We start from the raw sequence: 132,148 nt of genomic DNA, 5'->3' as shown, positions 1-132,148 counted from the left end.
CCTCCTTGTCACTTCCTCAAAGAATTTAATCAGATTGTAAGGCATGACCTTCCCTGAACAAATCCATGCTGATTATCCCTGATTAAACCATGCCTTTCCAAGTGACAGTTTATTCTATTTCTCAGTATTGATTCTAATAGTTTGCCCACCACCGAGGTAAGACTGACCGGCCTATAATTGTTCAGCCTTTCCCTTGTACCCTTTTTAAACAATGGTATTACGTTTGTAGTCTTCCAGTTGTACCTCCCCTGTATCTAGTGAGGATTGGAAAATGATCCTCAGAGCATCCGTTATTTCCTCCCTGGCTTCCTTCAATAGCCTAGGAAATAATCCATCGGCCCTGGTGACTTATCAACTTTCAAGGATTCCACTCCCTCTAGTACTTCCTCTCTCATTATGTTTACCTTATCCAATATTTCACACCTCTCCTCTTTAACTACTACGTCCGGATCATCCTTTTTCTTTGTGAATACGGAGACAAAATATTCATTTAAAACCCTACCCATATCCTCTGCTTCTATGCACAAGTTACCCTTATCATCCCTGATAGGTCCCACCTTTTCCTTAGATATCCTCGTGTTCTTAATGTACTGATAAAACATCTTTGGGTTTTCTTTAATCTTACTAGCTAATATTTTTTCATGCCCTCTCTTTGCTCTCCTTATTTCCTTTTTTACATAATCCCTGTACTTTCTATACTCCTCTAGGCTGCTCTCTGAAAGAGCTACCAATTAGTCCTATTCCCCATCTCTTTCCCCATAGCCCTGCAATTTTTCCTTTTTAAGTATTTATCCAATTCCCTTTTGAAAGTTACTATTGGATCTGCTTCCACCACCCCTTCATGTCACTGCCACTAACAAGCAAGGTCACTGCAGCCCTCAACGTTTCTGCCTCTAGGTCATTCCAGGAGAGTATTGCTTTATTAGCTAATGTGTTGACCACATGTATCAAACAGATGACTTAAACTGTGGCCACTATAGCTGGCATTTTCATTTCCCACTGAAGATGCATCAAATTTAAACTTATGCTTTGTGTTTAAATTTGTTTGTGGACTTGCCATTTGGAGATAGCCTGGCATGTTGCAGCTTTGTCGGATTTTAATCGGATCTTCCCATTTATGGAAATGTATAACCATTACAAATATATAATCACAATTTAAGGTTAGTGCATCAAGCAACTGCCCCGATCCTGATGAATGTTCAAGATCATTTGCACTGTTGGTAATCAGTAACTTGAGGGGATATCACCAAAAGAATGAAGTGAGTGCTTAGGAGATTTTTTTTTGTGCAGAGTATTGTTAGGGCATGGACTGTCCTACCAGAAACAATGAAGAAGAATACATGATTTTTTTTAAAGGGGAAATGAATAAATATTTGAAAAAGAGAAATTTAGAAGAGTATGAGGAAAGGGCAAGAAAATGGGACTAAGTGGATACCTCTTTCAGAAAGCTGGCATAAGCAAAATGGGCTGAATGGCCTCATTCTGTATTGTAAAATGATTCCAGAATTGTATCCATAAAAAGAGAATAAATTCAATTTGGGTAGTCCCAATGCAATCCCTATAGCACAAAACAAACCCAAATCGTTACTAATTGGCACTAAATTGCAAACCTCAATCAGGGAAGCTGGTGTGGGAAATTTAAAAATGTCACATTTGTACAGTATACTTATAGGGGTGGGCTGTGGTAAATCTTTGAGTCACAATAAAGGGAGATTTACTCTGCATTTATTTCAACCATACTTGAATTGACAGCGCCTGGTGCTAACACTGGGTGCCTGAATTAGAAAGTGTGAAATTGCGCAACACTCATCCCTTAACCTGAGGAGTAAAAAATTCATGAAAAAAGAGAAGGAATTTGCAACTATCTGATGAAGAAAAGCTGTCTGGTTTCCAATGTTTTCAGCAATGTCATTCAAGTAAAAATGAATTGAGCAGACTAAAGTTATGTTAATGTGAATATAATGCCAAAGGCAATTTATATCTAAATATTATTCTAATATTATTCAAAACATTAGGGTTTTAATCAGCCATATCAGATATCGACACAGTGAACTTCATTTCACTTGAGCGAAATGGAAAAGTTTTGAGTTTACCTACTATTTTATAAACTAGCATGTTATACAAGCAATCTTAAGTTTAAAAAAAACAAATCTACAGTTCACATTGAGCTTGCACATTAATACACTACAACTGCAATTAAATCAAAACTATAAGGTAAAATAACTTAACAATACCACAATTGTATAAAATAAGTGTCCCTCGATATGGTGATCTTGCTTCAATTAAAGGGACATCATTTTCATGAAAAGTGTTAGCTTTGAGTTTTATGAACACACAAGATAACTAAATCTCATCAAAACAGATCATTGCACTGCATATAGAATCATAGAAGTTACAACATGGAAACAGGCCCTTCGGCCCAACATGTCCATGTCGCCCAGTTTATACCACTAAGCTAGTCCCAATTTCCTGCACTTGGCCCATATCCCTCTATACCCATGTAACTGTCCAAATGCTTTTTAAAAGACAAAATTGTACCCGCCTCTACTACTGCCTCTGGCAGCTCGTTCCAGACACTCACCACATCTGAACTTTGCAACTATTTCAGTTATTTTTCAATATGAGATCTTGGGATTTTCACCTCATTCATTTTTTAGTGCTAAAGCAAAGCTGTTGCTCTAATAATTCTTCTATCATTAGTACACGTACAAAAAATAATTTAAAATAAATCACAAACCTCAAGTATGAACAATGGCATATATCAAAGTATCTCCTAATGTAAACCAGTATGAAAAGCTGAACAAAAAAGCACATTCATCTCCAAACAATAAATGTTGAGCATTTACAAAATTAATTATTTTTGCCAAACGGACAAGAACAAGAACTTTCACTTATATAGCACCATTAACGTAGAAAAACATTCAAGGTACCCATAGAAGCATAATCAAACAAAAATCAATGCCAAGCCAAAAGGTGACTAAGAGCTTGGTCAAAGAGGAGGGTCTTAAATGGGAGAGGGAGGTGGCGATGCAGAGGTTTATGAAGGAAATTCCACAGCTTAGGGTCTAGATGGCTGAAAGCATGGCCACCAATGGTGGAATGAAGAGCGGAGAATGCACGAGGCCAGAATTGAAGGAACGGATAGTTCTCGGAGGGTCTTAGGGCTGGAGAAGGTTAGAGCGGAAGGGGGTTGATTATGAAAGGATTTATTTTAAACACAAGGGCTTGAAATTTAAATTTGAGACGTTGGAAGACCAGGAGCCAATTAGGTGAGCAAGCAGAGGGATGAATAAAGCGGGATGGTGTTGGATATGGGCAAGAGTTTGGATGAGCTGAAGTCGATGGAGTGTGGAGGATGGGAAGCCGGCCAGGAGAGCATTGTTAATAGTCAAGTCTGAAGGTTTCAGCAGATAGGCTGAGGCAGGGCAGAAATAGGCAATGTTACAGAGGTGGAACTAGTTGGTCTTTGTGACGGAGGAAATGGAGTCGAAAGCAAAGCTTGGGATCAAATAGGACGTGAGGTTGCGAACAGTTTGGTGAAACCAGAGACAGTGGCCAAGGGAGGGGGGGTGGAATTGGTGGAGAGGGTACAGAGTTTGTGGCGAGGGCCAAAGAAGATAGCTTCAGTCTTCCCAGTGTTTCACTGGGGGAAATTGTGGCTCATCCAAGACTGGATGTCAGACCAGCGGTCTGACAATACAGAGGCAGTGCAGGAGTAGAGAGAGGTACAGCTGGGTGTCGTCAGTGTACACGTGGAACCTGACATTATGTCTTTGGATGATGTCGCTGAGGGGCAGCATGAGGATGAGAAATAGGAGGATGCCAAGGACAGATCCTTAGGGGTAATGTTGCGTGGTGGGAAGAGAAGCCATTGCAAGAGATTCTCTGGATACGAATGTACAGGTAAGAGTGGAACCAGGTGAGGGCAGTCTCACTCAGCTGGTCAATGGAGGAGAGATGTTGGAGGAGAATGGCGCGGTCAACCGAGAAGGATGAGGAGCAATAGTGCACCAGGGTTATAGTCACAGAGGGTGGATATGGTAATGTAATGGTTATGTTACTGGACTAGTAATCCAGAGGATGAGAGTACCCTCCATGGCAGTTTGAGAATTTGAATTCAGTTTTTAAAAAAATATTTGGAAATATAACTATCAGTAAAATTGACCGTAAAGCTGTCGGGTTGTTGTAAAAACCCAACTGGTTGTCTAATGTCCTTTAGAAAAATAACCTGCTGTCCTTAGTGTGACATCATCATGACTCGTGTACTTCTGCTCTCTCCCCATACAGATAAAGCGGTCTGTGAGGCACATTTTCATGAAGAAAGTGTTCCTTGAACATATATTCAGTAATCTGTTATTCTGGTAACCAAGGGTGCAGCAGATTTTTCATCACTATCTCAAATCTTTTGTTTGTCACTAAGCTTTTAAAATCACCCAATTTTTCACACAATTCTTACAGTAGTTTGCCCTAAAACTTGTTTAGTCCCAAGACTTTTCCCCAGCAATGTAGAGATATCAGTGATGTTCTGCAAATGGAAGATAGTGTGCTATATCTTTTTATGCGCAAGTGAAGCCAACCCTATTGAAGGGGCACAGCTTCTGTGGAAAAGTACTTGGCGAACTTTTCTTCAGTTTTCATACTTGATTCAATTACATAAATCACTTGTGTGTGATATCATTATGACATAAAATGATGCAGTCTCTTCTAATGCTGACAAAAAAAAAATTGCCACTTTTTCATGAAGACAGCACGACCCATGTAGGGGTTCATACTGAGACACCCCTAGTGGGACTCTCCGTTGCTGACCCTGGTAGGGTTTTCAGGGTCAGGGGAGGTTCCTTACTTCGTATTGCAATGGCAGGTACCCACATCACTAGGAATGGATCTAGGGCAGCTGCCATGATGGAGGGGCAAGGATTCCTGGTGGAGGTTGCTGGATCTGAGGGGCGTGTGTTGGGGCCCCTAAGAAGAAGTAATATTTGCCTCCAGCGGCCCCTTTGTTTTCAAAAAATATTTCTTTCTTCAGGGGTGCCGGCTATCATGTTGCACTAGACCCCCAGGTCGGCCCCGCTTCTGCCAATTGTCGGCAAAGCGTGCCTGTTCACTCTGGGGCTGTGAAAGTGGGAGCTTCCAATGTGGGGAGTTCAGGGTGGGTGGAAGATCTGCTCCAAGAAGACTTTTCTGGAAACTACTGTGCAAGGCCAGGACCCAATGTATCTGAGTCCCAGCCTTTCTGGCTTTTCTGGCAGACTCCCACACCAGGATTGTGGGTTTTTAGGGCCCATACCATTACATATTAAGCATTACATTGTACATGTATATAGTTTATAAACCATAAGTGTAAATAGTCTCTGGCAACTTTTTTATATCAGTACAAATACAATTGTATGTACACAATTTTTTTTAATAACATTTATGGATTATATGGTGCACTTATGCCATCTACTGGTGTAACAGAAGAACTGAAAATCTTGGTTGATAAGCGTTACAGAGTTGGACTGTAGGGATAAGTTTTACGAGTTTTTAGCACTCCTCATTTTTTTGATCATTAAAATTATTAAGTGAATAATTGGGAAGGCTGTGAATCAGGCACAACGACCTCTGCGCCCGGTTGACCGATCTGCCCTCTTGTTGGGCGAGACAGAGTCAGGCACACTTTTTTTAATTCGTTCATGAGATGTGGGCGTCACTGGCGAGGCAAGCATTTATTGCCCATCCCTAATTGCCCTCGAGAAGGTGGTGGTGAGCCACCTGCTTGAACTGCTGCAGTCCGTGTGGTGACGGTTCTCCCACAGTGCTGTTAGGAAGGGAGTTCCAGGATTTTGACCCAGCGACAATGAAGGAACGGCGATATATTTCCAAGTCGGGATGGTGTGTGACTTGGAGGGGAACATGCAGGTGGTGTTGTTCCCATGTGCCTGCTGCCCTTGTCCTTCTAGGTGGTAGAGGTCGTGGGTTTGGGAGTGCTGTCGAAGAAGCCTTGGCGAGTTGCTGCAGTGCATCCTGTGGATGGTACACACTGCAGCCACGGTGCGCCGGTGGTGAAGGGAGTGAATGTTTAGGGTGGTGGATGGGGTGCCAATCAAGCGAGCTACTTTGTCCTGGATGGTGTCGAGCTTCTTGAGTGTTGTTGGAGCTGCACTCATCCAGGCAAGTGGAGAGTATTCCATCACACTCCTGACTTGTGCCTTGTAGATGGTGGAAAGGCTTTGGGGAGTCAGGAGGTGAGTCACTCGCCGCAGAATACCCAGCCTCTGACCTGCTGTTGTAGCCACAGTATTTATGTGGCTGGTCCAGTTAAGTTCCTGGTCAATGGTGACCCCCAGGATGTTGATTGTGGGGGATTCAGCGATGGTAATGCTGCCGAATGTCAAGGGGAGGTGGTTAGACTCTCTCTTGTTGGAGATGGTCATTGCCTGGCACGTGAATGTTACTTGCCACTTATCAGCCCAAGCCTGGATGTTGTCCAGGTCTTGCTGCATGCGGGCACTGACTGCTTCATTATCTGAGGGGTTGCGAATGGAACTTAACACTGTGCAATCATCTGTGAACATCCCAATTTCTGACCTTATGATGGAGGGAAGGTCATTGATGAAGCAGCTGAAGATGGTTGGGCCTAGGACACTGCCCTGAGGAACTCCTGCAGCAATGTCCTGGGGCTGAGATGATTGGCCTCCAACAACCACTGCCATCTTCCTTTGTGCTAGGTATGACTACAGCCACTGGAGAGTTTTCCCCCTGATTCCCATTGACTTCAATTTTACTAGGGCTTCTCGGTGCCACACTCGGTCAAATGCTGCCTTGCTGTCAAGTGCAGTCATTCTCACTTCACCTCTGGAATTCAGCTCTTTTGTCCATGTTTGGACCAAGGCTGTAATGAGGTCTGGAGCCGAGTGGTCCTGGCGGAACCGAAACTGAGCATCGGTGAGCAGGTTATTGGTAAGTGCCGCTTGATAGCACTGTTGACGACACCTTCCATCACTTTGCTGATGATTGAGAGAGTAGGCTGATGGGGCGGTAATTGGCCAGATTGGATTTGTCCTGCTTTTTGTGGACAGGACATACCTGGGCAATTTTCCACATTGTCGGGTAGATGCCAGTGTTGTAGCTATACTGGAACAGTTTGGCTAGAGGCACGGCTAGTTCTGGAGCACAAGTCTTCAGCACCACAGCCGGGACATTGTCGGGGCCCATAGCCTTTGCTGTATCTAGTGCACTCAGCCATTTCTTGATATCACGTGGAGTGAATTGAATTGGCTGAAGACTGGCTTCTGAGATGGTGGGGATATCGGGTGGATCATCCACTCAGCACTTCTGGCTGAAGATGGTTGCAAACGCTTCATCCTTGTCTTTTGCACTCACGTGCTGGACTCCACCATAATTGAGGATGGGGATGTCTACAGAGCCTCCTAACTCGTAACATTTGCCTATATGTCTTAGATAACTATATAATTATATATATTTCACATATTCAAAGTGTGAAAATCTTGTTACACACTTATCTCACTTACTCATATAGGAGCACCTTACATCATGTGCTAGCAACAATTAGATTAGTAATTGCATAGTCGGTGTAAAGAACCCCTAATTTACACTTGATTGTTTGCATAGAAAAGCCACACCAGCTGACGTCAAGCACAATTATAAGCAGAATTGAAACGCTTCAAATTTGGTCTTTTCTGGATATTCCATGAACTCTGTGGCTGATGGAAACTGGGACTAGAATACATTCAGCAGCTGCATCCATTTCTGTCTCTACTAAAGGTATTCCTGTAGGTTGGTCACTGTTTCTGACAGTGAAGGCGACTTTATTGATACAGTTCTGAATATTTGACTGCGAAACCTTTAACTAATTATGTATTGTATGTAGAGAATCCAGCAAAGGAATATCCATTTTTTAAAAGAATAGAAAAATAAGAAAATAGCAAGTTGGTAACAGATCATTCCCTTTCAAATGCTGATCGAACGCAGTGCACACAGCATTTTCTTTATACCTTTATTTCTTAAGTGACATTTGAAACAAAAATTAGGGCTAATAAGACCAATTTTACAAAATTGCCCTTCTGCTGTGGAACCTCACCTGCTGGGAATGCATACTGGAAACTTGGGTGTATGCTTGTCATGATTTTCTGTTTATTAAAATGAACAAAGCTCCCTGATGCAAGTGTGATTTATAAAATCAGCCCTATTGTTCAATGAGTTTAAAAGTCCAGATAATGAACTGTTCAATAAAGTGACTGTAAGATTGAAGTTGTAATGCAAATCTTCCCTGGTCAGTCAAAACACAATGTCATGGACTTTAAGCATTGTCCAGAAAAAAATGCAATTATCAATCCTCCTCTACTGATCTCATCATTCAGATGAAGCAAGGCCTACTTTGGTATCATAGAATCATACAGCACAGAGGGAGGCCATTCGGCCCATCGTGCCTGCCCTGATCTCCACTCATTCAGGCGCTAGGGTTGCTGTAATACAGACTTGATGCGCAAGCCTACAAATTACTGTTTGCAATGTTAATAGACAAATGCTTAATATATTCATATAACATGCCTCTCTCTGCTACTTCAATTGAGGCATTAAGAACATCGGAACAAATTAGGTCATTCAGCCCCTTGAGCCTGTTCCATCACTCAATTAGATATGTATCTCAACTCTGTATCTCTTGATGCCCTTACTTAACAAAAATCTATTGATCTCAGTGTTGAAAATTTCAACTGACCCAGTATCCATAACCTTTTGGGGAAGATGGTTTCAGATTTCCACTGTCCTGCTAGACAGCTTAGCCAATTTAAAATGAACAGTTAAAATAGTGAACAAAGGAATGTCATATGAATGTATTAAATGTTCATCTGCTACTATTGCCAGCAGAAATTTTTAGGCTATGGTTACATTCTTACAACATTGTGGATTTCCCTATCACAGAGGCTCAAATTTGTGGTTTTCAACTGTTTTACAGTATACCATTTGTTCATTCAGTTATTTTTTTTTCCTGATAGAATTAAAAACATAAGAAATAGGAGCAGGAGTAGGCCATACGGCCCCTCGAGCCTGCTCCGCTGATCTTCAACCTCAACTCCACTTTCCTGCCCGATCCCCGTATCCCTTGATTCCCCGAGAATCCAAGAATCTATCTATTTCAACCTTGAATATATTCAACGACTCAGCATCCACAGCCCTCTGGGTTAAAGAATCCCAAAGATTCACTACCCTCTGTGTGAAGAAATTTCTCCTCATCTCAGTCCTGAATGGCCGACCCCTTATCCTGCGACTATGCCCTCTAGTTCTCAACTCTCCAGCCAGAGGAAACAACCTCTCAGTATCTACCCTCTCAAGACCCCTCAGAATCTTACATGTTTCAATGAGATCACCTCTCATTCTTCTAAACTCCAGAGAGTATAGGCCCATTCTACTCAACCTCTCTTCAAAGGATAACACTCTTATCCCAAGAATCAATTTAGTGAACCTCTGTTGCACTGCCTCTGAGGCAAGTATACCCTTCCTTAGATAAGGAGACCAAAACTGTATGCAGTAGTCCAGGTGAGGACTCATCAAAGCACTGTATAATTGTAGTAAGACTTCCTTACTCTTGTACTCCAACCTCCTTGCAATAAAGGCCAACATGTCATTTGCTTTTCTAATTGTCTGCTGGACCTGCATGCTAACTTATTGTGTTTTTTGTACGAGGACACCCAAGTCTATCTGAACACCAACATTTAATAGTTTCTCACCATTTAAAAAATATTCTGTTTTTCTATTCTTGCTACCAAAGTGAATAACCTCACATTTCCCCACATTATAATCCATCTGCCACCTTCTTGTCCACTCACTTAACCTGTCTATAACCCTTTGCAGACTCTTTGGGGATGATTTTAAACCCCAAGAACTGGTGAGTTGGGGGTGGGTGGGAGTTGAAAATAGTTGTTTTTTGGGGTGCGACCACAACCGGCTTTATTTAAGGGTTTAATGTCGGCACATAAAAATACAGGCTTTCCACTGGGTTGCAGCCCAAAGAAACAACTATTTTCAACTCCCACTCGCCCCAACCAGTCCGTTCTTGGGGTTTAAAATCACTCAGTTTGTGTCCTCCTCACTGATTACTTTCCCACCTAGCTTTGTATCGGCAGCAAACTTGGAAACATTACACTCAGTCTCATCATCCAAGTCATTAGTATAGGTTGTAAGTAGCTGAGGCCCAAGCGATACCCCACTAGTTACAACCTGCCAACCTGACAATGACCCGTTTATCCCTACTCTCTGTTTTCTGTCCGTTAACTAATCCTCTAACCATGCTAATATATTACCCCCAACCCCATGAGCCCTTATCTTGCGTAACAACCTTTTATGTGGCTCCTTATTGAATGTCTTTTGAAAATCCAAATATGCTACATCCACTGGTTCCCCTTCATCTACCCTGCTAGTTACATCCTCAAAAAACTCTAATAAATTTGTCAAACACTATTTCCCTTACATAAAACCATGTTGACTCTGCCTAATCATATTATGATGTTCTAAGTGCCCTGTTACCACATCCTTAATAATGGATTCCATAATGGACAACTTGTGGAAAATTGTTTGTCAGGGATCACCATTTATTAGCTCAAATATTGTAATTCACAGTTGACATGCAAAAGACTTGGACTATCCTGTCAGCAACAAACTTTTTATAGGAAGTCTTGCTGTCATAAATGAGATTAAGATAACATTATCTACATCACACTTTTTTTCTATCTTCCTGTTTGGTTTCCGGGCTTTCATTTTTGGCCCATTCTTTCAGTATTTCCTCTATCTTGTAGATCTTGAAATCTGCATTTGTGAGATGCAGAGCTCTCTTGCAACTCGATCCAGTGACCTGCTTTCTTTTAATGGCTTGACCATTACTTCTTGGTTGCAGTGTTGCATTAGGGCGAGAGCCACTACACAATTCAATTGGGAAAACTGTGTGTAAAAAAAAATTGAATGTTTTGCTTTCTACTGGTGCAGACAACATCAAAAACCAGGAAGATTTATCCAAATAAGTGGCTAGAGATACGTACAATACAAAGGGGATGACCTTACAGACCTGTAAGATCCTGTGACAGTCCATTTCCCAGGGGTAAAGATGCAGGCCTGCAGAGGTGCTGGTATATCCTGTACTGCTTTCAACCATCCAGCCCAGCCAAAGGGTGGGCCTGCATTAAGCGTTCCTCTTGGATAGGAAGTAGTGGTTCTGCTGGGCATGGACAGTCAGGAGGCCAGGAAAACTATCCTCTTTATATTTAATGCACCTATCGCTATGGAGTGGTTCAGCAAAAGCTGATGATTAAAGTATCAAGTTTTCTGCTGAGAAACTATTCTATGCCGAAACCTATCAACTGGCTGAGCACTATCTAAAGAAAAGCTGCAGAATTTTTAAAATTTCTTTTGGGATGTGGGCAACTCTGGTAACGTGGTATTTATAAGAGGGCATTGAGTCAACAACATATCTTGGGACTGGAGTCACGCATAGTCTGGACCAGGTAGGGATGGCAGGTTCCAACCCTGGAGGACATTAATGAACCATATGAGTTTTTACAACAATCTTCTAACTTTCATGGTAATTTTCTGGTGCTAGCCCACAGATGATCAGATTTAATAAATTCAGTTTCACAGTTTGCCATGATGGGATTTGAACTCCACATTTGGGTTGCTAGTCCATTACTATAACTACTAGGCGGCTCTTCCCATTAACTAAAAGAATGTCATCTTTAGTTAATGAAGGGAAGTATACCTGAAATTCCCACACGCACTCCCAACACGTGAAGACAAAAAATTACCCCAGCTTTTGTTTGCCATTGTTATTTTTTAATGCAAACTGGATCCACAGCAGCCATGCATTGCTCAGGACTGATGAAAAGGGACAGATGATATTTTCCTTCTCCAGTTTTCTCACCTGCTGTCCTGAAGGCACTGACTCATGCTGTAATTTGGTTTGGTGGGTGATAGCAGCCATATGTTACTTTACTCCATTGGTTGATAAGTCAAGATCCAAGAATAACTCAACAAAGCTCAGAAAAAAAGGAGTTAATCTACTCCAGCAAATCGTCAAGATTTCATTAGGGCAACCATGTTAGCTTCAAATTCCACATCTTCCCTATCCTGGATTACTATTTTGATGTGCTTCCAACTTCTTTTAGTTTGCAATTGAATAACTTTCAGCTTCATCCTTTGTAACCCATTTTGGGACAGGATTCCCTCTGCTTCCCCATCTCCCTCTCTTGCTTTAAGGCCCTCCTAAAAATCACTACCCTTCCTAATATCTCCATCTTTGTCTCGGCACCCATTTTTGTCTGATTTCGTCTCTGCAAAGCGCCTTGGGATATTTTCCTTAGTTAAATGCAAGTTGTTGTAGTAGTTGTTGGATATACAACTCCTTTCACTGTGTCATGCTGTTAAGGATCTATTTCAATGTCAGTCAGGTTGGGTCCTACATACACATAGGTGGATTTAACTTCAGATGTATGCGATCCAATTTACTTTCCAACTTCAGGAGTTAGAACAGAAGCAGTTCAAATAAATGGACAAGGATATATGCAACATAATTTCAAGAATATGAACATAGGGACATATTTCATCTGTGGAAAAATCACGTCATTTGAGACATTTATACAATATGTAGGTTATGTAATTAACAATGTGTAATCAAGAGGGGAGCATTGCATGTATACCTATTGTACATAGTTGTACATAATATATTGTACGCAGTTGTACTTTTCATTAAGATTTTTTGCATCATGTTCTTTTCATTTACTTTGTTCAATTTGCTTCATTTCCTGGTAAATCCTTCTGTTCTTCTCAGGGTAGGTCACTTCATATAATACTAATTTATAAATGGCTTTGTTATTAGTGGTCATCAGCAGAAATATAATTGTGGAAAGGCAGAAAGGCCAAGTGCATGCAGGTAATCCAACCTAGAAAACAACACAAAATAAAACAGTCACACAGCAACATCTGTTCTACTTCAACAAAAACAGCTGAGGTCAGTGAGGCTGGATTTATACTGAACGCTTTGGTAGGAGACATCCTCCTGGAGGGAACCTTACACCTCAGCACTTTAGTGTGTTTGGTAGTCTTCAGAGTTATACTGCCATTTTTGGATTGATGCGCACATGAAACCGATTTGCGCCAACAAAACAAATGGCAGAATAAATACAGCTTAACAAACAGCGAAACTGAAAAGTTAATGTTTATTTATTCCATTGAGGACTAGAGGGAATTTTGGAATTCTTGGCAGTTTGTGCCCTTATTTTGTACAATCCAGACATAATGGGCCCGATATTAGGAGGGAGGCGGGTTGCCAATGGGGGGTCGCCCAGTAACCCGCCCAGTAAAATCGGTGGGTTCCGCACGCGATCGTAAGTAAATTGAAGCCACTTACCTTGGCTTCCGGGTTTCGCGCTGGAAAGCCGCGTAGCGGGTGGACTGTGCACCCGCATCATAGTCTATCAGCTGGAGGAGCCCTATTTAAAGGGGCAGTCCTCCACTGACCGATGCTGCAGAAAGGAGCCAAAATTACAGCATGGAGCAGCCCAGGGGGAAGGCTGCTCCCAGGTTTAATGATGCCTCACTCCAGGTCCTACTGAATGGGGTGAGGAGGAGGGGGAGGATAGACATCTTCTCCCCGGCGGACGGGAGGAAGTGGCCTGGCTCGAGGTGGCAGAGGAGGTCACCAGCACCACCAACATATCACGCACCTGCATACAGTGCAGGAGGCGCTTCAGTGACCTAAGTAGGTCAGCTGAAGTGAGTACACTTACTCATTCCCCTACACTTGGTCTGCCACATCACCGCCCCAACCCCCCATCTCCTTCTGCACCGCCAACACTAGTCTATCACATCACTCCTCACACCCACCCAAAGCTCATCCTCATCTTACCTGCACTTACTCACCTCGCCAGTACTCATCACATCACTCCTCACACCCACCCAAAGCTCATCCTCATCTTACCTGCACTTACTCACCTCGCCAGTACTCATCACATCACTCCTCACACCCACCCAAAGCTCATCCTCATCTTACCTGCACTTACTCACCTCGCCAGTACTCATCGCCACCACTACCACACAACCCAATCATAGGAACATAGGAATATAGAAAAAGGAGTAGGCCATTCAGCCCCTTGAGCCTGCTCCGCCATTTGATAAGATCATGGCTGATCTGTGATCTAACTCCATATACCTGCCTTTGGCCCATATCCCTTAATACCATTGGTTGCCAAAAAGCTATCTATCTCAGATTTAAATTTAGCAATTGAGCTAGCATCAATTGCCGTTTGCGGAAGAGAGTTCCAAACTTCTACCACCCTTTGTGTGTAGAAATATTTTCTAATCTCACTCCTGAAAGGTCTGGCTCTAATTTTTAGACTGTGCCCCCTACTCCTAGAATCCCCAACCAGCAGAAATAGTTTCTCTCTATCCACCCTATCTGTTCCCCTTAATATCTTATAAACTTCGATCAGATCACCCCTTAACCTTCGAAACTCCAGAGGATACAACCCCAATTTGTGTAATCTCTCCTCGTAACTTAATCCTTGAAGTCCGGGTATCATTCTAGTAAATCTACGCTGCACTCCCTCCAAGGCCAATATGTGCTTCCGAAGGTACGGTGCCCAGAACTGCTCACAGTTCTAACCAGGGTTTTGTATAGCTGCAGCATAACTTCTGCCCCCTTGTACTCCAGTCCTCTAGATATAAAGGCCAGCATTCCATTAGCCCTATTGATTATTTTCTGCACCTGTTCATGACACTTCAATGATCTATGTACCTGAACCCCTAAGTCCCTTTGGACATCCACTGTTTTTAACTTTTTACCATTTAGAAAGTACCCTATTCTATCCTTTTTTGATCCAAAGTGGATGACCTCACATTTGCCTACATTGAATTCCATTTGCCACAGTTTTGCCCATTCACCTAATCTTTCAATATCCCTTTGTAATTTTATGTTTTCATCTACACTGCTTACAATGCCACCAATCTTTGTGTCATCGGCAAACTTAGATATGAGACTTTCAATGCCTTCATCTAAGTCGTTAATAAATATTGTGAATAATTGAGGCCCCAAGACAGATCCCTGCAGGACTCCACTAGTCACATCCTGCCAATGTGAGTACCTACCCATTATCCCTACTCTCTGTCGCCTTTCGCTCAGCCAACTTCCTAATCAAGTCCATACTTTTCCCTCAATTCCATGGGCTTCTGTCATAGCTAACAGTCTCTTATGTGGGACTTTATCAAATGCCTTCTGGAAGTCCATATAAATAACATCCATTGACATTCCCCTGTCCACTACTTTAGTCACCTCTTCAAAAAATTCAATCAGGTTTGTCAGGCACGACCTACCTTTCACAAATCCATGCTGGCTCTCTCTGATTAACTGAAAATTCTCGAGGTGTTCAGTCACCCTATCCTTAATTATAGACTCCAGCATTTTCCCCACAACAGATGTTAGGCTAACTGGTCTATAATTCCCCTGTTTCCCCCTCTCTCCTTTCTTAAAAAGCAGAGTGACATGTGCAATTTTCCAATCTAGAGGGACATTTCCTGAATCTGGAGATCTTTGAAAGATTATAGTTAGGGCATCTGCAATGTGCTCACCTATTTCCTTTAAAACCCTGGGATGGAAACCATCTCGTCCTGGGGATTTGTCACTCTTCAGTGCTATTATTTTCTTCATTACTGTTGTTTTACTTATGTTAATTTTATTGAGTCCCTGTCCCCGATTCAATATTAGTTTTCTTCGGATTTCTGGCATGTTATCCTCTTTTTCTACTGTAAATACTGACGCAAAGTAATTGTTCAACATGTCCGCCATTTCCCCATTGTCAATGTCAATATCCTCACTTTCAGTTTTTAAAGGACCAACACTGCTCCTGACCACCCTCTTTTTCCTAATATAACTATAAAAGTTCTTCGTATTGGTTTTGATATCCCTTGCAAGTTTCTTTTTATACTCTCTTTTTGTAGCTCTTACTATCTGTTTTGTGACCCTTTGTTGATCTTTGTATCTTTCCCATTCGCCAGGATCTGTGCCATTTTTTGCCTTTTTGTATGCCCTTTCCTTATGTCTTATACTGTCCCTTACCTCTTTAGTTGCCCATGGCTGTTTTTTTTGGCAAGTAGAGTTCTTGCCCCTCAGGGGTATAAACCGATTCTGTATCATGTTAAATGTTTCTTTAAACATTTCCCACTGATCATCAGTCATTTTACCCATTAACAGATTTGCCCAGTTTACTGTGGACAGCCTCTGTCTCATCCCATTGAAGTCGTCCTTACCCAAGTCTAGAATCTTAGGGGCTAATTCACTTTTTCCCCTTTCAAAAACTACCTTGAACTCGATCATGTTATGATCGCTCATACAATCGCATGGCTCTGTCTCATACTCACCCTCTCATGCATCTCTTTCATGGTCAGCCTCACCCACCTGCCACTACCTGTGCTGCAGCCACAGGGCATTCATCACATATGTGTAGTAGGAAGCGTGAGGCAAACGTGTCGTGAGCAAGAAGGGGATGCACAAGGGTGTTTGAGGGTTTGTCATGGTTTTTACTTATATTTGATTTCTGATAAACTCACATTACATATTATATAGTCACCATTACTGCCACTTCTTGGCCATTCTTGACCGGCTTGTGCAATAATGCCCTTTCATGAGGTTCTCCATGAACACCCTTGATGCCACCCGTTGGGTCACCCTACAGTGGGTGTCTGTGTAGTTGGACGACTACTTTGTGCAGGTGCCTGTGGCGCAGCACTGTGTTGTGTAGCTCCACGTGGCGGAGGTGGACGGCATGCCTGGCGATGCTGGTGATGTTGCTCGTCCTCCAATGGAGTGATGAATGCAGTAATGGACCCCCCACCCCATCCTGATGCTGTGAGTGTGAGGGGGTCCACAAAGTAGGTAAATGTGTTTGGACAGCAGAGTTTAGGGTCTGATTTAATAATTTGGAATGTGGAGACAACGGTGTGGCAGGCAAAACTTTGTCTGAGGTGACAGAGTGCCCCGCTGCAATGAATGAGGGTTTACCCCGCACCTGTTAAATGGACCTTTGTAGCTGCCACTGGCTGCTGGCTGCAACACGTCTGTTTAAACAGGGAGTGTTTCCCCCAGCATGGGAAACACGTTCTGGGTAGTCCAAAATCCGAATCCTCCTAATGTTAGCGTGGATTTTGGACTGTTGAAGTAAAGGCAACGATGAAGTGACTAATGGGTACATGACAGTGGTATTTACCCTAAAACCACATTGAAATGCGCTTTGTGTAGATTAGACTAACCTTAATTAAAGGCTTAAATATAACGCTTGACTACTAATAAAATGGACACTTAATTAAACAAAATGGATTCTATTAACAAAGGGACACTATTAAAAAAGCATGGATTCTGTGACTGTGGGAAAGACAGTTAAAAGTGTTGAGTTTGTACATTCCAGAACTGGCTTGCAGTCTGAGAATACAATGGACATTTCATAACGAACTGATAAAAACTATAGCACCAGACTGCATAAAACAAAGGCATGCTGTCTTAAGGTGATAATAGTTGTTCGGACTTAATTGGTTAATGCGTAAGCAGTCTGTTGTTGCTATGCAGACTTAATTGGTTAATGTATAAACTGTCCGTTGTTGCTGTGCGGACTTAATTGGTTAATGTGTGTAATCAAGATTTATGATGTAAAAGCTACTGAAATCTGTATTTCAAAGGTATAAAAAAGCATGACAACCATTTTAAAGTTGAGAAGGTAGCTGCGTTCACTACGGAGTGTCCAGTCCTTCTCCCAAAGCTTTGTCCAATAAACTGCATGTTGAATCTTTAAGTCTGACTCCGAGTGGTGATTTTTTCCCACAACACTAAAATCGCCAACTAATGAGGTCTGTCAACGACCTCAAGTACCCAGATAATGATCTTAAGTGGGATCCCGCCGGCTTTGATTGCCAGTGGGAGTCCCGCATGCGGGGGCTGCGTGCGGACCGATTCGCGTCATTGGGGAACCCGGAAGTGGGCGGGTTGGAGCCGGGCTCCGGACCCGCTCCAGGAATCCCCAATTTTAGGAGCCCCCCCGCCACGAACGCACCTGCTCGGCCATCAGCAAATTGACCCCAATATATTTCTAGTCACAATGTCTTAGAAATGCTTTTGGTTTTTTTCCACTTATAGGGCCCGATATTAGGAGGGCGGCAGGTTCGCAGCGGGGGGTCGACTGGGCGCGTGGGTGACGCGCCCAGTGAAATTGGGGTGCTCCGCACGCGATCGCAGCTTGATTGAAGGTACTTACCTTTGCTTCCGGGTTTCGCGCTGGAAAGCTGCGCAGCGGGCGGACTGCGCATGCGCAACATAGGCTGTCAGCTGGAGGAGCCCTATTTAAAGGGGCAGTCCTCCACTGACTGATGATGCAGAAAATAGGCAAAATTACAGCATGGAGCAGCCCAGGGGGAAGGCTGCTCCCAGGTTTAATGATGCCTCACTCCAGGTCCTACTGGATGGGGTGAGGAGGAGAGGGAGGACAGAGATCTTCCCCCCGGCAGGCGGGAGGAAGTGGCCTGCCTCTGCCACCAAGAAGGCCTGGCTCGAGGTGGCAGAGGAGGTCACCTGCACCACCAACATACCGCGCACCTGCATACAGTGCAGGAGGCGCTTCAATCACCTAAGTAGGTCAACCAAAGTGAGTACACTTACTCATTCCCCTACCCTCTGTCTGCCACATCACCACCCCCACCCCACATCTCCTTCTGCACTGCCAACACTAGTCTATCACATCACTCCTCACACCCACTCAAAGCTCATCCTCATCTTACCTGCACTTACTCATCTCGCCAGTACTCATCCCGCCACTACCACTCAACCCAATCCTCATACAATCTCATGGCTCGATCTCATACTCACCCTCTCGTGCATCTCTTTCACGGTCAGCCTCAATCAACCTGCCACTACCTGTGCTGCAGCCACAGGGCATGCATCACATATGTGCAGTAGGAAACGTAAGGCAAACGTGTCGTGAGCATGAAGGGGATGCACAAGGGTGCTTGACTTATATGGTTTTTACTTATATTTAATTTCTGATCAACTCACATTACATATTATATTGTCACCACTACTGCCATGTCTTTGCGAATCTTGTCTGGTTTGTGTAATAATGCCCTTTCCTGAGAATCACTATGAGGACCCACAACTGATGCCACCCATTGTGTCACTGCAGAGTGGGTGTCGGTGTATTTGCAGGGCTCTTTTGTGCAGACGACTGAGAGACGTCGGCGATGTCCCCGGTGGTACCCTGGAAGGATGCGGAGGAGAAGTTGTCGAGGGCAGTGGTGACTTTGACAGCGACAGGTAAGAAGATGGTGCTCGGGCCAGCCGAGAGCAGCTCGGCATGAAGGAGGCTGCAGATGTCCACGACTCCATGTCGAGTGACTCTGAGCCTCCATGTGCACTGCTGCTCAGAGGTGTCCAGGAAGCTGAGCCTCGGTCTGTGGACCCTGTGGCGAGGGTAGTGCCTTCTGCGACGCATCTCTCTGCAGTTGCCCTCCCTCCTGCTGTGCAGGTGGATGTGTCACAGCACTGTGTTGTGGGGCTCCACGTGTAAGAGGTGGACAGCGTGGCCGGCGAGGCTGGTGATGCTGTTCGTCCTCTGAGGAGGTCATGACTGCAGCTACGGCGGCCCCCATCCGGAAGATGTACATTTGCGGGGGTCCGCAAGGTAGGTAAATGTGTCTGGACACCAGGGTAAGTGTGCAAGTTTGTGAATTTTATTGTTAGGAGGAGGGTGGTGGAGGCCAAACTTTGTCCAAAGTGACAGAGTGGCCTCCTGCAATGAGTGAGGGTCTCCCCCCCCCCCCCCCCCCCACCACCTGTCAAATGGACCTTTGCAGCTGCCACAGGCTGATGATTGCAACACGTCCATTTCAACTGGGAGTGTTTCCCCCAGTACGGGAAACAGTCCCAGTTGTTTGCAAAGTCCCACCGCTCCTAAAATATCATGTTAATCAGGTGTCTAAACGACCTGAAATACCTAAATAATTGCTTTAAGTGGCACCCCGCTGGCTTTAATTGCTGGCGGGAGTCCCACATGTGGGGGCTGCGCGGGCATCTCAGCGCGTCACTGGGCAACCCGGAAGTGGGCGGGTTGGAGCCGGACTCCAGACCCGCCCCGGAATCTCTGATTTTCGCAGCCCTCCGGCCACGAACGCACCCGCTTGGGGGTGCGAAAATCGAGCCCGTAATGTCAAAGAAAATCATTTTCATAACACAGTAAAATTATTTCCTACAATGGTGGAAATAGTTACTGGATGACTTTACTGTGGGAAGGGAGCTCTGTGTATGTGTTCAAGCAATGCTTCCTTTGTTACGACTGTGAATTGGCAGTATATCTTGGGACTATGCAGTTACCAGCATTAAGCGGTATCTGTAGCATAACTGCAGTCATTAAGATGGATAGATACGTAAATTGAGGCAGCCACTATATTACCACTTTCACATCAATCTGAAATGATTCTGGGTGTGGATTAATGTGATTGCAATGGTTTAACTTTGGAGTCAGTTTGTCCATTGGAACTCCTGTCAATCTTGTTTTAAACTTTCTGGAACCTTATTAGGAGGAGAAATGCTGCCTGCTCCCTTCCAACATCAAAAATTATCTCCCTTGGGAACAAAGTTTTGTAGATGTGTCCAAGCACTGATCTCAATGCAAACTCCAATGAGGTACAACTAGCAGTGCAAGTTGGGTTTATCAGCTGCTCGTCACACATAAATAGTTGGAAAATTGTGGGCAGCACAGGCCTGAATTTCCAATATTGCTGCTGGAGGATGAAGCTTCCCACCATCAGCCAAACTCATAAAATTCTACCTCTAATGCTCTGAATATGGTATAACAGATTCTATGTTGTCAATGCCACTTCTTTCTCCCTGTTATACTTTGTCTTGTTGCAGACTAATAAGTTTGTACAGTTCTAATTTGGTCTATAAACTTATTGTGCAATGTAATGGTGGCACAGCAATAAAGTTTCCATAAACTAGAGCTCATCCAGAACTCTGCTGCCCATAGCCTAACTCGCACCAAGTCGTGTTCACCCATCACCCCTATACTCATTGGCCTACATTGGTTCTCGGTACGCCAACGCCTCAAATTTAGAATTTTCATCCTTGTATTCAAATCCCTCCATGGACTCGCCCCTCCCTATCCTCCAGCCCTCCAACTCTCTAGGATCTCTGTGTTCCTCCAATTCTGGCTTCGTGCTCATCCTCGATTTTAATCGTTCCACCATTGGTGGCCATGCCTTCAGCTGCCTAGGCCCTAAACTCTGCAATTCCCTAAACCTTTCCGCCTCTCTCTCCTCCTTTAAGATGTTCCTTAAAAACTGCATCTTTGACCAAGCTTTTGGTCACCTATCCTAATGTCTGCTTCTTTGGCTCGGTATCAAGTTATTTGTCAGATTATGCTCCGGTGAAGCGTCTTAGGATGTTTTACTACGTTAAAGGTGTTAAATAAATGCAAGTTGTTGATGTCATAGCGTAAACTTTTAATGGATGTAAAATTGGGCAGACTATGTAACAGTTGCAGGATCCTTAATATACATACTGCTAAAACTAATGATAAAAATATCAAACATTCCTGTGAGAAACGCTTGCATGCAGATCACTCTACAGATTCTGATCCACTGGATAAATACTTTTCTAATCATGTCTAGGGTAAGCATATATCATTTGGTAAAGTCCTGAAAGTTTATAGCTTTGGTGAGCATAGTGCAAGCATAGTGCAGCCAGGTTTGTTAAATCTCCACGAGTCATTCATTTGTTAGGACTTTAATTATATAGAACGTAAGAACATAAGAAATTTGAGCAGGAGTAGGCCATACGGCCCCTCGAACCTGCTCCGTCATTCAATAAGATCCTGGCTGATCTTTAACCTCAACTCCACTTTCCTGCCCAATCCCCATATCCCTTGATTCCCTTAGAGTCCAGAAGTCTATCTATTTCAGCCTTGAACATATTCAACGACTCAGCATCCACAGCCTTCTGAGGCAGGGATTTCCAAAGATTCACAACCCTCTTTGTGAAGAAATTCCTCCTCATCTCAATCTTAAATGGCCGACCCCTTATCCTGCAACTGTGCCCCCTAGTTCTAGAATCTCCAGCCAGAGGAAACAACCTGTCATCATCTACCCTGTCAAGACCCCTCAGAATCTTATATATTTCAATGAGATGACCTCTCATTCTTCTAAACTCCAGAGAATATACGCCCATTCTACCCAATCTCTCCTCATGGGACAACCCTTTCATCTCAGGAATTAATCTAGTGAACCTTCGTTGCACTGCCTCTAAGGCAAGTATATCCTTCCTTAGATAAGGAAACCAAAACTGTACAGAGTACTCCAGGTGTGGTCTCACCAAAGCCCTGTACAATTGTAGTAAGATTTCTTTACTTTTGTACTCCATCCCCTTGCAATAAAGGCCAACATGCCATTTGCTTTCCTAATTGCCTGCTGTACCTGCATACTAACTTTTTATGTTTCTTGTACGAGGACACCCACATTTCTCTGAACACCAACATTTAATAGTTTATCACCATTTTAAAAATATTCTGTTTTTCTATTCTTCCTACCAAAGTGAATAATTTGCAGACTTCTTGTGCCCTCCTCACAGCTTACTTTCCCACCTAGCTTTGTATCGTCAGCAAATTTGGATACATTACACTTGGTCCCTTCATCTAAGTCATTAATATAGATTGTAAATGGCTGAGGCCCAAGTACCGATCCTTATGCACCCCACTAGGTACAGACTGCCAACCTGAAAATGACCTGTTTATTCCTACTCTCTGTTTTCTGTCCTTTCACCAATCCTCTATCCATGATAATATATTACCCCCAACCCCATGAGCCCTTATCTTGCGTAACAACTCTTTATGTGGCACCTTATTGAATGTCTTTTGAAAATCCAAATATACTACACCCACTGGTTCCCCTTTATCTACCCTGCTAGTTACATCCTCAAAAAACTCTAATAAATTTGTCAAACATGATTTCCCTTTCATAAAACCATGTTGATTCTGCCTAATCATATTATGATTTTCTAAGTGTCCCGTTACCACTTCCTTAATAATGGATTCCAGCATTTTCCTGACGACTGATGTCAGGCTAACTGGCCTGTAGATCCCTGTTTTCTCTCTTCCCTCCTTTCTTAGAATCTGAAAGAAGGGATGGGGTAACAGTCAGGTTTACTCTCTTCTAACTGCTCCTTATTTTTCCAAGAAACTTCAGAGAACATTTGTAAAATTTGTGAGAGCTAACAAAAAAGCTTTAAGAAAATACTCATCGCATTATACAGCACAGAACGAGGCCATTTGGCCCATTGTGTCTATGCCGGCTCTTTGAAAGAGCTGTCCAATTAGTCCCACTATCCTATTATTTCCCCATAGCCCTGCAAATTTCTCCATTTCGAGTATTTATCCAATTCCCTTTTGAAAGTTACTATTGAATCTGCTTCCAGGTAATGCATTCCAGATTGTAACAACTTGCTGCGTAAACAAATGTCTCCTCATTGCCCTCCTGGATTTTTTGCCGATTATCTTAAATCTGTGTCCTTTGGTTACCGACCCTCCTGCCAGTAGAAACAGTTTCTCCCTATCTACTCTATCAAAACCTCTCTTAATTTTGAACGCCTTTATTCAATCTTCCCTTAACCTTCCCTGCTCTAAGGAGAATAATCCCAGCTTCTCTAGTCTCTCCACATTTCTGAAGTCCCTCATCCCTGGTACCACTCTGGTAAATCTCCTCTGTACCCTCTCCAAGGACTTGACATCCTTCCTAAAGTGTGGTGCCCAGAATTGGTAACAATATTCCAGCTGGGGCTTAACCAGTGTTTTATAAAGCTTTAGCATAAATTCCTTGCTTTTGTACTCTATTTATAAAGCCCAGAATCCCATATGCCTTTTTAACAGCCTTATTAACTTGTCCTGCCATCTTCAAAGATTTGTGTCTGTACACTCCCAGATCTCTATGTTCCTGCACCCATTTTAAAAATTGTACCATTTAGTTTATATTGCCTCTCCTCATTTTTCTTTCCAAAATGCACCACTTCACACTTCTCTGCATTAAATTTCATCTGCCATGAGTCTGCCTATGGCTGAAGTCTGCTACTATCCTCCTCACTATTTACTATATTTCCAAGCTTTGTGTTATCTGCAAACTTTGAAATGATGCCCCCTATACCCAAGTCCAGGACATTAATATATATCAAAAAGACAAATGGCCCTAATACTGACCCCTGGGGAACAACACCGTATACTTCCCTCCTGTCTGAGAAACAATCGTTCACCACTACTCTCTGCTTTCTGCCTCTTTGCCAATTTCATGTTCACGCAGCCACTGCCCCTTTAATCCCATGGGCTTTAATTTTGCTAACAAGTCTATTATGTGGCACTTTATAAATGCCTTCTGAAAGTCCATATACACATTAACTTCTTCAACCCTCTCCATTATTCAACTGAGGAACTCAATCAAGTTTGTCAGACACAATTTGCCTTTAACAAATCCATGTTGGCTGTCATTTATTAACCTTTGTTCTTCAAAGTGACAATTAATTTTGTCCCGGATTATGGTCTCTAAAAGTTTTCCCACAACCAACGTTAGGCTGACTGGCCTGTAGTTACTTGGTTTATTTCTCTTCCCTCTTTTGAACAGGGATGTAACATTTGAAACCCTCCAGTCCTCTGGCACCGCTCCCATATCCAAGGAGGTTTGAAAATTGTGGCCAAAGCCTCCGCTATTTCCACCCTCAGCAATCTAGGATGCATCCCAATTGGGACTGGATGACTTTTCTACTTTGAGTGCTGTTTAAGCACCTCCTATTTCTATCCTATCTAATTTCTCTTCCCTTCTCCTTTACTGTGACATTGGCAGCATCCTGTTCTTTCGTAAAGACAGATGCAAAGTACTCATTTAGTATTTCAGCCATCCACAACAGGATTTCCTTTTTGGTCCCTAATTGACGCCACCTTTCCTTTGACTATCCTTTTACTCTTTGTATGTTTGTAAAATACTTTAGTGTTCCTTTTTATGTTACCCGCTAATCTTTTCTCATACATTCTCTTTGCTCCCCTTATTTCTTTTTTCAATTCTCCTCTGCACTTTCTGTATTCTGCTTACACTGTGCTTGTAGCAGAGTACAATAGCTTTAGTGGCCATCATCTCCCAAAGTAATCAAAGCCACAAAGAAAGTCTTGTGCTCTCCATGTAACCATCTTTGAGCTGTAACCCAATATATACTGGACAAATTTGCATGGGAAATATAAGAGCTTCATATTCTTTGTGACAGGTCAGTCTGTGCATATTTGAATTGGAAAGGGAACACTGACTCAATCCACTTGTCCTAGCTGGTTGATCAAATTCTGAAGTTAGGAAGTACACACCCTCTGAGCTCACATGCCAAGAAATAGAAAAATCACAAACAATTGGACTTTCCGTGAGAAAAGGAGCCGTTGAAAAAAAGCATCAACCTCTTACAGTTTTAACCACCCATAAGGATTTCCAACCTTGGATTGGTATATGTTCCATTAATTTTTGTGTCTCACCAGCCTTGAACTAAATTTGTTCACGTGAGGGTAAATATTCTGTGATGCGCCGGGGGGGGTGGGCACAACTGGAGCACAATTCTGGTGGGGGGCATAATTTGGTGTGGAACCCAGATCCATGGGGTTTCCACCTCATTGAAGAAATATTAAGTCATTCTGCTCCAGGGGATTGAGCACTTTTTTAGTGCTGAGGTGCCATGTTTCAGATGAAATGTTAAACCGAAGAACTCCAGGTGGATGTAAAAGATCTCATGGCACTCTTCAAAGAGCAGGGGATTTCTACTGGTGTCCTGGCCAACATTTATTCCTCAACCAACACCACTAAAACAGATTATCTGGTGATTTATCTCATTACTGTTTATGGGACCTTGCTGTGTGCAAATTGGCTGCTGCGTTTGCTGCATTTCAACAGTGATATTTTTTCTCTTTTTTTCTGTAACCAAAATCTGCACATTTAATAAAAATGTGCTGAAATCCAGACTATGTTTATTTTAAAGGTAATCTAAATTTTGATTAATTAATGGTAGTGACTTACCACCGACATTATGTTCATGACTGCTTCTCCTAAGTAAGCACAGAAAATTGCTGTTGGAGGAAGATAGGAAAACATTGTGTTTAGGAAACATGAGAAACATTGGTTAGTTTTCTTTATATAATTAAATTACTATAAATGTTTATCCATTGCCCATTAGTCTTTAGGTTGAGACATATTGTGATTGGTGTCTTTAAAGAAAAGGGGATTTGATGGTCAGGATGGGGGTCAACCAAAGGCATGATTGGAGAAATAGATTTTGAAGAGCTTTTGAAAGCATGGAAGCAAGGACACATTGACTGAAACAAAAGCCTCCGATGTTGGAGCAACAGTTGACAGTTCAGTAGTAATTCAGAGTAGGGATTTACTGCTGGAGAAAATTTCCCAAATAGGATTAGGGAAAGCTTTGGAGGGTTTTGAAGACAAAGATGGGGATCTTCAAGATGATTCACTGGGATAAAAAGAACCAGTGGAGCTGGGCAAAGATGGGGTGGTGGGTGTGCGAGACATTGTACGTGAGAGGACCTGGGCCATAGAGTTCTGAATCAGCTAGAGATTGTGAAGAGTGGCCGCAGAGTGGCCAAGAAGTAGAGCATTAGAGAAATTGATCCTTTAAGGAATAAAGACATGGATGAATATTTCAGCATTAGAGAGGTGAGGTAGGTGTGTAATATTCTGGAGGTAGAAGAAGATGGTCTTGGCTATGGATCAGACCTGGGGTAGAAAGCTCAGCTCATGTTTGAAGACAATACCAAGGTGTGCACCAGTGGGCTCAGCTCAACCTGAGTAAGCAGCCAGGGAGGTAAATCATAGAATCATAGAAATTTACAGCATAGAAGGAGACCACTTTCCAGCTCTTGGTCCGTAGCCTTGTAGGTTATAGCACTTCAAGTGCATATCCAAGTACTTTTTAAATGTGATGAGGGTTTCTGCCCCTACCACACTTTCAGGCAGTGAGTTCCAGACCTCTACCATCCTCTGGGTGAAAAGATTTCTCCTCAATTCCCCTCTAATCCTTCCACCAATTACTTTAAATTTATGCCCCCTGGTTATTGACCTCTCTGCCCAAGGGAAACAGGTTCCTCCTATCCACTCTGTATAGACACCTCATAATTTTATGCACCTCAATTAAATCTCCCCTCAGCCTCCTCTGTTCCAATCTTCCCTCATAGCTAAAATTCTCCAGTCCTGGCAACATCCTCGTAAATCTCCCCTGTACCCTCTCTAGTGTATTCATATCTTTCCTGTAATGTGGAGACCAGAACTGTACGTAGTACTCTAGCTATGGCCTAACTAGTGGCTAATACAGTTCTAGCATAACCTCCCTGCTCTTATGCCTCAGCTAATAAAGGATGTCTTCTTGACCACCTTATCTACCTGTCCTGCTACCTTCAGGGATCTGTGGATGTGCACTCCAAGGTCCTTCCGTTCCTCTACACTTCTCAGTATCCTCCCATTTATTGTGTACTCCCTTGCCTTGTTTGCCCTCACCAAATGCATTGCCTCACACTTCTCTGGGTTGAATTCTATTTGCCATTTTTTTTCCCTCCTGACCAGTCCATTGATACCTTCCTGCAGTCTACAGCTTTCTTCCTCACTATCCAGCACTATCAAATGGAGTCAATGCCAGAAACATGAACACATCGGTGGGAACTGAACAGGATGGCTGCAGTTTTGCCAGTGCTGATCTGTAGGATGTTATGACTCATCCAGCAATTGATGTTGGTCAGGCAGTCATACAACATGGTTAAAGGTGCTGATGGACAGGTGGACAGGTTGGTGGGTGCCATCAATGTACATATGGAAATTGAGGCCCATGTTTGTCAATGATGTTGCTGAGGGGTAGCATGTAGATAATAAATATGAGAGCATCAAGGAGGGATACACCAGGCTTGACTCTACAAGCATGGGGGTGGGGTGGGGGGGGGAAGGAGAATGATTTGAGGACATGTAGTGTGTAGGTTTGTGACAGGTAAGAGTAGAACCATAACAGCATTGTACCATAGAGGTGGATCATGAAGGAGAAAGGGTGGAAGGCGATGGTCAAAACTGTTCTGAGAAATTGGCTGGAAGGATGAGCTGGTTTTCTTCAAAGACTATTTCTCCTTTTATTTTGCACTGAAACAATTTTAATAGACTGTGACAACAAATATTCATATGGTGCCGGCAAAGATTTTTTTTCTACTTACCGCACACTATTGCCAAGAGGTGAGTTTGCCACGTCAGGGCATAGAACATTCCTCCCACTGCACTACAGGCCAGAACACAGTTGTAGCTCCATAATCCATTATAGATTTTCTTGAATGGTGAAGCCAGAGATAATCCTGTAAGGCAAATTGATAAACACAAGAAGATATAGAAAAAAAAGCGGTAGATACTAGCTCAAATAATAATTTTAAATCTGAGGTCAATAGATTTTTGCTAACCAAGGGTATTAAGGGATATGGAGCCAAGATGGGTAAATGAAGTTAGGATACCGATCAGCCATGATCTCATTGAGTGGCAGGACAGGCTTATGGGGCTGAATGGCCTACTCCTGAACCTACGTTCCTAAATTGATAAATAGAGTAAAATATGTAACTGCTCGGCCCCTTACTGGTTGCTATTTAGTTCTTTCCTGTTTCAGTACAAGTATGTCTAATGTATAATTATTAGATCACTTAGCACACTAAACTAACTGACTTTTTAAATATTCAATTTAATAAATGAACAAGTGAAACAAATGGTAGCATATAAGTTTTATATCAGAAACCAGACCAAAAAATTCCCTGGAGTTGATCAGCAACCTAAAAGGGCAAACCTCTGTGTAGTGAATGAGCCCTTTAAATAGCACTGCTGAAAGGTCCTTTCTGCTGGTTAACGCCATGAGTTGCTCAGTGAGTTTATCATGGGGCAAGTCAGGCGCTGGGGCAGACCAATGTCACAAAAGGGTCCTACAACAAGCGTAGGAACCGTATTTAAATATTTTATTCATTGTTTTATATACTTCTGGCGCGCATCCTGTTTGCCTACGGAGCAGCCTGATCCAATATAGTGGGTGGCGCACTTTCGGTCCGAAATGAGCTCATGCATGCTGCTTGCCATGTTGGATGCTTAGGTGTCCGTTTTGTGCCTGAAAAACAGGCATGGTGCCAAAGAATTTCTAGGCCTCTATACTCATACCCTCAATCACATTTTTTGCAAAAAAAATAGGAACACTGAAACTTACAAATATAAACTTGTGTGAAAGTTTGGGTTGTTGGCTCATACCCACCAGAGATTGAATTAAAGGTATGGTAGCATTGTGGTTGTGTTACTGGACTGGTAATCCAGAGGCCTAGACTAATAATCCAGAGAATATGAGTTCAAATCCCACCATGAGAATTTGAATTAATTGTTACACAAATCTGGATATAAAATGCTGGTTTCAGTAAAGGTGATCATGAAGCTGTCAGATTGTTGTAAAAACCCAACTAGTTCACTAATGTCCTTTAGGAAAGGAATCCTACCATCTTTACCTGATCTGGCCTAGATGTGACTCCATGTCCCACACCAATGTGGTTGACTCCTAATTGCCCTCTGAAGTGGCCTAGCCACGCAGTTGTTAGCAATGGGCAATAAATGCTGGCCTTGCCAGTTCTGCCCACATTCCCAACAATGAATTAAAAAAAACATTTTTCATAGAACCTTTACAGGCTTTCATCTCAGGATGCAGTGATGTAATCTTACCTGCCAGTATACCCACACAGGATCCAATTGCAGCATGCAGACATATGACTGGAGATGAGATAACTAATGCAACAAGGAAAATGCCACCAGTCCAGGGATTGTCGCAGCCATATACCTGTCCAACTCCCACTGGGATAGCTCTCAGAAGCTAAATAAAAATGAAATAAGGAGACATTAAGTGATTTTTAAGCAATGTGAAAATTGTTTCAATTAGTTAATAGACAATTAAGGCAAAACTGATGACAAACACTGGAAATGCTATGCATACCTCATGTTTGCACCAAAGCAGCTATTTAAAGTGCACCGTATAAATAGTTAGACAATTATTAATGAAAAGATTTTTATTTGTTATGGAAATGAACACAGACCTGTCTACTTTTCACAATGTGGAGATGCCGGTGATGGACTGGGGTTGACAATTGTAAACAATTTTACAACACCAAGTTATAGTCCAGCAATTTTATTTTAAATTCACAAGCTTTCGGAGGCTACCTCCTTCCTCAGGTGAACGATGTGGAAATGAAATCCTCGAAATGAAGTCGCATTTATAATTCACAGAACAATGCTTGGTGATTACAGACAGTTTTTTCAACTGCCCGTTGCCAAGGCAATCAGTGTGCAGACAGACAGGTGTTACCTGCCAGGTCTCAGAATATACAAATCACCAAAAAAAAACAACAAACAAAAAAAAACAAAAACAAAAAAAAAACTTTCTCTCTATCTCTGTTTTTTTTTGTTTGTTGTTTTTTTTTGGTGATTTGTATATTCTGAGACCTGGCAGGTAACACCTGTCTGTCTGCACACTGATTGCCTTGGCAACGGGCAGTTGAAAAAACTGTCTGTAATCACCAAGCATTGTTCTGTGAATTATAAATGCGACTTCATTTCGAGGATTTCATTTCCACATCGTTCACCTGAGGAAGGAGGTAGCCTCCGAAAGCTTGTGAATTTAAAATAAAATTGCTGGACTATAACTTGGTGTTGTAAAATTGTTTACTTTTCACAAGGTAAAGGTTTTTTTTAAGATCAGAACAGTAATGCAGGATTCAGCAACTGGCCCACATTGTAAACTAAGCTTCCCATTGTTGTAGAGCAGCAAATCCAGTTTGCATCACTGCAAATTAACTTTAGATCCAGTTGATTCAACTGAAAATGTTTTTTTGTGCACAGAAAGCAAATATTGTAAGCATTATTAATTGAATAAGGCCGTTGTGTCCAATCTTTTTGACTTTGTGGGTCAGATAGGTGCGTACCATGGAGTCTCGGGGACCACATACAAAGTTTAAAACCATGTTCCCATTAATTTGCATGTATCTTGATACTAACAGATTGTGCTGTTCTGAATTAAGAATTATCCAATGATGAGGCAACTTTGCTACAAATAAAACTTGCCAAACCTTCAGACCCACAAAACTGAAACGGGAAAAGCCAGCAAATAAGAAATATTGGTACAAATGGGTTGATTTGTCTGGGCTTCTTGGGCTGGATTGCCAGGCCTTGGAGGCTGCAGTTAGCCATAGGGCCACAGGTTGAACACTTCTGAGATATGGTTAAATGTGATGTTAGGTAGCAAGAAGCTTCATAGACTGTTAACTATTTGTTAAACTCTATTATGTTTTTAACTCCTATGTGTCGTTAGTAATATAGGATACTTGGCTGACATTTTTGGCAAGTTGACATCAGATCTTGAAAGTTCACAGCCCTTCCAGTGCAATCCTGCAAAAACTCTGGCAGGATGTGTTGAAAGAACCAGAAATGAGACTGAGAGCCCGATTATGATGAGACTAGACGTACGATGCCGCTAGACGAGAGAGGTTGGCCCCACATGGGTGTCCAGAGCAGACCCCTAAGAAAAATAGATTTTTCTAAAATGATTCTAAAGTGGTCCCCTTACAAAGGGGGCTGCTGGGGGCATATCTAAGTTCTTTCCAGGGAGGGCCTGTCACTCCACCTCTGCCACCCGCCCCCCGCCACCCCCCTCCCCCCCGCCACAGAACCGACAAGTTAAGCCAAACTTTCTGGCACGCGGGTCAGGCAGGTTCCCTAGATGCACTGCTAGTGGTGCAGGCGCCAGCCACTCATCTAAAACATGAACTTTGGCAAGGTGTGTGGTGACGTCCTGAGCAGACCCATCCCTCTATTTACACAGGGATGCTCCCCCTGCAGATTTTTGGCACCAGTGTATTTTTGGGATTCGATTTAAGATACTGGGCCCATGCATACTACTATGGGGCTGATTTGTGTCCCCGTTTTCTGACGTGAATGGGCTGGTAGCACGAGGAAAATTGGAGCACAGAACTTACTACCCTGTTCCCGTTGCCGCAATGTTGTGGAGTCCTTGAAATATGTGTGAAAATAGGCAGGCACTTCCTTAGTCCATGCAATTTGGGGTCCTATGATGTCAATAGGATCCCAATGCAATTTTCAGGTACCAAGGGGCAGAGCATGTGCCGTGCATGCTCCGAGCATTGGTACGAACGTTTAGCGGCCTACCCCAGGTGTTCTTAAAAGGACCGTTGCAGGCAGCTGCAAAACAAACAAGTTAAACTTCTAAAATGATTTTTCTCGGGTCAGGAGTAGCATTACTGGTACTCCTGGCCCCACATTGCCTGACCCTCAGTGGACCTCGCCTAGGATTGCCTCCCCCCCCCCCCCCCCCACCCCCACCCCCACTAAACTTACCTGCGTTGAGCTGCATTCTGGCACCGTCAGATTTTATGCCGCCTTCGATCGGCAAGCTGCTCACCGACGGAAATGAAGCCCGGCCATGAATATTGGTGGGGCCTCAGACTGATTCTATCGGGCAGGCAGTAGGTTCGAATTACTCACCTCTCACCCACTGGACACATAAAAATCTACCCCTTTATGTTTTCACAACAGCTTGGTAACCAAGTGTTATTGTGAAAAGTATTATGAGGGTATAGTGCGCAAACGAGGGAGATTATCCTACCATAATCACATAATTTACAGTCATATCAACAGATGACTTGTAAGTCCTTCAGTAACATACATAATTGCATATATAAAGAGAAAAATCATAATTACAAATTAATAGTTATTCAAATGAGAATATAAGCTTATTCAAAATTAATTAGCTTTGAATAGATATAGTTTGCTGTGTATGTTTAACGCTACCTCTACCATTTAATATGCTTGCTATCTATCATACTGTGTTTAAGGATGGTAAAATAGCACATAATTTTCCTTACCATTGGAATACTGAGATCAGGCCATGTGATGTTTTGTGATGAAGTCACAGGTTCAATAAGAACCTGAGGGAAATGCTGGTTGTAGTGTCCTGTTGCAGCCATGAACAGGCCAACAGACATATTAAAAGGCAGAGTGAAAACAGGCAGATCCCATTTACCCATCACAGCGGCCAAGGCACTTGAAAAAATAGGGCTGCAAAAAGAAATTGCTTTGAGTACAAATATAAGATAAAGTTATTATTCATTTATTAAAGGACATTATTTTCCTCTTTTCTCACAAAAAGAATAAATGACCTTTAATCGCTATTTGCTATTCACTAATGAAATGGCAGAAACATGTGGTTTTAAATTGTTTACTTTCATTAGTGGGAACAAAAAATAAAGCCAATTACAACACACCTATAATAATGATTAACATTTCTCAAGCAGTTAATGAGCCAGCTAACTAATATACATGTTAAAAATCAATCCAGCTGTGGAACACACAATACAACTCAGCAAAATAGCTGAGTGACCACAAAGTAAGCCATTTTCACCCCCCCAAGATTTCCTACATGGAAGTCTGATATATGGAGAAATGGTGGGACCTTTTTCTAAGGAGGGGCCTCCAAGCATGCTTTGGAGAAAGCAACCCTATCAATACAAAGAGAAATGTTTACAAGGCTGTAGCAAGTGAAGCAATACAGGTGAGAGTGACAGGGTTTTACGCAAATTATATTATATATTGTCATGATGGCAATGGTAACGTACACAGGCCAAATCTTTCATATGCCAAATTATCTGTCTGAGTCCATATTCCTCATATTTAAAGGTGAAACTTTAACATAACAGCAGGGTACAATGTTGAACCAGTAGTGGACCCTATTACTAGAAACCTCTCACTGAATATGAGAAGAATATGGATTTATTTGGGAGGGAGGTTCAGATAGACTTTGTGAGTACAAATGTTGGAGGGCCTCACAGATCAATGAGATGCACCATATTAACTATACATTCTTTGATTGGCACAATGTTAATTGTGCCAAACACATAGATTGTATATAAACACATGATGGTGGATTTTATGAGAATTTAGTACCCAGATGGATAGATGTGTGCTTTATCTATAATGTCCCAAACAGTGCTACCTGCATGTGAAGCAATGCCTCAATTTTAAAATTCCCATCCTTGTTTTCAAATCCCTCTATGGCCTTGCCGCTCCCTATCTCCGAAACCTCTTCCAGCCTTATAACCCTCCGATCCTCCAATTCTGGCCTCTTGCGCATCCCCGATTTTCATCGTTCCACTATTGGCAGCCGTACCTTCAGCTGCCTAGGCTCTAAGATCTGGAATTCACTCCCGAAACTTCTCTGCATCTCGACCTCTTTCTCCTTTTCTGCAGCCTCCGGCAAAAAGTCCGCTGGTTGGGTTACTGTAGAACTGGAAAAACTAGTTGGAGCAGGAAGGACGCATGCTCCGCCTAGTTTTTAACGAATATTGCAGAATGGTCCTGAAACAGACGCTGCTTTCAGGTGGCTGCCAGGGATGCTTAAAAACAGTGTGGACCAATACGGTGGCGGGCATGCCGGCAAAGCAGATTGGGCGCAGGACCTCATGCCCAGAAATTGGTATACATTTACACCCGAAAAACGAGTGTAAACGCATACCAATTTCTCCTCCACTGTTCCTCTGGTAATTTCTATTGCTACCATGAGGATTGGCTAGAAAGCAAAAAAAAAATGCTACCAAAACCATGTGAGACTATCATTCGCATTTGCTAATGGCTGCACCCAGTTGGGTTACTCACTTGCCCTACCACTCAATCGCCTATTAAATAGAGCAAGTCATTCTCAAAGTCCAGTGGCAACATGACTTTGGGCTTTCCTGAGCCCAGTACTATGAGCCCCTGACCGACTATTGTTCCCCGTTGACTCCCAATTCTTGTGTGCACCTCTGGATTTTTTTTTTTTATTCGTTCATTTATGGGATGTGGGTGTCGCTGGCAAGGCCAGCATTTATTGTCTATCCCTAATTGCCCTTGAGAAGGTGGTGGTGAGCCGCCTTCTTGCACCGCTGCAGTCTGTGTGGTGAAGGTTCTCCCACAGTGCTGTTAGGGAGTTCCAGGATTTTGACCCAACGACGATGAAGGAACGGCGATATATTTCCAAGTCAGGATGATGTGTGACTTGGGAGGGGAATGTTCAGGTGGTGGTGTTCCCATGTGCCTGCTGCCCTTGTCCTTCCAGGTGGTAGAGGTCATGGGTTTGGGAGATGCTGTCGAAGAAGCCTTGGTGAGTTTCTGCAACGCATCTTGTAGATGGTACATACTACAGCCGCAGTGCGCCAATGGTGGAGGGAGTGAATGTTTAAGTTGGCGGATGGGGTGCCAAACAAGTGGGCTGCTTTGTCCTGGATGGTGTCGAGCTTCTAGAGTGTTGTTGGACCTGCACTCATCCAGGCAAGTGGAGAGTATTCCATCACATTCCTGACTTGTGCCTTGTAGATGGTGGAAAGGCTTTGGGGAGTTAGGTGAGTCACTTGCCACAGAATACCCAGCCACTGGAGAGTTTCCCCCCTGATTCTGACCTCTTGTAGCCACAGTATTTATGTGGCTGGTCCAGTTAAGTTTCTGGTCAATGGTGACCCCAGGATGTTGATGGTGGGGGATTCAGCAATGGTCAAGGGGAGGTGGTTAGATTCTCTCTTGTTGGAGATGGTCATTGCCTGGCACTTGTCTGGCGTGAATTTTACTTGCCACTTATCAGCCCAAGCAGGTTTTGCTGCATGTGGGCACGGACTGCTCCATTATCTGAGGGGTTGTGAATGGAACTGTACACTGTGCTACATCCCCACTTTTGACCTTATGATGGAGGGAAGGTCATTGATGAAGCAGCTGAAGATGGTTGGGCCTAGGACACTGCCCCGAGGAACTCCTGCAGCGATGTCCTGGGGCTGAGATGATTGGCCTCCAACAACCACTACCATCTTCCTTTGTGCTCGATATGACTCCAGCCTTTGGAGAGTTTTCCCCCTGATTCCCATTGACTTCAATTTTACTAGGGCTCCTTGGTGCCACACTCGGTCAAATGCTGCCTTGATATCAAGGGCAGTCACTCTCACCTTACCTCTGTAATTCCGCTCTTTTGTCCACGTTTGGACCAAGGCTGTAATGAGGTCTGGAGCCAAGTGGTCCTGGCGGAACCCAAACTGAGCAACGGTGAGCAGGTTATTGGTGAGTAAGTGCCGCTTGATAGCACTGTCGATGACACCTTCCATCACTTTGCTGATGATTGAAAGTAGACTGAGGTGGTGGTAATTGGCTGGATTGGATTTGTCCTGCTTTTTGTGGACAGGACATACCTGGGCAATTTTCCACTTCTTCGGGTAGATGCCAGTGTTGTAGCTGTACTGGAACAGCTTGGCTAGAGGCACGGCTAGTTCTGGAGCACAAGTCTTCAGCACCACAGCCGGGGATCATAGCCTTTGCTGTATCCAGTGCACTCAGCCATTTCTTGATATCACGTGGAGTGAATCAAATTGGCTGAAGACTGGCTTCATGTGATGGTGGGAGGCCGAGATGGATCATCCACTCGGTACTTCTGGCTGAACATGATTGCAAATGCTTCAGCCTTATCTCTTGCACACACATGCTGGGCTCTGCCATCATTGAGGGTGGGGATGTTCACGGAGCCTCAACCTCCCGTTAGTTGTTTAATTGTCCACCACCATTCACGATGTGGCAGGACTGCAGAGCTGATCCGTTGGTTGTGGAATCGCTTAGCTCTGTCTACAGCACGTTGCTTCTGCTGTTTAGCATGCATGTAGTCCTGTGTTGTAGCTTCACCAGGACCTCATTTTTAGGTACGCCTGGTGCTGCTCTTCTACACTCCTCACTGAACCAGGGTTGATCCCCTGGCTTGTTGGTAATGGTAGAGTGAGGAATATGCCGGGCCATGAGGTTACAGATTGTGCTGGAATACAATTCTGCTGCTGCTGATGGCCTATAGTGCTTCATGGATGCCCAGTTTTGAGCTGCTGGATCTGTTCGGAATCTATCCCATTTAGCACAGTGGTAGTGCCACACAACTCGTTGTGATGGTGTCCTTAATGTGAAGACGGGACTTCGTCTCCACGAGGACTGTGCGGTGGTCATTCCTACCAATACTGCGACAGGTAATTGGTGGGGAGGAGGTCAAGTAGGCTTTTCCCTCATGTTGTTTCTCTCACCACCTGCTGCAGGCCCAGTCTGGCAGCTATGTCCCTCAGGACTCAGCCAGCAGTGGTGCTACCGAATCACTCCTGGTGATGGACGTTAATGTTCCCCCAGCCAGAGTGCATTCTCTGCTCTTGCTACCCTCAGTGCTTCCTCCAACATGAAGGAGGATTGATTCATCAGTTGAGGGAGGGTGGTAGGTGGTAATCAGCAGGAGATTTCCTTGCCCATGTTTGACATACCCAGGGATGGCGATGGAGGAGTCTGGGACGATGGCTGAAAGGTATGATTCTGTGTGTATGGCGATGTCAGGCTGTTGCTTGACTAGTCTTTGGGATAGCTCTCCCAATTTTGGCACAAGTCCCCAGATATTAGTGAGGAGGATTTTGAAGGTCAACTGGGCTTGGTTTGCCTTTGTCATGCGGTGCCTAGGTAGTCTGTCCAGTTTTATTCTTATTGTGACTGGATTGCACAACTGAGTGGTTTGCTTGGCCATTTCAGAGGGTAGTTAAGAATCAACCACATTGCTGTGAGTCTGGAGTCACATATAGGTCAGACTGGGTAAGGAGGTTTCCTTCCCTAAAGGGCATTAGTGAACCAGATGGGTTTTTGTGATAATCCGGTAGTCACCATTACAGATATGAGCTTTTTATTCCAGATTTTATTTAATTAACTGGATTTAAATTCCCCAGCTGCCTTGGTAGGATTTGAACTCTCTTTGGACTATTAGTCCAGGCTTCTGGATTACTAGCCTAGTAACATAACCACTATGCTACCATACCCTTCGTAATCTTGTCATTCGGCTTGGATCTCTTTCACCACTGTCAAGAGTCTTTCTTAGTAATGCTTTACTTCTTCTTTCCCCATTTCATTGTCTCCTCTATAGCAAAACATAAGTCTTTCTGTTGCTCATCTGTTGCTAACTGGGAGTTATACTTCAATTGGCCACTAAATTCTCCAAATCTGAAAGTTTCATCAAGATCTGTTGATGTCACTCAGTTTCTGAGTTTAATCTGCACCATTGTGTTCCTAATTTCCCAGTATAGTACTAATGGATCTGAAGGTGCAGCATCTTGGAGTGAATTTGAACTCTACTTGGTCTCCTCACTGAGCTGTATGAACACAACACCACAAATTTTGAAGTCAACAACTTGGGTGCTGCAACTGCAACAATTGCTCAACCTTAATCACCGTTCATCAGAGTCTCTTTCCCACTTCATTTTAAAATTTCCCTGTCAACACTCCAATTTTTCCCTCTTTTTCAAGAACTCTCTGGGGTAGAAATTCGTCTGAGGCAGCACCGCAAAACGGGTGGTATCGTATTGACCGCCCATTATACGCCCAGCCTGATATTATCAACTGCCCATTGTACACCCGGTCAGACATTATCGACCGCCCGTTCTATGCCCAGCCCTATATTATCGACCGCCCGTTGTACGCCCAGCCCTATATTATCGACCGCCCATTGTACGCCCAGCCCTATATTATCGACCGCCCGTTCTATGCCCAGCCCTATATTATCGACCGCCCGTTGTACGCCCAGCCCTATATTATCGACCGCCCGTTCTGTGCCCAGCCCGATATTATCGACCGCCCGTTCTATGCCCAGCCCTATATTATCGACCGCCCGTTCTATGCCCAGCCCTATATTATCGACCGCCTGTTGTATGCCCAGCCCTATATTATCGACCGCCCATTGTACGCCCAGCCCTATATTATCGACCGCCCGTTGTACGCCCAGCCCTATATTATCGACCGCCTGTTCTATGCCCAGCCCTATATTATCGACCGCCCGTTCTATGACCAGCCCTATATTATCGACCGTCCGTTGTACGCCCAGCCCTATATTATCGACCGCCTGTTCTATGACCAGCCCTATATTATCGACCGTCCGTTGTACGCCCAGCCCTATATTATCGACCGCCCGTTCTATGACCAGCCCTATATTATCGACTGCCCGTTCTATGCCCAGCCCTATATTATCGATCGCCCGTGGTACACGCAGCCCGACATTATCGACCGCCCATTGTACACTCGGTCCGACATTATCGACCGCCCGTTGTACACCCAGCCCTATATTATCGACCGCCCGTTGTACGCCCAGTCTGACACTATCAACCGCCCGTTGTACACCCAGCCCTATATTATCGACCGCCCGTTGTACACCCAGCCCTATATTATCGACCGCCCGTTGTACACCCAGCCCTATATTATCGACAGCCCGTTGTACACCCAGCCCTATATTATCGACCGCTCGTTGTACACCCAACCCTATATTATCGACCGCTCGTTGTACACCCAGCCCTATATTATCGACCGCCCGTTGTACGCCCAGCCCTATATTATCGACCGCCCGTTGTACACCCAGCCCTATATTATCGACCGCCCGTTGTACACCCAGCCCTATATTATGGACCGCCCGTTGTACACCCAGCCCTATATTATCGACAGCCCGTTGTACACCCAGCCCTATATTATCGACCGCCCGTTGTACACCCCGCCCTATATTATCGACCGCTCGTTGTACACCCTGCCATATATTATCGACCGCTCGTTGTACACCCAGCCCTATATTATCGACCGCTCGTTGTACGCCCAGCCCTATATTATCGACCGCCCGTTGTACGCCCAGCCCTATATTATCGACCGCCCGTTGTACGCCCAGCCCTATATTATCGACCGCCCGTTGTACACCCAGCCCTATATTATCGACCGCCCGTTGTACACCCAGCCCTATATTATCGACAGCCCGTTGTACACCCAGCCCTATATTATCGATCGCCCGTGGTACACGCAGCCCTATATTATCGACAGCCCGTTGTACACCCAGCCCTATATTATCGACCGCCCGTTGTACACCCAGCCCTATATTATCGACAGCCCGTTGTACGCCCAGCCCTATATTATCGACCGCCCGTTGTACGCCCAGCCCTATATTATCGACTGCCCGTTGTACGCCCAGCCCTATATTATCGACCGCCCGTTGTACGCCCAGCCCTATATTATCGACCGCCCGTTGTACACCCAGCCCTATATTATCGACAGCCCGTTGTACGCCCAGCCCTATATTATCGACCGCCCGTTGTACACCCAGCCCTATATTATCGACAGCCCGTTGTACGCCCAGCCCTATATTATCGACAGCCCGTTCTATGCCCAGCCCTATATTATCGACCGCCTGTTGTACACCCAGTCCGAGATTCAGTTCCATTGACTTCAATAGAACTGGGTATCAAGCGCGGTGTATAAGAGGCGGCCCGTGCGATGCTTCCCGTGTAGCGTTTCCACCCAAGACCAATTTCTACCCCTCTATATTTATCCTTAACTTGAAAAAATGAGAACAAAAGAACAATTTTGCTCTGAGATGTTTCAGAAAAATCACAATCTCTGGTGTAGTTTGTGAGGAGCCACTGATTTACATTATCATAACTCCTGCTGTCTTTCTTCTACAACAACATGTTGGCTTTATTCCAATAAAATAACTCCTATCTCTATAAATGTCCTAATCACTCCTCTGTTAATCCCTTCTAAAGATGAGAAATTAGTTTAAATATTGCTATCAACAATCTCCCTGTGCTTGTTTAAACTGCAGTTAATTTTGTGGTCAGGCCATTTACAAGGGTTGAGCGATTATATTATTTCCCTTTATTTTGCTATTTGATTGTATCTCAATTGGTTGTGCATTCCACTGCTTTTAGTCAGCAGGTAATTCATTCTCCAGTTCTATGCTGTTTCATCCGGACTGTCAGAGAAAGCTCAAGATTTTTCTAGCATCCACCTCTTATACTATTATTCTCCTGAACTTATTACAATCTACCCTTATTATTTTTATGAAATGGATCACAATTTTAATTATACATTTCTGTAAAGAATTTACTTTGCGTATGGAGAATCATTTTTAATTTGCCTGAACCAAATATCAAATTTAAATAGTAATGTTTTGCCTTTGTGCTTCTGGTGGGGAGATTTTTCACTGGGAGTGCATATTGGAAATTTGGGCATGCTGCCAATGATTTTCCTACCTGTTTTGATCAGGAAATTGTGTTTAGTGCGTGACAGTATTTCTGCTATGCGCTCCCCGTGGACGAGAGTCCCTACAATGTGAGAAAATAACTCCTATAGAATAAGTAAATGTATTTGGCCATGTTAAATCAATTACTATGTAACTTTCCAATCTATGGGATAGAAATTAATCTGGATCCCATTTTCGGGCCCAGAATCAGCACTGCACTAGCAGCACACGCTCGACCAGAGAAGCCCAAGGCTGTTCTGAAATTGGGCCCTGGGCCTTGTCCACATCTTCGGGATAAACTGCTGGCATGTGTCATGCCTCCACAGGCAGCTCGCCCCACAAGAGAAATGAATTCGGCTCTCAGGTAAGTTGTAGGAGGGGGGATGGATCGGGCAACAGGGTAGCCGATCACCAGGACTGTAGAGTCGTGGGTAGCACAAAAAGCAGGACAAATCCAATCTGGCCAATTACCGCCCCATCAGTCTTCTCTCAATCATCAGCAAAGTGATGGAAGGTGTCGTCGACAGTGCTATCAAGCGGCACTTACTCACCAATAACCTACTCACCGATGCTCAGTTTGGGTTCCGCCAGGACCACTCGGCTCCAGACCTCATTACAGCCTTGGTCCAAACATGGTCAAAAGAGTTGAATTCCAGAGGTGAGGTGAGAGTGACTGCCCTTGACATCAAGGCAGCATTTGACCGAGTGTGGCACCAAGGAGCTGTAGTAAAACTGAAATCAATGGGAATCAGGGGGAAAACTCTCCAGTGGCTGGAGTCATACCTAGCACAAAGGAAGATGGTCGTGGTTGTTGGAGGCCAATCATCTCAGCTACAGGTCAAGGCAGTGTCCTAGGCCCAACCATCTTCAGCTGCTTCATCAATGATCTTCCCTCCATCATAAGGTCAGAAATAGGGATGTTCGCTGATGATTGCACAGTGTTCAGTTCCATTCGCAACCCCTCAGATAATGAAGCAGTCCAAGCCCGCATGCAGCAAGACCTGGACAACATTCAGGCTTGGGCTGATAAGTGGCAAGTAACATTCATGCCAGACAGGTGCCAGGCAATGACCATCTCCAACAAGACAGTGTCTAACCACCTCCCCTTGACATTCAATGGCATTACCATCGCCGAATCCCCCACAATCAACATCCTGGGGGTCACCATTGACCAGAAACTTAACTGGACCAGCCATATAAATACTGTGGCTACGAGAGCAGGTCAGAGGCTGGGTATTCTGCGGCGAGTGACTCACCTCCTGACTCCCCAAAGCCTTTCCACCATCTACAAGGCACAAGTCAGGAGTGTGATGGAATACTCTCCACTTGCCTGGATGAGTGCAGCTCCAACAACATTCAAGAAGCTCGACACCATCCAGGACAAAGCAGCCCGCTTGATTGGCACCCCATCCACCGCCCTAAACATTCACTCCCTTCACCACTGGCGCACAGTGGCTGCAGTGTGTACCATCCACAGGATGCATTGCAGCAACTCGCCAAGGCTTCTTCGACAGTACCTTCCAAACCCGCGACCTCTACCACCTAGAAGGACAAGAGCAGCAGGTACATGGGAACAACACCACCTGCGCGTTCCCCTCCAAGTCACACACCATCCCGACTTGGAAATATATCGCCGTTCCTTCATCGTCGTTGGGTCAAAATCCTGGAACTCCCTTCCTAACAGCACTGTGGGAGAACCTTCACCACACGGACTGCAGCGGTTCAAGAAGGCGGCTCACCACCACCTTCTCAAGGGCAATTAGGGATGGGCAATAAATGCCGGCCTCGCCAGCAACGCCCACATCCCATGAACGAATAAAAAAAAAACTCCTGCTCCCCCTGGCTCCACAGGAAGGTTTTTTAAAAAAAATTACCTGCAGTTGGCGGCCACGGGGCCCGCTGAAGAATCTGGACCCCTGAAATATATTTAAGGGGCTTAATGCATGTTTTAGGCGGATGCCTAAAAATTGGTCTCCACGAATTTAGCAGCCGGACGAACGCCTTTGCAGATGGGGCGCAGGCCACTCTACTGCTAAATTGGTCGGTTTTGTGCCCGTTTTACACTTGAAAAATGCATACCGATTCCTACCTCTATTTCTCTTGAACTTTTTTTTAGTTTGTTGGTAGGTGGGCGACGTGGGGTGTAGTGCGTGGAGCAGTGGATGCGGCTAGTGGTGCAGTTGGTAGGAGATGCCACTTGACAGTTGACCTCACTCACCTTGACCACTCGTGTCAAAGCAATGAACTTCTTCCTGCACTGCATCCATGTTCGTGGTGCTATATGCCTGGCATTGACTTCGTCCCCTACTGCCTCCCACTGCCTCTTGAGCATACGTCTGGAGGGCCACTTGCAGCCCCCCCCCCCCCCTCCCACGGACATCGGATGCCCCTCCTACTGTCCTACTCTTGCACCAAGGCCTCTAGTGCATTAGCAGGGAACCTTGGTGCACGCACTCTCGCAGGCCTGATACCAACTCGGACCAGCAGATTGGTGAGGTCTGTCGTGCAGATTGGAGGATGTGGGATTTAGTGGTGCACACCCTTTATTCAATATTTTAACATAACTCAACAATTTGTAAACATAGGGATGGGAGCTGCATCTGTGTTTTACTTGTTTGATGTCTGATCTCCATTCAGAATCCGTGTAGACCCCATCTTATTTTTAGCAAATAACAGATACTGGCTACCTTTAAGAGATGCAGGTTGCCTGTCAGAGATACAGCTTGCCTTTAAGAGATTCGGGCTCCCCCTGCTGGTGGAAAGTGCAAATGCCATGGAATCCTCATGTCAAGGCTTGTTTTTTTTTCGCATACACGGGGTACATTCTCTGGTAGCACGAGCGTGCTACCTGCAACAAATTGACCGGGCGCGGGTTAATGCATTTTCAGGGGTTAACCAATTTAACCCCCACTGAATGCAAACTGAACATGCATTACTAAAAGTCAAACTTTTGAACAGACCTACCCCATATTGTAGTTATAAGTGGCCCTCCAGACATATGCTCAAGAGGCAGTGGGAGGCAGTAGGGGACGAAGTCAATGCCAGGCGCATAGCACCATGAACATGGATGCAGTGCAGGAAGAAGTTCATTGCTTTGACACGAGTGGTCAAGTTGAGTGAGGTCAACTGTCAAGTGGCATCTCCTACCAACAATTTAATGCCCATTTTTTCTTTTCCGATACCCTTTCTGCACTAGATCTTTTTTTGGGGGCTCTTTTTCTAAGTATGTAGCACAGATTAAGGATTTATTTGCCTCCAGGCACAACCTGAAATCTTTATTTCAGCATAGCGATACCTGGCCTGTATGTTCACTATGCTCTCCTTCAAATCAACATCCTAGGCAAATCGCAAAGCAACAAATATTCTATGCCAGTTTCAAAGAAGATCAAAGAGGAAGTTTCAGTATATATTAACACAGAGATTACTACTGGCAATATTAGTGGGCAAACACTTAACATGTCTGTATGACATTTCTTTGTCTGCATTTTTTAACACAGAGATATGCCATGATAGCACTGCTACTGAACTCCGCTGCTGACCCTGGTGTAATCCTTGGAGTCGTGGGGAGGGGCTTTCAGCAGTTTGGGGGTCCATCTACAGCATTCTCCCCCTTTATCAAAGATGCTGGGGTGGGGGGGGGGAGGATATCCAGGTTTCCACCCCCACTGGAAAGCTGATAAATTTGCCCACAGTGTCCTCCTGTGAAGGAGGCAGCATTAAAAATAAAAAAATAAAATTCCCTGTAATCTTCAGGGGTCCAGACCTCGATCATGACATGGATCCCCATGTAGGCCCCATTTCTGGCAGCTGTTGGCAAAGTTGGCTGAAGGCCCAGGATTGGGAACTCCTGACTTAGGGAGTCTCTGTCTTCATCCCCCTTACATCAATGGCCCTGTAAGGACAGATGGTGTCTCCGCACCCACAAGGCCACCATGAATACTTGCACTTAAGGCGGGGACCTAGTGTATTCAGTTCCCGGCCGAGTTTACGGTCATCCCAGTGGGCAGCTGCTTTGGCAGACCCCCAGCAAAAGTACGGGGGAGTCCACTGGAATGGCCGAGAATTTTCTGGGACCAATATGTTTAATTTGCGATATATAGTAAAATCAAACAATAACCACAACAATAAAGCAATGAATAGTAAGTAATCAAAGTGTAATATGTGAGCATCAAACGGTGAGAGGCCAACTGAGCAAGATACTGACAGAGTTTTTATAGAGAATAAGTTTGGACTAAACAGGAATTGAGTATTGAGAGACAGTGGGGATCATTTTAACCGAACCCACCTGGCTGGAAATGGGTGGGTTCGGGTCAGCCACCCCTTTTATTCCCCTCCTCGATTTTACTCTCCATGCACGATATAGAATATCCTAGATCTGCAAAGTACTTAGGAGGAGTACATATGCATGAAGTGTCAGAAAATTATGTTGCTCGAGAAGATGAATCCTGAGCTTGAGGACCAGCTGGCTACATATTACAACACATGGGGAGGGAAGGTTTCTGGAACACACATTCCAGAAGGTGGTTACCCCACAGATTGAGAGAAATGGTAGAGGCGAAAAAGGTGACTACTCGCTTAGGAAGTAGGAGATGATGGGAAGAACCTGTGGAACTTGACTTATCCAATAGGTATACATTTTACACACGTGACGAGGACTAGGATGGAGATGCAAGGGTGAGTAATCGAACAACACATTGGCACCATAGCACTAGACTTTGCCCATGGGGAAAAGAGAGATAGGCTGAGAGATTCGATGGTGCATGTCAGTTTTTCAGGCGCAAAACAAGACCTAAGCATTCAATGTAGCAGGCGCGCCTGCCGGATTGGTGAAGGCAGAAAAAGAGGCATCCAGGGCCCATACCTGAAACAGGTGCTAGGCTCTTTGCATATGCAAATAGGGGGCCTCATGCCTGTTTGAGGCCGCTTTGTAAAATTGGGTTGCCCTGAACGCAGCCAGAACCAGAAAATGTGATCTGCATTTGGTGTAACCAAAAGACCACGGCAGGCCTCCACCATAAAAAAAAATACTAACCTTGCGGCTCCATGTTAAAACTGCCGTCCACCGCTCGCCCCCTCCCGATTGCCTCCCTCCCTCTCGCGATCGCTACCCCCCTCCCAGTCATCCCACTCTCTCATGATTGCTTCCCCCTACCCCTACCACCAACCCTGTCCAAGGACCTACCTGAGGGCGACGCAACGGCCTTAAATTCAAATCCTCATTGTCGGCGATCTGCCTGGGACACTCGGCACATAGGATTTCATTTGTAACTTTGACAAGAGCCATTTCAGTACTGTGGCAGGGGCAGAAACCTGATTGGAGGGGTTCATGGAGGTGCAGGAAAGATGGGCATGGATTAGGGAGGCAACAATATGTTCAAGGACTTTGGAGAGGAAATTGAGGTTGGAAACAGGCTGGTTGTTTGCAAGGATGGAGGGGTCAAGGGTGGGTTTTTTGAGGAGGGGGGTGATGACGGCAGATTTGAAGGGGAGGGGGACAATAGCAGAGGAGAGGGAACCGTTAAGAATATCAGTTAACATGGGGGCCAGGAAGGGAAGTTGGGTGGTCAGCAATTTGGCGGGAATAGGGTCGAGGGAGCAGGAGGTAGGTCTGATAAAGCTTTATAAAACACTGGTTAGACATCAGCTGGAGTATTATGGCTACTCTTTAGGAAGGATGGCAAGGCCTTAGAGAGGGTGCAGAGGAAATTTACTAGAATGGTACCAGGGATGAAAGACTTCAGTTACGTGGAGAGACTGGAGAAATTGGGGTTGTTCTCCTTTGAGCAGAGAAAGTTAAGAGGAGATTTGTTAGAGGTGTACAAAAACATAAAGGGTTTTGACAGAGTAAATAGGGAGAAACTGTTTCCAGTGGCAGAAAGGTCGGTAACCAGAGCACACAGATTTAAGGTGATTGGCAAAAGAACCAGAGGCACCATGAGGAAAAAACTGTTCATGCGGCGAGTTGTTATGATCTGGAATTCACTGCCTGAAAGGATGATGGAAGCAGATTCAATAATAATATTCAAAAGGGAATTGGATAAATACTTGAAGGGGGAAAATTTGCAGGGCTATGGGGATAAAGCTGGGGACTGGCAACCAGTAGCCAGTGGTGTTCCGCAGGGGTCGGTGCTGGGTCCCCAACTCTTTACAATCTATATTAACGATTTGGAGGAGGGGACCGGGTGTAACATTTCAAAGTTTGCAGATGATACAAAGATGGGAGGGAAAGTAGAGAGTGAGGAGGACATAAAAAACCTACAAGGGGATATAGACAGGCTGGGTGAGTGGGCGGAGATTTGGCAGATGCAATACAATATTGGAAAATGTGAGGTTATGCACTTTGGCAGGAAAAATCAGAGAGCAAGTTATTATCTTAATGGCGAGAAACTGGAAAGTACTGCAGTTCAAAGGGATCTGGGGGTCCTAGTGCAAGAAAATCAAAAAGTTAGTATGCAGGTGCAGCAGGTGATCAAGAAGGCTAACTGAATGTTGGCTTTTATTGCTAGGGGGATAGAATATAAAAACAGGGAGGTATTGCTGCAGTTATATAAGGTATTGGTGAGACCGCACCTGGAATACTGCATACAGTTTTGGTGTCCATACTTAAGAAAAGACATACTTGCTCTCGAGGCAGTACAAAGAAGGTTCATTCGGTTAATCCCGGGGATGAGGGGGTGGACATATGAGGAGAGGTTGAGTAGATTGGGACTCTACTCATTGGAGACCAGAAGAATGAGAGGCGATCTTATTGAAACATATAAGATTGTGAAGGGGCTTGATCGGGTGGATGCGGTAAGGATGTTCCCAAGGATGGGTGAAGCTAGAACTAGGGGGCATAATCTTAGAATAAGGGGCTGCTCTTTCAAAACTGAGATGAGGAGAAACTTCTTCACTCAGAGGGTGGTAGGTCTGTGGAATTTGCTGCCCCAGGAAGCTGTGGAAGCTACATCATTAAATAAATTTAAAACAGAAATAGACCGTTTCCTAGAAGTAAAGGGAATTCGGGGTTACGGGGAGCTGGCAGGAATTTGGACATGAATTTAGATTTGAGGTTAGGATCAGATCAGCCATGATCTTATTGAATGGCGGAGCAGGCTCGAGGGGCCGATTGGCCTACTCCTGCTCCTATTTCTTATGTTCTTATGACCGTGACCGTGGTAAACTTTCCCTCCTCATCCTTCTTGACCTGTCTGCAGCCATTGACATATTTGGCCACACCATCCTCCTCCAACACCTCTGCTGCGATGTCCAGCTGGGTGGGACTGCATTCGCCTGGTTCCATTCCTATCTATGATGGAATCCATTATTAAGGAAGTGGTAACAGGGCACTTAGAAAATCATAATATGATTAGGCAGAGTCAACATGGTTTTATGAAAGGGAAATTGTGTTTGACAAATTTATTAGAGTTTTTTGAGGATGTAACTGGTAGGGTAGAAAAAGGGGAACCAGTGGGTGTAGTATATTTGGATTTTCAAAAGGCATTCGATAAGGAACCACATAAAAGGTTGTTACACAAGGTAAGTGCTCATGGGGTTGGGAATAATATATTAGCATGGATAGAGGATTGGTTAAAGGACAGAAAACAGAGAGTAGGGATAAATGGATCATTCTCAGGTTGGCAGTCTGTAACTAGTGGGGTGCTGCAAGGATCAGTACTTGGGCTTCAGCTATTTACAATCTATACGAATGACTTAGATGAAGGGACCAAGTGTGATGTATCCAAGTTTGCTGACAATACAAAGCTAGGTGGCAAAGCAAGCTGTGAGAAGGACACTAGGGGGGAGAAATTGGATAAGGGTCCGTTTCGGGTGGGGCTGCCCCGTGCCTGATGGACCCTACGCAGGCAGGACGTGAGTTTGGACCCATCCGAGGACTTACCTGCAATCAGCCTTCCTTTCCTTGCACGTGGAATCAATGCAATACACACTTTCCACCACCAGAGGAGCTCAATCGCTTAAAGGGAGGATGTTTCTTGGAAATCTCTTAAAGGTAGCCGGTACCAGTTATTTGCTGAAAATAACAGTCTACTGTCTGCGTGGAGTCTGAATGGAGATCAGACATCGCACATGTAAAACACAGATGCAGGTCCCATCCCTATGTTTACACACTGATGAGTTATGTTAAAACATTGAATAAAGGATGCGCATTACTAAATCCCACATCCTCCAATCTGCATGCCAGACCTCACCAAGCTGCCGATCTGAGTTGGTACCAGGCCTGCGGGAAAGCATGCACCAAGGTTCTCTGCTGATGCACTAGAGACCTTGGTGCAAGAGGTGGACAGAGGGAGGGACATCCTATATCCGCGGGGGGTGGGGGGGGGGCAAGAGGCCCTCCAGCCAGTAGCTGTGGTCCATATCAGAACCAACAACATAGGTTAAAAAAAAGGATGAGGTCCTGCAAGGTGAATTTAAGGCGTTAGGAGATAAATTAAAAAGCAGGACCTCAAAGGTAGTGATCTCACGATTACTACCAGTGCCACTTGCAAGTGAATATAGGAACAGGAGTATAGACCAGATGAATGCGTGGTTGCAGGGATGGTGCAGGAGGGAGGGATTTAGATTCCTGGGACATTGGGACCGGTTCTGGGGAAGGTGGGACCTGTACAAGCGGGACGGGTTACACCTGAGCAGAACCGGGACCAATGTCCTCGTGGGGGTGTTTGCTAGTGCTGTTGGGGAAGGTTTAAACGAGAATGGCAGGGGGATGGGAACCTGAGCAGGGAGACAGAGGAGGGGGAAACAAGGATAGAAACAAAAGACAGAAAGGGAAAAAGCAATTGTGGAAGCCAGAGAAAACAAGGGCAAAAAACAAACAGGGCTATAGTGTAAAATAATACTAAGATGACTAGCAATCTTAAAAAGACAAGTCTAAAGGCATTGTGTCTTAATGCATGGAGCATTTGCAATAAAGTAGATGAATTAACAGTGCAGATAGATATTAACGGGTATGATATAGTTGCGATTACGGAGACATGGCTGCAGGGTGACCAAGGATGGGAACTGAACATCCAGGGCTATTCAATATTTAGGAAGGACAGGCAAATAGGGAAAGGAGGTGGGGTAGCATTGTTAGTAAAGGAGGAAATCAATGCAATTGTGAGGAAGGATATTGGCTCGGAAAATCACGATGTGGAATCTTTATGGGTGGAGCTAAGAAACACCAAGGGGTTGAAAACGTTGGTGGGGATTGTCTATTGGCCCCCAAACAGTAGTGGAGATGTAGGGGAGGGCATTAAACAGGAAATTAGAGATGCATGCAAGAAGGGTACAACTATAATCATGGGTGACTTTAATTTACATATAGATTGGTCAAACCAAACTTGCAATAATACTGTGGGGGAGGAATTCCTGGAGTGTGTACGTGATGGATTTCTAGACCAATATGTTGAGGAACCAACTAGAGAACAGGCGATCCTAGACTGGGTATTGTGCAATGAGAAAGGATTAATTAACAATCTTGTTATGCGGGGTCCCTTAGGGAAGAGCGACCATAACATGATAGAATTCCTCATTAAGATGGAGAGTGAAGTAGTTGAATCCGAAACTAGAGTCCTGAATCTAAATAAAGGAAATTACGAAAGTATGAGGTGTGAATTGGCTAGGATAGATTGGGGAACTTTACTAAAAGGGATGACAGTGGTTAGGCAATGGCTAATATTGAAAGAACGTGTGCAGGAATTACAACAATTATTCATTCTTGTGCAAAAATAAAACAGGAAAGGTGGCTCAACCGTGGCTTACAAAAGAAATTAGGGATCATATTAGATCCAAAGAGGAGACAAATTGCCAGAAAAAGCGGCAAGCCTGAGGATTGGGAGCAGTTTAGAATTCAGCAAAGGAGAACAAAGAGATTGATTAAGAGGGGAAAATTAGAGTATGAGTGTAAACTAGCAGGGAACATAAAAACTGACTGTGAAAGCTTCTATAAATATGTCAAGAGAAAAAGATTAGTAAAGACAAATGTAGGTCCCTTACAGTCAGAAATGGGGGAAATTATAATGGGGAACAAAGAAATGGCAGAACAATTAAACACATACTTTGATTCTGTCTTCACAAAGGAGGACACAAATAACCTCCCGGAAATGTTAGGGAACCAAGGGTCTAGTGAGAGGGAGGAACTGAAGGAAATCAGTATGAATAAAAAAATAGTGCTAGGGAAATTAATGGGGCTAAAGGCTGACAAATCCCCAGGGCCTGATAATCTACATCCCAGAGTACTAAAGGAAGTGGCCCTGGAAATAGTGGATGCATTGGTGGTCATCTTCCAAAATTCTATAGACTCTGGAACAGTTCCTACAGATTGGAGGGTGGCAAATGTAACCCCACTATTTAAAAAAGGAGGGAGAGAAAAAACAGGGAATTACAGACCAGTTAGCCTAACATCAGTAGTGGGGGAAATGCTTGAGTCTATTATAAAGGATGTGATAACAGAACACTTGGAAGGCATTAACGGGATTGGACAAAGTCAGCATGGGTTTATGAAAGGGAAATCATGCTTAACAAATCTACTGGAGTTTTTTGAGGAGGTAACTAGTAGAATAAATAGGGGAGAACCAGTGGATGTGATGTATTTGGATTTTCAGAAGGCTTTTGATAAGGTCCCACACAAGAGGTTAGTGTGCAAAATTAAAGCACATGGGATTGGGGGGAATATACTGGCATGGATTGAGAATTGGTTGACAGACAGGAAACAGAGAGTAGGAATAAACGGGTCTTTTTCCAGGTGGCAGGCAGTGATGAGTGGGGTACTGCAGGGATCAGTGCTTGGGCCCCAGCTATTCACAATATATATCAATGATTTGGATGAGGGAACTGAATGTAACATTTCCAAGTTTGCAGACGACACAAAGCTGGGGTGGAATGTGAGCCGTGAGGAGGATGCACAGAGGCTCCAATGTGATTTAGACAAGTTGGGTGAGTGGGCAAGAACATGGCAGATGCTGTATAACGTGGATAAATGTGAGGTTATCCACTTTGGTTGTAAAAACAGAAAGACAGATTATTATCTGAATGGTGATAGATTAAGAAAAGGGGAGGTGCAACGAGACCTGGGTGTCCTTGTACACCAGTTGCTGAAAGCGAGCATTCAGGTGCAGCAAGCAGTTAGGAAGGCGAATGGTATGTTGGCCTTCATTGCAAAAGGATTTGAGTACAGGAACGGGGATGTCTTACTGCAGTTGTACAGGGCCTTGGTGAGACCACATCTGGAATATTGTGTGCAGATTTGGTCTCCTTATCTGAGGAAGGATGTCCTTGCCATGGAGGGAGTGCAACGAAGGTTTACCAGACTGATTCCTGGGATGGCAGGACTGATGTATGAAGAGACATTGGGTCGACTAGGCCTATAGTCACTAGAGTTTAGAAGAATGAGAGGTGATCTCATCGAAACATATGAAATTCTAACAGGACTAGATAGACTAGATGCAGGGAGGATGTTCCCGATGGCTGGGGAGTCCAGAACCAGGGTTCACAGTCTGAGGATAAGGGGTATGCCATTTAGAACTGAGATGAGGAGAAATTTCTCCACTCTGAGGGTGGTGAACCTGTGGAATTTTCTACCACAGAAGGCAGCGGAGGCCAAGTCATTAAATATATTCAAGAAGGAGCTAGATATATTTCTTAATGCTAAAGGTATCAAGGGATATGGGGAAAAAGCGGGAACAGGGTACTGAGTTAGACGATCAGCCATGATCATTTTGAATGGTGGAGCAGGCCCGAAGGGCCGATTGGCCTACTCTTGCTCCTATTTTCTATGATTCTATATACTCAAAAGGCAGTGGGAGGCAGCGGGGGACGAAGTCAATGCCAGGCGCACAGCATCATGAACATGGTTGCAGTGCAGGAAGAAGTTCAATGCTTTGACATGAGTGGTCAAGGTGAGTGAGGTCAACTGTCAAGTGGCATCTCATACCAACTGCTCCATGCACTACACCCCCTATCCCCCACATACCAATAAACTCTTTCCATCAGTACTCAACTCTTCCAATCAGATGCTTCCTCTCACCCTCACACATTACCACTGTTTCAAGCCATAATCCAGCAACTAACCTGTAAATCCTGTATGGGCCCTTTAAATAGCTCTGGTGGGGGTCCTCCTCTAAGGTACGTTCAGATGGTCGGGGTTAAGACTGTGCATTGAGTTGAGCGTTAAGTCCCAAAATGGTGTCTATCACTTTAAATCAACGTTGCACACTGATTGAAGCTATTTTCTCCCTACTTTACATGATTCCAGCGTTCCTCATCTGCGCCTGCACTAACTCCTATTACCAAGATGGCTTCTGGCGCACGTCATGCAGGAAACGTGCGTGTGCATTCAAGATGCCATCTTGGATGTCGGAGAGGCCGTTTAATGCCAAAATAATGGGTGCTACAAGGCCCAAGTTAGTGCCCAAAGATGCTGCAAAGGGATATAGACAGATTAAGTGAATGGGCAAGAAGTTGGCAGATGGAGTATAATGTGGGAAAATGTGAAGTTATTCACTTTGGTAGGAAGAATAGAAAAACAGAATATTGTTTAAATGGTGAGAAACTATTAAATGTTGGTGTTCCGAGAGATTTAGGTGTCCTCGTACAAGAAACACAAAATATTAGCATGCAGGTACAACAGGCAATTAGGAAAGCAAATGGCATGTTGGCCTTTATTGCAAGGGGGTTGGAGTACAAGAGTATGGAGGTCTTACTACAGTTGTAAAGTTTTCCTGAATGCATTTTAAGAATTCTGCACCCTCTATACCTTTTACATTAATTCTATCCTAGTTAATATTAGGGTTGTTGAAATCCCCTACTATTACTGCCCTACTGTTTTTGTACTTCTCAGAAATTTGCCTCCATATTTGCTCTTCGATCTCCCTCTGACTGTTTGGGGGTCTATCGTACACTCCCAGTAGTGTGATTGCCCCTTTGTTATTCTTTAGCTCAACTTATATGGCCTCATTTGATGATTCTTCTAACATATCATCCCTCCTCTCAGTTGTAATTGTTTCTTTAACCAATATTGCCACCCCCTCCTTTTTTATCCCCCTCTCTATCTCGTCTGAAAACCCTGCAACCAGGAATGTTGAGCTGCCATTCCTGCCCCTCTTTAAGCCATGTTTCAGTAATATCTAAGATATAATACTTCCACATGTCTATCAGTGCCCTCAGCTCATCTGCCTTATTCACTCGACTCCTTGCATTGAAGTATACACCATTAAGCACTGCCAAACTCCTTTGTTGTCTATTTTCTGACCTTTGTTTCCTCTGCCTTCCAAACTCGCTTACTAATTTTCTGCCTTCCATTTCCAGCTCTGCTTCTCTCCCTTCTGAATCTACGCTCAGGTTCCCATCCCCCTGCTAAGCTAGTTTAAACCCTCCCCAACAGCACTAGCAAACCTCCCCGCGAGGATATTGGTCCCGGCCCTGTTGAAATGCAACCCGTCCGGCTTGTACAGGTCTCACCTCCCCCAGAACCGGTCACAATGCCCCAAGAATCTAAAGCCCTCCCTTCTGCACCATCTTTCCAGCCATGCATTCATTTGTACTATCCTCCTATTTCTATACTCACTCGTGCGTGGCACTGGGAGTAATCTGGAGATTACTACCTTTGAGGCCCTGCTTATTAATCTCTTTCTAGCTTCTTAAAATCTGCCTGCAGGACATCATCCTGCTTCCTACCTTTGTCGTTGGTACCAATATGGACCACGACCGCTGGCAGTTCACCCTCCTTCCTCAGAATGTTCTGCAGCCGCTCAGTGACATCCTTGACCCTGGCACCAGGGAGGCAACATACCATCCTGGAATCACATCTGCGGCCCCAGAAATGCCTGCCTGTTCCCCTAACTATAGAATCCCCTATCACTATTGCTCTCCTGACCTTTCTCATCCTCTCCTGGACAGCTGAGCCACCTATGGCACGTGGATTTGGCTCTGGCTGCACTCCCCAGAGGAACCCTCGCTCTCACCAGTATTACCGGTTAGAGAGCGAAATGCACTCGGGGGTCTCCTGCACACCTGTCTGGTCCATCTTATCTGTCTGGCGGACACCCATTCCCTCTCTGCCTGCACACTCTTAAGCTGCAGGGTGACCACCTCCTGAAATGTGCTATTCACATAGCTCGCTGCTTCGCGAATGCACTGCAGTGACACAAGCTGCTGCTCAAGCTCCAAAACCCGGAGCTCGAGCTCCTCCAGCTGACAACACTTCCTGCACATGTGACCAACCAGGACACGGGAAGCGTCCTGGACTTCCCAGATGGCACAGTATGCGCATTTGACGGGACCGAGGTGCCCTGCCGTGCCTCTATTAGACTACTACTAAGCCTACGAGAAATAAACTTAGGACTTGTTCCTGATCTGGACACAAAAAAAACCACTCACTGGCTACTCACCAATCAGCTCCTTCCATTGCACTGACATCACTTTAGGTGGTTTTCTTTTATCCACTCGCCCCGCTCCTCTTTTATTCCCACTCTCTCTCCACTCTCACGCTGGTCTCATTTACTGTTTTACCCACTCGACGCCGCTCCCTTTTATTCCCACTCTCTCTCCACTCTCACGCTGGTCTCATTTACTGTTTTACTCACTCGACGCCGCTCCCTTTTATTCCCACTCTCTCTCCGCTCTCTCTCCGGTTTCATTTACTGTTTTACCCACTCGCCCCGCTCCTCTTTTATTCCCACTCTCTCTCCACTCTCTCTCCGCTCTCGGACTGGTCTCATTTACTGTTTTATCCACTCGCCCCGCTCCTCTTTTATTCCCGCTCTCTCTCCGCTCTCGCGCTGGTCTCATTTACCATTTTACCCACTCACGCCGCTCCTCTGTTATTCCCACTCTCTCTCCACTCTTGCGCTGGTCACATTTACTGTTTTACCCACTCGACGCCACTCCCCTTTTATTCCCGCTCTCTCTTCGCTCTCGTGCTGGTCTCATTTACTGTTTTACCCGCAAATCTTTGATTCCAATCCACCTGGGCCAGATCCCCTTTTATCTCACTGAAATTAGCTCACCTCCTGTTGAGTATATTCACATTTGATTTTTCCTTGTCCTTTTCCATAAGTACTCTAAACCTAATGATATTTTGATCGCTGTTCCTCAAATGCTCTCCCACTGAAACATGCTCCACTTGCCCCACTTCATTCTCCAGAATTAAATCCAGCACTGCTTCCTTCTTCATTGAGCTGGAAACATACTGATCAAGAAAGTTCTCTTGTACATATTTCAGGAATTCCTCCCCCTCTTTGCCCTTTACACTGTTATTTTTCCAGTCTATATTGGGATAATTGAAGTCCCCCATTATCACTACTCTAAAGTGCTTGCATCTTTCTGCAATTTGTCTGCAAATTTGCTTCTCTATCTTCTTCCCACTATTTGGTGGCCTATCGTATACACCCAACGGTGTAATAGCCCCTTTATTGTTCCTTAATTCTAATAAAATAGATTCTCCCTTTTAACCCTCAAGTACATCATCCCTTTCTAGTGCTGCAACAGTATCTTTGATCAATACTGCCACCATACCCCCCTTCCTTTTTTTCCTTCCCAATCTTTCCCGAATACATTGTAGCCAGAAATATTAAGTGTCCATTCTTCCCCTTGTTTGAGCCAGTTCTCCGTTATTGCCACTATATCATAATCCCATGTGGCTACTTGTGCCTGCAGCTCATCAAGCTTATTTACCACGCTCCGTGCATTTATGCACATGCATTCCAAACCCATCTTAGACTGCCTCGCATTTCCCCCCCTGTCTGATCCCTCCTATTTCTGAATTATTCTTTATTCTAATACTGTTTGTCTCTCCCAGTCCTCTGTGTACCTTGTTTCTCCTCTCTAATGTTTCATCCTGGTGCCCCTCCCCCTGCCAAATTAGTTTAAACCCACCCCCACAGAACTAGTTAACCTCCCTGCGAGGACATTTGTCCCTGCTCTGTTGAGGTGCAACCCGGGTAATTTTCTGATTCTGCCCTGATCTTCATTCTGTTGGCCTTTTGGAAGAAAGACTTACCTTCTGGCTACCCTTCTGGTGCCACCCAGGCCTCCAGTGGTATTTGTATTTTTAAACAAAGCACCCTTGTGTAATTAAAAATAATAAAGTTGCAAGATTCTCTTATCCCTTCATTGTATATCGAGACATTAGCGTGTTGTATTTAAAAAAAAAGTTTTCAAAGGGCTGAAGTTAAGTTCTCAGAATGTGGTTCCTATATTTAAATACTTCAACCCCAATATTCAAGTAGTATGACAGGTGTATTAGAGTTGAATTAGAGGTTTGTTTCTCATGTCTCATCATGCAATAGCTCCCTTAAAGGATTAAAATTTCATGTTATAGATGACAAGTCATTCCTTTATTTTCAAAGCACTATTGGAAGATTTAAAAAGTTGAATGTAGAATGTAGTTATAGTAAATAGTGTTAGTGTAATTTCAATAAAATAAGTGTCCAAATAGATTTTTTAACATACCATGTCATTGACATGACGATCACAGCTGGCAACAACCACCAATACCAATCTCCTTTGTCACAAAACACGGCCATCAAAAGACCAACTAGGATGCCATTGTACCCATAAAGCCCTGCTGCAATCGCGGACCTAAAAAGATGAAAGTAATAAAACACTAACATTTCAGAACTGAACGCTAAAGAATTAGCACATTTATTTTGTTTGGTTTGGGAATAGGGCATCAAACAAATGCAATTATAAAATAAAAAAGTTAAATACCACAACACGGACAAGAAATGCATATGAGTATGTAACCTTTGAGAAGATCTTTCTTCCTTTGAGCAGTTTATTTCTTCTATCGTTCACAGGACCATTTTATCACTGCTAATCATAAATAGCATCACAATAAGGCATTGTGTTAGTGCACCAGCAAACTTTGGCAGTAGAAGGACTATAGATCTTGGGTTAACCAAACAATGTGATCTAGTGCAAATCATATCAGTTTGTTGTTAATAATTTGGGCTCCAATACATTCTGAAAATTCAAAGTACAGCTCCCTTTCACTTCCGATCAGGTTTTGTGGAAAGACAATTGTACCTGCCCATCTCTGGACTAGACTGGGGCCATTAATTACTAATCCTGCAGCTGCTGCAGAAATTATCTGAGTTGTTAATTAAGCTGGGGATCTGAGCTGTCTTTTTAACTTTAGCTGCATTGAATCAAACATTTTGTTAAACCATCTTTTTTCCTGCACCTCCTTCAGGCTCATCTTAGTAAAATCCAATTTAAAAGTCTGACACTTAGAAAAATGGAGACCTAATGAGTTAATGGCAAATTTGAATCCTCATGTCCCTTTGAACATAGACTTCAAAATCAGATTGTTAGTCTCCATTCGCTGTGGTGGCAATGCAATCATTGCCAAGGATTTCCATTGTAACTTATTCTTTTAGTAAGTTTTAGAATTTCCCCTGCAGGGAAGACATTTTAGGACAGGTTTATAGTTAGATTAAGTTAATATTATTGGTTTCAAAGTTAAATTTTGATGTCTGACTGTGAGCCCATTTAATAGTCCATCTGGGCAACAAACAATCTGATTCTCCCCAAATTCCTAAAGGCTATTTTTAAGAGAAGTTGTACATGCTGTTGATTTTGATACATAAAAACTATATTTCTTTCTTTCTAATGTTCACACATGTATTGCCATTACAGAAATAAAATTCTAGACGTAATATTTTTTCTTTGCAGCAACTATTATGTACATTGAAAAGGTATTTTTGATGTCAAGTCTACAATAAACTAAATGCCACATAATTGTTAATCCTATGATGCAGTGGCCAAATTAGAAGTAGAGTAGTAACCAGAATTACAGGGCAGTGACCGAAGTCATCGTAGGTCTGAACTGGCAATTGTATGGTACGTTCACTTTGTGAAACATTAGTTGTTACTTTGTGGACCCTTGAATAGGATCCACAGGTTACAATACTTTCCCTTATCATTTAATGTGGCAAGATCTTGCATTAAACAAGATTGAAACATAGTAGCCTTTGTGAGCATGCAGCACAAGAAATGTCATATATTTTTGAAATATAAATATAGTAACTAATGGCTCAGTGAAAATCTTCAGAATGTCATTTTGATTAATTTTTGCAAGAAAACTTTAGTAATCAAATGTGTATTACCACAGCACATTTACCTGTTCTGACTGAGCAAAAGTGCGGCCAGAGTTGAGAACACTGTTCCCACGAAGCCATTCAGTGCCCACCATGGATTTTGCACAATCAGCCCGGCCAAAATAATAAGGCCACTCAGTGGGTTGTTGACAAACATCACCTGAGCAGTTCCACGCAAAATCCAGTCAATAAATTGAAAGATGATGTTCTGGTCTGCAATATTGTCAGAAAAAGTATATAACTATTAATGATTATGAATTATGCCTCCTTCCCATGCAAAAGAGTGAGCAACAGGCCTACTAATGAATTGCAGATTTTGGAAGGTCATTTGAATCCTAAAATTAGATCATAATCTTATTACTCAAGAGTAGGCATTTGGCATAAGAACACACATTAATTTGATTTATTTTTGGAAGGTGCCAAGCAGTTTGCAATGTCATTTGAATCCTAAAATTAGACCTTATTACTGAAGAGTAGGCATTTGGCATAAGAACACACATTAATTTGATTTATTTTTAAGAAGTGGATCTGCAATAGCATTGCTCATGTTAAATCAGATGGTCCACTGTTGTGTAATGACAGGAAAATGACACCATGTTATGTACAATGTATTATTCTGCTGCTAAGGTGGAACTGTGCGTAAGATAGCCTTTCCCTTTAAGGCCAGAAAGTCTAATTGCTATAATAAATACAACCTGAAATCATTCAGAGTTTAATTGTTGCTCGGTGATGAAGATTTGCAGATTGGCATGTACTCATAACTATTCTCACAGACCATGTACAATCTATCCCACTACAATCTCGACTCCACTTGTTTAACTGAAAGCTCTGAAAAATATCTTCCAGAAAAATCAGAGGGGAACTCCAAAACATCTGACCTCACACTTTCATTATTCAACTTTGGCTGGTGAGTTTCCATAGTCCCCGTATTTGATCGCTGCTGTATACTTGTCCCTATAACCTTCAATCCCACTTCTAACTAGATACTTAGTTGGCTCTTGGAATGATTTAATCATCATAAAATTAGTTGTAATTGCTGGTTTGTTCCACTTATCCACTACACTGCAGAGAAAAAAATCTAATCCTCAGTCTCACTTGAGACTTGTAACTTTATCTTGTGTCTTCTAGTCCAGTGTTCACAGTTCTAGGTGAATACCTACTCACATTTGCTTCACCCATTCACCCCAACATTTAAATTTCTGTGGCTACCAACTCATAACTCACAATTCAACTTCAGGCATGAAAATCTTTAACAACATTTTACACTTCGTCTTTAAAAAGTCAGCACCATGTCCTTTATTTTATGAATTTGAAGTCTTCAATCATCAATCCAATTCCATCACAAGTGATACATTCATGTACTCAGGTCTTCTAATAATGAAATAGACCCAACTTCCTTGCATGGGTGGACACAACTCATTGTTTTGCTACATAGGGTTGATGTTAAAGTTGAAAGTGTCAAAGTGGATGCGGCTACAGTCCTGGCTAGAATAAGGAATCTCAAAACAGATCAGGCTGTTGGCCCTGACAGCAATCACCAGAGGATGCACAAAAAAATTGGGCTTTGCTTTGCAAGCCCTTAAATCATACATTTAACGGCTCACTGGGGTCTGGTATTGTTCCCTTGGACTGGAGAGAGGACCATGTGGTGCCAATATTTAAAAAGGGCAATAAGTCAGAACCAGGAAATTACAGGCCCATTTGTTTGACTTTGGTTATAGGCAAGCTGCTAGAAGGGATCATGAAAGATACAATGTATGACCACCTTAATGGAGAAGGTGTTATTAGGGACTCTCAACATGGCTTCTGGAAAGGAATGCATCACCAACCTAGTGGAAGTTACTAAGTTAGTGGATGTAGGTAGCCTGGTCAACACTGTGTATCTTGATTTCAAAACACCTTTGACAACATGCCACATGATGGGCTAATTCATACGGTTGAGTTCTGAGACATCAGTGGGCAGATTTTAGGTTGGACAAGGAGTCGGTTGATTTCTCATAGACAAACGGTAGTTATTAATAGTAGTGGTTTTGCATAGGGACTGGTCACTAGTGGAGTCCCACAGGGATCGGTGTTAGGACTGTTGCTTTTCATCATCTTTATCCATTGATCTGAATGAACATGTGGAGAAACTTGCAGATGATACAAAGATTTGTGTGGGTGTTAGGACCTTAAATGAGAAAAATAGATTACAGATTGATTTACATACAATGGGGGAATGGGCTCGCATCCGGCTGATGTTATTCAACATAGATAAATATAATGTTGTGCAGGTGGGTAGGGCCAACACCAAGCATGTGTACATGATGCAGGATTGCATGCTCAAGGCTACTGAGCAGGAGAAAGACTTGGGTGTTATAGTGCATGAATCTCTGAAGATTCATGGCCAATACTACGAGAATATTGCAAAAACTAAGAGTGTTAAGATGTATTATCAGGATGACTAAATATAAAACAAAAAATACTATACTGTCTTTGTAGAAGGCTCTGGTTAGACCTCATTTAGTATACTGTGTCCAGTTTTGGTCCCCTCACATGATGGTTGATATGGAGCATCTGGAAAAGGTTCATAGGAGGGCCGCTAGATTTATCCCTGCCGCTAGCTTTAATGCCCTGTCACCACAATAGGCTTTTTGAGGACAATTGATTGAGGTCTTTAAAATAATGCAAGGATTAAATTTGGTCCATGTGGATAGGCTAGATATGTTAGGGAGGACCAGGGGACATGAATATAAGTTACATAAGCATAAAACTAGGTTAGGTATCAGGAGGTACTACTTTTCACAAAGAATTGCCAACCTATGGAACAAGTTACCAACACATGTAATGAGTATGGATTGGCTGCAAGCATTCAAAATGGAGATGGACGAGTTTCTGAGTGCGATCAACATAACTACTTATAGAAGGTAGGCAGGTATTGAGGAATATGTCTTCCCATGTCATCATGATGTCCTTGTTTAATTACCTTCGGGGGTTAGAGAGGAATTTCCCAGAGTTTTTTCCTAAATTGTCTTAAGGCTATTTCTCTTTCTTTGCCTCCTCCAGGAGATTGCATGTCTTTGTGAGTAGGTAGGGGTGTGTGGAACAGGGATCATGTTGTGCAGAAATTACTCCATGACAGTATAGGACAAGTTCAGTGGACCAGCTGGTCTTTTCCTGCCCTTCATGACTTATTTGTATGCTTGCGCATTGAGTTGGAGTGTTAAGTGAATTAATAAACCATAAATGACATCACCTGTGACTGTAACCATGGTGCACTATCCCTCCTCACCCTTCTCCAACAACTGTCCTCAGTTGTCCAGCTGAGTGGACTGCCCCGACCTGGTTCCATTCTTATCAATCTAGTCCTAGTTAGAGAATCTCTTGCAATGGCTTCTCTTGTTGCCCCACACAGTCACCTCTGGTGTTCCTCAAGGATGTGTCCTTGACCCCTCCCATTTCTCATCTACATCTTGTCCCTTGGCGACATCATCCGAAGGCATGATGTTAAGGTTCCACATGTACACTGACAACACCATATCTTGGATGAGCTGCAATTTTCTCCAATTAATATCTGGGGAGACCAAAGCCATTGTCTTCGGCCCCCGCCACAAATTTTGTTTCCTCAGCAACGATTTCAACCCCTCCCTGGCCACTGTCTCAAGGCAGAAGCACATTGTTCGCAGCCTTTGCTTGAGCTGAGCTACCGACTCTATATCCTCTCCATCACAAAGACTGTTTACTTCCACCTCCATAACATCGCCTGTCTCCGTCCCAAATAAATGCCTCAGCTTATCCACTGCTGACACCCTCATCCATGCTTTTGTTATCTCCAGACTCAACTATTCCAATGTTCTCCTAGTTGGCCTCCCATCTTCCACCTTCCATAAACTTAAGCTCATTCAAAACTCTGCTGCCTGTGTTCTAACCCACACCAACCCATCACCCCATTGCCTCAATTTTAAAATTCTCATCCTTGTGTTCAAATCCCTCCATGGTCTTGTGCTTTCCTATCTCTGTAACCTCCTTCAGACCTACAACCCTCCAAGAATCTGCATTCCTCCAAATGGACTCTTATGCATCACCCACTTCCTTCACTCCACCATTGGCAGCATGTGCCTTCAGCTATCTAGGCCTTAAGCTCTGGAATTCCCTCCCTAAACCTCTCTGTCTCTCCACCTCCTTTAAGACTCTCCTTAAAACCTACCTCTTTGACCAAGCTTTTAGTCATCTGTCCTAATATCTCTTTCTTTGGCTCGATGTCAATATTTGTCTTATTACACTCCTGTGAAGCATCTTGGGACATTTTCCTACATTAAAGATGCTATATAAATGCAAGTTATTGTTGTTAATATGGAAGACTGAGAAATGTTTTACTGAAAATTTACAGAGGACAGAATGAAAGAATGGAAGAAAATATGGAATAAGGAATGCCATTTAGTCCATCAAGCTCCTTCCTGTCACAAACCATGCATAATCTGCTTATTTTTGATTCAATCCAAGTCATTTCATCTCGAAGAAAGATTCTGTAAAGTGTCCCTGTTCCTAAGCAAATCTCCAGGCCTATCTAACTTTCATCCTACATGATTTATTTGTTACTATGTCCTTGGTCTGACATTGCCCATTTTCAGCAGTTCAGGGTCCATCACATTCTACACAACATTAAATAATCTCCAAATGTATTTATCCCTATAACTCTCAATCCCGTTCCTAATCAGATAGCCTTCCAGCTATTTTGAAGATGTTTATTGATAAGGCAATAACTGCTTTAGCTAGCATATCTATTGTGCATATACATAGATATATTTATATTAGTATACTAGTCCCTCTGAAGTGAATCTCTGCTTTCCTTCACCCACTGGCCATTTTAAAATATTTTCTTACAATGTTGAATTGCTTCACTGAAAATAAATTTCCACATATTCACTTACCTTTGAGCCAGTAACCAAACTCTCTCATGTCACCAGACAAATAACCAATTCCTTTGAAAAAGGTTTCGTTGAGATTATCTGGTTTCAGGGTTGATTTCTCTTCAACAATTGCTGTTTTCCTCTGCTCCATGAATGGATTCTGCTCCTCACAGCATTAAAAGAAAATCAAGTTGCTTTATGTTGTTTAAAATCAAAATCAAAATTAAATCATGATTGTATTTTGATATTAACTGTACATATCAAGTATTTTCTACATAACAAAAGCATAGAAATAGATCTCACTCAAATAAAGACAGGGAATTGATCTTAAAATGCAACTCAGATGTAAAGCTGCAAATACCTGTAGAGTTTCAGGTTCAAACATTCAAGGCGTTCTTGTCTTCACTGGTTAAAGTAAACTGCAGGGAAAGGACCAATGCTTTTATATAGCAGAAGTTCAATGTGTAAAATTTGAAAGCAGATTGTAATCAAGACTGTAATACTGGTTTGAATAATTTTGTTTAATGAGCTTGTAATTGCACTGCCTGGGGTATTCTGTGCATGTGATGAAATATTTTACTTTCTTATCGATCAATAAATTACCTATGAAAAATTTACTGAAATTAGTAATTTGGGACAATGGAAAGTTACAGTGGCTTTTTTCTAGCAGCCAACTAAATATATGCATTGATTCCAAGTCTCTGGTAGATCATCTGAAACCCTCACCCTATCAATTAAGATAAAACTACTCAGCAGGTTCAAGCTACCACCTTAGTAGTAAACCATTCTTCCTGACAGACAAGACAGAACTTGCATTTATATAGCACCTTTCATGTCCTCAAGACATTCCAAAGTGCTTCCTAGCCAATGGAGTACTTTTGAAGTGTAGTGACTGTTGTAATGTAGGCAGTGAAATGTAGGAAGTGAAATTAGTCTTTAGTGCAAGTCCAAAATGAACGATTTTACACTGCACCTGATTTTCTTTTCGCTGCAAGGGTTCTACAACAGATAATCTGTTTTAGTGGTGGTGGCTGAGGAATAAATGTTGGGTTCGGACAGCTCCCCATCTCTTCTTCAAACAATGCCATGGATTTTTTTTACATCCATCTGACAGTTTAGCACCTCTGACAGTACTACACTGAAGTGTCAGCCTAGATTATGTGCTCAAGTTTTTGGTATGGGGCTTGAATCTACAGTATTCTGACTCAGAGGCAAGAGTGCTACTACTGAGACAAGGCTGACAAGGACCTTGAATTTCCTCAGATTTTCGGCCACGGCACCGCCGTAACTTTGCTGGAAGTGCGACGGAAACCCCTTTTACCCACAAACAGGATTGCCACTGCACTGCCAGCGAAAGTCTGAGGAACTTCAGGACCTAGGAGTAGCAAAGTCATGATAAAAGCCAATAACCACTTGCAGCATGCATATCCTATCCTACTCAACATGAATCATTAGTTTAGGTTACCTGCAACATAATACCTGGGAGCCAAACAATAAAGGTACTTGGGTCTAAAGTTACTCCATCTTTATCATTTCTGTTATTTATCTGCTGTTTGTTATTTCTTCATTCATGCCTGGTCTTGATGTCTTTTTGCAGTTATTTACGCTCAGTTAGTGTTCTCTTCAAACTACTTATGAATACTTTGACAGAAGTTGACATTTGAACTGCAAATGTGATGTATAGGTTGAGATTGTTGGGTTTGCATGATGAGGTCCACAAAGGGGGCACTATTTTTGATTCATTGGTATCATTTAAGAACTTATTTATATATTCTGACATACTATAAACATAATTGTGACAATTTCTGCATTGATGTATAGTATATCCTTCTGCTAAACACCATGCTTGGAATTTTCCCTTTATGCATAATGAATAAAGGTAACTGTTTACCCAGATTTAAAAGAATATAAACATTGGCACATTAATGTGTTTAGACAAATATTTTAATGCTTGAAACAAGAGAAACAATAGATAAACCTGAAATGTTATTTACTTTGAGACCTGGCAAAATGTTACAAATTGTCCAAATGAGAGGCTAATGAAAAAAAGGACATTTGGAAAAAAAGACAAGCTGGCTACTATGTATTTACAACATTTCAAAAGGAATTGGCTTGTTGGGAAGTGCTTTGGGATGTACTGAGGACGTTTTTTTCAAATGTTGTTTCTGGGATAATGGTAACACCAGCAAGGTACATTTATTGCCTATCCCTAGTTGCCCTGAGAAGATAGTGGTGGGCCCACTCCTTGAACCACTGCAGTATGTTGTGGTGATGGTGCTCCCACAATGATGTTAGGTAGAGAATGTCAGGATTTTGATCCAGACACAATGAAAGAATGACGATATATGTCCAAGCCAGGATGATGTGTGACTGGGAAGGGGAGGTGTTGATGTTCCCACGACATTGCAGCTTTTTTCTTTATTGATGGTAGAGGTTGTGGGGTGTTGCAGCAAATAAGGGGGATGATGTGCTATATAAATGCAAGTTCTTAATTTGAAGTTCAGTGACTCTTGTTATGTAGGTAATCATGACAGCTGCTTTGTAAAATGCAAGAATGCACAAACAGTAATAAGATGAATGATCAATGTGTTTGTAGCGATGCGGCTCCATGGAGGAATGTTGGTCAGACACAGAGGCAATACCCTGCTGTTCTTCAATTAGTGCCATGAATTTTTTTCAGTTGCTTTTTTTCTCATATTTCTTTTTTCAAATTTTCCACCAGATTGTCATATTATACAGGTTATTGTGGTGCTGTGGTGCCACAAGAGCAGAATGAAAACTACAACATTCACGGTGCAGCCATCTTACATACACAGAATTTAACATCATTCACAGGGTGTGAGCAGTAAGGTCATATATATTAATGACCTGTACTTGGGTATAGAGGGTGTAATTTCAAATTTTGCAGATGACATGAAACTCGGAAATGTAGAAAACAATGTAGAGGATAGTAACAGACTTCAGGAGGACATAGACAGACTGGTGAAATGGGAAGACACATGTCAGATGAAATTTAACACTGAGAAGTGTGAAGTGATGCATTTTGGTAGAAGAATGAGGAGAGGCAATATAAACAAAATGGTATAATTTTAAAGGGGGTGCAGGAACAGAGAGACCTGGGGATGCACGTACACAAATCTTTGAAGGTAACAGGACAAGTTGAGAAGGCTGTTAAAAAGGCATATAGGATCCTGGGCTTTATAAATAGAAGCATGGAGTACAAAAGTAAGGAAGTTATGCTAAGCCTTTATAAAACACTGGTTAGGCCTCAGCTGGAGTATTGTGATCAATTCTGGGCACCACACTTTAGGAAGGATGTCAAGGCCTTAGAGAGGGTGCAGAAGAGATTTACTAGGATGGTGCCAGAAATGAAGGACTTCAGTTATGTGGCGAGATTGGATAAGCTGGGGTTGTTCTCCTTAAAACAAAGAAGGTTAAGGGGAGATTTGATAGAGGTGTTTAGAATCATGAATGGTTTTGACAGAGTAAATAAGGAGAAATTGTTTCCAGTGACAGAAGGGTCAGCAACCAAAGGACACAGTTTTAAGGTGCTCGGCTAAAGAGCCAGAGGTGTCATGAGGAAACTTTTTTTTACGCAGCAAGTTGTAATGATCTGGAATGCACTACCTGAAAGGGCGGTGGAAGCAGATTCAATAGTAACTTTCAAAAGGGAATTGGATAAATACTTGAAGGGAAAAAATGTACAGGGCAATGGAGAAAGAGCAGGGGATTGGGACTAAATGAATAGCTCTTTCAAAGAGCTGGCACAGGCACAAGATGCCGAATGGCCTCCTCCTGTGCTGTACCTAGTATAATACTATGAAGTAGTAAAAGATACAGTAGAACATAAATATCCTAAAAATAAGCAATTTGTGGCATAATGGATGAACAGACTTGTTTTCAACATAGTAAAGATGCATTGAGGAATAACAGCATATTTTTTTTTATTCGTTGATGGGATCTGGTCGTCACTGGCAAGACCAGCATTTATTGCCCATCCCTATAGGATAGTGTATTTGCAGCTTTGAGGAACAGGAGAGACACCTTCAGAATTGTAATGACCATAGTAGTATTGAGAAAATAGATCAGAAAAAATATTTCAAGATGAGGAGGGCTGGAGACTAGAGGTGAAAGAAGGATCACTTATCAGATGAGAAGCTTTTTCTTGTAATCTATCCAGGAGTACAAGGTAGATACGGTAACCTAGTGGTTATGTTACTGGACTAGCAACCTAGTGGTGGAGGGCTTAAATCCAACCATGACAATTTGTGAAACCCAATTCAATAAATCTGGTTATTTGTGGGCCAACACTAGAGAAATAATAATAAAAAGCTTCCAGAATGTTGTAAGAACACAACTGGTTCACTAATGTCTTTCAGGGAAGGGAACCCAATCTGGCCTACATGTGATTCCAGTCCACAACGTAGTTGACTCTTGTGAGGTGGCCTAGTACGCCACTCAGTTGTAAAGCAACCACCACAAAACAGAAAAGAGGTATCAGACAGATCCATTGGCGATGATCCAAGCATTGTATCAGGACAAGACTTGGACAGTCTAAGCCCAGTCAACCATGCAATGTTCTGCTCACCAAAATCTAGGGACTGGTGACCAGGCTGGGAGAGCTGCTCCACAGACCGGCCTGACATAGTTGTACTCACTGAGTCATATCTATTAGATAACATCCCAGACTCTTCCATCACCATCACTTGGCATGGCCCGTCCCACCAACAAGAGAGACCATCATATGTGGGGACACAGTGGTATATGGCTGGGTGGATGTGACTCTAGGCATCCTCAACATTGACTATGGACTTCATGAAATCTCATTACTTCAGGTCAAGCAAGGCCAAGGAAACCTGTTGACTACCAGCTACTGTTCCACCCACCTCAACTGATGAATCAGTATTCCTCCATGTTGACAACCACTTGGAGGAAGTACTGAGGGAAGCAATGGCACAGAATGTATTCTGGGTGAGGGACTTCAAAGTTCACCAAGAGTGGCTTGGTAGTACCACTGTTGGCCGAGTCGTGAAGTACACAGCTATAGACTGGGCCCATGTCAGGTGATGAGGCAGCCAACACGAAGGAATAACATACTTGACCTTGTCCTCACCAATATACCTGTCAGAGACATGTCTGCTCATGATAGCATTGGTAGGAGTGACCAATGCAGAGTTATTGTGAAATCTTGCCTTCACAGTCAGGATACTTGCCATCCTGTAGTATAGAAACCTAGAAAATAGGAGCAGGAGTAGGCCATTCGGCCCTTCGAGCTTGCTCCGCCATTCAGTATGATCATGACTGATCCTCTATCTCAATACCAAACTCCCGCTCTCTCCCCATACCCCTTGATGCCTTTTGTGTCCAGAAATCTATCGAGCTCCTTCTTAAATATATTCAGTCACTTGGCCTCCACAGCCTTCTGTGGTAGAGAATTCCACAGGTCCACCACCCTCTGAGTGAAGAAATTTCTCCTCATCTCAGTCCTAAATGTCCTACCGCATATCCTGAGACTGTGACCCCTCGTTCTGGACCCCTCAGCCAGGGGAAACATCCTCCCTGCATCCAGTCTGTCTAGCCCTGTCAGAATTTTATATGTTTCAATGAGATCCCCTCTCATTCTTCTAAACTCAAGTGAATACAGGCCAAGTCGACCCAACTCCTCATACGACAGTCCTGCCATCCCAGGAATTAGTCTGGTGAACCTTCGCTGTATTCCCTCTATGGCAATTATATCCTTTCTTAGGTAAGGAGACCAAAACTGCACACAATACTCCAGGTGTGGTTTCACCAAGGCCCTGTATAACTGCAGTAAGACATCCTTGCTCCAGTACTCAAATCCTCTTGCAACGAAGGCCAACATACCATTTGCCTTCCGAACTGCTTGCTGCACCTGCATGTTTGCTTTCAGTGACTGGTGTACAAGGAAACCCAGGTCCCTTTGTACATCAACATTTCCCAATCTATCACCATTTAAATAATATTCTGCCTTTCTGTTTTTCCTTCCAAAGTGGATAACTTCACATTTATCCACATTATACTGCATCTGCCATGCATTTGCCCATTCACTCAACTTGTCTAAATCACCTTGAAGCCTCTTTGCATCCTCCTCACAACTCACGATTCCACCTAGTTTTGTGTCGTCAGCAAACTTGGAAATATTACATTTGATTCCCTCATCCAAATCATTGATATATATTGTGAATAGCTGGGGCCCAAGCACTGATCCCTGCGGTACCCCACTAGTCACTGCCTGTCACCCCGAAAAAGACCCATTTATTCCTACTCTCTGTTTCCTGTCTGTTAACCAATTTTCAATCCATGCCAGTATATTACCACCAATCCCACGTGCTTTAATTTTTCACACTAACCTCCTATGTGGGACTTTACCAAAGGCCTTCTGAAATTCCAAATAAACCACATCCACTGGTTCTTCCTTATCTATTCTACCAGTTACACCCTCAAAAAACTCCAGTAGGTTTGTCAAACATGATTTCCCTTTCATAAATCCATGTTGATTTTGTCTAATCCTGTTGATATTTTCTAAGTGTCCTGTTATCACATCCTTTATAATAGACTGTAGCATTTTCCCTATTACTGATGTTAAGCTAATCGGTCTGTAGTTCCCTGTTTTCTCTCTTCCTCCTTTTTTAAACAGTGGGGTTACATTTGCCACCCTCCAATCTGCAGGAACTGTTCCATAATCTATAGAATTTTGGAAGATGGCAACCAATGCATCCATTATTTCCATGGCTACCTCTTTTAGTACTCTGGGATGCAGATTATCAGGTCCTGGGGATTTATCGGCTTTCAGTCCCATTAATTTCTCCAGCACTATTTTTTTACTAACACTAATTTCCTTTAATTCCTCTTTCTCACTAGTCCCTTGGTTCCCTTGCATTTCTGGAAAGTTATTTGTGTCCTCTTCCGTGAAGACAGAACCAAAATATTTGTTTAATTGCTCTGCCATTTCTTTGTTCCCCATTATAAATTCTCCTGTTTCTGACTGTAAGGGACCTACATTTGTCTTCACTAGTCTTTTTCTTTTTACATACTTGTAGAAGCTTTTACAGTCCACTTTTATGTTCCTCACAAGTTTACTCTCATACTCTATTTTTCCCCTCTTAATCAATCTCTTGGTCCTTTTTTGCTGAATTCTAAACTGCTCCCAATTCTCAGGCTTGCTACATTTTCTGGCAACTTTATATGACTCCTCTTTGGATCTAATACTATTCTTAATTTCTTTTGTTAGCCATGGTTGGTCCACTTTTCCTTTTGTGTTTTTGCACCAGAAAGGAATGTATAATTGTTGCAATTCATGCATTCGTTCCTTAAATGTTAGTCATTGCCTATCCACCATCATGCCTTTTAAAGAAGCTTCCCAATCTATCATAGCCAACTCTCTCCTCATAACTTCGTAGTTTCCTTTGTTTAGATTTAGGACCCTAGTTTCAGATTGGACTACTTCACTTTCCATCTTAATGAAGAATTCTATCATGTTATGGTCACTCTTCCCTAAAGTACCCCGCACAACAAGATTATGAATTAACCCCTTCTCATTGCACAATACCCAATCTAGGATAGCCTGTTCCCTGGTTGGCTCCTCAATGTACTGGTCTAAAAAACCATCTCGTACACAATCCAGGAATTCATCCTCCACAGTATTATTGGTAATTTGGTTTGGCCAATCTATATGTAGATTAAAGTCACCCATGATTACTATAGTACCCTTGTTACATGCATCTCTAATTTTCTGTTTGATCCCATCCCCTACATTACCACTATTGTTTGGAGGCCTATAGACAACTCCCACTAGTGTTTTCTGCCCCTTGGTGCTTCTTAACTCCACCCAGACTGATTCTACATCTTGATTTTCTGAGCCAATATCCTTTCTCACTATTGCTCTGATTTCATCTTTTACTAACAATGCAATCCCACCTCTATTTCCTTTTTGCCTGTCCTTCCTAAATATCAAATATCCTTGGATATTCAGCTCCCAGCCTTGGTCACCCTGCAGCCATGTCTCTGTAATTGCAATTATATCATATCCGTTTACATCTATTTGCGCTGTTAATTCGTCTACCTTATTACATATGGCACTACAACCATGCTAAACAGGATAGCTGAAAGGCAGGTCTAGCAGCCCAAAACTAATGTAAGGAATCTTACAACACCAGGTTATAGTCCAGCTAGGCATTCATGAGGCTCCAAGAGCCATCAGCACAGAATTGCATACCATTCATGGTCCAACATCCATCCATCACTGCATCAAGATGACAGATCAATCCTGGTTCAATGGGGAGCGTAGAAGTGTGTGGCAGGTGTAGCAACAGCGAACCTTAGAATGAGGCACTATTCTAAGCTAAATCATAGGGCAACTTGCATGCTAAACACGAAAAGCAGTAGGCTATTGACAGAGCTAAGTGGTCCCACAACCAATGGATCAGAGCAAAGCACTGTAGCTCTACCGCATCCAGTCAAGAATGGTGGTGGACAATCAGACAATTATTGGGAGGATGAGGCTCCATCAACATTCCCATCTGCATCCATGGTGGAACCCAGCATATGAGTGCAAGAGACAAGGCTGAAGTGTTTGCTAGTGACTTCACCAAAAGTGCCAAGTGCACAATCCCACTGGGCCTCCTCCTGAAGTCCCTGCTATCAAGCATACCAATCTCCAGCCAATTTGGTTCATTCCACGTGAGATTAAGAAGTGGCTGAGTACCTGGACACCATGAAGGCTATAGGCCCAGATAATGTCCCAGCTGTAGTGCTGAAGAACTGTATACTAGAATGAAACACCTTTCTAATCAAGATATTCCAGTGCAACTATGACATTGGCATCTACCCAACAATGTGGAATATCGCCTAAGTACGTCCTATCTACAAAAAGCAGAACAAATCTAATCCAGCCAATCATCGCCTTATCAGTCTGCACCCTATCATCACCAAAATGATGGAAGATGTCATCAATAATAAACCATCATGTTACACCTATTCACCAATAACCTGCTTGCTGATGCTCAATTTGGATTCGGCAGGAACTACTTGACTCCAGACCTTATCACAGCCTTAGTGCAGACATAGACACAAGATGCAGGAGGGGAGGTGAGAGTAACTGCTCTTGACATCAAGGTAACATTCAACCGAGTATAACATCAAAGAGCTCAAATAAAACTGAAGTCAATGGGGGTCAATAAAAAAATTCTCCAATGGCTAGACCTAATACACAGGAAGATGGTCATGGTCATTGGAGACCAATCATTGCAGCTTCAGGGCACTGCTGCTGGAGTTTCACAGGGCTGAGTCCTCAGCTCAACCATCTTCAATTGCTTCATGAATGACCCTCCCCCATAGGGTCAGGAATGGAACTGTTTGCTGATCGATTCTACAGTGTTCAACTCCATTCATAATTTTTCAGGGAGTGAAGCATCCCATGCCAGCCTGGACCTGGACAATATGTAGGCTGGGGTACCAAATAGTAGGTAACATTCACACACATAAGTGCCCAACCATCTCTCACCCCATGATGTTGACCTTGTGTCCATATCCCCCAGCATCAATATCCTGGGGGTCACAAGTCACCCACCTCCAGACTCCTCAAAGCCTCTCCACAATCTACAAGGCTCAGGTCAGGAGTGTGATGGAATATTCACCACTTGCCTGGATGGGTGCAGCTCCAACTACACCCAAGAAACTCAGCACCACCCAGGACAAAGCAGTTTGCTTGATTAACACCCCTGCCACTGAACTCAATATGCACCCCCTCCACCATTAGTGCATTGTGGCTGCAGTATGTACTATCTAGAGGATGCCTTGCAGGTACTCGCCAAGCTTACTTTGACAGCACCTCCCAATCCCGCAACCAATACCAACGAGAAGGACAAGAGCAGCAATGTTATGGGAACACTATCACTACTAAGTTCCCCTCCAAGTTACACACCATCCTGACTTGGAAATATAATTCCTTTCCCTCATCATTACTGGGGTTGACATCCTGGAATTCCCTACTTTACATTGTGGGAGCATCATCACCACCATCATCACAATGACTGCATCAGTTCAAAAAGAAGTTCCACTATTATCTTCTCAGGGTAACTAGGAATGGGCAATAAATGCAGCCTTGCCAGAGTTGCCCATATCCTGAGAAATAAAAAAAGTTTTTAGAAAAGTTTGCTAAATATAGGAGGAATATTCTAGTTTTGGATTGACTTAGGCTTTATATAAAGTTAGAAGCTGTAGAAGGAAAATGAAATGTTTGGCATAAAAGAAGAAACTGAGCCATTTGGAGGCAGCTTTAGCTGGGAGCTCCATTTGAAGCCACAGGACAAAGTAAGACCAAGAATGTTTATAGATGAAGAAGGATCAATTTTTATACCAGATCTATAGGAAACAGTAGAGACTTTGACTTTAGCCTAGTCTGACAGCTGCCTGACCTTGGGAAACCACATTATATCAAATATGCATTTAAAAATAAATTATGAGAAATGCTATTATGAGGAATGCTAGAAATGCTAGACAAAGTTATGGGTTGCAGTGAAGATGACCATGAATCACATGTGGAGATATTTATCATATCTTGCTGCTAGCCATAATATTACCTCCATTCATGCTGTCTGGAAGGTAAAAGGTGCAGGGTGAGGTACAGGGAGACCGTGTTCAAAATGACAAGAGTACGCACATATTAATAATAGTGTTTTACTAGTCCCTTTGACATGAATCTATGACCTTATGCACCCCCACAATCATTCTCAAAATTATTTGACCTGACCCTCATTGAAAATAAGTGACCAATATATTTTCATACCTTTGAGCCAATTCCTTTACTGAGATCTGTTCTGATATCACCCTGCATTCTACTGTATGATTTCAGCTTTCTGATAATCCATGATTGGAGTTGTTTCCTGAAAAAAAAATTAAAAGAAATTCAAGTTGTCTTCAAGGTTTGAAATTTGTAAATTTGTTAAAATGAATATGAATTTGTGTTAATCAAAGACTAGGTCCATTGTCCATAACAAAAGTATGCAGATTAGCTTCACTCAAATATTAAGAACACAGGTTTAATATGCAATTCCAAACATAAAACTACATATAGCTGGACCAGGTCTGACTCACGATCTTAGTCTTGTTGCTTGGTTAAAGGAAACTAGTCAGAATGCATTTATGGTTTTAATTTTATGTAGTAAAAATGAACTGTGTAAAAAATTGAAATAGATTCCAATCAAGACAACAGCTCTGGCTTTAACAACTTTGCTTAATGAGTTTGTTATCATACCATCCAGAGTATTTTGTGCATGTGAGCAAATATTTCACTTTTTTATCGATCAATAAATTACTTATGAAAAATTTACTGAAATGAATGATTCACTACAATGAAAAGTTTGGACACCTCCATTCCAGGAACCTACCAGATTGCTGAATTGATTCCATGTATGTGATATATCACATATCTTCACCTTGTCAATCTGGAAATAAAGCTGGGGGAGGAGGGGGCTCGAGTTACCATTGTGACATGAATCTTTCTTTCTATTGCAGACAATAAGTGACAAAGATATAATCGATAGAGTGAACAGCTGACTTCCAACAAGCTCACTATCGAATATTCATTAATAATCATGAATGCAAGTCACCTTTATGTAAAAATTAGCAAGCCAAACAATAAAGATGTTTGTGTAATAGGTGTCGTTACATCCACTAGGCTGACTCCAAGAAAACCCCTGACCCCCTTTTATTATCTAGTTACGGTGGAATGCTCGAAAACAACAGCTTATTTAGAAAAGCATTGCCTGGAATTTCCACTGTCCTAACTTCGCCGGAAGTGCAGTCGAACCGAGGTTTCTGCTGCACTTTCGGCGAAGTTATGGCGGCAGAGTGAGATTAGCTTCAAGGAAATTCTAGGCCCATGTTATACCTTACAGTCCAGGTCAGCACTGGCCTAATAGCAGAACAGGCTCAAGGGGCTGAATGGCCTACTCCTGTTCCTATGTTCCTAGATCACAGGCCAATCCAATATTCTGTGGTGGAAACAATCTGAAAAATATACATAATTAGGTATGTTTCAACAGAATTTAATCTTCATACATCTTTGTTTACTGAATATGTTATTGTGCCATCCAGTATATTTTGCACACAAATACATAAAATTCACAAGCCTTGAGCAGGGTTAGAGATTAGGAAAAACTTTTTTTCCCAAAGGATATTGGATAGTTCGGAGAAGGTAGTTAATCAAGGTCAATTGATTTTACAAAGTAGCTGGACTGATATCTGTTGAGAAGTAGGATGGAGGGTTATAGAGATCTTTAACAACATTATTTGATTGCTTTCCAGGGGAAGTCAGAAAGGAAATTAGTGTTCTTTAAAGTAGGAATCAACAGATGGTTTAAGAAGGAAGTCCATGATAATTATACATGGGGGTAAATTTTGGGGGGTGGGGTGGGGGGAGATTTTCGGGTGCAAAACCCACAAGGTAAGTGGGCTTGCGACCTTAATGAGGCCAATCAATTGCACTTCTGGGTTTTGTGCCCGGCAGCCAGCCTATTGACGGTGAAAGGAGCTGCAAATCAGAGAGGGGCGGGAGGGAGACAGAGATCATCGGGGTTGGAAAAAAAAATCAGAGGTGAGGGGACGTGTACGACATCGGGGGGGGGGGGGGGGGGCAGGGGGTGCAGTAAGCATCAGGGATCGGGAAGGGGGGAGGGGGGTCAGCCAGCAACGGAGATCGGGGATGGGGGGAGTTCCAGCACCATGGAGGGTCCAGCATCAGGGGAGGTCGGCCGATCGTGGGATTCCTGTCGGCTATGTGAGCTTGTTGGGCCTGGATGAAGCACTCCTGCTCCAGGTAAGGTTAAATTTGTTTTAATTTTACAATACACAAAATATTAAGTACCTCAAGTATCTCAATGAGGTACAATGCCCTTTTAATTAATGGCTTTAAGTGGGGGCAGGACTTCCTGGTGTCTGCTGTCTGCAGGAATACAAATCCGCCTGGGTTAAACCCCAGATGTAGGCGTGTTGGAGCCGGGATGTGATCCCACTTGGAAAACTTAAGCATTTTCACTGCCCAGCCATCCCCAACCCACCCGTTCTTGGGGGTTAAAATTTACCCCATGGAGTCTGGATATAGTGAGATGAATGGGCTGAATGATCTTTTCTCATGCCGGATTTTCTTATGTTCTCAATAACAATCAGGATAGTGTTTTCAAAAATTGTTTCCCTCATGTTACTTTTCCAAATGTCCATTGCCATGGTAACACTGCTGGGAGTCCTCTGAATCATTGTGCTCGTCCAGCTTACCTGTACCTGCTACAGTCCTGCACCAGTATGAAGGAGAAGGATGTAAGAGGTCTAAAGGAATTGTAAGCTAAGGGAACTGGGACATGTTGGAAGGATTATGAAGAATTTCAGGGGTTGAAATGTTGGGGCCTGAAATAGGCGCTGTATCCAGGAGGCCCAAGGCCAGCCAGAAATTGGGCCTTAGACTTCATTAACATTATTTGGGCGGGCTGTCAGCCCAAAAGATGAATGTTGGGCAACGAGAGAGGCAACCACGAGTATTGGCTCTACAGAAACATTACTTTAAGTATTTTTCTAATAAAAATTAACCTGCTGGTGGTGGTCGCAGTTTAGGCTGCAGTGGGCGGTGAAGAATCATGAGCAGAGCAGGCCCAGTTCTGCAATGTCCAATTAGGGAGTGGGGGTAGAGATACTGTTTTTCAGATGAGACACTAAACGAAGGCACCGTCTACCTGCTCAGATAGGCATAAAAGACCCCATGGCACTATTCAAAGTAAAGCAGGGACTTCTCCCATTATCCTGGCCAACATTCCTTACCTAACCAACACCACCAAAAAACAGATTAACTGGTCATTTATCTGATTTGTTGTTTGTGACATCTTGCGCCAATTATTTTTGCCTACATAACAACAAGCAATTGCACCTCAAATGCAGTCCATTGGTTGTAAGGCACTTTCAAAAGGCATTTGATAATAGGATTGTCGTCAAAGTTGAAGACCATGGAATAAAAGGGGCACGAGCAGCATGGATACAGAATTGGCTAAGTAACAGGAAACAGAGAGTAGCGGTGAACGGAAGTTTTTCGGACTGGAGGGAAGTGTACAGTGGTGTTCCCTAGGGGTCGGTGCTGGGACCACTGCTTTTCTTGATATACATTAATGACTTGGACTTGGGTGTACAGGGCACAATTTCTAAATTTGCAGATGACACAAAACTTGGAAGTGTAGAGTACAGTGAGGAGGATAGTGATAGACTTCAAAAGGACATAGACAGGCTGGTGGCATAGGCGGATACGTGGCAGATGAAATTTAACTCAGAAAAATGCGAGGTGATACATTTCGGTAGGAAGAACAAGGAGGGCAATATAAATTAAAGGGCACAATTCTAAAAGGAGTACAGGAACAGAGATATCTGGGGGTATATGTACACAAATCGTTGAAAGTGGCAGGGCAGGTTGAGAAAGCAGTTAAAAAAGCATACAGGATCCTGGGCTTTATAAATAGAGGTATAGAGTACAAAAGCAAGGAAGTCATGATGAACCTTTATAAAACACTGGTTTGGCCACAACTGGAGCACTGTGTCCAGTTCTGGGCACCGCACTTTAAGAAAGATGTGAGGAAAGATGTGAAGGCCTTAAAGAGGTTTCAGAAGAGATTTACTAGAATGATTCCAGAGATGGGGGACTTTAGTTACATGGATAGACTGGAGAAGCTGGGGTTGTTCTCCTTGGAACAGAGAAGGTTGTGAGGAGATTTGATAGAGGTATTCAAAATCATGAAGGATCTAGACAGAGTAGGTAGAGAGAAACTGTTCCCATTGGCAGAAGGGTCAAGAACCAGAGGACATAGATTTAAGGTGACTGGCAAAAGAATCAAAGGTGACATGAGGAAAAACTTTTTTACACAGCGAGTGGTTTGGATCTGGAATGCACTGCCTGAGGGGGTAGTGGAGGCAGATTCAATCATGGCCTTCAAAAGGGAACTGGATATATACTTGAAAGGAAAAAATTTGCAGGGCTATGGGGATAGGGCAGGGGAGTGGGAGTAGCTGGATTGCTCTTGCGAAAAGCCAGCACGGACTTGATGGATCGAATGGCCTCCTTCCGTACTGTAACCTTTCTATGATTTGGGACATCCTGAGGACATGATATGCTGCTATAGAAATTCAAGTTCATAGAATGATACAACACAGAAGGAGGCCCATCGTGCCTGTTCTTTCTTTCTTAATATTTACTTAGCCAATTTAAATGTAATTATTAATGAAGTTTGAATTTACTTATGAATGTTTTATAATAGTTATTGATTGTAGTGGATATCAGTTGATCTATAGAAGTTCTATATTAATGACTAACTTTCATGTGGTCCCAAAATCCTACAGCTGGCTCTGGACTGAAAACTATCTTAACCTTGAGAACGTAGGACTTCTCACCTTTGGAATCCAAAAACTAAGCCATCAGAAGGGGATAACATAGATGGATTCTTAAAGCATTTTGAATCATTAGCAAACCACCATAAGTGGAACAAACATTTTTGGGCAGAGAGGCTGGTACTGTCACTATAAGAAATGAAATCAGCTCATGTTAAAGGATAATTTTTTCGAAATGGCACTAGATAATTTAAGGACATGATTGCTTGACCAGAAGCAGTTAGGCAATCATTTTGTGATCTCACAAGTGTCTGGAAACCTTTGTGTGAGTGGAAAGTTAGATGTCCCATGGTGAACTGTCTGATGAGCACCTCACAGAGCCAACTGATCAGCTTACCCACCCAAATGCCAAATGGAAGAAACCCGGCCACATTGTGGCATAAAACAGTGGCCTCTACAAGGGCTTTGAAACTCTCCTGATGTTTGGTTTTAAGCTTTTACAAGTGAGCAAAAGCAAATCTTGACTGTTTCTTGTATTTTGGACCATGAGGCACCCATAGTAGCTGTGTGAATATTCATGAAGATCCCCCAACTATGCGTATGGCCTGTATTGCTGAGGTCACCACTACAATTGCAATTTGTTGTACCCTGATGAATTGCAGACTACAGTACATGCAACCATTCTGCCAACCCTTGCACTACAGTGGCTAGCACAGATAATTCAGAACAGAAGGAAGTTGCTTTGTCCATCATGCCAATGCTATCCGCACAGGAGCAATCTACGTGAATATCAATTCCCCGTTCTGCCCACGCCCTTTAATGTTCCTCTTGTTCACGTGTTTATGTAATTCCTCTTCAATATGATTGATGCAACTTCTATAGCTACATGCAAAGCATTTCATAGGATAGATTTTACGAGGCCCCACCAGTAGCTGGGACTCATTGGATCAGATAATTGGGCCCTGGAGCTCACGTTACCAATTCACAGAATGCACAATTTTTCAACAGCTAATTTGGCGGCAGAAACCGAGACAGCGATACTGGCACCATGGCCTAATTTCAATATACAGATCACCTGTTTAAAGGTCTCATGTCAAATTTTATATCTTTGGGTGAGGTTATAGCCAGTGTTAGTTCCACCCATAAAAACTAAGTGCATGAAGAGTCCTGGGACTTGGCCTGCTCAAGTAGGCTTCTAAAGCCTTCAACCCTAAATAGACTTCTGCTGCAGATAAAGGGATAGAACTCAGTATGCGTCAAGCTCATTTTTCAGATATAAATCAGGCGCAATGCATACCAATTTAGCAGTGAGACTGCCTGCGCTCAATCTGCACAAGCATTCGGCCCACAGCTAAATGTATCGGGCCCATTTTTTAGGCCTCGTGGGCGGTTGCCTAAAACGTGCGCCAGACGCCATCTTGGTATAGGTATTAGTGCATGCACAGAGAGCGAATGAGTGAAAAGCAGTGCATCAGATGGCTGAAGTTCACCAAGGAGGTCGTGACGGAGATCTGTCAACTGCTGCAGCCACAACTACAGCCTCAGAGCAGGGTAAGGACAGCATTGCCTGTGGCTGTGAAGGTAACCGTAGTGCTGAACTTCTATGGCTCTGGATCCTTTCAGGCCTCTGCTGACGACATATGCAACATCTCGCAGTTTGCAGTGCACTGCTGCATAAGGGAGGTCACAGACGCACTGTACCAGATGAGGAACAGGTTCATCACGGTCCCTCTTGATATAGACAAGCAGAACGAGATAGCACGAGGGTTCGTAAACATTGCAGGCTTCTCCATGGTGTAGGGTGCCATTGACCGCACACATAGAAACACAGAAACATAAAAAATAGGAACAAGAGTAGGCCATTCGGCCCTTCGGGCCTGCTCCGCCATTCAAAATGATCATGGCTGATCGTCTAACTCAGTACCCTGTTCCCGCTTTTTCCCAATATCCCTTGATCCCTTCAGCATTAAGAAATAGATCTATCTCCTTCTTGAATACATCTAATGACTTGGCCTCCACTGCCTTCTGTGGTAGAGAATTCCACAGGTTCACCACCCTCTGACTGAAGAAATTTCTCCTCATCTCGGTTCTAAATGGCATACCCCGTATCCTGAGACTGTGACTCCTGGTTCTGGACTCCCCAGCCAGGGGAAACATCCTCCCTGAATCTAATCTGTCCAGCCCTGTTAGAATTTTATATGTTTCGATGAGATCACCTCTCATTCTTCTAAACTCTAGTGAATATAGGCCTAGTCGACCCAATCCCTCCTCATACATCAGTCCTGCCATCCCAGGAATCAGTCTGGTAAACCTTCGTTGCACTCCCTCCATGGCAAGGACATCCTTCCTCAGATAAGGAGACCAAAACTGCACACAATATTCCAGATGTGGTCTCACCAAGGCCCTGTACAACTGCAGTAAGACATCCCTGCTCCTGTACTCAAATCCTCTTGCAATGAAGGCCAACATACCATTCGCCTTCCTAACTGCTTGCTGAACCTGAATGCTTGCTTTCAGCGACTGGTGTACAAGGACACCCAGGCCTCGTTGCACCTCCCCTTTTCTTAATCTACCACCATTCAGATAATAATTTGCCTTTCTGTTTTTACAACCAAAGTGGATAACCTCACATTTATCCTCGCTATACTGCATCTGCCATGTTCTTGCCCACTCACTCAACTTGTCTAAATCACATTGGAGCCTCTTTGCATCCTCCTCACAGCTCACATTCCACCCCAGCTTTGTGTCGTCTGCAAACTTGGAAATGTCACATTCTGTTCCCTCATCCAAATCATTGATATATATTGTGAATAGCTGGGGCCCAAGCACTGATCCCTGCAGTACCCCACTAGTCACTGCCTGCCACCCGGAAAAAGACCCGTTTATTCCTACTTTCTGTTTCCTGTCTGTCAACCAATTCTCAATCCATGCCAGTATATTCCCCCCAATCCCATGTGCTTTAATTTTGCACACTAACCTCTTGTGTGGGACCTTATCAAAAGCCTTCTGAAAATCCAAATACATCACATCCACTGATTCTCCCCTATCTATTCTACTAGTTACCTTCTCAAAAAACTCCAGTAGATTTGTTAAGAATGATTTCCCTTTCATAAACCCATGCTGACTTTGTCCAATCCCGTTAATGCCTTCCAAGTGTTCTGTTATCACATCCTTTATAATAGACTCAAGCATTTTCCCCACTACTGATGTTAGGCTAACTGGTCTGAAATTCCCTGTTTTTACTCTCCCTCCTTTTTTAAATAGTGGGGTTACATTTGCCACCCTCCAATCTGTAGGAACTGTTCCAGAGACTATAGAATTTTGGAAGATGACCATCAATGCATCCACTATTTCCAGGGCCACTTCCTTTAGTACTCTGGGATGTAGATTATCAGGCCCTGGGGATTTTGCTTTGCTTTGCATATTGCTTTGCGCGTTCTGCATATCAACTCGGCCAGATTCATGAACCGAAATGGCTTCCATTCCCTGAACGTGGAGCTGGTGTGCAACCAAATGCATCGAATCATGGCGGTCGATGCCCGTTACCCTGGGAGCAGTCACGACGCCTTCATCATGTGGCAGTCCAAAGTGCCAGCTATCTTTCACCCGGCTCAGCAAGTCAAAGGCTGGCTATGGGCGACGAGGGCTATCCTCTCATGTGGTGGCTCATGACTCCGGAGCAGCATGCATGCACATGTGCAGAGCAGGCCTACAACAAGAGCCATGCGGCCACACGCAATGTCTTGGAGCACTACATAGGCCTCCAGAAGCAACGCTATAGAAGTTGCATCAATCATATTGAAGAGGAATTACATAAACACTTGAACAAGACAAACATTAAAGGGCATAGGCCGAAAAAACTGATAGTAAACACTTCTACAAGTATATAAAAAGAGGGTAGCTAAAGTAAACATTGATCCCTTAGAGGATAAGACTGGGGAAATAACAATGGAAAACAAGGACATGGCAGAGGAATTGAACAAATATTTTATATCTGTCTTCACAGTAGAAGACACTAATAACATACCAATAATAGTAGATAGTCAAGGGGCAAAGGGGAGGGAGGAACTAAAAACAATCACTATCACTAAAGAAAAAGTAATAGGTAAACTAATGGGTCTAAAGGCTGACAAGTGCCCAGACCTGATGGCTTGCATCTGAGGGTCTTAAAGGAAGTGGCTACAGAGATAGTGGATGCATTGGTTGTAATCTTCCAGAATTCACTAGATTCTGGAAAGGTCCCAGCGGATTGGAAAATCACAAACGTAACACCCCTATTCAAGAAGGGAATGAGACAGAAAGCAGGTAACTATAGACCAGTTAGCCTAACATCGGTCATTGGGAAAATGCTAGAATCCATTATTAAGGAAGTAGTAGCAGGACATTTGGAGACTCATAATACAATCAAGGAGAGTCAACATGGTTTTATGAAGGGGAAATCGTGTTTGACAAATTTATTAGAGTTCTTTGAGGAAGTGACGGGCAGGGTGGATAAAGGGGAACCAATGGATGCAGTAAATTTGGATTTCCAAAAGGCATTCGATAAGGTGCCACATAAAAGGTTACTGCACAAGATAAGAGCTCATGGTGTTGGGGGTAATATACTGGCATGGATGGAGGATTGGCTAACTAACAGAAAACAAAGAGTCAGGATAAAAGGGTCATTTTCAAAATGGCAATCTGTAACTAGTGGGGTGCCGCAGGGATCAGTGCTGGGACCTCAACTATTTACAATATATATCAGTGACTTGGATGAAGGAACAGAGTGTCTTGTGGCCAAATTTGCTGATGATACAAAGATAGGTGGAAAAGCAAGTTGCGAGGAGGACACAAAATGTCTGCAAAGGGATATTGACAGGTTAAGCAAATGGGCAAAAATTTGGCGGATGGAATATAATGTGGGAAAATGTGAAGTCATCAACTTTGGGAGGAAAAATAAAAAAGCAAACTATTATTTGAATGGAGAAAAACTACAAAATGCTGCAGTACAGAGGAATCTGGGTATCCTTGTACATGAAACACAAAAAGTCAACATACAGGTACAGCAGGTACAGCACGGAAGTTATGCTACAACTGTACAGGGTGCTGGTGAGACCACACCTGGAGTACTGTGTACAGTTCTGGTGCCCTTATTTAAGGAAGGATATTGGAAGCAGATCAGAGAAGGTTCACTAGGTTGATTCCAGATATGGAAGGGTTGTCTAATGAGGAAAGATTGAACAGGTTAGGTCTATACTCATTGGAGTTTGGAAGAATGAGAGGAGATCTTATTGAAACATACAAGATTCTGAGGGGACTCGATAGGGTAAATGCTGAGAGGATGTTACCCCTCATGGGGGAATCTAAAACTAGGGGGCATAGTCTCAGAATAAAGGGTCGCCCGTTTAAGACAAAAAATGAGGAGGAATTTCTTCTCCCAGAGGGTCATGAATCTTGGGAATTCTTTACCCCAAAAAGCTGTGGAGGCTGAGTCATTGAATACATTCAAGGCTGAGTTAGACAAATTTTTGATCAGCAAGGGAGTCAAAGGATATGGGGAAAGGCAGGAAAGTGGAGTTGAGGTAAAAATCAGATCAACCATGATCTCACTAAATGGCGGAGCAGGCTCGAAGGCTTACTCCTGCTCCTATCTCTTATGGTCTTATGGTCTAACGCTTCTGCTGCCTGGACAGTTCTGGAGGAGCCCTGCACTACTCCACTGAGTGGGTGGGAAGATTCGTGGTGGTATGCTGCATGCTGCACAACCTCGCCATCATGAGGGACAAGCCCTTGCCACTGATGATGGGACAAGGCTCTGAGCCAGAGGGTGAGGAGGAGAAGGAAGAGGCTGAGGAGGAGGAGGAGGAGGAAGAGGCTAAAGAGGAGGAGGAGGAGCCGGAGGAGGAAGTGGAGAAAGGCGCAAGGAGGCAACAAGGAACACACCCCTTGTCTGCAAGGGTTCTGCGTGCTCACCTGATCCGTGCCCGGTATCAATAATGTGAATGACATCTTCCAAGTCACCAACAGTCCTACACTCCCCGCCTGTCTGCTCCCACATGACCATCAAATCGCCCTCCATTTGATTACACATTGCTTTCCCCCTTAGCTCATCGCACAAATAAAAAACAGATACAAATTCAAAGTTACATTTATCAATTAACAAATTAAATTATGCAAACAAAAGGGGTCTATGCACCCTTGTGCGTTCCCTTAGTGCCTGTTGTTCTTGTGCCTTTACCAATCATAGTGCTCCTACAAGGTACATGGCCGGAGCGTGGGTGGTGGGAGGCTGCTGGCCTTCAACGAAAGAGCGTGCAGATGGCCTAGGAGGACGACCTTAAGCAGCTCTGGGTCGGGAGGGCCCGGCTTCAGACTGTACCATCTCAGCATGGGCTGCAGCAGTCTGGCCTGGCTGGCTGATAGGCAACAACAAGGGCACTGGTGGAATGGCAGGGTTGGGAGCAGGAATGCTGTTGTCCTGAGCGATGACAGCAGGTCCGACTGCCACGGTGCCACTGCCACCCTCCCAGGGCGGCGCCTCAGCAATCCTGGAGATCAGCTGGAGAACGGATTATTCGAGTGCTGCGACGTCCTGGGAGCCCCGTTCCACAGTGGTCCCCAGAACCACGATAGCAGCAGTTTGTGCTGCAATGGAAGCTGCGACATTGGCCGTCAGGTGCAGCATCATGGTGGGTTTCACAGGTGTGCAGATGGAGGTGACCACCTGTTCTATGTGAGAAAGGATGGAGCTGGACTCCTCCATGCCCCTTGTCATTGTGCGCAGGCTTTCTGGCAGGCTTTCCAGTTCACCAAGCATTTGGTGGTGTACGCCCATCAGCCGTCTTCTGTAGGCTGGCCCATCAAAGTCCTCATCTGACCCCTGTGCAGCAGAACTAGTGAGCTACCTTGCCCTCCAGCGAGCTGGTACCTGTGGTATCCGTTCCCTCCGCCCCAGCTCCTGCGCACTTGTCCTCAGTGTCTCACCACCTGCAGATCCCTCCTCTACCCCAGTCTCTGAGATGGTGGATGTGAGCGCCAGATCGAGTGACGGTGTGACATCAGTGTCCACCTCCTCCTCCACGGACAGTGCTGCCACGTGTTCTTGGGTGTCTGCAATGACTAAGGGAAACAGGTTGAGTTGTGGAGCAGGCAGAGGAGCAAGTAAGAGGTGCGTGCTGACAGCATGTGCAGCATGTGAGTCAGAAAAAATTGTGGGAGGAGGGAGATGTGGGAAAGGAGAAGGGGCATTACATATGCAGAGACCCCCTTCACCGGGACCTCCAGCACGGCCTGTGGTCATAGTTGCAGCGATGGTCCGTCCAATGATCCGAAGCATGGTCTCCTTTAAGGGGTGAGGACGTGTAAACATGCCCGTCCTCCCTCAGGTCTCTCCTGCTGCTGGCTGATATGTGCCATCTTCTTCTGGAAGACAGAGGACAGTGTATCAGTGAGTATCCTGCAAGGTGTCTGGGTGATGTGCCTGTCATGGTTGAATAGCTACCTCTGTGTGTGATCTGTTAGTGGTGGTTGTGTGGCCTGCTAGTGTGGTACTTTGTGCGGGTGAGATGCAGCATGCCGAGTGCAACATTGCGTATGGATTGCCAGCGTTTGTTGGTGGGTGGATGATGGGGGGTGTGATGCGTGGTGCAGTGGTGCAGTTGGTCGGATGTGCCACTTGACACTTGCATTCACACCGTGACCACTCGTGTCAAATCGTTGAACTTCTTTCGGCACTGCACCCACGTGCGTGGTGCCATGCTCCTTGCGTTGACTTCCTGGGTAAACAGCCCCTCAATGCCAGCTGGAGTCTGGAGGGTCTCCTGCTACCCTGCAGGTACAGGTTGGCTCTCCTTTCATCCATCCCCTCCACCAGGGCCTCCAGTGCATTGTTGGAGAAGCGTGAGGCCCGCTCTTGTATTGGTCCTGCTATCCTTCCTGCCACCTTTCCCTCCTCCCAGTAGACTGTGCAGCTGCCCTTTAAAGTGTGCACCTTTAAGAGGTGTAGGCTGCCTGTGATGAGTGCTGGCCACGCCCCATTTCGGGCTTCCTGATTCTCCATGCAGCCTCTCAGCGCTGGCTGCACAGAGGAATCATTCTAATTAGCAGGCAGCATGAAGTTCATGTTCTGCCTGCGCAGGAAGCAGTGGGCTTGGGTTAGTCGCGGATCGCAGTACCCGCACCTGGTTAGTGGGCCTTGTCCAATTTAACCCCCTTTGGGCTAGAAATTCTGCCTTCTAGCGCCTGTTGTTTCGGTGCTATGCAGCCTCCCGAACATCCAAGATGGTGTCTTGGATACGCACGCATGCTTCTAGTGTGACGTGCACCCGACGCCATCTTGGTAAAGGGTTTAGCGCAAGCGCAAATAACAAACGCTGGCAGCATGTAAAATAAGGAGAAAATGTGTACAATTAGTGTGCAACGCTGATTTAAAGTGATAGACACCATTTTAGCACTTAACGCTTCACTCAATGCACTGTCTTAACCATGACCATCTGAACATGTCTTACAATGCCTGGAGGACCCCCACCAGAGCTATTTAAAGGGACCATGCAGGATTTACAGGTTGGTTGCTGGATTATTGCTTCTGGTTGCTGATGCATTTGTAACTGTTTTTGGAAGTCTCCTATACTTGAATACTAGGACGAGGGGACATAGTCTAACATTTAAAGCCAGGACGTGCAGAAGTGAAGTTAGGAAATGCTTCTACACGCAAAGCATGGGAGAAGTTTGGAATGCTCTATTGCAAACAGCAGTTGATGCTAGCTCACTTGTGAATGTTAAATCTGAAATTGAGAACCAAGGGTATTAAGGGATATGGGGCTAAGGCGGGTATATGGAGTTAGGTGACAGGACAACTATGATCTCATTGAATGGTGGAACAGGCTGGAGGGGCGAAATGCCACTGCCACTTGCTGTCTCCTGTTAAGCACCACCTTCTCCTGCAAGAAAGCGGGACGTGTGTCTGGGTAATGTGCCTGTCATGGTTGAATAGCTGTCAGCGTATGTGGCCTGTGAGTTGTGGGTGGGTGGCTTGCAACAGTGGTAATGTGTAAGGGTGAGAGGAGGCATCTGATTGGCAGAGTTGAGTACTGATGGAAAGAGTTTGTTGGTATGTGGGTGATGGGAGGTGTAGTGCGTGGAGCAGTGGATGCGGCGAGTGGTGCAGTTGGTAGGAGATGATACTTGACAGTTGGCCTAACTCACCTTGACCACTCATGTCAAAGCATTGAACTTCTTCCTGCACTGCATCCATGATCGTGGAGCTATGCACCTGGCATTGACTTCGTCCCCTGCTCCCTCCCACTGCCTTTTGGGCATATGTCTGGAGGGCCTCTTGCACCCCCCCGCACCGCCCCCACCCCCCCCCCCCATCCCGTGGATATAGAATGTTGCTCCTTCTGTCCACCTCTTGTGCCAAGGCCTCTAGTGCATCAGCAGAGAACCTTGGTGCACGCAGGCCTGGTACAAACTCATATTCACAGATTGGTGAGGTTTGGCGTGCAGATTGGTGGATGTGAGATTTAGTAGTGCCCAACCTTTATTCAATGTTTTAACATAATTCATCAGTTTATAAACACAGGGACATGTGCGATGTCTGATCTCCGTTCAGACTCCATGCAGACAGCAAACTATTAGTTTTAGCAAATAACAGGTACCGGCTTCCTTTAAGAGATTTTGGCTGGTTGTCAGAGAGACAGCTCGCCTTTAAGAGATTGGGGCTCCCCCTGCTGGTGAACAGTGTGAATATCATTCAATCCTTGTGGCAACGCTGGTTTGAACGCTGCTTTCAGGTAAGTGCCGAGGCTGGATAAATGTCTCGTCCTGCCTATGACGGAAGCACTGGTGTGGGTTAATTGCGGATTGCGATACTCGCGCCTGGTTTTGGGCCCTATCCAATTTAACCCCCATCTACTTGAAATGACAACAGACAAATTACATCAATGATTAGACCTACAGAAATAATTTAAAGATTATGGGGACACAATTCTTAGGGCAGGAGAGGGGGAAATTGGGCTGGAACACCTGCAGGGCTGCAGTAATCTGGAATGGAACTCAGACCCACTGCATTTCCGCCCAATTTATGCTGTGGCCCAAATTATGATTAGGGAGAGGGAAGACAAGTCTTCCGCCCATTTCCAAGTCTCCTGCCAGCTTTGGGGACATATCTGAGAGCTCCCTGAGCTTTGCCAGGAATTGCATTCTACAACTTCTTTAGGCTCAGAGGAAGCCACATCTGCTGTGTGCTGGTGTACTTTCTATTAAGGCCCTAATAAAGGCCCCAAAGATACAAAAGGTGAAAGGTAATTGATGCCAGAGGGGATCAATTAGCTCCTGTGGCGCAACAATATTTTTAAAAATTGCCATCTGCAGCCAATTAAGGGCCTCTGACTCTCCACATTAGAGTGGCACCTTGCCACTCTGATTTTCTGGCACTTCCTCGGGCGGACACCTTCTACAAGCGCAAACTTCCAGCCCCAATTATTAAAATTACACCATTCCTGGGATTTGGCATGCATCAATGTCATTCCCAGTTGGTGGCTGGGAATTGTGCCCCACTACACTTCTGCTGGTGCAGATGGAACCTTAGAATTTTGGACCCCATGGTTTACCGGAAAGTGTCGAGAGGCCTTATGATTTGTTTCTACAGGGGTTCTTACCTCATGGGATGCATCCTACAGCCAATCTTTGGAATGTTGTACTTCCTGGATCAGGAGCTAATTAAGAACAGGCCAAGGAAAAGTAATGTATGGAAAGTCAATGTTTGAAAGTTGGAGATTTCAGCATTTCCCCTAATGTTTCTGCAGAACTCAAGAGAAATAGGTGGAATTTGACCCAATTAGGTACTGCTAACTGGTTTACATTACCTGGTGTACATTCAGTAAATACAACAGGAGAAGAACTCAGTGAAGAGCAAACTGCAATCAATAGCCCTGAATATATGCCTTAAGACACATGAAGACAAGGAGTTGCATTGAAAGTGCAGAGGGATATGGGCAGATGATAACTTAAGCTGCAGGTATGTCCAACATTTTCTTGTGGTAGAAAAATTCTAAAGTACATAACAGCACAGTTAGCAGCAATGGTAAATATAGAAATTACTAAAGGAGAATATGAGTACTAAAGGTATGAAATTTATTTTCTAGGAAGATCTAGGACATGCATTCCCCAGAAAATTTTGATTTTTGACACTTTATTTTGTGCATATTCTGACATTTTGGAGCCTACTATAATTCTGGTTTACAGCCAAAACTAGTTTTTCCTGGAAGGATTGGGGATGAAAATAAAAGAAGTTGAACGGGTTTCCATACAACTTTACAGGTAAAGTTAAAATAGATGGGTTAATGCCTTCCCCGTTAAAATAGCGGACAAAAGAAGGTCAAATGAACATGTTAAGCGTTCCTTCAGTATTATTACCACCACTGGAAATAGAAATCTTTACACACTGTAATCATTAAAAAAGTAAATGATACAAAAATTTGATTTTCAGGAACAGGTATGGGGAGTTAAGGTTTGTGCTCTCAGGCACATCTGACTGATCGCTATGCCAGACTGGATGCAATTGTGCATTACTTTTATTGATTATTGTCAATCCCCATATTTCCCTGTGAGTTTTGATTGCTTCAATATTGGTGGTGTTGGCTCTCTTCCTAGTTACTCCATGGTAAGAGAGGGACCTAAACCATGTGTGCCTAAATAAACTGAAAGCAGCTAAGTTAATGGGTCAGATTTTGCTGTAAAAATAACGGTGAGGTTAACAGGGCTAATTGTTATTCATGTGCAAATCAGACAGCAACTTCCGCCAACCGCACATGCACAGTTAAATGTGGAAATCCGGAAGTTGCTGTACCAGATGCGATCCTCCTCCAAAAGCTGCATGAAAATGGCATCTCGCTATCTGGCTCCCCATTCAAATACATTGAACGCCGTGAAGTTCCTGTACTTACCTGATAGATATGGACTAATCTCACCAATAAAGGTTGAGTCAAGTCATTTCAAGTCTCAGTACCCGGTTAATGTCATGGTAAGTTTTAATTACTGCCAAATAACTTCTCTGGCACTGAAAATTAACTTTTGCCAGTGTGGAGTCTCATTCCTTCAGATTTTGATTGTTGTTGGACATTTAAAAAAAAATTTAAATACATTTTTAAAAACTTTTTCTTTTTGTCTCTTTTATCTCAGTCTCTTAATTCCATCTTTCTTACCCTTGCTTTATTTCGCTTTCTGTACCTGATTTGACATTGAATTCACTGTCCTAACATACACTCTGCGCTGCTCATTGACGATGCTTCAATCTGATTGGTTAAGGAGATACACAATTGCTTGCCCCATTCACACAGATCCCAGATGCCCTGTAGAGGGCGCTGTGCTTTTGGGTTTCTAATTTAGAGGAATTTACCGTGCAAAAGCTCATAGAAACTCTATGGGCAAGTGCAAGTCTAACGAATGGCAGGTGTCGTTCATTCACCACTCACAGAAAATTCCGGCCTATAGAATATAACTGGGTGCGGCAACTCACACACAAACAAGCCAATGGTCCACACCACACAACACAGCAGTAAAATTGTACAGATAGGAATCTCACTGTTATTTATTAAAATTAAGTAAAGCTCATCACCATTTCGGTCCCACTGTTTATTTCCAAACTCTGGCAATGAGAGGAATGTTCAATAAAACCAATTAATGCATTCAAACCAGGGAATATCCTCTGTGTCTGAAAAAATGTCTACAACTCGTCTTGAGGAAAATAAATCTTGTTTGCTCTAGAATGTTCCTTTGAGGATTTTTTAATAAGCTGCATTTCAGCAGCTTATTTGTTACACACAGCTTAGTTGGGGAACAACACTAAATTAAAATATCTGTAACTGACTCTCAGAAATTATCAGCTTAGCTCAAATTTGTTCTGCCTCAGTTTCTCTACAACCAACAGTGGGAGAAACAATTAGTTCTAAACCTTCAGTTTTGGCCTCTAACTGATCTGATTGATTCTGACGGCATCCAGTTGTATCTTCTGACTAATCTGATTGTCTTATATTGATAACCTCCAATCTCGGTGAACAGTGAAACGCGTGAGTTGAAAAATTGACTGTCAGCTTAAAAAACTGATGGTTGACATGCTTGGTGATTAACCAGAAGAGAGATTGCTTGAGTTTCATTTCGTCTGGAACAAAGAAATAGTAAATTGTATAATTTGTGGGCTTGCGCTGGAATCAATTGCAACTTGTTGGGCAGGAAAGAACAGGATATCAGTTTATTGCAGTGACAGTTGTTGCTGTTATCAATGTCTGCACAGTTAACTGGCTCAGGGAAGATAAAAAGGCTGATCCAGTTAATGGTTGTAAGTAAAGGTGGACTTGATGATTAAAGACTTTTGGAATATCAATACTAACTAAATAATAATGTTATATGTATATTTATTTTAAAATATTGAATTTTAAAATATTCATCAAAGTGAAGAATGTCAGTGCTGGGAATCTGAATGCATTTTCACTCAGGCGCCCAGTTTAAGCATGAGATACGAGGTGATTTCATGAACTAGCTCCTCTGTCTCTCCACTCTCTCTCCTCCTTTATGACCCTTTTTAAAACCCACCTCTTAAACCAAGCTTTTGGTCACCCCTCCTATTATCTCCTTCTTTGGCTCAGTGTCCGTTAATTTCTCATTAAGCCTCTGTCAAATGCTTTGGGATGTTTTTCTATGTTAAAAGTGCTAGATAATGGGAGGCTGTTACTGTAGGAGAAATTGTTTATGCAAGCATTGTTCGGAGATGGAATGCTCTACCAGAAGTAGTGAAGGAAACAGAATCCATAATAGCCTTTGAAAGGGAAGTGGATAAACATTTGAAAAAGCAAAATTCATAAAGGATACAGGGAAAGGGAACTAGGTGGATAGCAGTTTCACAGAACTGACATAGGTGTGCTGGGTGAAGTGGCCTCCCTCTGTGCTGTAAAATTCTATGAACCCACGATTCTGAAGGATGGCGGGAACAAGCAGGAAAGTGGAAGTAGACTAGGTATAGACTAGGTGTCTCGAGTAGAAAAACACCAGCGCAGACTTGAGACAAATGGCCTGTTTCTGTGTTGCAACATTCTATAGCTCCATTACAATATTAACTAAAAGTCTCTCTAAGCTTTTAAAACAGAGTTCTATGGTGTGTTTAGGGTTTGGTGGCCTCTGAGGCAGAATGCTTGTGTGATGTGTATCTGTTTGGTTCCAGAAAAATGCGGATAAGTTTGGGAGTCTCTCTAGAATGTGGTGGCATATGGTTGATTTTGTTGGTGGAGTGAGGGAGGAGTATTGGGAGGATATGGTCTTGGTTATTTGTGTGTGTTAATATTATCAGTTGCTCATGAAAGATACAATTTAACAATTGGTTATATAAGGAAAAATTGGTCTGTGTTGTTTAGTTTTAATTATCACGTGATGCCAGTCAATTTTACACTCTCATCTACGAAAATGATAAGGAATATAATCACAGCGTGAATTCTATGGCCTAGAAATTGGATCGTGCCTGAAATGGGGTGAGATCCCGATACTGCGCACGCTGCACGCGCCTAAAAATGTCGATGGCAGGACCACAGGAAATTGTTCTGCCAGCCTCATTTGTTTATTACCAGCTTGCTGCAGGCTCCACTCACAGCCCCAGAGGCAGCTCGCCAGTCCCTGGAGGCACCAAGATTGGCCCGAGGGGGGAAGCAATTTGGAGGTGGGAGAGTGGTGGCCGGCAGCGGCCCGCAAACTTAATTACACCTGTAAAATGAGCGTGGCGCAATCCAATTTTTGGACCTATATAATTATAATGCAGTACTGATAAGGAATAACAATTATGGGTCGATTTTCCAAGTCCTCACACATGCCGAGTACTTCACATGCTGTGAGCATACATAGGGTCCATGATCCTTTGATGTGTGCTTGCAGCGAGCAAGGCGCCTTACCACATGCAAGGACTCATTTGATTAAGATCTCATGTGATGTACCATCATATGTGCACTACTGAACAAAAACACAATTTTATTGTCAGTATAGGGATATCACTAATAATAAAGGATTTACAAATTAGTGATCGTGCAAGTGAAATGGTATGCAGCTGGCATTTTCAAATTGTTCCATTAAATTTAAAACATTATGAGCTATTGACCTGTAGTCTATTAAAACAGGAAAATATAACTCTTAATAACTAAAAGACTTTTAAATTAATGATTCTTTTAGCATATTTGTTCAATTGATTGAATTCTTTAGAAACAATCATAACAGATAAATACTTATTCACATACAAAAATGATGCGGTTTACTGTAGCATATAATCAGTACGTTGTAAAATAGGCTTCCATACTTCACCTTAATGTTGCATTGGTAGACTTCTTTCACTGGACTCTTACTGAACAAGTGTAACCATTCAACCTTAGTTCTTGTCAACTTAATTCTCGCTTAAGTTATTTAGCTGTGTTGCTTTACTAACTCTTCATCCCTATTTATAGTTCTCTAATACATTTATCATTTGGCTGAGTGCAATTCCTCCAACATAACAGATCTGAAGTCTGGTTTTTATTCGTTGCTTTGCTAATCAAGCCTCCAGCTCTGCCCAATAACTGTGGATGTAATATATTTTCTATGGCCAATAAGAGCACTAGAATGCTAGAGTGTGCTTTCACTGGTATCAGTGAGTGTTGGTCATAAGTACGCACTAACTGAATGGCAATGTGCCCATCCTGGCTTAGACCTTAGTGAATGTGAAGGGGACTGTGTTTAATGCTGAAAACTCTGAACTCTGCTGTATAAGCATTCCACCATTTTTATTAAAAAATATAGGCCAAAGGGGACAATTAAAATCAGCAAATTGTGTGTTTGAGCTCTGGGTGCTAATCAATTTCCTGGGCTCACATTCGGAATGATAGTTGGCAAGGTGATCACCATAAAGACTCCTATTGTAGAAGCTTGTAAGGGTTTTTTACTGTTTCTCGGGCTTATTATAGGTCAGCCAGTTATGTTTTTCCTGAGCTGCCCTGCCCGCTGTGCGGTTGCGAATCGCTTTCCCCTTCCTGATTCTGAGCTGAGGATTTATCGGGCGGTAACAAGGACAGACGAACAGACCAGTGGATTGGTACAAGGAAAACCAATGTTTATTAATAAGAAAACTAAAACTACAAGGTAAACAGTATTATACAGAAGATAAAAAGAAATCGCTATGGATACAATACAGTCTTACACTTAACGGGGTGGAAGAAATGGACACATCGAGGGAAAATTCTAAAATCACAATTTTAGCAATACCCCTTTAACTCCCACCCTTACACCTAGCTAGGTTGTCTTCTGGCGGCCAGAAAATTAATGCTCACCGGTGAAACAGATGAAAAGGCCTGGCCCCTGTGCCCTGCTGCTGCCGTCGACATGTGGTTGCGAGGTTTACTGGATGGCCTTCCTTCTTAGTTGCTAGCAGGCAGACAGGACACCGGGCCAAGAGGCGAAGAGAAGAGAGAGGAGAGCTTCTGGGAAGCCCCAGTTATATCCTCCCGGTATCAGGTTTTTTTTTGTGCCTCATCAGCTTGCTCCATTGTTCGATTTGAGCACGAAAACGTAAGACAAAAGACCCCAATCTCTGGCTCATTTACATAATGGCCGGTATCTGTACTGATGAGTTCCATAACTGCTTTCCATTGTTCCTGAATGTTCCTTGATGGTTCACCTTAGGTGGGATTACTTCTGATGGCTTGCCTCAGGGCGTGAATGCAACTGCTTGTCTCCCTGCATTGTTCAAAAAAATCCCTGTCTGCCCTTGTGGAAAGGTGTCCAGTTTCAAATGCAGCAGGCCTTTGGCCATGTGTCTGACTGCAGTCATTTTGAGAGGCCCTGGCTTGTTTAGAACACAGTCACACCAGAGTTATTTTTTAATAACTCCAATAAATCTTCGGGGTGGGGGAACATGTGAAATTTTGCGAATCCCTTCACTCCCCCCTGTGGATACTTAAACTTGCAAGGTGAGCAAAATTTCTGACCGTCGCAAACAACCCTCCCCTTTATTTACCTATCCCTAATCCCTTGACACATACATTCCCTTACTTGGAGAGAACCCCAGTGTATGGCAGGCATTCAGATAGAAAACAAGGTTGAATTACAACAATCCCAGCACGGAAGGGTCCAAATACCCCTGCACCACTTGGGATGAAACAGTATTTCGCATACTATACAACACAACAATGAACAATCTTTATTCAAAACAACATCAAAACGAAAACTTACTTTATTGAAAACAACAAACAGAAGGGACCATCTTTATTAAAATAATGAAACAGGCTGCCATCACTCGCAAGTGATGCGTCCCTGAACTCACGCGGGTGTTTCGTCTACCCGAGCATACTGGTCCTTCCATACCCTTTGTGTTCGAACTATTATCTCGAGACCCCTATTCCTACACTGGACGCAAACCAGGTAGAGGACGATCCCGAGCTGACAGATTACTAGCACGTGTGATGCCAGACGAATCCAGGAGGGGACCTCTATATTCTCAAAGATGTCCCACCAGGGTGGGGTCGTAATACTCAGAATATCGGCCCCTATCTGGACAGTCTTCTGTTCCAGCGTGTAAAAGTGTTTTTGGGAAACCACTACTGCTTTTAATAATTTAACGAGGTGTTCTGGGAGAGGGGGAATCTGGTAGCCGAAGTGGGCAACATACTTTTGGAGGTTAGTGAAATTCTCTTTCACAGTGAGGTGAACAGTGGATGGTTCAGGGATGGGGACAATTCGTGACTGTGCCACTTGAACTTCTGCCTCGGGTTTAAAGCAGAAACTGCTGTCACTCACCGCGCACCAGCTGTGCTGACCGTGCTGGTAGTGAGACGCTGCTGTGGTGACGCAATATGTCCCACCTTCTATATACGCCACCTGTGGGGGAACATGGCCTTGTGCCATGGCTTCCATGGTGCAGTTTATAGGCTTCGCGTCAGCAGCTCTGAACCCGCACTGCGGTTTTGAATAGGCGTTCAAGTGCTGGGGACACAGGATTATGTGTGATCCCCGGCTCTGGCACCCCGAGAGGTCAGTACCCGTCCTAGCATGCTCCCACTTTATGACGTAGGGCGGGACCGCTGTGAAACGAAGGTGTGCACCCCCCTGAATGACACCAATGTTCTCCACCCTGTACACCGGCGCGGGTCGGCCCGTCCCGCCCATGACTGGCATCCTTACAACTATCCCTATGATGGTGTGGTTGGAACGCCCACAGTCCACTGGGACTGGGTAGGCCTCAGAAGCTAGGCGGAGCTGGCACGGACTTAATGTATTCTCAAAAGGGTGGAGGGCTGCGAGGTGTTTGTTGCTGATCCAGGAGGGGACTAAACCTTGCTTTAAATCCTCCAGATTGCTGCGGCCCTCGCCCAGCAACCAGGCCCCATACAGCACGCTTCATTCTGCGCCGCCTAGTCTGACGCATTCCGACCCTCCCTAATGAGCGCATTCACCGTCTCTGCATGCTTTTCCAGCTCCGCTATGATCTCCTTTAAGTGGAGAGTCATGGCCTGATCCTCGTGCAGTTCCGAACCCACCACCTCATTCACATCGATTAATATTTTCTTTAATTGCGTTTTTAAACCATTAATCTGGGTCTGCAGCTCGATGTCATCTAAGCTGTTGATGACAGAAGACCCCGTGTTAAAACCAGTTAAGACATCGTTAAAAACACCCCTTCTTTGTCTCCCAATCCCGTCCAAAAGCTCGTGGGTGTATAGACTGGTTCTGTCAATGTCTGAAAAATCAAACTGATAAAATTTACGGAACATATCTTTTAAGAGGGCTTGATACAACTGCGCGGTCTCTGTGGGGCACCACGCGGGTAGGTGTACCTCGGTGAGGTTTAAAATCACGGAGGCTACCGCGTAGTGCACCCCTTGATACAGCACCTGGTCTGTAGGTACTAGCACCAAGCCGTTCCCTGGTCCCTTGGAGGTGGTGGGGCATCCCTCTACTATCATACGTGACGTCGCAGTCGTGGGCAGGGGCTGTCGGGGGCGGGTTACTAATTCAGTGGCATTAATCGAGATTGGGGAGTATGGGATCGCACATGCGCCCAGGCGCGATCCCAGTCCATCCCCCTCCCGTCATCTTGCCACTGGCTGTGGAAAATGATGGCAATGCCTGTGGGGCAGCCCTTCTCTGAACCCCACATACAGACATAGATCCCCTGATCCGGTTCCCACCATTTGTCCCAACACACACTTAACCCTCCCTGGGTCCCTGTGATGGTCCTGTGGGTGTTATTCCCTAACCTCTCCCACTCTACCCTGGGGTTCCCCATATCCTTACTTAATTTTCTAAGCCACCACCACCTATCCAGGGGAACGTTGCCTTTACATGACACGCTGATGCAAATCCTTGGGGTGACAATTCGTATCCTCGGGCACTGGAGGGAGGTCTCCCCATATGAAAAACCGGTCTGGCTCGAGTACTGGGTCGAATTTGACCCCAGCCATCCGGGCCAGCTCCCCTCGTGAGTGTACAAGGCGATTTCATCCGCCTCGCGTAGGCCACTCCCATCGTGGGCTAGGGGCGCCGTTTTTCCGGAGCATCCGAAGATGTGGTGGTCCTTGGTGTCGCCCCTTCTCGCGAGGCTCAGTCCAGACAGGGCGAGCAGGATCACGCCTCCGAACATTCCCTGTAAAAGATAAAGAACATCTGGCCAGGCTCCCTATAGGCTTCCTGGCTCGGGTGAAGTGTGAGCAGGTCCCTGGACCTCGGTTCACGTAGACAACACTGGAACGGTTCCATCTTAAAATTACATTACGGTTCCACACCTTATAATAAACCTATACATCTTAACTTAAAACTACAAACTTAACTGCTCAGGTTATATACATCCGCCGCCCGTCTCCGAGCGGCCAGCTCAAATTCTGTCAGGACTGCTGCAGGCTGCTCCCTGCAGCGTGGCTGTACTGACCTTTACTTCCGGTCCCTCACAGTCCGCGACTGCTGGCTGAGGACCTTTGTTTTTCGACTTAACTTTAACGCGGGAGGTAGCCCTTTTAAACTGGGGAGCCGGCGACCATGTCTTCTTGGGCTGGGGTGTCCGAGGGGACCTCCTAGGAAGTGCTGTTGGTGGGGCTACCCTGGCGAGTGGACCCTTGCTGTGGGTCGCAGTCCTCGCTGGCTGGGGGCTTTTCCCCTGTGGCTCCTCCCTTCCCAAGTCTGAGCTGGGGACAGGCAATCCCTTGCTGTTTGCTGCTGGTGGCTGAGAGTCTTCCTCTCCAGGTTCAAAACCTGGGTCGGGGGTGGGGCTACCTGCCTCGGGCTCCTCCTCCTCTCCACCTGATACCCAGAAGAGAGGGGGAGTAGTTTGGACAGGGGCCTGGGTGTCTCCTCCCCTGACGCACGCGACTGCGCCTGCGTGTTCTGCCTGTGAGCTGGGACCTGCTGGGAGCTGGGGATTTCTAACCTCGGGTTGGATCCCAGCTGCCTGCTTTTTCGCCTCCGATCTAAACAGCTTACATTGGTTTATATGAAACCATTTAGTCCGCCGGGGCAATTTTACAGCGTAAACCATGGGGCTGGCTTTATCTACTATGCTATAGGGTCCCATGTACAGTGGCTCCAAACTCCCCACTCGGGCGTAGTTCCTCACCATTACCTGGTCCCCTATCTCCCAATGATGACTTTTGTTAGGCTCGAGCAGCAATCGGTTATTCCGATGCTGCTTCCCCATACTACCTGCTGCCTGTTCGTAAATCTGCTTCAGGCGCTCGAGGAGTGTTCGGGCGAATTTATCCCGGTTTACCTCCCGAAGCTGCCCTTCAGTAAGAACTGGGGCTGGGACATGGGTGGGGATTCTCATGACCCTACCGGTCATGAGCTCGTGCGGGGAATACCCTGTACTCTTTGACTGACTGGCCCGGATCCCCATGAGGACTAGAGGCAGGATCTCTGCCCATTTTCGGGGTGAGTCCGCTGTCTCCTTCCTCAGCCTTTCTTTGACGGTGCGGTTCATGCGTTCCACAATCCCTGAGGACTGTGGATTGTGGGCTACGTGCCACTTCCCCTGAATACCGAGCAGCATGAGTGTATTCTGCATGACCTGGCCGGTGAAGTGGCTTCCCTGGTCGGACTCCACAAACTGGGGTAGCCCCCACCGTGAGAACACCTCCCGTACCAAGATCCTTGCAGTCCCTAATGCTGTGGCTTTTCTACAGGGGAAGGCCTCGACCCACTTGGAAAACACATCCACCAGGATGAGGCAGTATTTGTAGCCTCCTTGGGTGGTGGGTAGGGGCCCGATGTAGTCGATCTGGATCGACTGCCATGGTCCCTCTACCCTCCTAACGTGTCCCATGGGCACCTTCCTTCTGTGGGGGTCGGGGTTATTTGCAGCGCACACAAGACAGCTAGCACAGAACTCGCGGACATCTTCCCGGAGTCCTGGCCACCATCCCGCCTGCTCCACCCGCTGCCAGGTGGCCTCAGGCCCGGGGTGTCCTGCTCCCGGCCCTTCATGGGCCAGTTGAAGGAACTCCCTCCGGTGTTGCTGGCATACTACCCACTGTCCTTCCTTGAACAGCATGCCCTCTCTTATGGAGAGGGCTGCCGCGCCGTAAGGGCCTTCTATCTTCCTACCCTCGCTCACTGCGCTTGTGACGGTTTTCAGGACAGGGTCCTGGGCTTGGACTGTTTTAAGATCCGGGGCTAATGCTACCCCTAAGCTCCTCTGGGTCCCACCCCTGCCTTTAACTGCCGCCACGGGCCCGGACCCATAGGTGTCCCAGAGAATGCCGGTGCGGGCACCCTCCTTGGCCAGCGTGTCGGCTTGCTGGTTGCCCTGGCTGCGGGGTTCTGTGGAGGAGTGAGCCTTCACTTTGTGGATGAAGACCTCACCTTCCTCCCCCACGGCTGCCAGGATTTTCTCCAGCAGGGGTTTTACTGTTAAGGGCCTCCCGTCGGCGGAGGTATATCCGCGACGGGACCAGATTGCCAGGTATTCCGTGCACGAGTTGCAAGTGAACATACTGTCCGAGCAAATCATGTATGGGGTGGGGAAGATTTCGGGGTGGGTAACCACGTACACCATCGCGGACAGGTCAGCCTGCTGGGCGCTCATGGTGCTGGGGAGCTTGATCGCCAAGGCAATGTTAGCCGATGGGTCATAGACTCCACATCCCGTGAGACGTTCACCAGCGGATACCATGCTGGAACCGTCTACATAGATCTCGCGGCCTGTGGGATGTATCCCGGCCCGTAGACCAATGTTCGCCTCCCACATCCCTTCTATGGAACACTGATGGGCTGTTCCAGGATATACCATGTTAACCGCGAGCTTTGGCTCGCAAAGGCCCCTCACCCTCAGATCCATCTGGGAAAGGAGGAGGGTCCAGCGCGCAATGCGGGCACTGCTGACTGTCCCATCTTTGATCCTCCCGTCCAGAAGCATCTGGGTGGGCGTGTGATGTGAGAGGAGGGTGATAGGAGAGGTGCCTGTGAAGATCGAGGATCTTTTCACAGCCCAGTACATGGCCAAAAGGTGCCGCTCGCAAATTGAGTAGCTCTTTTCCACGTCAGTGAGTACTCTGGAGGAGTAGACCACGAGTCTTAGCCTGCCGTGCCGTTCCTGGAGCAGCACAGCACTGAGATTATCCCCGCTGGCCGCTACCTCCAGAAAGAACTCTCTCCCTCCATCTATCGCTCCCAGGGCTGGTGCGGTCTGCAGGTCCCTCTTGAGCTGGACAAATGCTGCCTGGCACCCCTCATCCCAAGACCACTCCACTCCCTTGCGTAGGAGTTGGAGCAGAGGGGCTGCCGTGGCCGCATAATCCTCAATAAAATCTCTGCAGTAGCCCGTTAGCCCTAAGGACGACCTCACACCCCTCACAGTACTGGGGACCGGTAGCTCTTGGACCGCTTCCCTCCTAGCCTTGTCTATGGCTCGTTCCCCTGCGCGGACGGTCAGGCCCAGGAATTTAACTTCCCGGCGGCCGATCTGCTCCTTCTTCGGGTTGACCTTGAACCCTTTACTCTGCAGCAGCTCCAGCAATTCGGCCAGTAGCGGGCCATGCTCCCCGACTGAGTCGGTAAACAAGAGCAGGTCGTCTACATACTGCACCAATTGGGTGGGCTGGCTAAATTCCTTTAAACTACTCGCCATGCACTGGTGAAAGACGCTGGGGCTGTTACGAAAACCTTGCGGCAAAAAGTTCCAAGTATACTGTTGCCTTTTAAAAGTAAAAGCGAACTTATACTGGTCTTCCCCCCTTAAGGGGATCGACCAAAACCCATTCGAAATATTCAGCACCGTGAACGTAGTCGCGGATGCTGGAATGCTTCCGATGAGGTCGGCAACTGCTGCCACTGTGGGGGCACACGCGGGGATATTGCTGTTGAGCACCCGATAGTCCACCGTGGCTCTCCATGAATTGTCTGGTTTCTTGACCGGCCAAAGCGGAGAATTAACATGAGTGGCTATGGGCCTCAGCACTCCCTGCTGCACCAACGAGGATATGGCCATCTCCATATCGGGCTCTGCTTCTCTAGGAAAGTTATACTGCTTCTGGGGCCGGGCCATGGGGTCTCCGTCTACCCTGACCTCAAACCCGGTGACCCTCCCGCAGTCGTGTTTGTGCATGGCGAACGCAGCCATGCGAGCCTGCACGACTGCTTTAAATTCCTCCGGGACACCCTCCACCATGAGCCCGAGGTCATAACCTCCTTTCGGCTTCACAGTACACAGGGTTCCCTTCCCTTCTTTTCCTGGGATAATTACCACGCCATTCTCCTCACCCGTGTCGGCTCCCCAAAGGCAATGGTCGCGGAGATCCATGAGGATCCCGTAGCCCACGATGAAGTCGGCCCCTAGGATCCCCTTTCCTCCTTCCGCTTCCCACCTCACCAGGAGACACGTCCACTTGGTTTGGAGTGGGCCCAGGCGGACTGAGAGCGGCTTGGAGAATGCTCCCGCCTGTTCCTTGCCAGTGAACCCCGATAGAACGTATGGAACTCTGCTAGACAGAGGTGAAGTGGTGGGATTAGCTGCGTGGATCACAGTGCATGATGCCCCCGTATCCAGCAGATAAGTCCCTTTAACCTTCTCTACCTCCATCTGCACGAGCGGTCTCTTCCATCCATCATACCTGAGAGCACACAAGTAGACAGGCTGTGCGGGCTCTAGTCATTTCGGGGCGTCGTCGGGGGGGCTGAGGGAGCTACCACACCGGTAGTGGCTGCTATTTTTCCCTGGCTGGCCATAAAAGATCGCATGGCCTCAAAAAATGACTCCATGGCAGCGGGGGCAATTCCTGTCTCTGCCTCCCCCGTCGCTGCCTTTTGGGCTGGGGTGGTGGGATTCTTTCCCTTGGTATCCTTCCAGGGGTTTTTACAATCTTTGCGCCAGTGGCCGTCCTTCCCGCATCCACAGCAATTTAACTTAGCCTGGGCGGGACGATTCCCTTCCTGGTGCCATTCCCTTTTATGCTGGGCCCCTGATTTAACCTCGTGGACTTTCCCCTTGGGTTGGGGCGTTTCGATACCCCTGATATTTTTGAATGCTATCGTGAGCTGGCGGATCGCCGTTTCCTCGGTGGTCTGGGGGCTATGGGGGTCAAACCAGGCCGCACCTCGAGTTCGAATTTGGGGCAGGCAGTTTGTCATGAGACAGCGGAGCCAATGGGCCAATTGATCTCTGTTCAGGAGTGTCCGCCCTGGCATTCCCGGGCATGCGCTCCGGTAGACTGGCCACAGCCTGTCTGCGAAAGCCTGTGGGGACTCCCCGGGAAGTTGTACTGTTTTTTCCACCCGGGCGAACGGACTCCCGTCATTGAGTCCCATGGCCTCCAATATCCCATCCCTTAACTCCTCGTAATCTTTCTGCCCCCTTTTGCACTCATCTGATAAGGTTTGGAGGAGGTCACCACCCAGAGAAAACAGCAGCATTTTTGCTTGTTCTGCTTCATCGCAGTCATTAACGCACGCTGCCTGCTCTATCTCACGGAAGTGTAGAGAGGGGTCTCCCTTCACTGTAAGCTTAGGGATATGGGTAACCATGGCCCTGAGCTGTGGGGTGCCATGCGGCACTACAAACTGGTTCTGGATGGCCCCTAGGTCCTCGCCATCGGCGGGCGGGCTGTACCTCCGTTGTCGGAGGGGGTACACTGGTCCCGGTCCTGGTCTATCTACCAGGGCTTGCTGGGTCTCCCCAATGCTTCATCCTCCACCCCCCCTTGCTGCAAGACCTCCTGAAAACTCGGGGCTATGGGTGATGGCCGTGAAGCCTCTGGTTCCCTAACCATTGTCGTTCTGGGAGCTGCCTGTGGGGCTTCCCTGTTTGGGTTGTCGGTAAAATCCGACTGGCCCGCCTTCGGGCTAATGAGGCATACCATGCCCTTCGCCCTCGCTAAGGCCATGATCTGCGTCTTCAAACCTCTGGGCGCAGGCCAGCTTATATGCTGCCTTTACCTCGCCTACTTTCTCCTCCTGCTCTTTTAGTTCTTGCGTGAGGCTGTGGATCTTATCCATTAACCTAACCTCACTGCCTCTCGCCTCTCTGACCTGGTATTCCAGGTGTTCCATTCTACCTCTAGCGCTACTTTTGAGCTCAGCGATCTGGTATTCCAGGCGCTCTACCTTTGCCTGGTGGTCCCTTGCCATCTGTGCCCTTTCTTGGCTAATTGCCTGGAGCGCCGCTACCCCTTTCTCTTCCGCTGCTGTCTTTTCCTGTAGCTGTCGGGTCAACTGCTTAATCTTGGCTGCTCGCGCTGCTACAGCACGGTCTAGTACTAAGACCTGCTTTTTAAAACACAAGAGCCAGACCGCCTTCTCAATACCTTTCTTATACTGTTTACTTGCTGTCCACTGGATGGCTGCATCTATGGGACGCTCGGCCTTTAACATATCGCCCACCCATTTTTTCGCGATATTTACCTTGCCGCACACATAGGCAGACAACCTTTCCTCCATTGCGGATTCCTCCTCCGCACCACTGTCTGCCTTGTTACACACTTTCGCCTCAGCTCCTGGCTGGCTCGCCATTTCTGTAAGGGTTTTTTTACTGTTTCTCGGGCTTATTATAGGTCAGCCAGTTATGTTTTTCCTGAGCTGCCCTGCCCGCTGTGCGGTTGCGAATCGCTTTCCCCTTCCTGATTCTGAGCTGAGGACTTATCGGGCGGTAACAAAGACAGACAGACAGACCAGTGGATTGGTACAAGGAAAACCAATGTTTATTAATAAGAAAACTAAAACTACAAGGTAAACAGTATTATACCTAAGATAAAAAGAAATCGCTATGGATACAATACAGTCTTACACTTAACGGGGTGGAAGAAACGGACACATCGAGGGAAAATTCTAAAATCACAATTTTAGCAATACCCCTTTAACTCCCACCCTTACACTTATGCTAGGTTGTCTTGTAGCGGCCAGAAAATTAATGCTCACCGGTGAAACAGATGAAAATGCCTGGCACCTGTGCCCTGCTGCTGCCGTCGACATGTGGTTGCGAGGTTTACTGGATGGCCTTCCTTCTTAGTTGCTAGGAGGCAGACAGGACACCGGGCCAAGAGGCGAAGAGAAGAGAGAGGAGAGCTTCTGGGAAGCCCCAGTTATATCCTCCCGGTATCAGTTTTTTTTTTCGTGCCTCATCAGCTTGCTCCATTGTTCGATTTGAGCACGAAAACGTAAGACAAAGGACCCCAATCTCTGGCCTATTTACATAATGGCCGGTATCTGTACTGATGAGTTCCATAACTGCTTTCCATTGTTCCTGAATGTTCCTTGATGGTTCACCTTAGGTGGGATTACTTCTGATGGCTTGCCTCAGGGCGTGAATGCAACTGCTTGTCTCCCTGCATTGTTCAAAAAAATCCCTGTCTGCCCTTGTGGAAAGGTGTCCAGTTTCAAATGCCGCAGGCCTTTGGCCATGTGTCTGACTGCAGCCATTTTGAGAGGCCCTGGCTTGTTTAGAGCACAGTCACACCAGGGTTATTTTTTAATAACTCCAATAAATCTTCGGGGGGGGGGAACATGTGAAATTTTGCGAATCCCTTCGAGCTGATTAAGGGTACATTTACACTACATGTCTGGCATCAGTGCAAAGCAGTTTCAACTTTGCACCAAGGCTAAACCCGAGTTGTATAAATTGGACGTTAAGGCTTGAATTGAGTATAATTTCCACCTCCAGGGAGTCTCACTCCCTTTGCTCTGGTGTCAATTTGGGCCCCGAGTCCAGCATCAGGCTACAGTTATAGTGAAATGCAATCTTAAATCATCCAGAGAAGATACGTCTGAAACCCCATATTCTTGAATATTGGGCTTGGATTTTCCTCTGCTGCACCGTCCAGCTTTGGGGCAAAACTACAGAGGAAAATGCAGCGCTGCATCTTCTGATTCTACCAAATTTGTTGTTGTAGAACTCTAGAGATATAAAAAAAGTAATTGGTTATAAAATCTGAAGTTATGAAGAACAATGACTTGATAGATAATTTAGTCTTCAGCTGGGTTCCTGGAATCTGACTTAAAGGAAGACCAATATGAAAGGCCCTTATGTTGCTGGAGTTTGTTTCAGTTGCCGTGATGACTGGTGTACAAGGACACCCATTGCTGATATTACTTACAAATCCTTAACACGTTTATGTGATATTCCCATCAGCTATTTTAATGCAGGCATTAACTTATGAATTTTAAAATAGATTAATGCCTCTGCTAAATAGCAGATCCAAGACTGTCATTTGACTGCCATACAAACATACGAAAATGTTAATAAGCTGTGTAAAAAGCACTTTGCTGTTCCCTGCTGTTAGCACAGTACAGGATGCCTGGAATCACGTACAGTCAGCATGGCAGCTAAACTAAAAATAGGAAAAATTGGGTTTTTGATGTCTGGATATGTTGTCCATTACAGAGGGGACCTATCTCACTTTAGTTGCAAGTTTTGGGCTGCACTTAAAACAATGTGGTGGAGGGGGCAGGGAATTCAGGTAGCAAAGTCAAATACATGTTGTTTCGCATTAACTAACTGTGTGTACTGTCAGATTGCTTGAAACTGAAAAGGCTTTGTTCTGACTGTATAACCCTGATATTTTTGCTGAGAGAAATTCTGTTGCTGTCAAAGAGATATATTAACATTTCATAGGAAGAGAAAAATCTGAAAAACAATTGAACAGTACCAGAAAACCTTGCAGCCGGAGAGGCTACATTCTGTAGCACATTAGTTATGTGCACATATTCCACACTTATGGGATTCTTGAAATGGTTGTACATTACATTCATAATTGTAAACAATTTTACAACACCAAGTTATAGTCCAGCAATTTTATTTTAAATTCACAAGCTTTCGGAGGCTACCTCCTTCCTCAGGTGAACGATGTGGAAATGAAGTCCTCGAAATGAAGTCGCATTTATAATTCACAGAACAATGCTGGTGATAACAGACAGTTTTTTCAACTGCCCGTTGCCAAGGCAATCAGTGTGCAGACAGACAGGTGTTACCTGCCAGGTCTCAGAATATACAAATCACCAAAAAAAACAACAAACAAAAAAAAAACAGAGATAGAGAGGTAGAAACATAGAAAAGACAGCAACTGACCCGTTATATTAAAAACAGATGACATTTGTTCGCTGGTGGGGTAACGTGTAGCGTGACATGAACCCAAGATCCCGGTTGAGGCCGTCCTCATGGGTGCGGAACTTGGCTATCAAGGGTGCGGAACTTGATAGCCAAGTTCCGCACCCATGAGGACGGCCTCAACCGGGATCTTGGGTTCATGTCACGCTACACGTTACCCCACCAGCGAACAAATGTTATCTGTTTTTAATATAACGGGTCAGTTGCTGTCTTTTCTATGTTTCTACCTCTCTATCTCTGTTTTTTTTTTGTTTGTTGTTTTTTTTGGTGATTTGTATATTCTGAGACCTGGCAGGTAACACCTGTCTGTCTGCACACTGATTGCCTTGGCAACGGGCAGTTGAAAAAACTGTCTGTTATCACCAGCATTGTTCTGTGAATTATAAATGCGACTTCATTTCGAGGACTTCATTTCCACATCGTTCACCTGAGGAAGGAGGTAGCCTCCGAAAGCTTGTGAATTTAAAATAAAATTGCTGGACTATAACTTGGTGTTGTAAAATTGTTTACAATTGTCAACCCCAGTCCATCACCGGCATCTCCACATCATTACATTCATAGTTTGGGAAGACATTTATTCTGCTACACTTTACCATCCCCCAGTGTTCCACCTTCCCGAGAACCTAGAATGTTGGTTGCTGGGGAACAAAGGATAACCCCCCTATAAGTGTTGCTCATGACACCACTCTGGAATCTGACAACGCCTGAGCAACACATGTATAATAAAGGCCAGGGGACCACCACAATCATTATTGAGCACACCATTGGGATGCTCAAGCAAAGCTTTGGGTGTGCCCCTGCCTCAGCTCATCTGCTGCCGAAACCCTCATCCATGCTTTTGTTACCTCTGGACTTGACTATTCCAGTGCTTTCCTGGCCGGCCTCCCTCCTTGCACCCTCTGTAAACTTGAGCTCATCCAAAACTCTGCTGCCCATATCCTAACTCGCATCAAGTCCCATTCACCCATCACCCCTGTGCTTGCTGACTTACATTGGCTCCTGGTCCGGCAATGCCTTGATTTTAAAATTCTCATTCTTGTTTTCAAATCCCTCCATGGCATTGCCCCGCCCTACCTCTGTAACCTCTTCCATCCCTACAACCCGCTGAGATCTCTGTACTCCTCCAATTCTGGCCTCTTGCACATATCCAATTTTAATTGATCCACTACTGGCAGCCATGCCTTCAGCTGCCTAGGCACTAAGCTCTGGAGTTCGCTCCCTGAACCTCTCCACCTCTCTACCTTTCTCTCCTCCTTTAAGATGCTCCTTAAAATCTACCTCTTTGACCAAGCGTTTGGTCACCTGTCCTAATACCTCCTCACATGGCTCGCTGTCAAATTTTGTTTGATAATGCTCTTGTGAAGCACCTTGGAACATTTTATGACATTAAGGGTGCTATATAAATGCAAGTTGTTGTTATGTCGATTGGTCGGGGGGGGGCTCCATGCGATGTGCCCCACAAAGAGCCTCCTGCTTTGTTCCGGTGTGCTGCATATGACACAACCTCACATTACAGAATGGCCTGCATTTGGAGGAGACATAGCAACAGCAGCAGTACTCATCGGGTGAGGAAGACCAGGGGAAAGAACATTAGGACATAAGAAATAGGAGCAGGAGTAGGCCATACGGCCCCTCGAGCCTGCTCCGCCATTCGATCAGATCATGGCTGATCTTCGACCTCAACTCTACTTATCTGCCTGATCCCCATATCCCTTGATTCCCTTAGAGTCCAGAAATCTGTCTATCTCAGCCTTGAATATACTCAATGACTCAGTATCCACAGCCTCTGGGGTAGAGAATTCCAACAATTCACAACCCTCTGAGTGAAGAAATTCCTCCTCATCTCAGTCTTAAATGGCTGGCCCCTTATCCTGCGACTATGCCCCCTAGTTCTAGACTCTCCAGCCATGGGAAATAACCTCTCAGCATCTACCCTGTCAGGCCCCCTCATAATCTTATATGTTTCAATGAGATCACCTCCCATTATTCTATGTTCCAGAGAGTATAGGCTCATTCTACTCAACCTCGCCTCATGGGACAACTCTCTCATCCCAGGATTTAATCTATCGAACCCTCGCTGCATCGCCTCCAAGGCAAGTATATCCTTCCTTAGATAAGGAGACCAAAACTGTACACAGAACTCCAGGTGAGGTCTCACCAAAGCCCTGTACAATTGTAGCAAGACTTCCTTACTCTTGTACTCCAACCCCCTTGCAATAAAGGCCAACATTCCATTTGCTTTCCTAATTGCTTGCTGTACCTGCATGCTAACTTCTTGTGTTTCTTGTACGAGGACACCCAAATCTCTCTGAACACCAACATTTAATAGTTTAATAGTAAAGGTGAGGAAGCAGCAGAAGGAGGAGGAACACCGCAACACCTTGCAGCTAGAAATGTGAGGGATAAATTAATTGCTCAACGATTCCGGTGACTTGCTCATCCCCTTGCCCTCAATATCTACAAAGCACCTCTGCAGTAACAGTCCTTGTTACATTCTTCACCACCCCCTTAATCCTGCATTAAAGGACATTCAATCCACTCAGACACCTCTCTATCAATGACATACTGACAATGCAGACACAGCAGCTATTAAATCACACTGCAGACCAAAGTGATAAAGGTGATAAATTTAATTCACATCACAATAATTACTATCCATTCATTTCTCACCAAAGTGTCAACCCACGGTGCTTTTCGTAAAAGAAGATTTCTTAACTCTAACGCTCATACGAGGTGCTCCCATAGTGGACTGCGCAAAGCTGGTGGAAGACTGCTGTTGTTACTACTGTATTGATATGTTGACGTAACATGTCATACAAATCATAGAAGATTAATATAGTACGCATGGTTTTTGTATCCCCACAATCTTCATAGTTCCAACACTTTTCAGAATCTCCTTCCCATATAAGTCAACCGTTACTTTTCAATATGGAATGACTTGTTTCATGACACAGGATTTACTACCTGTTACAAGCCATGCTCTTTGGTTCGATGTGAATTTTGCCTTTAAAACAGGATAACAGTAGGACTAGAAACATGGAAATTCCTTCCTGTGTTCATCTTTCCATTATGGCATGTATAATACAATTTATATACACTGCTATTTTCACTTCCAAAACTTACTTACCACACGTTTGCTAATATTCCTCTTAGTATATACCTTTAAGGAACATTATTTTGTTTTGACTATGTAGCACTCATCACTATTGCATCAAACTGGCAACTTAGATCACACACTCAAGTCTCAGAGTAGGGCTTGAACTCATAACCTTTTGACTCAGGCAAAAGTACTATCACATAGCCAAATTACCTCAGTGAAAGGAAAAATTTTAAAGAATGTTAGAAAAGGGGTGGGGCACTGGAACTAAGTGATTAACTCTTTCTGCTAGACAGTGCAGGCCAATTGGTCGAGTGACCTCCTTCAGTGCTTTAAACTCTACTGTTTGTCATATTTGCACTGGTACTGCATGAAAGAAAGCAAGCCAGAGCAATCAACAGCTAGCGTAGCCTGATTGACTGCAACTGCCAAAATGCCACTAAGCATATCTGCAGGCACTGTCACACTTGCCTACTGATGACTATGGGTAATTTCCTTCACAAGAGCTCAGTCAGCAGAATTGCAGATGCAGATTTGTGCCATCTTCTGCAAGGACACCTGCAGCTAACATGTAGCATTGAGCTGGCACAACCAATAATGTCAAATGCAGCCTCCAACCTGCCTCTACCTTTTTCCTAGCATACTGCAATGCTGACCCATGGGGCTGGTTCTATGGAGTGGCAAACAGGGCCACCCTCCTCACAAGCAGCTTATGCAGCACCACAAGCCATCAAACAAGTGGTTGTGCTCTGGGTTGCTCCATTACTTGTGTACAGACTCATGCCTGCACATTGTTTGTTTTTTAATTTCACTTTTGTCTGTCGCTTCATATCCCTCTTCCCCTTCAGCCCTGACAAAGGCTGCCAATGGGTTGAGATGCCTTTTGAACCATTATGAGGCTGTAACAATTTTTGTCTTCTTATTCTGCCATTTCTGTTTCATCGTCCCCATCCCGTTCACCTGAATTGCAAGTTTCTGCTCTCACTACTAGTGTGGTCCTTGCACACGTCCATATCTGCAGTCGGGGGTATGAAGAATTATGCAAATACTCTGCCCAGAAAAATTGCATGCTATTAGAATATTATCATTCTGGCAATGTTTGCACCAGTTCTTAACCATTTAGAACTGACACACCAATATGTGAAAAATCAGCATCCGGGTTGTTTAATGAGGTACACAAATATACATCATCTGCACTTCACAATTTTGACACTATCTCAACCCACAATAGAGATTTGACACATTCTATTCCATGGTACTGAGCACCTCTAACTTAATTGATTTATTTCTGATTAAAAGCTTTTTTCCTGCAGTCCATCCTAATCAATATATTAGAATCTCAACAAGTTTTTCTCCTGCAAAGAGGTGATGTGGCAGTAACTTGGACATATTTTGTGATGCCTCTACTCCTGACATGGAGCCTCATCACAGGTTGGAGATGAAGCTGGAATACCATTGGGCACTCACTGAGGCTGTGTGAAATTTACCAACTCATCTATAGTGTGACCTATATTTTGAATGTGCTATTTCTGACTAAACAGAAATAAAGGAACCCATAGGGAGAAAAAGTTCACATTCTTGGCACAGAAATATTCTGGAGTGATCAACAAAGAGTTAATTGCCTTAAGGTACTGTAACTGAAATGATGCCTCAGTTACTCATATTCTACAATCTCTCTAAGGTAAGCAAAATGCTGGGGTCAACAAGACTAATTCTGTACTCCCAGTTGGAGATAGGGCTACAACACTGTAGCCATGATTCTCTGATCTGTGTGGCTTCCCATTGGAATCTTTTAAAAAATTTATTCACAGGATGTGGACGTCGCTGGCAAGGCCAGCATTTATTGCCCATCCTTAATTGCCCTTGAGAAGGTAGTGGTGAGCCGCCTTCTTGAACTGTTGCAATTCTAAGTTAACTTCATTACTCTAACATGACGTACATATGTATTTTGGCCTCTGAAATTGTGCCCAGGGCTGTACAAACTGCTGATAAATAAATCTCAGCCATTTGAAAGTTCAATGTTATCTGAACTTCTACACAATATGGAAAAATAAACCTTTGTTCTAATCACATCTTTTTATCACTCAAAGTATAAATTGATTATTGTTTCCATTAATGCATACCAATATTGAATGACCCGTATAAATTTAAATGTCCTCTACAATCCTCTTTTTGTGTTGCAGAGATGATGTGCACTTTCCCTGCCACAAAACAATAAACATACTTTAAATCATAATTAAAGGTATATTACAATTGTAACATGAAATTTCAAAACTTCAAGACAACTATATTATTCTTCAGTCATAATTATAACAATAAAAAGTACAAAATCATCAACATGCAACCATCCATCCAATAAAAATGGTACAACTGTGCACGTTCACTGACTGTCTATCATGATTCCTATATCCCACTTTGAGTGTCATATTTCAGGCATCACAGTTTTTCATATGCAAATTTCTTGCAGCAAATTGGCTTGAATTTAATATTCATACTATAGTAACACATTAGAACAGGACAGATAGTAATCAGCAAGAAGAAAGAAAAAAAATGAAAGCCATCATTCACAAAATTAAAAAAAACTCAAATCAAAAATAGATGCCCTGATTTTAACCTAACCCACCTGACGAGAACGTTATCCAATTTTACATTCCATTGATTTCAATGGAGCGTAAAATTGAACAGGGTGTAAATTGGAGGTCCATCCCAAACCAGCTTCGTTATCATTGAGTAGGTTAGGTTAAAATCAGAGCTGGCGAGTCAACAACACTAACAATAAAAAAGGGGGAACCAATCACATTGCTCAAAATATTTGAGCTATCCAATTAGTTCCACTCCCCTGTCCTTTCCCCATAGTCCTATAAATGTTTTCTTTTCAAGTATATATCCAGCTGCCTTTTGAAAGTTATTATTGAATCTGCTTCCACCAACCTTTCAGGCAGTATATTCCAGTTCACTGTGTAAAAGAAATTCTCCTCATTTGCCTTCTGGCTCTTTTGGCAATTATCATAAATCTCTGTCCTCTGGTTACCGACCCACCCACCAGTGAAAACAGTTTCTCCTTATTTACTCTATCGAAACCCCTCATAATTTTGAACACCTCTATTAAATCTCCTCTTAACCTTCTTTGCTCTAAGGAGAAAAATCCCAACTTCTCTAGTCTCTCCAGATAACTAAAGTCCATCAACACTTGCATCATTCTGCTAAATCTCCTCTGCACCCTCTCCAAGGCCTTGGCACCCTTCCTAAACTGTGATACCCAGAATTGGACACACCAGCTGAGGCCTAACCAGTGATTTGTAACGGTTTACCATAACTTCCTTTCTTGTTTTTGTACTCTATGCCTCTATTTATAAAGCCAAGGATCCCATAGCAGTACTCTTATATGTTTGGCTACTTGAAACTTTAAGTAATTTACAATTTTAATTGTTTGCTAAGAGAGTCAATGATTTGCATTAAGGGGGAAAAGTTGACTTTGAAACTTGTTAAGTACAACATGGTGTTCCAGCAAGAAGAACAATTTGTTTTTAGACATAGTGGCCGCTAAATTGGGCCATGTAGCGCCTGTTGTTTCGGCGCTACACGGCCTCACCAACATCCAAGAAGGCGTCTTGGCCACGCACGCACGTTTCCAGTATGACGTTTGCTGGACGCCATCTTGGTATAGGAGTTAGTGCATGCGTAAATACCGAATGCTGGCTGCATGTAAAGTAAGGAGAAAATGGATACAATCAGTTTGCAACGCTGATTTAAAGTGATAGACACCATTTTGGGACTGAACGCTCAACTCAACGAACAGTCTTCACCCCGACCAACTGAACATGTCTTAGAGTGCCTGCAGGACCCCCCACCAGCGCTATTTAAAGGGACCATGCAGGATTTACAGGTTAGTGGCTGGATTATTGCTTCTGGCTGCAGAGACATTTGTAACTGTTTTTGCAGGTCTCCTATACTTGAATACTAGGACTAGGGGACATAGCCTAACATTTAGAGCCAGGACGTGCAGGAGTGAAGTTAGGAAATGCTTCTACATGCAAAAGGTGGGAGAAGTTTGGAAGTTTGGTTCTTCTGCAAACAGCAGTTGATGCTAGCTCAATTGTGAATTCTAAATCTGTGTTTAATAGATTTCTGTGAACCAAAGGTATTAAGGGATATGGGGCTAAGGCGGGTATATGGAGTTAGGTCACAGGTCCACCATGATCTCATTGAATGGTGGAACAGGCTCGAGGAGCTAAATGCCACTGCCACTTGCTGCCTCCTGATATGCGCCACCTTCTCCTGCAAGAAAGTGGGACGTGTGTCTGTCATGGTTGAATACTGCCTGTGAGTTGTGGGTGGGCGGCTTGCAACAGTGGTAATGTGTAAGGATGAGAGGAAGCATCTGATTGGAAGAGTTGAGTACTGATGGAAAGAGTTTGTTGGTATGTGGGTGTTAGGGGGTGTAGTGCGTGGAGCAGTGGCTAGTAGTGCAGTTAGTAGGAGACGCCACTTGACAGTTGACCTCACTTACCTTGACCACTTCTGTCAAAGCATTGAACTTCTTCCTGCACTGCATCCATATTCATGATGCTGTGCATCTGGCATTGACTTCGTCCCCCGCTGCCTCCCACTGCCTTTTGGGCATATGTCTGGAGGGCTTCTTGCCCCTTCCCCCGTGGATATAGGATGTCCCTCTTACACCAAGGCCTCCAGTGCATCAGCAGAGAACCTTGGTGCATGCACTCTCGCAGGCCTGGTACAAACTCAGATAGGCAGATTGGTGAGGTCTGGCATGCAGATTGGAGGATGTGGGATTTAGTAATGCGCAACCTTTATTCAATGTTTTAACATAACTCATCAGTTTGTAAACATAGGGATGGGAGCTGCATCTGTGTTTTGCATGTCCGTTCAGACTCCGTGCAGACAGCAGACTGTTATTTTCAGCAAATAACAGGTACCAGCTACCTTTAAGAGATTTTTAAGTGACAGCCTGCCTTTAAAAGATTGGGGCTCCACCTACTGGTGGAAAGTGCAAATTGCATTGAATCCTCATGTCAACGCTGATTTGGAACACTGCTTGAAGGTAAGTCCTCAGGACTCATGAAAGTCTCGTCCTGCTTGCGCAGGAGCCATTGGGCGCGGGTTAATAGCTGATCGCGCTACCCCCGCCCAATAATAGACCCTATACAATTTTTTTTCCACCCCCCCCACCCCCGGAATGTCTTTACATGGAAAAGGATCTCCCAGCACAAGGTAACAGTCTTCACTCAGTTGCAACATTCTTGCCCCTGAGTCAGAAGGTCGTGGGTTCAAGTACCACTACAGAGGCTTGAGCTGACACTTCAAGTACAGTTCTGATGGAATGCTGTTTTGTCAGAGGTGCTAATTTTTGGATAAGACTTTAAACTGAGGCACCATTTGCCCTCTCAGGTGGATGTAAAAGGTCCCATGACACATGTTGAGGGGGAGGTGCTTATAAATGGCAGATATGCTTAGTACAGTGTATCCTTGGAAGTTGTGGCTGGCTTATCTTACCTTGCTTGACTTGGTATGATTATTAAACATTTTGCAGCACTGGATTGCCGTACATGGGTTCGTGGAGGTAATAATAATTGTCTTTGCCACCTTGTTCCACTGGACCTGAGCAGATCCAGTAAACAGTCAGGAGGATAGTAACAGACTTCAGGAGGCATAAACAAATACATGGCAGATTAAATTTAACACTGAGAAGTGTGAAGTGATTTATTTGGTAGCAAGAATGAAGAGAAGCAATGGGCACCGCACTTTAGGAAGGGTGTCAAGGCCTTGGAGAGGGTGCAGAGGAGATTTACTAGAATGGTGCCAGGGATGCGGGACTTCAGTTATGTGGAGAGACTGGAGAGACTGGGGTTGTTCTCCTTAGAGCAGAGAATGTTAAGGGGAGATTTGATAGATGTATTCAAAATCATGAAGGGTTTGATAGAGTAAATAAGGAGAAATTGTTTCAAGTGGCAGAAGGGTCGGTAACCAGAGGACACAGATTTAAGGTAATTGGCAAAAGAACCAGAGGTGACATGAGGAAAAAAAATTTATGCATTTAATTTATTAATATTTATTGTTAGGGAATTATTAAGGAATGCACAACCTGAAAGGGTGGTGGAAGCAGATTCAATAGCAACTTTCAAAAGGGAATTGGATAAATACTTGAAGGGGAAAAATTTGCAGGGCTGTGGGGAAAGAGCAGGGGAGTGGGACTATTTGGATAGCTCTTTCAAGGAGCCGGCATGGGCATGATGGGCTGAATGGCCTCCTTCTGTAATTTATCAGTCTATGATTCTATGGTTCTCTTTAAGAGTCAATGTTGCTTTCAAACACTGAAGAAGCGTCTGCCCTCCCAGTGCCAGCCTGACAGAATTAGAAGGGGATGATATCACTCATCCTAGATCCTGGGACTTCTGTCTTCCCATCCACCCTTGAGAATGTATGGCACTGTTTAAAAGGCACAGTTCGCCAAGGCAAAAATACTTCTATGAAGGGACACTGCTGCCTGAGATTGTTTAAGCAAACATTTGGCCATATTTGGCACTCGCTGCAGGTATTGCAAAGATTTTTTGTATTTCCTTACATTTTGCATTGCCCTTGGGAAACATTGTATTTTTTTTTATTCATTCATGGGATGTGGGCATCGCTGGTGAGGCCAGCATTTATTGCCCATCCCTAATTGCCCTTGAGAAGATGGTGGTGAGCTGCCTTCTTGAATCGCTACAGTCCGTGTGATGAAGGTTCTCCCACAGTGCTGTTTGGAAGGGAGTTCCAGGATTTTGACCCAGCAACGATGAAGGAACGGCGATATATTTCCAAGTCGGGATGGTGTGTGATTTGGAGGGGAACGTGCAGGTGGTGTTGTTCCCATGTACCTGCTGCTCTTATCCTTCTAGGTGGTAGAGGTCGCGGGTTTGGGAGGTGCTGTTGAAGAAACCTTGGCGAGTTGCTGCAGTGCATCCTGTGGATGGTACACACTGCAGCCACAGTGCGCCGGTGGTGAAGGGAGTGAATGTTTAGGGTGGTGAATGGGGTGCCAATCAAGCGGGCTGCTTTGTCCTGGATGGTGTCGAGCTTCTTGAGTGTTGTTGGAGCTGCACTTATCCAGGCAAGTGGAGAGTATTCCATCATACTCCTGACTTGTGCCTTGTCGATGGTGGAAAGGCTTTGGGGAGTCAAGAGATTATTGAGATAAGATCTGATAGCTGCACAATGGGCTTCCCAATGGGAATCCCACTTGAAGTGATCCATATGCTAGAGGAAAAGCAGGATCAACAGGAAGGGAAGCAAGATTAATCAAGCAGTAGGAGAGGAAAGCTGGACCATCCCAGCATTACTCATCCAGCAGGATGTATAGACATAGGCACACTTTCTGAGACCTTTCCCAGGAGCTCTGTCTCAGGAAGTCGCATTTCAGTCTTGAAGCTTTGGATGAGCTCTGTTCATTGCTGTAGCCAGATTTGCAATCAAAGTCCATAGCGTGTACTGTGTCACAGAAAGTGACATAGTTCTCAACTTTTATCCCATAGGTTCATCTGAGGGAGCTACAGAGGACTTTGTCAGAGCAGGCAATTTGCTATGCACTCCTCTATAATGCAAATAGGACCACCAGTTTTGCAGAGCAGTGCTACAATGAAGTGCAAGTGAAGACAAGGATAAGAATTGAGCTAGCCGTTAAGATGCTCAAAGGAAGGTTCCGATGTCTTGATAGGTCTGGGGGTGCCTGCTGTATGTGCCCAGCACCATCTCATGGATTGTGATAGCAGGTTGTGTGCTTCAAACAGGAAATGACTGATGGAAGATATCCCAGAGGATGGCAGAGAGCCTGATGATAAAATTGCTGATGCTGTAGACCGGGCCCATGAAGAACAAGAAGCAGCTAGAGTGGCAATGACTGCCAGACAGTTGAGAGACTGATTCATTTGGTAGGCCTTCACTGATAAATAGAGCACTATTATTCAGAAGTCTCAACCATCAAAGATTTGCTTCCTGTCAGCACATTCTCTATGTTCTAAACAAAATACTTGCTTCTCGCAGAGAACCATCACATCCTATTTCTGAGCCTTAACATCAGCACATTACCTGTTTCAAATTGTCATGCAAGAGAACCAAACACCAAGCAGTCTTTACATCAGATATTCCACTTATTATTACATATTTACAAAAACATATCACTATTCATAACCTTTGTGACCACGTAAGCTTTCCTCGGCCTTATTTTAACATTTCTTCAACTTGCCACCCGAAGTTCTGGGGTCTAAGCTATAAATGGCTGCTGCAAAATATCATGAGCCTCTTGAGATGGAGGTGGTCCTTCTCTCAGAGTCTGCAGGTCCTGGGATGGATACGGGACAGGTGGACATTTTGTCATGGGTTCATTGGCAGCCCGGTCCTCCAAAGATGAAGTCTTCTGCCAGAAGATAATGGAGTGTTCCGCTTTGTTGCTGCCATGAGGGGAGGCAGCCTCAGGGGCATGCAAACAAGCTTCTCCACTGGTACTGGGAACAGAATTTTGGTTACCAGTCATCAGTGGGAGAGACCTCACTGAACCAGAAATATCCTTAAATCCCTGGGAGAGAATCAACTGAATATATTTTAGTCCCTCCGAGATGCTGCCCTGTATACTTTGTGATCTGGTTGACAATTACCTCTCCAGATGGCCCTCCAAGACTTGCAATCCTTCATTCAGTGCCTCACTGGGTTGACTGACATGCTTGGATCTCTCATGAAGCAGGGGAGGTTTGCAGGCACCCCTGCTATTTTCTCCAGACTGCCCCTCAATGAACCCCACTCAGATGTTAGCACACAGCAGGGCAATGAACTCCACTGCCATCCCAGCCATTTGCTGAACATGCTGCGAGAGGCCATGCAAACCCTCCATATCTATCTGAGGCTCTGCTGGCATCCTTCTCTTTATGGCAAGACCCGTGAGATCATCATCTGTTTGTTCTGCAGCCAGGGGCTGCGTCTTACCTCTCTACTCAACTACATCAAGCTCCATTTCCACATCTACATCCTCTGGCTTCTTTGTGTTCTGTGTCTAACCATATGTCAATTCCTCATCTGCAATATCTGTAACCCCATAAATGTGTATCTTTGGGCTGCTGAGTGCCAAGGAGAGGGTAGGTGAGTGATCGCCAGTGTTGGCGGAGGTACAGGGGACAGAAAGATCTTGCTCTTCAGCAATGTTCTCCACTGCCTCCTGGCTTGCAGCCTTTAAAAATAATACTGTTAATTTTGACATGCTTGAGCAGCATTCTATCTTAATCAGCTATTTGTGGATTTCTTACGAGGAAAGCAGTAGCTGCTGAAGAGATTTAAGAATACATAGAAACTTTATAAAAGAAAAGTTAAACATTCTCACAAACCCACTGAAGGCACGGAGAATCCCACATCTTCATCCCTAACTGTCAGGCCAGAGTGGAAGCCAATTATGACCACTGCTTTGTCTTCATATAGTGTCAAATGCCGGATGTTGTCCTCCTTCAGTAGTATGGTGTTCCCTGCCATTGTGTGCTGTTCTGCTGCAGGAGGAATACATAGTTTTAATTGGCAGCTGCAGTCTCCAGATCTTGCAGTCACAATCAGTCAAGATTCATGGAATGGATGGTAGTCAGGTAGCAAGGACCTAGGTTGTGAGCCTTCAGTGTGTATTACAGGGTGAGAGAAAATTAACTTGAGTGCTGCCAGGTGACTTTGCTTCTGGATCAAAGGATGTGGTGCCATGTGATACCCTAAAGCCCAATGCTTCACTATTGTTCAAGCAACACTAATATGGTTCTCTGTGATTCAGTTATCTGTCCTATTATTCATCCCAAAACACTCAACTTTGCTGACTTAGTGAGATCATTAAACATCTTCTGACAGTGCGAGGGATGCTTGAGATTATGGAGGTCCTGCTCACAGCTGCAGCCATTTCCTTCCACATGGCTTGTGCTGCTGCCTGTGATGGCCTCTCCCCTGGCATTCCAATAATGACATCCCTTGGTTCTGGGCCAGCAACACTTCTACATTAAGCCTCTGAAAAGTCAAAAGCTCACCTTCTTTCTTTAGCTCCAGCCTTATCACTTTCTTTTAAATTGGGAAGTTGCGCTCTTGCTTTACCCCCTTCCCAAATATTCTGGTCTCTCCCGGTCTATCTCGCCCCCTGGGACATTGCAAGAAGCTCGTCCCTCAGGTACAGCTGCTTCACTGACACAAGAGCCACTTCAGCCATTTAATGCTTCAGGGGAACCTTCTCACCCATCCACCCACCACCTCTTTCATCTTACTCAAGGAGTACCTCATAGAAGTAGCAGACAAGGAGATCAAGTAAGATAGATAGCTGGAACAAAGGCTTAAGGAGTAGTTGTAGATAGGGTGAACTGATTTTCTGGCACCTTTTTGGCGAATGTTATTCTGCAGAATTTATTTATTTATTTATTTATTTTATTCGTTCATGGGATGTGGGCGTCGCTGGCAAGGCCAGCATTTATTGCCCATCCCTAATTGCCCTTGAGAAGGTGGTGGTGAGCCACCTTCTTGAACCGCTGCAGTCCATGTGGTGAAGGTTCTCCCACAGTGCTGTTAGAAAGGGAGTTCCAGGATTTTGACCCAGCGATGATGAAGGAACGGCGATATATTTCCAAGTTGGGATGGTGTGTGCCTTGGAGGGGAACGTGCTGGTGGTGTTGTTCCTATGTGCCTGCTGCCCTTATCCTTCTAGGTGGTAGAGGTCGCGGGTTTGTGAGGTGCTGTCGAAGAAGCCTTGGCGACAATAAACATCATTTGACCACATGGAGTTTAGAGTTAATTTCTGTGCATGCTTGTAACTTTTTAAAGTTGGTAATGGCAAGAGAAATGTAGACTTCTGTCAAATGAAAGAAATAGGCACAAGTCTTTGGCAGTGAGGGACTTTGTGAGGATGTGGGACGAGGTGCGAAGTGACTTTGTTTGGTGTGTAAATTTTTATTTATTAAAAGCACTGAGGTATCGGTTGTGTCCTCCTTTCTCAGGCTGATGGCTTCCCTGTTCTGTTGTTCTCTCCTTCCTGTGCACTCTCCTTATGCAGTGGGATGGAGGTCCTTTCCCCCAGTCTTCATCCCTATCCTCTTCAGCTTTCAGAAGCAGCAAGCCTTCTTAGAATTGTAGAATCATAGAAAATTTATGGCACAGAAGGAGGCCATTTGGCCCATCGTTTCTGCGCCAGCCGAAAATGAGCCACCCAGCCTAATCCCACTTTCCAGCACTTGGTCTATAGCCTTGTAGTTCACATCACTTCAGGTGCACATTCAAGTACTTTTTAAATGAGTTGAGGGTTTCTGCCTCTACCACTCTTTCAGGCAGTGAGTTCCAGCCCTACCACCTTCTGGGTGAAATTTTTTTTCCTCAGCTCCCCTCTAATCCTCCTACCAATCACTTTAAATCTATGCCCTCTGGTTATTGACCTCTGCTAAGGGAAATAGGTCCTTCCTATCCACTCTATCTAAGCCCCTCATAATTTTGTACACCTCAATTAAATCACCCCTCTGCCTCCTCTGTTCCAAAGAGAACAACCCCAGCTTTTCCAATCTTTCCTCATAGCTAAAATTCTCCGGTCCTGGCAACATCCTCATAAATGTCCTTTGTACCCTCTCTAGTACAATTACATCCTTCCTGTAATGTGGTGACCAGGCCTGTACGCAGTTCCAGCATAATCTCCCTGCTCTTATATTCTATGTGTTGGTTAATAAAGGAAAGTATCCCGTATGTCTTCTTAATCACCTTATCTACCTGTCCTGCTACCTTCAGGGATCTGTGGACATGGACTCCAAGGTCCCTCGCTTCCTCTACACCTCTCAGTATCCTCCCATTTATTGTGTACTCCCCTTGCCTTGTTTGCTCTCCCCAAATGCATTACCTCACACTTCTCCGGATTGAACTCCATTTGCCACTTTTCTGCCCATCTGACCAGTCCATTGATATCTTCCTGCAGATATGATTGATATCTTCATGGCAATATTATGTAGCACACAGCAAGCTACAATGATTCTGAGACTCTCACTGTGCTGTATTGCATTACTCTGCCAGATTTATCCAGGCACCTAAAATGAGATTTCAGAATCCCTATTGTCTGCTCTATCACACTTTTTGTAGTTGCATGGGCCTCATTATATCTGTTGTCTCCGTCTGTCTGCGGGAACTTTACTAGAGTTATAAGGCATGACTGTAGTGGTTAACCCTAATCACCAATCAACCACCCTAATACATGACTTTGAGTTATCAAAGCTGGTATGGTAGATTGTTACATGATGAAAGGGACATGAAAGCAGGCATGAATGTACAAGATAAGCTGATTGGTATCATACATTAGCTGCACATTAGCTGCTCATGTAATGATGAATCTGTTTCAAACCTTAAGACCATAGTTGCTGTACTGTGTGCAGTTTTGTGCTGCACACTTTAGGAAGGATATTGAGACAAAAAGAGGGTACAATGTAGATTCACTAGAATGCTTTTTGGTATGAAGAAAGACTAGAAAATTTGTAGCTGTTTTTGTTAGAAAGAGGAGGCTATGGGCTGATTTGATAGCGGTGTTTAAAATTATGAAAGGATGGGATAGGGTAGATAGAAATGTTTTTTTCCCCAGTTTTTGAGGGGTTTAGAATAAGGAGACAGATGTAAGACATTTAGGACCAAGAACAGGATTTTTTTTTATTGAACAGAGTTGTGAGGCTGTGGAATGCATTACCAGAGTTAATGATTAAAACAGAGATCATATCAACATTTAAGAATAGGTTAGACAGGAGGTTGAAACGAAAGGGGGATAAGTGGTAGAGGAACAGGATGGATGCATGGGTTTAGGACTACTGCTTGAGTGACGGATAAACACCATGGACTGGTTGGGCTGAACAGTTTGTTTCCATGTTGTAATTTCTATGTAATTCTATGAAAGCCTTTCTTGAGGAGTTTTCATATGGGGTTTGAGTCCCTCATGCATTCTGTCAATTGTCTCTGGCACCTCTAGGAACTTTACCAGTCAATAGAATTTGTTTCAGTGGCTGCCTGAAGAGGGCATGTCACCTTTTTTATGCAGTGGTAACCTACTGCTTGACTAAAGTGGCAAAGATCACCATATGCTTCCTGGAAGAATCCAGTTACAAAGAAGATCAAGGCACTGGTGGTTTTGACCTGTACAGACAATGCTGTTCTCCTGGTGGAAGTGAGCTGCAAGGTTCACCAGTAGTTGATATATCTCGCCATTAGCCTTGGAGGGAAGTGCAGCCTACTGAGACGCTGACGTGTAGAGAAACTGAAGACGTCGGTAAACACTGTTAAATGTATATCTGTACATATGCAGCAAATGATTTCTGTGTTGCCTCACTTTAAGTACCTCCAATCTAACCTCTTCAATATCCTCCTCCTCTTCAAAACATAGGAATAGAGGGATTCCCATTGGGAGATCACATGATTCTAGACCAGAACTGTATTTTCTTTAGAGATGACTAAACAGGACAATAAAAGTACTGACAGTACCTTCAGAGTACCAAACAGCTAAAATTGATATTCAGGCAAAGTAAGACAAACTATTAGTTCCAGCAAACAAAATTACCTCTCCAGTGCTGTATGCGCAGGGATACCGCTGCACTGCTTATACCAACAATTATATAGTAGTTGTACTAATAAGAGTCAGGTTTGGGATGTTAGTTGCTGAAAATGGAATGGGGGGTTGGCCACACTGACTTGGCCCCATTTACATGATTTGGGGTGGGTCTGGGTGGGTATTAATGGGGTACGCATCTGCCTTGGCTTAGTGGTAGCACTCTTGCCACTGATTCAGACTTTCATTGGTTGAGTGCTTTTCACATTCTCAGGATGCCCCAAAGTGCTTCACAGCCAATCAAGTACCTTTCAAGTCTAGTCACTGTTGTAATGTAAGGAAATGCAGCAGTCAAGTTGTGGACAGCAAGGTTCCACAAACAGCAATGAGATAAATGACTAGATAATCTGTTTTTAGCGATGTTGGTTGAGGGATAAAAGTTAGTCAGGATACCAGGAGAACTTCCTTGCTTTTCTTTGAATACTGCCATGGGATCTTTTACATCAACCTGAAAGGGCAGACATGATCTCAGTTTAACATCTCGTCCAAAAGACACCACCTCCTGCAAGAAAGAAGGGAGTGTTTTAGTGACAGCCTTGTGAAGTGTTTAGAAAATGTGCCTGTCATATTCGAATAGTTGGAATGCAGTGTGTAAGATGTGAGGCATGGGGAAGTGAGGGTTGCAATAATGGTGAGTGTGTGAGTATGAGGAGAAGAAGTTGAGTAAAGTGTGGTGCACTGATTGTAGGAGAGTGAAGGGAAGTAGGGAGAGAGGTATTGTGAGTATTGAGGCTGGAGGTGTAAGCCATGCGCTCCGCCAGTCATGTTGGATGCTTAGGCACCTATTTTGCGTCAGACAAATGGGCGCGGCTCCATCGAATTTCTAGGCCATTATTTGATTGCTGCATTAATAAATTGTTCAAAGAACCCATGCAAACATGGTTCATTTGGATCTTATATTAAGCAACAAACAGAGTACAGAACAGATGCATACTGTAAAGGAAGAAGGGTGACAGAGGGGAAAGACTGCTTTCAGCAACACTGGATGTAATGCAAGGAATAAGGACAAAAAAGATATTGGCTCAAATTTCCACAGGGCCAGTGGCACAGTACCAGCATTAGGTTGCAGCATGGCCACAGAGAAATCAATCAGGATCCAGGATCCAACTACATCCACAATTTTCCAATACTCTGCCAGTGAGCATCGCTCCCTACTGGAAGCGAGATTACAGAATCACCCCGTACATATTTTTTAGCCTTTGCTTTAAAAGCCATACCTGAAAAAGATGGATAATAAAGAGCTGCTCGCCCAAATTACACACAGAGATTTATTTAAGAGCTTGTGATATTTATTTACTTGTAGCAGATAAGGAAAACATTGACCTCAGACTCATCATAAGGCACAGGAGATAGGATAATGAGTAAATGCAAAGGAAATGCCAGTTAATGTGGCCGCGTAAGAGAAGCTTAAAGGGTTAATCCTTTAGTTGAACCATTGTTGCTCATTACTACACTTGTACTAGGACAAGCTTGGGCACTGAAGAGAACAAAGAGCGCTTACATTATCAGCATCACATTCCTTCCTGGTGATTAATGCACTAGGAGTAAAGAGGGAGGAACAAAATGATTTGAAGTGTGTTTTTTGTAAAACTATTAAAATCTAACAATTACAGTTCCTAAGATATGACTGCTTGGTTGAATAAATCTTTGATTGAGTTACTTGAATTTGCCACTATGTGTATTTGTCTGTTTAATACTTTTGCAGAGTGAGTTTGTGGAGGGCAAGAACTGTTTCACAGAATTTGCTTGTCCGGAATTACTGAACATGGAAATGCTGATGGGCTCACCACTGAGGCTTCCAAATTAGGGGGAGGAACAAGGAAGGCAGCAATGACCTGCACAGGCTGCAAGAAGAGTGCGAAGGAGGCAAGGGCGCAGGAGCCATTAAAGCATGTGGGCCTTCAGAAACAGAACATCATACCTGGACCTCACAGAGGAACTGTGTGTAAGGCAGTTACTTTTCAACAGGGAGACATTCACTTACCTGTGGCACCTGTTGCAGCGAGAACCAACCCTCCCTCTTCCATTGGACTCAGTCCTGCCACCCACAATAGCTGTCAGAGCTGTCACCAGAGCCTCCATCGCTGTGGGCCCCCTGCTGTGCTCATAGGGATGACCACTCACCCCATGTTTGCCTGTATGGTCTCGATGCTGTCTGCAAAGGCAGCACATAAGTTGGAGCTGGATTCTGCCATGCTCTCTGACATTCTGTGCAAGCTCACTGGCAGGCAGCCCAGTGCATTTAGAAGGTCCTGTAGGTTGCCATCAGTCTTCTTATGTATGGTGGGCCCTTGATGTCTTCATCTGTACCCTGTGCACCAGGGCTAGGGTGTGAGCTGCTTTCTGGGCCATCTTATTCCTCTGCCCTTGCTCTTGCGCACTCGTGCTGGGTGCAGACTGCTCTAGCTTACCCTCCGAATTACGCGTGGTGCCAGTCTCTGAGCTGATGTCTGCAAACATAAGGTTGAGTGATGGTCCCTGTTCTGCAGTGCCACCCTCTTTGTGTACTTCTTCGGCTTCCTGAGGGCCAAGTGGAGCTTCTAGAGCTGAAATGGAAAAAAGGGACAAGAGTTAGCATTTTATGGCATGGGTGGGCAGAGACAGATGGTTGGCTTCTGAAAGCAGCAAATTGTCATGCGTTATGTGTAACAATGACATTTAATTGAGAAGAGATGGAATCATAGGCCCCGATACTGGCGGGGAAGCGGAAAGGGAGCAGAGGAGCGTGTCTGCGGCCGGAAAACCCGAAAATCCCGGGAAGGCGAGATCCTGCCGAATTTAACGGCAGGACCTCATTTTCATCTTTTGACTCCATATCCTGCCCCGGCAGCTGGCTAGATTGAACTGGCTGAAAAGGAAAAAATGAAAGAGAAGGTGGATCAAATCCTGAAACATGGGATTAATTGTATGCGAGCTTGGTCTGCAACAAAGGATATTTGTCAGTTTTGCTGTAGCGAGAAGTTTTGAGGATGTACATGTGAACTTTCAGTGTTGCTGGTGTGTAAGGGATGGCAGTGGTGTGAGGAGGTGAAGGAATTAATAGTGAGGGGAGTAGCAGGTGCAGAGTGCTGCAGAAGGAGGTGGAGTGAAGTGTGCTGCAGTGATTGAAGGAGGGTGCTAGTAATCGAGGGAGGCAAACTTGTGAGTGCTGGGGCAAAAGGTAGTGAAAGGCTAAGCAGGGAGTGATGAGAGATATGAATTAGGAGGATTACCTTTGCTATCCTCCTGAGGTCAATAAACTTTATTTGGCATTGCATCCGTTTCTTAGAGATGATGCTTCTGACACTCATGGGCTCTGGCTACCTCTGCCCACTCATGCTAGGCAGCTAGCTTGGATGTCTGCAGAAGGGTATAGGTATAGGAGGAAATCTAAAAAACAAGGGAAATAATGCAAAGAATAAAGGCAAAAAAGTGGGTGTTGCTCAAATACAGATCTTAATGCTCAAATTCAGACAGCAGTATAAGAATAGGTAAGGATTATTAAAATTGGTTTCTGCTGATTTACACAATATATTCCCAGATTCTCTTCAGGTTGTAGATTGTGCAAAATTAGTTTTCTCCTGATTTTCCCTGTAATTCTCCCTGTTCTTCATACTGAAAATCATCAGAACATAAGAAATAGGAGCAGGAGTAGGCCATATGGCCCCTCGAGCCTGCTCCGCCATTCAATCAGATCATGGCTGATCTTCAACCTCAACTCCACTTTCCTGTCTGATCCCCATATCCCTTGATTCCCCTAGAGTCCAAAAATCTATCTATCTCATCCTTGAATATACTCAACGACTCAGCATCCACAGCCCTCTGAGGTAGAGAATTCCAAAGATTTACAACCCTCTGAGTGAAGAAATTCTTCCTCATCTCAGTCTTAAATGGCCGACCCCTTATCCTGCGACTATGCCCTCTAGTTCTAGACTCTTCAGCCAGGGGAAACAACCTCTCAGCATCTACCCTGTCAAGCCCCCTCAGAATCTTATATGTTTCAATGAGATCACCTCTTATTCTTCTAAACTCCAAAGAGAATAGGCCCATTCTACTCAACCTCTCCTCATAGGACAACCCTCTCAGCCCTGGAATTAATCTAGTGAACTTTCATTGCACTGCTTTTAAGACCCATAAAGTCATGATGACTTGTATATCCTTCCTTAGATAAGGAGACCAAAACTGTGCGCAGTATTCCAGGTGAGGTCTCACCAAATCGGGCTTCCAGATCCACATACATTTCTTAGGACTAATTTTCAGTGCCAAATTTAATGGAGAATTGTCTAGCGGTGAGTTCAGAGTTTAAGTAGTGACTGTTCTGTTTTGCAGGACAAATTCATTCTACCTGCTTTGCTACTGGCCTCAAAACTCCAGGTTATTGGCTGGCTATGGGTAGTTAGGTGCACTATCATACATAGCGCCTTGCACAGAATTAGGTTCTGTGAGTTTTTGAGTTCTCATCTCTGCCCCAGTTTAAGACATATCAAACTATAACTAGAAGCAAGGTTAGGTTTATTGGGATTACTGCTTCCCATGACTGCCAAAGACCTTTAGATTTACTGAACTGGAAAGTTCAAGAGGAAAAGGCAAAAATAACTTTAAAAGTTGAATTATTAACAAAAAAATTGAATGCTTTTGCAAATTGTACTTATTTGTAAAACCACATTATGTTACTTATTTTTTCCTAACAAGTTTTTGCAGATTGAAGACTTGTGCTAACTTTTCCAAATGCCTTCCAAGTCGATCATTTCTACAACTATCTGACCAGAATACAGTAATCCATAAATAGATACATATAAACAAAGATTTACAAGGAAATAACACAATTCTACAAACCTCTGATTTCTAACAATAGTCTTTCAATTCAATAAATACTGCCCAACCAGGTCTTAAAAGTGGTGTCTGCGAACCGTGAATAATTGTGGGTTGTAATTTACTTAATACAGCTTTTGGTTGCCTTTTTTAGACCTTTCCTTGTTATTTTTTAGTTTTAGTGATGTTCCAAATAAAAACTGATTTTTACTGATTTGCTCTGAATTTACTTAGGTTTTTTGAGGTCCAATTTTTCTCCCAGATTTTTTCCTAGTTTTTGACACCAAAAATAGAACCTGAAAGATATCTAAAAAAACCCAGGTTTTTAAATCAGCAATGAAAAATGACATTAGTGATCATTAAAAATAGGGTGAAGACTTTTAAAAAACTGATTAGCTGGGCAAAAATAGATGAGATCAGGATTGTATGGAACATAAAAAACAATGTAAAATATAAGTACATATGGAGTAAAAAGAGTTTCAAGGATCTTTGATAGTCACTACTGGGAATGTATCAGACAACCAGGAAATGGCAGATATCCTGAACAATGTCTTTGTATCTGTGTTCATGGAAGTAGATATTGACTTTCTCCTGGAAGTAAACATTGATTTTCTGGGCAATGAGAAAGAAATTTCAAGGACAACAGTAATTACTAATAAGGAAATAATGGAAACAGTGAAGACGTTAAAAGAGAATAAGATTGGGGACTGGATGGCCTGCATACAAGTACACTTAAGGAAATGTCCGATGAAATTGGTCATGTTCTGGCAGGGACCTGTAGAGAACCATTATAATTGGGAGTTATTGCACAGGATTGTAGCGAAGGGAACAAAATACCTCTCTTTAGGAAAGGGCAAAAAGACTGTTCTAGAAATGACAGGCTGTTTAGCCTGTCTAGCCTGTCATCTGTCATTGGTAAAAAGGCAGACGTTAACCTGAAGAAGGGCATCATGAACCACCTAGAGAAAAATGAAGTCATCAAGGCAAGTCACCATGGCTTTATGGGCAGGAGGGGGGAAAGATCCTGCTTTGCAAATCTGTTAGTATTCTTTGAAGAGGTATTGGAGCTTGTGGCTAAAGAGAATCCCATGGACATTGTTTATCTAGGCTTCAGCAAAGCTTTTGGTAAAGAAAGAACTTGGATTTATGTTACTCCTTTCACAATTTACAGCCAATGAAGTATTTTTGAAGTTTAGTCACTGTTGTAATGTAGGGAAACACAGCAGCCAATTTGCACACAGCAAGGTCCCACAAACAGCAATGAGATAATGACCACATAATTTGTTTTTTAGTGATGTTGGTTGAGAGATAAATATTGGCCAGGGAGAACGCCTGGTGTGGAAATAATTTTTCCTGATTTACCCTATCAAAGCCCTTCATAACTTTGAACACTTCCATCAGATCTCCTTTTAACCATCTCTGTTGAAATGAAAAGAGCCCCAGTTTCTCTAGCCTCTTCTATAACTAAAGACTCTCATCTTTGTTGTCATCTTAGTGAATCACTCCTGAACCATCTTTGTGGCTTTGACATCCTTCCTAAAGTAAAGCAACTAAAACTGGACACAATATTCAGACTTCAAACTAACCAATGATTTGTACGGGTTTAGCAATACCTATTTGCTTTATTCTTTATGCCCCTATTTGTAACTTAGGATTCATATGCTTTTTATTTACAACTTTAGCAACTTGTCCTCCTTTTAAAGATGTGAAACCCTAAGCTTTTTTGATCCTAGAATCATAGAATGATACATCACAGAAAGAGGCCATTTGGCCCATCGTGCCTGTGCTGGCTCTTTGAAAGAGCTATCCAATTAGTCCCACTCTCCTACTCTTTCCCCATAGCCCTGCAAAATTTTCCGCTTCAAGTATTCATCCAATTCCCTTTTGAAAGTTACAATTGAATCTGCTTCCACCACCCTTTGAGGCACTGCATTCCAGATCATCACAACATGTTGCGTAAAAACAATTTTCTTCATGTCGCCTCTGGTTCTTTTGGCAAGTACCTTAAATCTATGTCCTCTGGTTAGCAAACCTTCTGTTGCTGGAATTAGTTTCTCCATATTTACTCTATCAAAACCCTTCATGATTTTGAACACCTCTATCAAATCTCCTCATAACCTTCTCTACTCTAAGGAGAACAACCCCAGATTCTCTAGTCTCTCCACATAACTGAAGTCCTGCATTCCTGGTACCATTCTAGTAAATCTCCTCTGCACCCTCTCCAAGGCCTTGACATTCTTCCTAGAATGCCACAATACTCCACCGTGTTATAAAGGTTTAGCATAATTTCCTTGCTTTGTAGTCTATTGGCACTAAATTGGGTTGTGTAGTGCTCGTTGTTTTGGCACTACATGGCCTCTCCGACATCCAAGATGGTGTCTTGGCTGCGCACGTACGTTTCTAGCGTGATGTGCGCCGGACGCCATCTTGGAATAGGAGTTAGCGCATGTGCAGATAAGGAATGCTGGAAGAGCTACAATCAGTGTGCAATGCTGATTTAAAGTGATAGACAC

General features: G+C 44.2%; 1 protein-coding gene across 10 annotated transcripts; it reads right to left on the bottom strand.

Annotated features, from left to right (window-relative positions):
* Positions 1-10,568: 10,568 nt before the first annotated feature.
* LOC137322177 (urea transporter 2-like) lies at positions 10,569-95,059 on the bottom strand. Of its 10 annotated transcripts, none has more exons than XM_067985334.1 (12): positions 94,884-95,059; positions 76,102-76,220; positions 74,998-75,094; positions 64,212-64,356; positions 59,325-59,514; positions 57,653-57,781; positions 33,018-33,210; positions 29,809-29,956; positions 28,290-28,424; positions 26,104-26,153; positions 12,767-12,926; positions 10,569-10,935 (listed from the first exon to the last, which is right to left on the bottom strand). In XM_067985334.1, the coding sequence occupies exons 3-12, from the start codon at positions 75,043-75,045 to the stop codon at positions 10,712-10,714; spliced, it is 1,422 nt and encodes a 473-aa protein (XP_067841435.1). In that variant the 5' UTR covers positions 75,046-75,094; positions 76,102-76,220; positions 94,884-95,059; the 3' UTR covers positions 10,569-10,711. The 10 variants fall into 10 exon arrangements, with proteins under 10 accessions (XP_067841435.1, XP_067841401.1, XP_067841430.1 ...); XM_067985300.1 differs by lacking the exon at positions 10,569-10,935 and adding an exon at positions 90,206-90,262 and having other exon boundaries at positions 10,993-12,926; XM_067985329.1 differs by lacking the exons at positions 10,569-10,935; positions 76,102-76,220 and adding exons at positions 75,599-75,667; positions 90,206-90,262 and having other exon boundaries at positions 10,993-12,926.
* Between the last annotated feature and the right edge of the window lie 37,089 nt (positions 95,060-132,148).

This window comes from Heptranchias perlo, chromosome 1 (genome assembly GCF_035084215.1).
Source record: "Heptranchias perlo isolate sHepPer1 chromosome 1, sHepPer1.hap1, whole genome shotgun sequence".
NCBI lineage: Eukaryota > Metazoa > Chordata > Chondrichthyes > Hexanchiformes > Hexanchidae > Heptranchias > Heptranchias perlo.
The sequence above is the reverse complement of the archived record's forward strand: the minus strand, read 5'-3'. Positions and strand labels throughout refer to the sequence as shown.

Excerpts from the sequence above, each read along its gene's own strand:
- LOC137322177 (XM_067985334.1), bottom strand. The coding sequence starts at position 75,045 with ATGCAGGGTGATATCAGAACAGATCTCAGTAAAGGAATTGGCTCAAAG. Across the intron at positions 26,154-28,289 it reads CCTCTTGGCAATAGTGTGCG|CAATTTTCTGTGCTTACTTA; the intron begins GTAAGTAGAAAA and ends TTCCTCCAACAG. Across the intron at positions 10,936-12,766 it reads AATGAAGCAAATTGAACAAA|TTTTCCCAATTGAATTGTGT; the intron begins GTAAATGAAAAG and ends TTTTACACACAG.